We start from the raw sequence: 124,612 nt of genomic DNA, 5'->3' as shown, positions 1-124,612 counted from the left end.
CTTCTCCCCCAAATGCAAATGTTGAAACTGAATCCCTAGTGTGATAGTATTTGGAGGTGGGGCTTTTGGGGTGTGATATGCTCATGAGGGTGGAGCTCTCATGAATGGGATTGGTGCCCTTGTCAAAGAGACCCTAGAGAGCTCTCCTGCCCCTTCTACCATGTGAGGATACAGAGAGAATTCAGCTATCTGTGAACCAGGAAGCAGGCTCTCACCAGATACTGAATCTGCTGGCGCATTGACCTTGGACTTTCCATCTTCTAGCACTATGAAAAACAAATTTCTGTTGTTTATAAGCCACCAAATCTATGACATTTTGTTATAGCAGCATGAACAGACTAAGACAGAACTCAAGCATCTCTCAGCTCAGCGTGAGCTCTGGTAATTGTCCAACTTACATTTCCTCATGGTTATTTTTTGCCCGACTTTGTAGAATTTCATGTTAGATATACACGGCTTAGTCTCCCACACGAGACTCAAAGGGATCCTGTGCAGATTTATTGCACAGGCTCTTTCTCTGGGGTCCTTTCTCTCTGTTACTCTGCCTTGCAAATTCCAGCCATCATAGTCTCCTGAAACCAATCCGTCCTTCAGCTCAATGAAACTCTCTTCTTCCACGACAGCAGTCTGGGAAATATCCCCAGGCAGAAAGCCTTGTGATCCTTGTGCTCATTTCATTCCTTTCCCTTCTCAAGGATCACAGTTTTGTGTTGCGCAATGTCTAAGAGCATTTGTTTAGTTTGTTTTTCCTAGCTTCCTTACAGCAGGAAAGCATGTATGGTATCTGTTACTCTGTCATGGCTGGAAACAGAAATCTTCCTCAGTAATTACAATTTTAAACATTTCATCTACTTAACATGCCTTGCAGATGTTAACTTTTCTTCCTTTGGCTCTTTAGTCCTTATGTTTTCTAAACACTCAATTAGTGAATCATACAAAGTGGACAACTCAAGGAAACATACTTTGTTTTCTTCGAGATCACCTTTTACAAGATGGGTTAGATCTCTATTTTGCTTTTGGGTAATCATAGTCATCCTTGAATAAATACTGACCATATCCATTATTCACTGTGCCCAAGGTAGATACACCTGCTTTCAAATCAGCAGGTAAGCTGGACAGTCTCAGTTTATTAATAGAGTAAAATGATGATCTTCCATCTGGGTTCCTTAACTGAAGCTTTTAAGTGGACATTCGTAGTAGAATTAAGTAAATTATGTATTACTTTGTAATACATTTGATTATCAAATTATGAGAACCCTTCTCTCATTCTCCATGCAGGCTTAGGGCCTCTCCTCCTTCAGGTAGCCTTCTCAGCCAGCCTCTCCAGCAGACTAGCCAGGTTTCTTACATGGTGCCTCAGGGCTTCCAAGAACACAGAAGCAGAAGCTACTGATCTCTTCAGGCTCAGGTCCAGAACTGGTCCAGCATCACTTTTGCAGTATTCTATTTGTTAAAGCAAGCCATGGGTCAAGTCAGATGCAAGATAAAAGGCGTACATACTGGGAGGCATGTTTCACTGGGAGCCATCAATATAACAGCCTACTACTACCACCTTGGACAAGTGACTCTACCTCCATGCACCTCATTTCCTCACGCTAAATGATGGTTAGATTTTAACCCACCTTACTGGATTTTAATGAAAGTGGGAAAGTAAGAAACTTAAGGCATCTCACACAGCACTGGGCTTAAACCTGCTATAAATGGTGGCTGATTGTGTTATTCAGTGTATAGGACTCCTCTATGGTCTCATATGTTTTAGATAATCACCTGACGCTCTTGCCCCCTGAATAAATACTACTGAGGGAAAGATAGTAATTTTGGATCTGGATGATGCTGGTACAATGTCACAGAAGCTCTTGATTTTTCTATTTTACATTAAGCCAATTTACATTTTACATTAAATACACTTACATCCATCATCTTATTATTATCACCACTTTATAGATAAAAGTGAAAGTTTGGGTTTCCCTGGTGGCATAGTAGTTGAGAGTCCGCCTGCTGATGCAGAGGACACAGGTTCATGCCCCGGTCCAGGAGGATCCCACATGCTGTGGAGCGGCTAAGCCCGTGAGCCATGGCCGCTGAGCCTGCGCGTCCGGAGCCTGTGCTCCACAACGGGAGAGGCCGCAGCAGTGAGAGGCCCGCGTACCGCAAAAAAAAAAAAAAAAAGTGAAACGTTTAGTAACTTGCCCAAAATCACATCCATTTTCATTCACGGAGCATTTACTGAGCATCTGCTAATTACAAGGCACTGAGAATAGCTCAGTCCCTGCCTGCTAGAGGTTTTCAATCTAGTGAGGGAGTTAGGCAGAACGTGATAAACGTAGGAGACAATGGGTGTAGCGCAGGGTTGGGGGTGTATTTGGGGTCAGGAAAGGCTCCCAGAGAGGATGATGCTTTGGCTGAGTTTTAAAGGATAATTTATCTAGTCAATGCAGGCGGGAAATTCACTCCAGGCCAAGGAAAGAGGTGTGAAACGGCATGGCTCATAAGTGCTGGCCTAGGATGTCAGGTCAGGCCTTCTGATCTCTAGCGTGTATCTGTGTGCCGCACCAAATGTCAATTTTTGGGAAAAGAGCCAAGGTCGTGTAAAAATGAGTGTCATAATCTAGAAATGATTCTGTTTTGCCACATGTGCATAAGCATCTGGAGAGTGAGAAAGTGAGAAAGAGAGAGAGAGAGAGAGAGAGAAGGAGGGAGCACAAGAGAAAGAGGGAGAGAGAATATCCAATTCAGAATAAAGCTGGTTGAACTTAAAATGGTCTCCTTAGTCTTAAATAAGCTTCAAGCAACCAAATCCTTGTTAATTCATTTACTCATTCATTCATTCAGCCAGAGTGTCCTCAGTCCTGCCTTGATGTCGGGCACTTATTTGCCTAGAGCTGAGAGTGCAAAGTTGAATCAGGCGGTGCCCACTACTCTCAAGAATCATAGAACAGGATGAAGAGCATCATTGCCTGAGGCAGGTTGACACTTCGGAGTCCCCAACAATGTGGGCATTTCTACCAATCCAAAAGTGTTATTTAAAAAAAAAAAAGAGCTCAGAAGACTGTATGTGAACAGACTTCAAAATATATTGTAGGTTGATTTGAAGGTGGTGGATTTTAAGAAATTCCTCCCAGAAAAGTAAGATGCAACATTGTACATACAGTAGGGTTACAACTCAAACATTGTATATGGGGACTTCCCTGGTGGTCCCAGTGATTAAGGCTCTGTGCTTCCTCTGCAGTGGGCACAGGTTCGATCCCTGGTTGGGGAAATAAGATCCCACGTGCTGCTTGGCATGGCCAAAAATAAATTAAATAAATAAATAAATAAATAAATAAATAAATAAATAAATAAAGTAAAGCTAACTTTGTATGGATGATGTCTCAAATGTATTAAATAATATTATTAAAAATTTTTATATAGAAAATTTTTATATAAAAAAAGACAGGAAAGAAATACATGAAAATGTCAATAGTAGGTAACTTTGGTTATTTGGTTATTATTTCATAATTATTGGTTATTACTTTTTTCTTTTTTCTGGCCTACCTGATTTTAGGCCTTAAACTATTTTGCATGCTTATGATAATTGTTATTTTGCATTTATATAATAACTAGTAGTTAAGAATTTAAGAATTTACTGATGTACCAAGAGTTTAAAAAACTTTCCAGGATCACATTACTAGCAAGTGGCAGTTAGGCAGCTTATGGTCCTCACCACTGAGTGACTATGACAGCTTCAATTTCTCAGCGACATGAGCACCTAGCTTCAAAAAGGCTCTCTTTCGGGGTTTCCCTGGTGGCGCAGTGGTTGACAATCTGCCTGCCAGTGCAGGGGACACGGGTTCGAGCCCTGGTCTGGGAGTATCCCACATGCCGCGGAGCAACTAGGCCTGTGAGCCACAACTACTGAGCCTGCGCATCTGGAGCCTGTGCTCCGCAACAAGAGAGGCCGCGATAGTGAGAGGCCTGTGCACCGTGATGAAGAGTGGCCCCCACTTGCCACAACTAGAGAAAGCCCCCATCTTCTTTAAAAAAAAAAAAAGGCTCTCTTTCAGTTAAGCTTCTGCATGGTGCCTGTTACTAATTAAAAAATATAAAAACTGCTAACTTTGAAAAGAGTGGCACAAAGATTATATTAGTCACTCTCAAGCTTTTTCATACATTTTTTTTCTGTTTGAATGAAATACTTCTTATTTTTCAAATGAAAAACAATTAGTCACACATCAAATGCTACTGCGTCGATAACGTGCTTGTCTCTGGATCATAATAATAGGGATTATTTAGCCTGCAGAAACCGCCAGGCATCTATGACTGAGAATTTAATGACCCATCACAATATCATTAAGTCCCTCTGCATTTTCTATGCCCAAATAAATTCTCTGTAAATTTCAAGATCCAGCTCCTATATTTCCACTGTCCCTTCCAGAATCATTCCAGCCACTCTGCTAATTTTCCTTTCTCTATGCTTCAAAGACACAATAGCCCTTACCCAACAATTTGCTTCTTGATCATATATAGTCCCTAATTTATTCAGCCAGTAGTCACTGTGTGCATCTTATGAGCACACAATAGAGTGCTCTCAATTGTTTTTTTTGAGAGCAAATCTTGTACTTTGGTTGCAAGTGTTCTTGGATTTATTGTGTCAGCTCCATGAGCAAACATGGAATGGGTATTTAATAACTCTTTTTGCATTCACTGCCTCCAGCTCCGGTCCTAGAACTGGTTCTTTCTCCTACTATCTTAGCTCTTTAATTCTAGCCCTTCCCCTGGGCCTCTGTGTTCAGCAAACCATATTACCTCTCCGTAAATCATCAGCAGTTTTAAGTTCCCAAAGTTATTCGGCACCTCCTCTTAATTTCTTCCTGTATCATTCTAATTCCTCTTCCAAAGCATAATCTCCTCCCAAACGATGTATATGGGTTTTGTCTACATTTAGCTCTTGGCTTTTATTCCCCTTTCTTCCTCTGCCTTCCTGTTCTGTTTCGTTGGTTCCTTAGAAGTTGCTGTTCCTTTAGGGGGACACACACACACACACACACAAACACACACACACACACTGAGCTTTCCCTCCAATGAGGAAAATCTTTTTAAAGTCCTTTATGTATTGAGTCCTTTATATATTGAGAATTCTTAACTGTATCAGTTATGATCTTTGTAACAGCCTCGCTCGAATGGCTTTAAACAATAAAGGAATGGTATTGTCTCAGGCGGTGAGACTCCTGGAGGAGGGGCAGCCTCGGGCTGCTGGGTGTCCAGTCTGGGGAGGTTAGCAGGGCCTGGGGCCCTTCTCTCTCCTTGTTTTGCCTTCCTCAGCATATCACCTTGTACTCGAGAGGGCTCTTCTCGTGGGGACTGATGATTACATCACGTCTAGGCATCCAGACATCAGAGTGCCCAGGGGGAGGAGCCCCCTCTTCTACTTCTTAACAAAGAGGACCTCTTTTCCAAAAGCTCTTGGCAGACTTCTTCTTATGCCTCATTGGCCCGAATTGGGTCACATGCTCCTTCCTTGATGTGCCAGCAAGGGGAATGGGACCCCCATAGTTGGCTTAGACCAGTGGTGTCAGTTATCAGCCAGGTGCTGTGTGTATGTGGAATACCCTGGGGAGCTTTAAAAATCACTGATCCCTGATGCCCAGCCCCTCACTGTCCACTTTAATTGGTCTGGGCTGTATCCTTGGCATAGGGATTTTAAAACATCTTCCGAGGTTGTACAAATGTGTAGCCAAGATTGAGGACCACTGTCTTAGACTCTTCAGGATTTACCCTGAGCTAAGTGGGGAGAGTTGGGGAGAAGTAGATATCAGAAAAAAAAAAAAAGGGCCAGGCAGGAGGGGAATGATTGTTGGGCTGGCAAAGAAATAGTGTCTGCCTTGCCCATTCACCTCCTTTGAAAGCAAAGTATGTCCATTCATTCTTTCATTGATTTATTTCTTCTTTCAACAAACATTTATTGGGCTCCCACAATGATTAGGAGATGAGAAATCAAAGGGCACTGTTGAGGAATGAGAAAAAGTTATATATCAAATAAAACAGGAAAAGTATACCTCCTCTGGGTAGATACAACCCCACAAGGCATGGAGCTTGATTCAGGAAGAGCAGGCTGGATTTCAGCCCTCCATTACCCGCTTGGCTGGGCATCCTTGTGCAGTGTACAAACTCATTAACTGCACAAGGAGGACTGAAGAAGACAAAGATAAACCAGACTTAGGTCCTACCTGCCAGGACCTCAGACTAGAAGAGTGAAACACACAAGTAAATATACCAACTGCTTTTAATAGTTTATCAAGTTTGTAAGGGGTGGCCAAAGAAGGTAGAAGGCATCTAAAAGTTCTGTCATTAGATTACATTTTTATGGCTTTTCAGGAGACACATGCTTTTAATTTGGTCTCTTTTCTAAGTAGGAGAATGACTATAGGTGCACACCCTAATATAAGGCCATCTTGCATGGCAGTAATTCATTATGAGGTTATTTGTCTCTAGAAACATTTTTCTTAAAAAAAGAAAAAAGCCAGCACAATTCTTCACATAACTTTCCTCTGTTCTGAGAGTACTGTGCATGCATTTTTAGCCAATGAGAGCAGGCTGTGCTGTGCACCCTGAGCCTATGAGCACGCGCCTCCTATAGCACAAGCTCTCAGCAGTGAGTATCTCTGCATTCTCTTTGGTTGGGTGAGTTCTGCAAAGGGTGATGTCATTCCGCTGTGGCCTTTCTTTTTGCATCAATTTTGTTTCTGGCAAGTAATCCTGACCCACAATGGCTGGCTTTAGAAGTAATAGGGCTGGACTCGTTTCAAAGTAGCAAAGGAAAAGTGTCATACTGGATTTCAATAAGGACTGAAGGGGCCTTCAAGGCAACAGTCCAGGAAAAGAAGATCGACAGGTGAGTATGGATTGGTGGGAGTCCCCTGACTTGATGAAAGAAACCACAAACATCGTTGCAGACCAAGGCGTTTGGCCGACAGGAGGAAACTATGGTTGAAGTAAGTCCATGATGTCAGGGAATTTGGAGAGAAAGGACCAGCAATTCACAATTGCTAATGCCCTAAACACAAGCGGGGACTTCCACCAGCAGGGACCACTCATAGCACTGATTTGCCTGGCATTCTTTTTTCCAGAAGTGCTACACGTAATATACACTGGAGCTGATACTTTCAGCGCAGCAAGAAACAGTTCACTAGTTAACAGGGGTCTTAAAAAAAAAAGGAAAAGAGGCAGGGCATAGACAAGCTAAGTTTTGATAGGGACTGAGGAGCTGGGAAGGAAATCTGAAAAAACGCGGGCCACCAGCCACATAGGCGGAAGATCAGGTAGCAGATTTTGGCTCCGTACAAGTCAATGTTTAAAAAAATGAACTGAGTGAGCTTATGAAGTAGGAATACGGGAAATATTCAAGTAGTGTTGGTTTGACCAACACTCAAGGATGTTGTGGAAAGGATTTCTACATAGGTTAGGAGGCTGGGCTAGATCCGGGGTTCTTAAACCTTTTATGGTCAGGTGCCTCCGAGAACCTGAAGAAAGGTAAAGACCTTTGTTTTCCTCTGAAAATTCACATGTCCATTGAACTGATTATGTATGGCTGCATTATAAATCACTCCCAAGAACGTAGTGGCTTATTATCTCACAGTTTCTGTGGGTCAGGGATCCAGAAGCAGCTTAGCTGGGTGATCCTGGCTCACGAGGTTAAAGTCGAGAGGTCGACCAGAGCTGCAATCATCTAACACAGTGGCTCTCAACTGGGGATGACTTTGCCCCCCGGGGACACTTGGCAATGTCTGGAGACATCTTTGATTATCTCCAAGAGTATGTTGTGTGTGCTCTTGGCATCTAGTGAGTGGAGGTCAGAGATGTTGTTAAACCTCCCATAGCACACAAGAGAGCTCTCCACACAAAAATGATCCCCAAATATCAATAGTGTTGAAGCTGAGAAGCCCTGGTCCACAGGCCTGACAGGGTTTGGAGGAGCCCCTTCTGAGGTTGCTCACTCTTGTGGCTGGTGAGGGCTGCGGTGTCCTCACAACACGGCAGCTGGCTTCCTCCAGGTGAACAGAGAGATGTCAAGGAGGGCATGAAACGCCTTTATGACTGTTTTTCTGGAAGTCTCTGAATACAGCCCACAAGGAAGGGGAGAGTAGTTAACTTTCACTGTTTGAGGGGAGAATTATCAAAGAATGTGTGGGCATATCTTAAAATCAACACACCCACATACAACAAAATTTTACATGTCAAAGTTGAGGTTTCACAGATTCTGCAGCCCTTCCACGGAATCCCTAAGTTAAAAACCCCTCAGATTCCTTCCAACTCCAGCAGATATAATCTAACAACCCGTGATCAGGAAATCTGCAAGGACAGGTGAAACTGGCAAAACAACAAAACAAAACAAAACAAAAAACCCCTCAGTATTCTACACCCAGCCATAGTTCAAGCTCCTGTTTTCACATTATGCCTTTTCTTACCTCCTTCTGGGTTTTCAGTCCAAGGTCCTTACAGTTTACTGTGTTACACTGCATTTCATTCTAAATATACTGTCACTCGATTTCATTTTAAAGCAGAGCAGAGGTGTTGGGCCACTGACATTTACAGATGGGAGAGTTGAGACTCCATTTCAAGAGAAAGCTTGGCTGGGATTTCAAGACCTTCCTCCCATGAGACATAAAACAAGTAGGACTATTAACGTTGCAAGTAAAGGTAGCTCTCATTGTCTATCAGAGAAAATGAAGGACAGCGGGTTAAGTGATACACTCAGGTCCATTCACGGATTTCCTGACACCTTAATTCCAGTCCATTAATTTATTTGCTTTCCATTAAATATGAGCAACTTCCAAGAGAGTGGTTCCAAGAGAATAAGAAAGATTCCTTCGAATCAGAAAGAACAGGGGCTTCCCTGGTGGTACAGTGGTTAAGAATCTGCCTGCCAACGCAGGGAACACGGGTTCGAGCCCTGGTCTGGGAAGATCCCACATGCCGGGGAGCAACTAAGGCCGTGCGCCACAACTACTGAGCCTGCGCTCTAGAGCCCGTGAGCCACAACTACTGAAGCGCGTGCACCTACATCCTGTGCTCTGCAACAAGATAAGCCGCCACAATGAGAAGCCCACACACTGCAACGAAGAGTAGCCTCCGTTCACTGCAACTAGAGAAAGCCTGCACGCAGCAGCGAAGACCCAATGCAGCCAAAAATAAATTAATTAATTAATTAAAAGAAAAAAAAAAAGAAAGAACAGAATATATATATTTTTTACTAGATTTTTAAAAGATTTTCTGCAAAATCATTTCTGGGTAACAATTTTCTGTTTTCAGAACAGAGAGGCTTACAGGCTTCTGGATATAAAATGGCATTTTCAACCCAGTGCTTTGATAGATCAAAGGGGGGAAACTCTAATATACTTGGTTGCCTGCCCTTGAAATACCTCAACTGAGCCCCTTGGGGCAAAATATCAGTGGAGGAAAGGGGTTTTAACAACAGGGTCCAGGTGTTTTTCCTGGCCTGGAAATGCTGCCGATTTTGCTTCTCGCTGCCCCTTTGATCACCTTTGGAACAAGCAGGGGCTGTGACCAGAACAGTCAGGCTCAGGCACTGCGGTTTCCCCAGAGATCTTAATTTTAATGGGAGGTGCTGGCAAAACCAGGTCTGTGGGAGGGGGCCTCCCTTTGTTGCAGGAAGGGGACCCCTTCCAGGGCCTGAGAGTGGGCTCTTGTCTAACGCTTGGAAATGAATTGTCCGAGGAGACACGTGCTGACAAAGCGAGAGACTTTATTGGGAAGGGGCGCCTGAGCAGAGAGCAGCAGGATGAGGGACCCCAGGAGAACTGCTCTGCCACGTGACTCGCAGCCTTGGGTTTCATGGTGATGGGATTAGCTTCCGGTTGTCTCTGGCCAATCACTCTGACTCAGGGTCCTTTCTGGTGGTGCGCACAACCGTTCAGCCAAGATGGATTCCAGCGAGGAGGATTCTGGGAGGCTGGTAAGACATGTGGACAGGTGTCTCCTCTCTCCTTTTGACCTTTTCCAATTCTTCTGGTTGGTGGTGGCTTGTTCGTTCTGTGTTCCTAACCAGGATCTCCTGTCATAAAATAAGTCATGCAAATTGTTGCTGTCTTTGCCTGGCCCGGGTGGGCGGTTTCAGTCAGTGTTTCCCCTAACACCTTCACAGGCCCTCTTGGGATGGAAGTGGACAGCGTTTGTGGCATGAAGGCACCATGGAAAATGGACAAGGAGCCCACTCCTCGGGCACCAGATACCACCTGTTGATCTCTTGTACACGGGAAGTTAAGCCTCTGTGTGTCCTCGCCACGGGGCCACCCGCTGCTCCCCAACTGAATTGCGGGCACAATTCATCACCAAGCCCTGCAGGGCCCGGCAGGTTAACCAGACACACAGCATGGTAAAGGGGGCGGTCCCCATTGTTTCGTATACTTCCTGAAATCTGTAGGATAATTGATAGATAAGTTGGCAGTGTTTCATGCATGCTGTAAAGAAATGACAACTACGAAGAGACACTGTCAACCTAGTTGAAAGTACCTAAGGTCTTGAATTTTGTATAAAAGCCAACCAGAAGGAAATATTTAGCTTTTTCTCTTAAAAATTACAAAAAAATATGGAATGAGATTTTTAAAAATTAATTCTTTTCCTCTATTTTTAAATGAAATATAGTTGTTTCAACGTGTTGATTTTTTCTTTGAAGCACTTAGAATAGAACCAGGCAAATAACACATACTATATCGTGTTTGTTAAATAAATGAGTAAACAATGAAGGCAACATAGACAACCTTAAAAGATGACGTACTAGGAAGAAGTATCTTTGACCTCTAAAAATTCAACAAGTTACTATCTGGGTTTTAAACCAGACTTCCTGAGCTTCACTTAGGACGTGGGATTTATACTGTGAAGGGGAGTTTTGCTGGGGACCCCACTCTGGACTTGCCGCTGCTCAGGCCCAGAGTCCTCTGGGTCAGGACCACCGGCCCCCCACCCGGAAGTCTTCCGCCCTCTGCAGGAGGCCTTGACCCGGCTGCCCCCTTCTACCCCTTAGAGGGCTGAGGAGGGCCATCCAGACCTGCCTGCTTCCCTCTTTTTTGCTGCTATCAAAGGCAAGCATGCAGACCCGTTTCCATTTCGAGAGTTTTCCTGCTAATCATTATGGGAGCAGGCAACTGCTAACAGTTAGGGCCGCTGTGGGGAAGTTCCCGAGGTTCCAGAACCTTACCAAGGGCTTACCTCCGCTCCACAGTGCCTCTCTCCCTTATCCATTATTTATTTATTTATTTATTTATTTATTTTATTTTATTTATTTATTTTTGGCTGCGTTGGATCTTGGTTGCTGCGCGCAGGCTTTCTCTAGTTGAGGTGAGTGGGGGCTACTCTTCATTGCGGTGCGCAGGCTTCTCATTGTGGTGGGTTCTCTTGTTGCGGAGCATGGGCTCTAGATGCGCGGGCTTCAGTAGTTGTGGCACACAGGCTCAGTAGCTGTGGCTCACGGGCTTAGTTGCTCCATGGCATGTGGGATCTTCCCGGACCAGGGCTCGAACCCGTGTCCCCTGCATTGGCAGGCGGATTCTTAACCACTGCACCACAAGGGAAGTCCTCTCCCTTATCCTTAATCAGCCGGCAGAGCTCACCGATCCCCTCCCCTTGGAGTCCACCTTTGACCACGTGGAACTTTTCCTCTGTATAAAGCAATTTCCCAGTCAGAAAAGTGCAGGAAAAGGAGTGCCCTTTTGTGTCTCCCCAGTGGGCCGTTATAACCCACCTGGGGGGTGAGGCCTGGAAAACGTTTTCTTAGAGAACAAGGCCTGCGGCAGTCCTGCAGGCCTGTGCTCTGGGAGTGAAGGCCCGAGCATCTCGGAGGTGAGCAGCCCTGGCTAGGGTGCCTGAGGAGCTGGCCTTGGAGGGGAGGCACCGGAAGGCCACCCACAGGTGCCCACACACCTCAGCCTCGGGTTGAGGGCACCCAGGGTCTGTCAAGGGGAAAACGTAGAAAAGACTCAGGGGACCCAGGACCAGTGCTTATCTGTGGTAAAGAGCAGGGATAATGAGAGTGTGACAGGAAGGTTGACTTCCCAACTATATTAAAAAGATGTACTGTTTTCATTACCTGATTATAAAGGCTTATTGTGGTAAAATGTGAAAAACCCCAAAGATAAAAACTACCTGTAAGTCTACCACGTAGAGACTGCTACTTTTTACATTTTGGGGTTTTCTTCTCAATCCTTTTTTTTCTAGGCACATATATTTTCATTTTTTTCTTATAGAATTGCATCATGTTGTAGAATATAGCTTTTAAAAATTTAATTTGTAAATTAAATTTTGAATCTAATTTCAATTTTAATGAGATGAATATATGCAGATAGTGTGATAAGCAAGTGAAATGTTTAAAGGCAAGTTTGTTTTAAAGTGACATGTCTTTAAGCAAGTTGAAACGTTTAAAATTGACAGAGGTGGCTGAGAGGAGGGAGGGTTGGGGGCTGGGGGGATGGGAAGTGGTCAATGTTGACTCTCAGGGGACTTTCCAAAGCCACGTGGTCCCTGCTGCTGTGGCTACACAAGTCACAACTATATCAGGCACTGATGTAAGTACGCCACACCTCTAACTCATGGAAACTAAAGAGAGAAAAATTACCCCAAGCCCTGAGAACAACTCCATGAGTAGGTACTGTGATCCCCACCTACAGATGAGGAATATGAGGCAGAGAGGTTTAGTAACCTGTCCGAGGTCACTTCAAGCCCAGGCAGTGTGGCTAGAGAGCATGCTCTCCTCCCCTGGGCTTGTGCTGTGGGCTCACCAGGCCAGTCCCCCTGCCCTTCAAGCTACAAGGGTTCAGAACAGTCACAGTAACCTCCTACATTTGGGCAAATCCAGTGCTTGCTTCATCTCAGGCATCAATGGCTCCATCCCTCTTGTCCCCTCATGCAAAGAGCAGGCTCAGATGCTCCCTTTGACTAACCTGCTCCGTTAGTCTCTATGGCTTCTCTCTGTCTCATTTCTCCAAGCAGGAGCCACACCAGCAGGGAGCAGACTGTGTCTGGCCTCACACAGTCATCATACATTTCACTGTTCATTGGCCCTTTTCCCAGAGAGGCCCTGGTGGCACTCTGTAGGGATGTGAGGGTGAGCTTGTTAGATATCAGGGTACATGGATGAGTACGCAAACCCCAGAAGGAGAGGGCCAGCCCAGCAGAAACGTGACAGTCGGGAACACAGGCGGGGAATTCGGGCCCAAGAGCCTGCACTTGGGTCCCCTTGTTGCACATGCTGCGGTGGGGAACAGTCATCCACCTGTCTGCTCAAGAAAAGAGGAAGGCTTACGATAAAGTTACAGAGGCCTTGGGAGTCCAAAGGAAGGAAACAGAGGGGATCTGGATCTGTGGGAAACAGGAAGTGGGAAGTAGAAAGTCAGGGGCTGAGGTCTTCTCTTCCCTTTTAGGTGTGGGCCCTGTGACTTCTCTGGAAATCTGCTGGGCACCTCCCTTCCCTTTCATGACTTCCACTAGCTCTTCATGCAGAGTCCAAGTTGGTTCCCAGATCCATGTCTGCATAATGACATCTCAGCTCTAGTTTTCACCACCGAGGGGCAAGAGGTTATTATTATTATTTAATTGACTGCTATTTCAAAATCAACTTCACTGAGGTGTAACTTAATAACAATAAGATACACCTGTTTAAGGGCTTCCCTGGTGGCGCAGTGGTTGAGAATCTGCCTGCCAATGCAGGGGACACGGGTTCGAGCCCTGGGCCGGGAAGATCCCACATGCCGCGGAGCAACTAGGCCCGTGAGCCACAACTACTGAGCCTGTGCGTCTGGAGCCTGTGCTCCACAACAAGAGAGGCCGCAACAGTGAAAGGCCCGCGCACCGCGATGAAGAGTGGCCCCCGCTTACCACAACTAGAGAAAGCCCTCACACAGAAACGAAGTCCCAACACAGCCATAAATAAATAAGTAACATAAATAAATTTATTTAAAAAAAGTTACATCTGTTTAAAGTGTGCAACTCAGTGACTTTGACACCAAAGTCAAGATACATAACATCTCTATCACCTGAAAAGGATTCCGTGGAGGAGCAATCAGTTTTTCCTTTGTACAAATTACTGAGCACGTTGGTCACCAGTTGCTGGCCTTGGGTTAGGTGAAGGGGGTTGTCACTTGGTCCACCCATTCAGCAGGATTTGTGTAGGGGTCAGGCAATGAAAGGCATGTGTAGAATAGTCATCTACTAGCTGTATGACCTTGGACAAGTCACTTAGCCTCACTCTGCCTGTTTCCCATCTGTAGACCATGGATCATATCTACCTCACAGGGTTGGTATGAGGATACAGTTAAACAGTGTGCAAGAGGATGTTAGGATTGGAGTTCAGGTGGAGATTCCAAAATACAATGTGCAGGGCTTCCCTGGTGGCACAGTGGTTGAGAGTCCACCTGCCGATGCAGGGGACACGGGTTCATGCCCCGGTCCAGGAAGATCCCACATGCCGCGGAGCAGCTGGGCTCGTGAGCCATGGCCGCTGAGCCTGCGCATCTAGAGCCTGTGCTCTGCAACGAGAGAGGCCACAACAGTGAGAGGCCAGCGTACTGAAAAAACAAAACAAACAAACAAAAAAAAACAAAATACAATGTGCAAAGGAAACAGTCTGAGAAGAGTTTTATGACTCTTAGAACCTTCAGCCAGGTCGGGGATATAAAGGAAATCAGCGTGTGGCAGGGGAACATCTTGTAAGAAGGCCATCTTAGAAGAAAGCTGTGCCGAGAGCCCATCCTCCTCCCCCAGGAAGGGGAAGTGGGGGGCTTGCCTCCTCGGAAGGTTTATCTGGAATCCCTCTGCTGGCGGCTTGGTGGACTGGGGTCTGTTTCCCACCAGGTAAAGATAGGACAGATAGAATGCTTTGCAGGAGAGGTTGGGGAGTGCCACTGCAGTGGGATTGGCCAAGCTCCTAGAGACGGTCAGGGCAGGGGATGGTGGGGGACCAGGGGGAGTGCAGTGGTGGGGGTCCTCTCGGGGCCTGTCCAGTGGGGCTGCCTGTGTGCGGGGAGGAGCCTGGCAGCAGGAAGCTGGAGGTGAGCGTCTGATTGCTAAGCCTGCCCAGGCGACCACAATAGACACGCACCCGGGGAACCCCTGCAAAGACAAAGAACGCACCCTAAGAAAGAGCCAGTGTCACATACCTGCCAGAGCCAGTTTAAGCAGGTGCCAGCGTAGGGGAGACCTTTCCCAGCCCTCAGCCTTTGCTCCCCTTCACCTCCCCGGGGCCCTGAAACTGGCCAGAAACTCAGACAGGAAGAGGAGAGGCCGACAAATAGAGAACAACTGTGTCCCTTTCCCGCCACAGGCCTCCGGCCTGACGTAGGTCCAACGGAGTCAAGGAAGGGAGAAATGGTAACGCTAAACCAAATCCGGAGATTTGATTGTAATCTTGGACTCGGCATTCCAATTGCTGAGTTGAAACGGTTTGAATCTTGGAGTCACCATGGGGTGTAAAAGACCATCTGTCTTTATAGAGGGAAGCGTCAGAGGGCCTGCCTGCAGAATTTTCTTCTGGTGGCAGCAGAAAGCTTCCTTCACTGAACGATTTTAAAAGGGCAGTGGGAGAAAAAGGAATGGTTCTGATCACAAGCTGTGCTTGTTCAGCGTAATGTAGATAAGGTGTGTTTTGTTTGGCAGGGGCGTTAGGTGTGTTTTTGCAGTAGTTGCCACAAGCCAGGGCCTGCCAGGAGAAGGTCCCTGCGCTGGGGATAATTTGGGGGTTCACCAAGGAGACCAGGCTGCAGGTCACCAGGTTCAATGCAGCTCTTGGTGCCTGTGGCTCACAGGCCCTTATCCCTAGGGAGTCACTAACCCTGCCCTGGGAGATCTCCTGATATTGTCACAGCCAGTTGGAGCTGTTTCCAGTGGCTGCCCCACCCCAAGAAGGAATGGAATCACCACTAGTACAATTGAAATCCAATACCCGCTCAGATGAAGGATTTCAGCTCCAGATAAGCAGGGCAGGACCATCCTCTGGGCAAGGACACTGGGGTTCACAGCAAAAAATAAATAAATAAATAAATAGAGCTAAGGAGGAAAAGAAAAACTTGGTGGTCCCAGGGGTTTCTAACCATGACCTCCGCAGTGTCATCGAAGCCTGACTTTGTCTGTGAGATGAACACTAAGTACTGCCATTTAAACTATTCTGGGCAACTGTTTCTATCGTGAGGGTCTGCATCTTTCTTCACGAAAATCACAGAATGTTAGAGCAGCTGAGTGAGGCTTAGTGATTCTCCACAGCTGCAGTTCTGGAAAAGCCTTGCATTCACAGACTGCTGAGAATCTGGTAGGTTCTATGGACCCACTGCCCAGAAAAAAGTGTGCCTGGGCCTCAACTCCCTTCCCATACACTTCCCAGGGACTGACATGCACTCGGCCACCATCCTTGACCCCCTTGATCCTTGCTGGTAGAGCCCACTTCCCTCTAAACAGGCTGAAAATACCAGATATTCCATGTCTAACCTCCCTTATAGCTGTGTCCCAACCCTTGCCAATGAGACTGGTCTACTAGGAGCAATGGAGAAAAGTCTGTCTTTCTGGTAAAAAGAGAAGGATGAGGGGGCAACCCTCTCCTTTGGATGTTGATGTCAGGAGTCCAGCTGCCATCCTGCAACCGTGAAGGGAAAGCCAAGAGAAATACAGAGCTGAATTACCCAGTCCTGAATTACCAAGACCATTTCTTGACAGAGATTACATATGTCCTTATGGTTGGAGCAGTTGTTAGTTGGGCTTTCCTTTTCTTGTCGCTGAAAGCAGCCGTTGACACAGTGGATTCCCTGATGACCATCCAGCAACTTCTAAGAATTCACAGACCCAGCTTAGGAAGCCATGAACTAGAGTCTGGTCTCATCATTCTAGCGATGTCTTCTCAGGTCCTCAACTTCCTTCAGTGACTAAGCATCAGCCCACACACAGAGAGGCAAAGACAGGCCGGATCACAGATCTCCAAGCCACACTGGGCTGTCTCTTAATTTTCTGAGGTAATTTGTATGCAAGGCAGTCTTCGTATATGGGGGATGATGCATAAGAAACATCCTGCTGGAAAATACAGGTTCTCAACCTGCTCGATTCCAACCTTTGTTGGGAACTTGGGACAGTCTCACCTCTCTGACACTGTTTCCACATCTGCTACTTCATGCTACCTTGTCTTAAGGGACTGTATGTGAAATTGCCAAAGTAGGTTCTTGTTTGCATCTGTGGTTAATTTCTTCCTGATCACAGTCCTTCCACGGCATCAAAATGCAGCCCATCAACCAAAAGTGGTTCCAGAGATGAACCGGGAAGCTAAGGCTTTCTTCTTTCATTTTGACCAAGAGACCAACCAGGGGTAAGTGTGCCCAGGGCAGGAGCTGGTGTCATCACCTGCTTCTCACCATCCTCCTGGCTTGTCCCCAGCACCTCGCAGTCTTGACTGCCTGCTGGCTCTACAGTTTGGGGTCTTGTTGGTTCAGAGAAACAAAATCCTTTAGAAATTATATTTCTGGAATGCCTGTAAAGCGCTAGGCAGACACACAGATCACAACAACTCAAAGCTTTGTTATTGGCTCCAAACCAAAGTTGCACACTAGCTTATTCAAATCTAAAAAGCCTAGCCTGGTCTCTGGGTGAGCACCACATGGCTAAAATTAGCCTGGCCATCTGCTGAGACAGCAGCTGGGCTATTCTGAGCCCCAGCAGGCCTGGCTGGAAGTGGGGCTGGGCCTGGGGGGAACACTGTTGGAGAGTCTGTCCCTTTACAGTTAAGGTGGGTGACGGGGAGGGACGGGAAGATGAAGCCACACTGAGGGGAGGCCAGTGTCACTGCGAGGTTTCACAGGAGATTGAAAACGTGGGCATAAGGTCCCCTTCATAGTCTTGGGCTCTTCTTCCTGACTGTCCAACGGCTCCCAATGAGCACAGGATTTGTTTTCTTTGTCCTGGTCCCTGGTTTCTCATTTTTTACCTGGAGCTTCCTGTTTTGACTCCTACCCCAGCAACGGCATTCTCTAGGATTTCAGCAATAGTGGCCAAGATTTGCTGAGGGCATATCAAGGTCAGGTACTTTACAGGAATTAGCACACATTCTCAGAGCCACTCAGAGGTAGGTACCAAAAGATTTCAGGGATTCAGAATGGCTTGATTCATCTTTCTGCGGTGAAGAGAAAGAGCCCTGGTTGAAAGGGCTCAGATGACCCTGGGAATACAGGGGCTCTCTCCTTTGGGCTCTTCCCCCAAGCTGAGCCCATCATCCGTTCTCTAGAGGGGGCAACAGTAACCCTCAGAGTTCAGGATCCACTGAATTACGTATGGGGTGGGGGAGCTTGGGGGTACAAATGTAACCTATATTGCCATTTACAGATACTTCATAAACAAGAGTCCAGTTTTATATTTATAGCCATTCTAACCCAACATCTCAAATCCTAGACTCAGGCCAGTTAGGCCAGTTGTCTCCAGCCCCCTATCTGGTTGCTTCAACCATTTCTATACTTGGCCATAAAGCCACAGTTGTTACCTGAAGCTTCCTTCTTCAACTGTCCATTGCCTATTTCTTCTGCCCTCAGCCAGAACTGTAGCTGATCAGTTTTTGACCTGGTGAAGTGCCCAAACCTTCGTTCCTGTGGGTCTGAGTCCTCAAAAGCCCCACCACTGTCACGAGCTGCTGACTTCCACCGACCACCCCCCGTGGATGCGGTGATGCTGAGAAGCGACTGGGCTGCAGACACCGTCCTCCCGCCTCTGCGGTCCAGCATCCCAATTTCCCACTTGGTAATCACTCCAGCCAGTAGAGGAACCCCTTTCTCTGCTTGTGGGGACGGCGGCCTTTCAGGAGCCCCAAACAGCCAGGTGGCAGCCTTATCTTCCAATTCATTGGAACCACTGTTGTGGCCCCTAGGGAAGCATGTCTCCCTCAGGACCTTGGACTTCCAAACCAGCAGAGCTCCAGGGGAAGTCATATGTGCCAAGAGCCAGGAGCTACTCCCACTCCACCCCTTGCTTCCCATAGACTGGTCTCTGATCTTAAGCACATACTGGGATTGGGATTGAAACACACACACTCCTATATAGAAAATAGGTAACTAAGGACCTACTGTAGAGCGCAGGGAACTCTACATTCTGTAATGGCCTATATGGGAAAATAATCTAAGAAGAGTGGATATATGTATAACAGATTCACTGCGCTGTACACGTGAAACTAATAGAGCGCTGTAGATCAACTCTACCCCAATAAAAATTATAAAGAAGAAAAAAGCATATTCTGGGGTCTAGAAGCTCGAGCCCCATCCCCTCAGGGTGCTGCCTCACAGCCGAACCGTCAGAAGCCATTCCACCTTCAGTCAGGCCACTTCCGAGGGACGGCGACTGTGGCACAACTTGTGGACTCACGGGCACGAGCGCACTGCCGCACGCACCACCTGTGCTGAGATGAGCCCCTCGTCCAGAAGCAAGGCCGCGCAGGCAGCACGGTGGTGGAGCGGGGCTAACGTCCAGGTGTCCCCATCGCCAGCACTGTCCACCAGTCAGCAACCTCTTACCTGAGGAAGACGTTTGCAGGCCCTATTTTCTTTTTACTTTTCAAAACGAGTCTCCCCAAATCTACCTGCTTATAACCTAGATCCTGGCTTGCCTCTGTTCTCTTAAGCCAGAGAAACGGGCAAACAGGCTGCTGTCCCATCTTCCAGGCAGAGGTTCAAGACTGGCTATTAACCCCCAGTAAGTCACAATATAAAAGGCCTTGTTTGAAGTGGTAGAAACACTATTCCTTAAAAAAACAACTCCCGATCTTTGGGGAGTTGAAACACAGAATTGAAGGGGAAGGAAGTGAGGTCCCTTCGGAAATGTGAAATCCTTAAAGTAGCCGGGTGACAAGGAGCCGAACAGGCTGGAGATAACCGCTCCTGATATTCAGATCTCCGTGGAGAGAAGACACGGTGTCTGGAGCACCTTACACGAGGTAGAAGAGCTTTCAGCGTGAACACTAAACACACAGAGCACACACTCTGCACACGCCACGGGCTTCACTCAGGGGACTCCCTAAAAGCACAGTGCTTTGGGGTTCACCCCAGCGCGAAGTTCCAGTCATGTCACGACAGCAGCTTCACAGGAGTCCTCTGGGCTGTCGGAGGAGCTGTTCTCAGCCTCCAAGAGACAGCGGCAAGAGAAAAGAGCCAACACCAAACCCACTGGTTAACACGTCGGATCAGTGGGGGGTGCTGCTGCTCAGAAAGTTTAAACCTCGTACGTGCACTACACTGCGTGGAACGGTGTGGACTGAAACGTGAGCCAAGTGCTGCCTTGGGCAGAAGCGGCTGTCGTGCAAGGGCATTTCCAGGCAAAGGCAGGAGGGCTGGCAGCTCCCAGGAGAGGCTGAAGGCAGTACCTCGTCTCACCGAGCACCCTGTGCTGTATGATTTAAATTTTAAACTGCGCACATTTTCGCTACCTGGAATTTTTATAAAGTGAAGAAAACCAAAATATGAATACTGAATCATAACATGGCAGGTTCCCTCTTTTACAAGAAAAATACGGAATCAGAGATGTGAATCTCTCTTTAAGAAAGAGATCAGTTTTGATTACAGAGAACCTATTAAGCAATCACTCCAACCTAAAAATACTGTCCAATCAGGTGGAGGTAATTGCCTTTCTCTGTGCTGATTTTAAAAAGGCTGAGAATATTCAGGATCTATGGAGCCTGAGAGAATTACTGAATGGCTGGCTGATCAGGAGAGGGGCCCTCAGGTCAATGGTGCTAAGGATTTTCATCAAAATTTAAGGACACTGAAAAAACACAAAGACTCTGTTATCAAGTTGATTTGCCCATATCTGAAATCCGACACCCTAACTTGGGTTTGTGTGGCCCTCAAAGTTTGCTGACGGCATAAAGTCACAAACATGGCTATGACGGGACACAGCCACAGTTCATAAACTGCACCTGCCATTGTAATCACTAAAATGTAGCTCAGCTCAGAGAAAAGGTTTTTTCTTGTCTCCTGTCTGGAATGATGTCTGTCCTTTGTTTCTCTGACCAAAGATTCCGGTGCAACTTTGGGTTTGAGACAACAGCTCATTCTGCTGCCTTCTCTTGCCTGTGACTCTACCTTCTGGCCCACACTTCCTGTTCTCCTTTGTAAAAGGTCAAAAGTGTCATACGATATCATCCTGGCTCTCAGGGAACTTAAATGTAAATATTTGATAAGCACCACACTCAAATATACAGTAGTATGAGGCAATATAGTATATGTAAAATGGTACTCTATAGAATAGAACAAAATGCTGTTATGTGTTTTATCACCACTAAGTATCTGATAAACTGAAGAAAAAGAAGAATGCCCTCCTATGCTTGGTTTTCTGTCACTTAGACACGGCACTCCTACTGGGCACTGCCGTTTGTTGCCTGGCACATTCTGTGGTTTCATAGATACGGGTACAAACAATCCCCCTACGGTCTTTGTGGACCTTGCACTGTGAAGATGAAAAGATGTGCACTCAGAATGAGACCAGACACACAATACACAAGTACAGAAGCCATTTCAATTTTAATTCAGAATTACTATTAGCCCTTTGGTATTTTGGTGATATAGTTTTAAGTTAGAAGACAAAATTGTTGAGAGGAAAGTTGAGAATTTCAAATGCAACTTAAAATTACTACACTACATATTCTGCGAGCTGCCACGTTCCAGTGTCTCTAGAAAAGGAAAGCACTTCTCGTTTCTAAGTATGAGAAATTGTTCACGTTCCTCCCTTTGGTCTCCCCACACTCCTCACCAAACACCACCAACAAAAAGCTAAAAGGATGACAACAAATGCAAAATAAAAAAGGAAATTTAAATAGTATGAAATTAGTTTTTATTTTAACCTCAAAATAAATGCTTAACATTTTTCCAAAACTAAAGATGAACACTTAGAAATAAGGGTGGAAGATTATTTTTTCCTTCCCTGGGGAAACCAGTAAGGCAGGCGTTCTAATGTGGCTTGCAAGGTTCTTTCATTGGACTAATCTAGACACACAGAAAAACCCTCCCCAACTTTTCCTCTATTGTTAGGTGTACCTACCAGGGTTATGGCTGGCAGGAGAAAAACCCAAAGCAACCCCCGGCCCCCGCCCCCGCCCCCCCCACCCCAGCAACACAAACAAGGGATTTGAAAAGTTGGGAGAATCATTTAACATGTGACCTAGTGTTCATATAAAATCCCTTCTAAGGAGGTTTAGTGAAGGTGCTATCCCTCGGCAACCCAGCTGAAGTTTCTGCCTGGTCAGTCAGTACAAAGCACGTCAGGTGAATTCACACCGCAGTCACTGGGCTACCACGCCTCACAGCTCACCACAGGGAGGTCTTAAAGTTGAACTTCAGCTTCAGCAGATACTTCAGACTGACCTGAGCAATATCATAGACAATGTACCTGAAGGAGAAGCATGTCAAGGTATAAACAGTTCCACGTGGAGTGAGCTTGTTGCCCCTAAGCCGGCCTGCTGGCCACACCCTGCAAACCCTGGGTCGGGGTGGGGGGTTCAGGTCTCTCACCCCGACCAGGGAGACCACTGGGGGGAACTCTTCACCATGAGACACACAACAGGATAGTCTCTAGCCAGCCCACCGCAGGTTAACTGGCTGCGTATCAGTGACTCCACAGCCCCAGAACGTTCCTTTGGGCTCACACAGCACACTCGTAAAAGGATACTCGTTATACAGTAGACAGGTGTCGTTAACACCAGATGAAATCCCGGTCCCAAGAGGAACTTCTACACCATCCATAGTAATACTAGCTGAAGGGTCAGGGGTAGTTTTGCCTAAACCTGCAAAACAGAAGGCAGAAGTGATAATGATTTGTGGCAAAAGATGTTGAAAATGCTCCAGAGAGATGAGATCTATGTGTTCATTTAAAAGACACACAGGGGCCTCCCTGGTGGCGCAGTGGTTGAGAGTCCGCCTGCCGATGCAGGGGATACGGGTTCGTGCCCCGGTCTGGGAGGATCCCATGTGCCGCGGAGCGGCTGGGCCCGTGAGCCATGGCTGCTGGGCCTGCGCGTCCGGAGCCTGTGCTCCGCAGCGGGAGAGGCCACAACAGTGAGAGGCCCGCATACCACAAAAAAAAAAAAAAAAAAAAAAAAAAAAAGACACACAAATCCTATCCCATACTGCATCCTTCTTCCAGACATAGAGCTGTAGGTATATTATCAAATTCCAGGGTATCAGCCTTAACTGATTTTCATAAGCATAGTAGTGCCCCTGCCCCTCTTTCTGTTGAGCAGGATTCCAAAGCCCTTGCTTCAACTAGTCAGTAGGAGGTCCTAATCATTACGGGCTATGAGCTGCATCAATTCAAGAAGCTCCAGGTACCACTATGCCACCAGAGGTCCCTCAATGCTGAAGCTAAGAGTCAGGTTAAAACCCAGAGCCAGTGCACCTGGTTACTGGAGCTCCAACCGGGACTCTTCTATGGCATTTGCGATACTAGTGGCAGGCACAGAGTCTTTTTTTTTTATTTTTTTTTATTTTAATGAACCTGTAATAGCTAGCCACAGGAACTGTGGCTTTGGGGGAAAGAAAGCCCCCTCCCTGCGCCATCCAGGGTGCCTGGGGCTGCAGCAGCAAGTTTCTGAAACACATTACCTTTGACACTGTGCTTGCCCTTGGGTAACTTGCTGATATGCGAAGCGTGCTTCAGTTCATACCTATTTAAGAAAAGACAGGTTCAGAAGAGCCTCCAAGGTCACTGGGCTCTCAAACCAACAGTGTGACTAGCAGAGCAAGGCCACGGGAGCTGCTGAGATAAACACTCAGAGAACCCAGTCCACCTCCCCTGCTAGGGACTCCCTCCTTCTCTGGTTCTGGCAACTGACAGTGCAGCCCCTTTTGAACAGTTGATGCCCATGATCACTGCCACGGGGCCGCTTTCAGGAAAGGGCCCGTCCAGAGCTGTGGTGTGGCTGGCCGTTCTGGAGGTTTCTGTCCAGCTCATGAACCTGGGACCCCTCCTGGTCTGTTACATAACCCTGCTCTCTTTGGGTGATGGTTGATAGGACCAAGGTGGGCAATCAATCCAAGCTGGGCCAGTCAGACTTCCTCTGCAGGGAATCTGGAACTGGGATTGAGATTCCAGTTCAATCTGAGTCGGTCTCAGACAGAAAATGTACACACCAGCAGGGGGACAGGGGCCATGAGGTGACCATCCTTTGTGCGAGTCAACCTCTCTGTTTCGCAGTCCACAGAAAGAATGGACACTGCCAGTTCCTGAGGCCTGGCTGTATTCCTGTCCTTGGTCTTGTGAGGCGTTCCTGTGTCTTGTTTGCTTAACATGCACTGGCGTCTGATACCCACTGCCTAACTGGTGGGTCCTCTTAATCATGGTGGGGAATCTTCAGGATCAACCCCCAGCCAAGGGAAGCTCTCCTTCCTCCAGCTCCCCCCATCCACCCCCATCAAGTGCCACCAGCCCCAAAGCCAGGGTTACTCACATGTTTCCAAGGGCAACTTCTCCCAACAGGATTAAGCCTATCGGGTCTCCCTGGGACGTGTGGCAGTAGTTGGCACTCTTAGAGACCATGTCGGCGAAATAGATCCCCTTACCAAACATGTAGCCCGTCTGGAGGGATGGAAAAGGGACAGCTGAAGACCTTCTCAGCACCACCTACGGACTGCGTGTCCCCACTTCCCACAGCGCCCCCGGCAGGCGGTAGAGGCCCGCGCTCAGGAGCGGGCTGTTCAGATCCCAGCCCTGCCGGGTACCCAGGGGCTGGGAGAAGTTACCTAATCTCTCTGGACCCCACTTCTTCTCTGAAGGGAAAGTACCCCAGGGGGCTGCTGTGAAAATTAAATGAGTTAGTAACAGCTCCTTAGACCAGGGCCTGGCACATGTGAACACCCAGTAAACATGGCTATTATGTTTATTCCTTTTTGTAAGTGAAAACGAGATTCAGAGAGGTTAGGGCGTCTGCTACCACACAGCACTCCTGAGTCCAGTCATTAAGCCTCTTTGCTCCCCTCTTTTTACAAGTACAGAACGAGGGGCTTGGAAGACGAGGGGCTTAGAAGACTATTCCTAAGTCCCTGCCTGGTGGGTCACGTCTATAACCCAGCAGGTGAGACAGCAATCGCTCAGGTCTGGGTCAGGCTCTACTCATTTATCGGCACATTTCACAGAGGCATATGCTGAAGCTCAAGGAGGTCCCCCGCTGGGAGGTGGGAGAGGCAGGTCTGAACTCGGCCTGGCCTGCGGCCAAAGTCTGCTCTCTGTCAGTCAACACACCCAATTAGCATTCAAAGCAGGGCCTGGACACTTACTTCCTTTGTTCCAGAAACTGTGCTTGATACATGTGCAGCTACGCTCTCGATAGTGAGGGTCAGGAGAGGGACATCTGGCAACATTCACCTTATCAACCATGGCTACACCTACACCTTTAAACAAGGCCCCTTATTCACCGGGGCATGTGCACTTCTCACGCCAAGTACCCACAAAGCTCTGGCGGAGGCAGCAGCAGAAACAGGCACCGCCCACCCCTCTCTCCCCTCAGCTCCCGGGCCAGGCACGTACCACAGGTGCTTCAGGTGGGGCTATCCGGAGACCCTGGGACAGGATCCCAGCGAAGTTGGTGGTCCTGGACCCATGCCACAGCAACCTTCGGTTATGCAGCTGCTTAAACGGCTTGTAACGCTGGCTCTCTCCTTCACGCTCTATCTTAAAGATCTGGTCGGAGCATTGAACAAAGGAGAGAGGCAGGAGGAACCACTTGTCACTCTGGTTAACTGGAGATCTGACTAGACACAGGAGAACCGACCAGCTGTCTGTCCCCAGAGCTGGAACACTGTAAGGCCTTTTGCAGTATGCAAGGTGTTTCAATCAGGCTGGGATGGAGTAACGCTGCTAGTCAAGGTCCCATTTAGCAGAGACTAGCTATTAAAATTAATGCTACATGTAGGTGCACACTTGAGGCACTTTGTTTGGGATCTCTGATAACAGTTCTGATGGCAAAACTAGGTCTTGGGGTAGGAAACGTCTTTTAAAAACAGAATAAAAAGGCAACCCCAAACCACAGGACTATGAACTTTTGTGTTCCACAAACAACTGAGTCACTTCCTCTGGTGATTTAAAGCAAAGTTAACTGCTCCTTTCTACCCAGGCCCAGGTCGGAGGAATGAGCAGGGAAGAGCTGGCAGGACACAAAGGGGGCGGAGGGAGGAGAGAGCCTTACATCGACGACTTCCAAGTCATATGCGTTGTGTGTGGTCGCGTGAGTGTTCTTAACATACTTCCTAATGATCTCAGCCTCTTCAGAATCTTTGTCCACCACCTAGAAGAAAGGCATCTGGAAATTAGAGCAAGGGAGACCCCAAGAGAGCCGCACAGAGGCAGGAAGAACAATCATAGGCTCAGCTGATGCACAGGTAATAAACGGCCCACGTGGAGCCCGGGCGGGACAGAGACAGCCTGTGTTCCGAGCCCTACCGCGCTCGCTCCGGGGCAGACGCCAGGCCAGTGCCCCCACTTCCCCAGGCATCGGCTTCTTCATCACCTATTTGGATGAGCCCAGTGTTCCTTCTGCCTTAAAACCCTGTGCTTTGGGATATCAGGAAAGCTAGGAACACGGGGTTGGCTCACTGTCTGGGAAGAGGGAACCTCTAGAACAAGGAGCTGGCTCTCAGGTAACAGTCCAGCTCACCAAGAGTTAAAACACCGGGGCCAGGAGACACCCTGCAGTCAAAACTTGCAATGAAAAGCAGCAGGGATCCGACAGACTACAGGGGTTTGGATGATGGGGATGAATGCTCCACCTCTTCTGAATCCTCAGGGCCATGCACATCACGGCTCAGAGCAAACACCCACCAAGTAACCATCAAATAATGGAATCTCTGCCTAAATAAATGACTGTGTTATGGGAAATACTACGTGTGTTCTCTTACATTTTCATACTCTTATCCAAAGTTAAGAGAATTCAGGAATTCTGGTCTTCCTCATTGCCTCTTAATTAAACGGCGTCAGAATCATAGATGGAGAGAGTAACAACCCCTTCACGAAGAACCAGGCCGCTTGGTGTCCTACCCCGCATACACCCACAGACCTATACTTTGTCCTAAGCACTGAGCAAAGACTCTTTTAGTGACGTAAACACACAATGCCAGGCTCGACAGATCCTGGTGCACTTGAACCTCCTAACACTGCAGGGAAGGACACAGGGGCTGAGGAAGTGAGAGGCACACGGGAGATGTGAGACTAGGCTCAAGGCCAGGGCAAGCTTGGAGCCGAGGCAAAAATTTCTCCTCCGGGTGGCCTAGGCGGGGTGATTGCTGCCCAAGCCTCCAGCACAACCAAGTTCAACAACTATGTGCACCAGTTGAAGAGCCACTTCGACTCCAGAGGACATGAACCCAGGCACCACAGTTTTATTACAGCTGCCATCAGGCACTTCTACGTCTGAAGTAGGATATCAGTAACAGAACTTGCAGAGTTCACACACCTCAACAACCTCCAAAAACAGAGACCCTCTCTAGATTAAGGGGAAAAACAAAACTTTAAGGCCCCACAAAAACAGGTCTTTACACTCAGCTGAGGCCTTGACCTGGAAGCCTGCCTCGCAAACAAGGTACTTCTATACAGGTGAAATGCTCTGAGGTTCTCAGAGTACCACAAGCAGCAACACCGGGGAACCTGTTAGGACGGTCAATCCTCGGACCCCAGCAATCTGTTCTGACAAGCTCTCCAGGAGATCCTGACGCACAGTCAAGTTTGGGGACCACTGCTCTTGGGATGGAGGGTCTGGATGCTTCAGGAAGGGCAGGCCCTGTTACCATAATGTCAGTTTTGAGCTTCTCATAGTTGACATCGATGGGGTCCTTGCTGCTGTCATCAGAACCACCCCTGAGCAGACTGTAGGCCACCTCGATGTCCAGCAGGTTGTCCAGCATTTCCACCTTGGCCTGGAGGAACACAAGAAAAACCCTGAGCTAAGGACCAAGGTGAGGGAGAAAGACTCACCCAGGTAACGTCCAACACAGACAGTGAAGAGGTGCCTCCTAGCTGCTCAGGGACAGCCCGTCATCCGTTCACAGATGAACACTCCTAAGGATTTCTGGAACGCTAAGGAGGCTGGCTCCCTGGGGGAGAAGAGGCAGAAGCCACACGGTGACGGTAAGAATGGCCTTTCCTCTTGCACGCACTGGTTGACAGGTGGGGACTCATCACTGGCTCCCTTATGAAGCAGGGAGGGACGGAAAGCAGGGAGGAAGACGCTCCCTCTCTCCTAAGGCTCCTTTTCCCCAGACTGACGTGGTCCAGCAAGGGCAGGAAAAACCAACCGTTCTACCCTTGGGCAGGCTCCTAATACGGGTCGAAACCCCACTTCAAAATGAGGGCCCAGTGGTGGGCCTCCAGCACTGGCCGCTGCCCTCAGGGATTGTGACACGGAGGGGCAGTGGCACAGGAGTGACACCCAGCCCTGCAAAGCCCGGGACCCGGGGCTCCCTGCTGGACCTCGGTGCTACCTGCACGCTGTCTGAGTTGCTCAGGAGCGGAGGCTTCTTCATCCCGAAGTCGTGGGGGATCAGGGTGTAGAAGCGATTTGAGAGGTCCAGGATCTGGGAGTCGCTGCTGCCCTGGGACACTGCCTTTAGGAGAGGGGACACAGGGAACAGACTGAAGCAGCACTGAGTCCCCAGCGCCTGGCTGGGCTTTCTCCCCTGGAAGCTGGGCGCTGCAGCCGAGTCCCGAGGCAGCGTGCGGTGCGCACAGGCCAGGACACTTCCTTCCTGGAGTATCACTCAACTGGGCGGTGGCAGGATCTCATCCTCAAACTGTGCGGCTTGGCACACACGGGGCTTCTCGTACACAACATCACTTGTACAGAGAGCTGTGTAGTTACAGACACATGAACCTCCACCACTCTGCAAAACGCCACCTGCCGCATCTAGGTGGTGGGCTCATGGCTTTCAACTTCTTGTATGTTTGTAAACATTTCATAATAAAATGTTGAAAGGGAGAAAAAACCCCACTGCTACCAAATTCAGTCAGGCCCCTTTGGCCACTGACCTTCATCTTTAAGGTGGGGAATTCGTCTTCGGTGCCCCCGGAGGGCCAGGGCCAGGCACAGAAAGGAGAGCCCCTCCCTATGCTGCAATGCCAAGTAGCGCTCTATGCAGAAGGGGCTCAGTAAATGCACAAAGAGATGGAGGAGCTGGACTAGTCACTGCATACTTGGCAGACACCCTGGGGGCCTACAGGATGGCAGAGGGGCAATGACTCGGCACCCTGCAGGCACGAAACTCCAAGTTCGCTTCTCACTGTGACACGGGCTTGTCCACACCCTAAACCTCTGCCTGTGCTGCAGTTTGCTCTGTGCTATGGGCAAAGGACACCACGCCAGCCCCTCCGCCTGAACATTCTGGAACAGGAAAGAGCCTGGGTTGAGGAAAGCCTTCCAGGTCTCAGGCAGTGGGGAACAAGGAAAGGGGTCACTGCTCAGGACCGGCTGTAACCAGATTTAATTGCTACATTTCAGGGCCTCCTCTCCAGCACCAGCCAGAGCCCACTTCCCTGGTCCCACTTCAGCTTCCTGTTTGCTTTTCTTCTTTCACACGCCACTCCCATATATAAGTGGAACCCTCCAGCCCCTTCAGGGCAGAGGCTTAAATCAGGCTCCGGGGACTGGGGGACAGCCAATTGATGTTGAATGAACATAAATGAAAGAAAGACAATATTTAACTTCCTATTTGATGATTTCCTAGTAACTGCAAAATAAACTCAGCTTCTCTTAAAGACACACACAATAAAAATGAGAACATTTTTATGAGGCAGGAGAACGAAATTCCTCATTAGGTGTAGAGGGAGTTGACTGCATAGCTGATAACTGAAAACACCGCTAAATCATCAGTACTCTGACCATCTTTTTGCAAGTGGCAGGCACTTGTCATACTTGTTGAATTGAAAACATCTAAATCATCATGAATCAGTACGCCTGTTTCACGTAACCCCGAGTAAACGTGCTGCTGTTGCTCTCCACCACCCCCGCCATGGCAGGCCAGCCAGGAGAACCCCTGGGCAGCTGGAGGAGAGGCCGGTCCCTCGCTTACCTGCTGGACCTCACTAAGGATGGAGTACGCAGCCTGGATCTGCCTTTTGCTCAGCTTCCCCAAGGGCATCTTCTGAAGGTCAATCTGAGGAGACAGGGGTATTTTTCCCTTTGAAAGCACTGTGCAGCGAGATGATGGGAGAGCCAGACCAAGCAGCACCCCAGGCCTCCTGGGCCCTTACAGAAGCAGTCACAAGTCTTTCTGGTCCTCCCGGGGACACCTGGTGACCCAGCTCCACAGGCTTTGCAGCCTCGCCCCCACTGCAGGGGACAGGAGTCTGTGAGGGAAGATTCTGGCTCACTGCATTTACGGCAGGGAAAAGCCAAGCAGGGCTCGCCCACCCCTGCACTCAGTCTGAAACAGCCCCACGCTTCTGGAACAAGGTGACACAGCAGGACTCCCATCTAATTCCAAGTGAGGATGAAGGTGCACCCTTCCTGGGGTCTCACAGCCAAGGCCATTCCCACCCGGAAAATAAGAACCATAAAGCGGTGAAAATTATTTTTAAGAGGACACACTCCTGAACATACATGCTTATACCAAATCAATAGTGTGCCCTTCCAATCAGTCACCCCAAAGGTTAAACATCCGTCCCTACGACAGTGCTGCTCACAATACCTTGGGAACCAGCATCCAGGGAGGTGGCAAGCTGGCTGCAGCGGCAGAAGCATGAACTCTGGGGGCCGAGGCCTGGTCGCCAGGTAGCGTGTGAGGCACCCGCTCCCCGTGGCAGTAACCTGCCCGAACGCTGCCTCGGCCCCTCTCCCGCCTCAGTGACGCATGGGGCCCCCACCCTGAAACCTGAGCCACTTTCTCCAGGGTCGTTCCCAGTGGACCCTCTGAGCTCCCGGCCCCAGCACTGCACCTTGCCCATCTTGACATCTCCAGCACCTGCAGGGCCTGGAACAAAGACTGAGCTGGACAAGCACTTGAGAGATGAGACCACTATGCCGATTAAATGAAACAGGATGTGAAAGTGCTCACAGCCCATCAGGAACCAATCAGGGGCCAGTGGTGACAGCGTCTAATGATGACAAGCTATGGCACGTCAGCGTCTCTGTACCCTCAGTACTGTCCATCCCCAGTGGAGAGCCTGTTTCTGGGAAGAGTTAAATAGTTGGCGCTCAGTCCGGGGAAGGAGGTGGATAATGTATTTTGAGCCAAGACCACAGTAAAATAAAAGAACAGAGTGACCTTAGCATGGACTGACAGTTGGCTCTAAAGCAATTCTAAAGAAGGAACTCCGGAAGATGCTCTGACCAAGGGCAGTGTGACCAGAGTGAAAGCACATGCTCTGAGGGGAGCGACTTCCCTGAGCTGTCTCATTTCGGTGTTTATTTAAAAAAAGACCTGGTCTCTCTAACCGACACCCTCAACACACACACAAAGGCCACAAGAACAGGAACAGGGCTCAACCAACATAAGCTGCCTCCCCCCTCCCGACTGTGGGCTGGGGGCAGGGGCTCCACAGCAGCTGTGTTTAGGGAGAAAGTGAAAAGTGGGAGAGATGCCTTGGGGTCAGGGCACTGAGAGCCACAGGTGCAGCCAGAGGGAGGCTTCGAAAGCTGTAGCCCGGACTCTGGATACAGCACACACCCTCCCGACCTCAGCTGGGACTCTGCTCTGGGCTCAGGACTCACCTGCCTCACAGGGAGCGCTCAGTTCCCCTGGGCACCATGTTTACTCACCTATGGCCACCCAATCCCACCTAGAGCCCATCAGGCTGGGAGCGGGCGCCCCACTCTCCACATTCTCAACACAGGCTGCCTTCCAGCAGCAGGCCCCTGGCCCTCTGCTTCCTGCTAATCAACTAGTTCCCTGTCTTAAGTGTAAAACAAGCTTGCTTAAAAAAAAATGTCATTTTCACAGAAAGAGACTGGGTCTGATCACAGTTGAGAAATTCTATGAATCACAGATAAGCCAGAGCACAGGAAGCCGGAAATGTTACGTGGGACATTTCTTTTGAAACGTTAATGAAACGAAGATGCCTCCTGCCCTCCTCCCCGCCTCCACGCATCTCTCTGCCAGCATTCCTGGTGAGCCCACCCACAAGCTGTTCAAACCAGTCAGACCTCCCAGACAGAAGTCGGGTTGTTTATCTGTTTGAACAAGACATCCGCACAAGCCCTGGCTATCTTCAAACCCATTAGGGGTTTCCTAGGAGGTGACCCAACACTCAGTTTTCTAACAACAGTGGGGCCTGAGCAGTCCTGCCAGGCTGAGCTCCAGGCAGGGAGATACGGGGCTGAGGAAGAGAGGCTGCCAGTGGATCATACCACTCAGATTCGTCCCGCCCCCCTCCAAGGCTGCCTGGAGCCTCTAGGAAGGCCCCGGGAAGAAGCAGGGAGGGAGCAAGCCGGCGAAGGGGCGTAACGACCGAGGCCGATCTGCAATTCTTGCTCTCTCTGCTGGTCCCTGCTTGTCTTTCAGAGCAGTCTGAAGCTTCTGGGCTCGGCGGCTGGAGAAGAGGGGAGAGTCTGTTTGCCAGCCAGATACCAGCAGCGCCTGGACGACCTCTGTGGGAATGCCCCTTGGGTCAGCACTCAAGAGCTCTGATGCCAGAGGCAGCAGAACAAGGGGCCTTTCTGCACTCATTTCCCAGGGAAACAAACCGAAAACGCCTGGCCTTGGCCAGGGTCCCCGCCACTTTTCCTGGACAAAAACGTCTACCATCACCCCCATCCCGCCCAGCCCAACCTCTTCTTAAAAACAGCTGGTATGAATTTTATCTGATGAAGCAAGTGTCAGAAGCTCTCTGCACTTCTGTCAATGCTGGTTACGGTAGTTCTTTTACCGTAAGCGGGCTATGTCTTGGACTTCCCATGACAGCTCCAGGTGGCCCGTTTGGTTGGGCCACAATAGACCATGCCCACACTCTGTCATGGCAACAAGGGGAAAAGTGCAAGTGGGTCTAGGGACCCAGGGGACAACACACCATCTATTTCACAGCAGGCCAACGATCCTCTGCAAAAGAGCAAGCACCCCAGGCCTCAGAGCTCTTGCATGTCTCAGGCTGAAGACCAGCCACCAAACTCGCTGCCAACTCGGCGCTCAAATCATCAACCCCAGCAGACGCTCACAAATGAAACGAAAGTGCAGTAACCTCGTACTCCACCATGGCTTTCTTCATACTTTCCACATCAAAGATCATCTTAATGAGGTCCTGCACTGGCTTGGGGAGCTTGGACTTGGTGCCAGGGTTTACCGTCAACTTCTTTAATGCCTCTTCATCCTTCAGGGAAAAAGAAAACCAGGAAGGGACACAATTCAACAACCTAAGCCAAGTGGTGGTGGTGTTTGGCAGAGAAGGGACACAGGATGGAGCGCCACCAGCCAAAAAAAAAAAAAAAAAGCTGAGTGTTAATCAAAAAGGTTTCACATTAGTTGCCAGGAGAAGCATGTATGAACGTGTACAGGATCAGATACTTCCTGTGCACCCCTCCAAGTCCTCTTGGCTGCTCCAGATTCTTATTCCAGACGCCACTGAAGCATCCAGCTCTGTACAGGCAGACCCGCAGGCACCCCCACTCCCCTCATGCCCTCACCTCCTCCCTCACTGCCTCCCATGCCGGGGTTGCAGGTGCCCTGTGCCTGGGAACCTGCCTGGGCCCACTCATGCCCAACCTGGAAGCGCTGGGCAGCTATGAGGGTGATCCTTGGACCCAGGGGACACTGGACTGATGGACAAATCTTGTCTCCTTTCTTCTCTTGCCCTGCCTCCCCCAAGACTGAATCCACACAGCCTTCTCTATAGTGCCAGAGGACCAAGCTAACAGTCCGACTTCCTGTCAGGCACTTAAAGCACATCCCAGCATCAACCCTCTCAAGTCTGCAGCCCTCACCCCTGTTCCCTGGGATTGCTCTTCCTAATATTCTACTAGCACAGGACTTTACCCCTGCCATCTGGGGAATCCGGGCTGAGCCAAGACCCGGCTATACTGAAAATGCCTGAACCCTTCTCACTTTTGAACCCACAAGGGCAGGGACTATGACCATCACGGTGTCCCTAACAACTAACGGTGTTTGGTATTTGTCTTCAATGAAGGTAACTGGCTTTGGGCCTTGAGCCTGGAATCTGCTTGGCTTAACAAAGCTGCAGAGAAGAACCTGTGTGCTAGTGTTCAGGGCTGCTGCTGTCAGGGGCATAGTACACCTACTCTTAATGCTGAAACACAAGTCTTCAACACAAGTCTTAAATGCATTCTTATCCTCTAGCTCAGTGGTCCCCAATCTTTTTGGCACCAGGGACCGGTTTTGTGGAAGACAATTTTTCCACGGACTGGGGGTGGGGGGATGGTTTCGGGATCATTCAAGTGCATTACATTTATAATGCACTTTATTTCTATTATTAGTACACTGTAATATATAATGAAATAATTATACAGCTCACCATAATGCAGAATCAGTGGGAGCCCTGAGCTTCATTTCACTTGCCACTCATTGATAGGGTTTTGATATGAGTCTGCAAGCAATTGATTTATTATTATGGTCTCTGTGCAGTCAAACCTCTCTGCTAGTGATGATCTGTATTGGCAGCCGCTCCCCAGCGCTGGCATCACCGCCTCAGCTCCACCTCGGATCATCGGGCATTAGATTCTCATAAGAAGCGCGCAACCTAGATCCCTCGCATGCGCCGTTCACAGTAGGGTTCGCGCTCCTATGAGAATCTAACGCCCTCGCTGATCTGACAGGGGTGGAGCTCAGGTGGTAATGGGAGCGATGGGGAGCGGCTGTAAATACAGACGAAACTTCGCTGGCTCGCCTGCCTGCCGCTCACCTCCTGCGGTGCAGTCCGGTTCCTAGTAGGTACTGGTCCATGGCCCAGGGACTGGGGACCCCTGCTCTGTAACTTCACTGAAGGCAAACTATTAGCATGTTAAAAAGCCTTCTTTAAATACGTATACTCTGTGACCAGGTAACTGATCTCTAATGATAACAAGCACAGAGATAAGTGTATCAGCACCATTATAGCAAATACCTGGAAATAATCTAAATATCTAATTGGGGCATTGGGAGGGTGTTGTTTGGTAAATTACAAATAATGGCCACCCACAGGATGGAATTCTATACAGACTTAAGAAATGATGCTCTAGTTCAGTGCAGTTTAATACAGTAGTCACTGGTTTTGACATGTGGCCACTCGGAATTGAGCTGTGTTGTAAGAGCTAAAAATACACCAGCTATCAAATATTCAGTTAAAAAAAAAAGGTAAAAATATCTCAATGATATTAATATATCAAAATAATATTTTGGACATTCTGGGTTAAATACATAACTAGTATTAATTTCACTGTTTCATTTTGCTTTTTAAAATGTAGCTACTAGAATATTTAGAATTGCCTAAGTGGCTGCCTATCTCTCTCTCTTGGACAGCACTGCTCTAGAAGACATGGGGAAATGCTCCTAGAACAGTAAGGCCAAAAGCTGGTGGTGGCAACACAGTATGTAAGGAAAGACTCCAGTGTTACAGTGGAGAAAAGTAGCTGTGAAGTGAAAGAAGTATATAAAAACATACACCATGATTTTAATTCTTTGTGCCTCTGTCTTTCTCAAAATTTTCTAAAACAAATACAGTTGACCCTTGAGCAACTCAGGGACTAAGGGCATTAATCTTCTGTGCAGTCGAAAATCCGAGAATAACAGAGTTGGTCCTCCATATTCCTGGTTTCTCCCTATCCTAAGTGCTGCATCCGTGGATTCAACCAACCACAGATTGTGTAGAACTGTAGTATTTACTAATGAAAAAAATTCCACATGTAAGTGGACCCATGCAGTTCAAACCTGTGTTGTTCAACTGTATGTATTTTTGAAATGGGAAAAATAAACACAGTAGGGGGCACTGCTGAGTTAGACCAAGTCTGTGCAACTCTAAACTCCAAATTCTCCACCTCAACGTTATACAAGAGCTAATTTCTATTTTTAATGGTAGAGCTCATGACACTCTCTATAAACTAGAGAATTCCCCCTTTAAGACATGTTAGGCCTCAAAAATTTGGAATTAAATCTGTACCATCTACAAATCTCTTTCTTTCTGCAACATAAGCGTGCACCACTCCTCATTATAAAAGCAGTAAGTTTTCATATATAAACAAGGTGGGACTTTCCTGGTGGCACAGTGGTTAAGAATCTGCCTGCCAATGCAGGGGACACGGGTTTGATCCCTGGTCCGGGAAGATCCAACGGGCTGCGGACCAACTAAGCCCATGGGCCACAACCACTGAGCCTGCGCGCTAGAGCCCACGAGCCACAACTACCAAAGCCCACGCACCGCAACAAGAGAAGCCACCGCAATGAGAAGCCCGCCCACCGCAACGAAGAGTAGCCCCCGCTCGCTGCAGCTAGAGAAAGCCCACATGCAGCAACGAAGACCCAACACAGCCAAAACTAAAAATAAATAAAATAAAATAAAAACAAGGTAAGCATTTTGTCAAAACCAGTGGCCACAAAAGTATCAGCCAAGAGACAACGGAAGGCTGTCTGGTAATATATAGGCAGATGGTCAAGCAACAAATATAAATAATGGGAAATTATTAGGAAATAATTTGGGACTAAAAACTGGGACCTACTGGAGCACGTCAAGTCACTATAATTCTATCTTGATGATAAAGCAAGTCACATGATCTATGATTCAACACAGCTTCAGATAAGAAACCTCACCTGGAATCTGTGAATTACTCCCTGTTGTGTTTAGGGAGCAACTTCAAAGACTGTTGCTCCTTGACAGTCTTAAAAACGCTCACACTGTTTGTTCTCATCTAAGCGCCATCTCATATTTCACGGTGTAGATTCTATTCATGAAAGGGTGCTGGATTTTATGAAATGCTTTTTCTATGTTTATTTGGATGACTGTGTGGCTTCTGTCCTTTATCCTATTCATGTTATATTACATTGACTTAACTTGCATGTTGAACCAACCTTGCATTCCTGGGATAAATCCCACTCAGTCATGGTGCATAAATCCTCATGTGCTGCTAGATTCAGTTTGTTAGTATTTTGTTGAGGATTTTGCATCTATATTTATAAGGATATTGGACTGGAGTTTTCTCGTGATGTCTTTGTTCGTCTTTGGTATCAGGATAATACCGGTCTCACATAATGAGTTGAAGAGTGTTCCCTCCTCTTCTCTTTTGGAAAAGTTTATGAAGGACCAGTATTAATTCTTTAAACATTTGATAGGATTCACCAATGATGCCATCTGATCCATGGCATGTTTTTAAAAGAACAGTGTCCCTTCCTTTTATCAGAACTAGAAGGTGTAAGAGCATTAAGTGATTACCTGGCCATAGTCAATCTCCAGAGGGTAGAACTTTTTGGGATATTTTGTGAAGTTTTTGGAGTGCCAGGCATTCCCGGTTTTCTCTTCATATAATTTCGTAAAATGCTCAATGGCATCCTCCTTGGATGGCATCTGCTCCAGTTTGTTACTACCAATTACCGTGCCCACACGGCCCCAGGACCTGAATATCCAATACCTGTGGGAGGAGAGGAGGAACATCAGATACAAATTCATGGGTCAGCCTGTTGTATTTCAGGATGAGTCCCCCTTCCCTGCCATTCCCCTTGAGGGAGAAACACCCCAAACTGATGGTGACTGACAAAGAGGAACAAAAGGAGCTGGTATTACAATGAAGGACCTTTATTTTACTTTTATTAAACTGAGCGTTGTAAGTTTAGAGTAATTTAAAAATGCCCTTCCAAATCATATTGGCAAATGGGCTATAAAAAGTACCAAAGAACAGGTTAACCTTGGATCTGGCAGCCAAACTTGAGGAGTAAATCCTGAGGCCTACAGAACTTTACATAAGAATATCCAATTCTTCTCCCCAAAGAAACACGGCAAGTAACACTTGGAAGTCATGCGTTCAAGGTGATGCAACCATCAACGACGTGTATTAAAAATAATGAAGAACTTTTGGCTCAGATCAGAGGCTGAGATGTGATGAAATGGGACGGGGCGGGCCACTGGCCTGCAGGGTCAGCCACCTACAGACCCAGGCTAGCATCTTCAGTTTCTATCTCAATCTAGGGCCAAGTCTTGGGTACTCTGCGGGCTGTGCTGCCTAGCTTTGGGCGAGTTCATTTTTTTTTAGTGGAAATCATGCATAAGTTAAATTTTACATCACAATAAACACAGATATATTGGAAACCCAGGAAGATTTGGATGCATTTAAAAAATAAAACCAGAGATTTCAAAGAAGATTTGGGGCTTCCTGCTGGTTTTCTGGGCTACTGCCCAGAGAAATACAAATTCATTCTCTGCTGGGTTATTTCCCTCTGGAAATGTTTGGAAGACAGCACGCTGACCTATCCTGAAAAAAACCTTCTGACTCTAACAGCCCACACTGTCCTTTCCCTCTAAAAACCAATAAATCTAGGCCACCAGAATAACACCCATGTCCAAAATCACCATTAGAATTTGCTTGCTGGAGGTGGACAATTCTGTTCTCATTTGCCTGTTGTTTAACACACTCTGGCACTCAGTACATTTCCACAAAAACCCTATCCCTTCTCCTGCACTCCAATACACACCTAGCTTTTGGAAGGTATGTTTTACAAGCAAGATACCCTACTTTGACCTTCAAATCTCCAACAAGAGTAGGTAGTAAAGTAAATGACGCAGGATTTTACTTCTTCAGAAATTTTAAGTAGCCACACAGATATCGTGTGCTCTTTTAAGGGTCACTTCTGACATTCACATTTTCAATGAAAGGTTTGGTGAGATGTGAAGAGCCTGAGCCTGCCAGTGCCTACAACCTGCAGCTGGCCAAGATGCACCGGACGCTGACTGTATCCCCCGGGGGCTGCCACTCTCACAGGGGTTTGCCTTTCAACGAGGAAAGCTTTTTGGATCTCCTGGAGTTCCAATGTGTAAACTGTTTTCATTTGCTAAAAAGGAAAGGTCACTTTAATATACGAAAGTGCTCCCCCCTGCTTTAGAACTTCACACACCTTCCCCACTTAACATGCAGCTCCTGCTCTGTGCTGGCTGCAATGAGGGCCCATCGACTTGGCAGAGAACTGCCCCTACTAGAAAAGTGTGCGTGGCCAAGCCAGCCCAGCCCCTCAGCACCCCAGAACTGGCTCTTACCTGCCTCCACTATGTTCAAAATAAAACATACAAACAGATGCAAACCCAAACGCCTTTAGTTAACTGGGGGGCCCGAGCTAACACTGATGAGTGAGGACTGAAAGGCTGTCTGGGGCCGAGGGCCGCTTCCCTCCCTCACTGCAGGCCTCACTGCAGGCCTCACGACACACCCATGCTCTTCACGAGGCGGCTGGCTTCCCAGGAGCACTGGGAGCCTCTCAGGAGCACAGCTCTGCTGGACACTCCCGCCCCAGTGCACCTGCTCTCTTTGTCATCCTCCAGGAGCTGCAGCTTGTAATAGGAGTTGGTTCCCTTGACGATGTCCACCAGGCCGAGGGTGGCGCTGAAGACCTTCCCGCCTTTCTCCAGGACGTGTGCGCTGTGCTCCAGACCTGTCACGGACAGAGCTCCTGTGATGAGTCCCACAGGGAGAAGGGGGTCTGCAGGTTCCCCACAAGACGTGTGCGTCCTCAGGACCGGGGAGCCTTGAGGCCGGAGGGCGAGGTGCAGCCCTGTCCCACATGGTTTCCCTCATCAACGGGGTGCCCACAGCTCACTCTGCTCACTCCCGTTTCCTTACCAGAATCAGGGTCGACAGCTGCTCCTCCTTTAAGAGTTAATTTCATTCTCTTTTCAGATTTGTTGGTACCTTGGAAGGGGATAGAGACATGCAAACATTAAATTAAAAATAAATAGAAAGTAAGGGGAAGGTGGCAGGCAGGGCGAGTGGGTCACCTTCACCTGTGTCAGATGTCAACATGGCATCTGTGTGCTGCCTTGCACCATCCTGCACCCAGGGAAAACGAATGAGAAAACTGGTGTGGGCAGCGTTCAAAAGACCATTCGGGCGCAAAGGGAGAGGCTGTGCACAGGCGGACCTGGTCAGCCTGGCAGAGGCCACGGCCCCCGGCAGGATGGGGCCACGGCAGGGCGGGGCAGCTCGGGGCCTCACCTTCCTCCTTGACGGGGCCCTTGCTCTTCTTGGAGGGCACAGCCCCCGACTTCCCTTTTGGGGCCACGGCTTCAACAGGCTCCGCCTTCACCTCGGCCCCCCAGGGGGACAAGAGGTGGGTTGAGAGCAACTCCTGAAGGCTCTTGGTCGAGGCGGAGATGTCCTGGAGGAATACCTCAGACACGACGCGGATGTTAGCTTCTTTTACTTCCTCCATCTTTTTATTCATCTTGTCGACCTCCTCTGTTCAAATCGGAGGGAAAGAACTTTGAAATCTCACATCACTACAGTTATTACTTGCTGGGTACTTCCCAACCCTCGTCACCCACAGCTCTCCTCTCCTTCAAAATCTAGTGCCTGGGGCCTTGGTTCATTTCGACAGTCGTCTCTCACCAGCAACAATCCCCCTTTTTCTAAGGTGTGATGAGTGAGAGCTGCCTTTCTCCAAACCCTTCTACAGAATGAGATGTTAACAGGTATTACATAGAGAAGCAAGTCAGATTCCCATGGGAAGAGTGGTGTACTGTTTTCTGGTCTTGGAGACTTACAATTGTCATCGGCATCTTAAGCCTGCAAAGACACCTGTTCACTTTCATTTAACTCTGCATTTTCCAAACCTGCTTAGGCTGTGAACTTTTTGCCTGGAGGCAAACCTACCAACATCTTGTGAACAAGGTGAGAAGAGTGGGCTGTTACAGTCTGTACTTGGGAGTTTTAGATACGTGAATATAGACAACACGGAGCAGCAGTGCCAAGTACAAGTGCCCACACCCCTTTCCAGAGAACCTGAACAATGCCAGCGATGATAAGAGACACATTTTTGGGGTCCCTCTGTGTGTCAGACACTGTGCTTGGCACCTCACCTCATTTAATGTTCAACACAACCATGAGAGACAGGGATCCCTCTGGTTCACAGGCAGACTGAACTCACTTTTGGTACTGATGCACAGGGAGGCCTTGTTGGCGGTCCCTGTCAACTTGCCCCCGAGTTTCTCGATGGTGGCCTTCACTTCATCCTTGTTCTGGGACAGTTTCCCAAGGGTCAGGATCTTCATGTTGGATAATGGCTTGTCTGGGATGGGAGAAAAGGATCACTAGGCAGGGCTGCTGCCTGGGATGGAGGGTGGGAGCAGGAGACCAGGCAGCAGCTCCCAGGGGAAAGCCAGACCAGCTGCAAGGCCCCTGAAAGGCCTCAGCACCCTCTTTGATCAGGGAGAAAGGGATCTCCTTGAGGAGAAGTCTACGTAAACAGAAGAAAAGAGTAAGAGTAGCAGGAAAGCAGAGGACAGGACAGCAACCTGTATGCAGTCCTCAGCACAGAAAGGACCGGCCGGGGAGAAGCCATGAACCGACATTGCTCCACAGCAGGCCTCGAGTAGAGGTGGCCGGGGGCACCCTGGGTCTGCTCCATGGACAGGCGAGGAAGGACCAGGAGGCTGGCCAGAGGGTGGGACGCCAGGGTCACGTGAACGCCCGATTCCTTCTGTTATTCTCTCCTCACCCCATGCCTAAAAGCAAACTACACTGCTCACAGGACGCTTATTAATCAACCCCACTAAAAAAACTAGCCTTGGGGAATTCCCTGGCAGTCCAGTAGTTAGGGATCCGCGCTTCCACTGCAGGGGGCGTGGGTTCGATCCCTGGTTGGAGAGCTAAGATCCTGCATGCTGTGCGGCGTGGCCAAAAAAAAATAAAAAATAAAAAATAAAAATTTAAAAAGTAGCCTTGCCCATCAGACTTGTCTGATTCAGGCACCAAGAACCCTGGGATTTTAGGTATTTAGCACTGACCCCGGCCAGAAAGACCTGGGTCAGGGGTGTGCCTTCTGTTTGTTACAAACGGGAACATACAGAGCTGGTTACACATGTCCACAAGAGATGCTGTGGGGAGGAGTCCTTTAAGCTGTCCCTGTGAGGCAGAACAACTAGGGATACCCGTAGGGTTTAACTGAACGTTGGCCGAGGTCTCCGCAGGGAACGGAATCACTTAGCTGTGAACCGCAAGTGAGGGGAAAGCAGAAGGGACCCTCAGGGCAGGGCCCAGACGTCGACCCCGCCGGGCCCACCACACTTGCTCTTGGACCCAGGCTGCAAGCAGCAGGGTGAACTCGGGATGACCACCCACACGTCCCCTCCCCAGAGGATGGAGGGAGGTCACTGCTGGGCTCACGTTCACGGAAGAATCCTCATCCTCCACCCAGCACATGGTGGCCATAACCATTAGACTACGCCACATGTCCCTGAGTAAACAAAGACAGGAGTATCTTCTGCCACAAAAACACAAACTCATCTCACTGTCTTTGTTGGTGTGGAGTACTTCTCGCGGACATTGATCACAACAAGTACGGCAAGTCTCTGCAGGCGACAGAGACCCAGCGTCACATCAGGCTCAGGATGACTGGTGGGGGGCAGGGCTGCCCAGAAGCACAAAGCTGAGCCCTGGAATGCTGCTCTGTAGCATAGCACAGTCAGGCAGGAGAGTCTGAATGCCCCTTGCAGGTAACTGTCTCCCTGGCCTTTCTCAGAAGCCCCCCTCCCCAACCTACCTCCTCCTGCTGGGGGTGGGATGGGGAGAAGAAGGGCAGAGCCTCCCCCCAGGATCAGCCAGCGAAGAACCCAGACGGACACCCTCTCCACCCTAAGCTCAGGGCCCCAGTCCCCCCACCCTCCCCGAGGCTGGCCCGGAGCTGCACCTGGGGGAGCGGAGTTCACAGTGGCGGGTGCCGGGGCTGCAGAGGGCAGGGGTGCTGCCGCCAGCGGGGCGCTGGTCTCTGGGGGGAATATACGGTCCTGCTTTCGGATCTTCAATTTCTTGAGGTAAGAGATTTCTCGGAATTCCTAAAGAGTGTAAGTTTTAGTTAAGAAACCAGTTCTCCCTTGAAATAACCACCTGATAGAGAAAAGAACTTAAGAATCTTTGTCTTCTTACGATAAAGAATAACACAAAATAGGAAAACGTGAGGCGTTTAGTATGAAATACAGTATTACTGCTGATATGGTGCTTATTTGCAATACTTCTACATTTATAATACAGCTGGTACTGCGACGCTTGAAGAGAAAAAATATTTTCCTTAAAAAAACAAAAACAAAACAAACAAAAAAACCCAGTTGATAATCTGGTCAGGGAACCACTGCTGGAACCTGATTACAACCCCCAGGCCTCATTCTGGAGTTGTTCCCCTCAAGAATGAAGAGGCCTCTTCCTGGGGTCGTATGTCCATTCCATGACCAAAAGCCCTCCCAGACTCCCCAGAGCACGGGAGAGAGATGATTACCCGAAAGGAAATCAGGGCAATTCCCTTCCCTTCCTAGAAGAAGGGACCGTGAATGCAGGGGGCCCATCAACAGTCAGTGTTCAGGGCTTCCCTGGTGGTGCAGTGGTTGGGAGTCCGCCTGCCGATGCAGGGGACACGGGTTCGTGCCCCGGTCCGGGGAGGATCCCACATGCCGCGGAGCGGCTGGGCCCGTGAGCCATGGCCGCTGGGCCTGCGCGTCCGGAGCCTGTGCTCCGCAGCGGGAGAGGCCACAACAGTGAGAGGCCCGGGTACCGCAAAAAAAAAAAACAAAAACAAAAAACAGTCAGTGTTCAGTATTAACTCTGCCACCAGCATGGTCCCCCGGCATTCCGTGCGATTCACTCAATAAACATCACATACACCAGGCTCAGGGACCAGGTCCCTACCCTCCTAAGTCTTCTTCCCATCAAGAAACAGCCCTTCCCTGCTAGATCCATGGTCAACGACTGGCTGGTAGATAAAATGTATGCTGGGCATCTAACACAGTGCCACATATCACAGTGAGTTTAGAAAGAGTTTCTGCCTTTGAGAAAGAAGCTCAGCCTTGACCGACAGTCAGATATACGAAGGCAACTTCTACATAGGAGCTAGCTTCTAAACCAGAGGCGTGCTGAAGCGATGCAATACTGGGAATGCTGGGAGGGCTCCTTGGAGGCAGTGACCTGCCAAGTCAGGGGCAGGGAGAGGGAGGGAGGGAGGGAGGGAGGGGGAGAGGGAGAGAGAGAGAGAGAGAGAGAGAGAGTGTGTGTGTGTGTGTGTAGGCGTGGTGAGTGGTATGCGAGGAGAAAAAAGGTGGCAGAAAGAGGGGCTGCAGAAGGTAGCTGCAGCCAGATCATGGAGGGCTTTCGGGGAGGGGAGTTCAAGCTAAGGAGATGACCATGATTTTGTGATCCAAGCCCCTGGGGGCAGCACAGTCCCTACCCATGGTCTGTAAATCCATGAATTTGCATGGGCAGCAAGCACTGTCCACCTGACAAAATGTCTTGCACCTGTAGGTACCGTTTTAAAATAACCCTTTAAAAATATACATAGATGCAGTGCAACTGACATACAAAATACTAAACAGTTCACATCACAATCTTACTTTTTCCCTAACCTAAGATATTAAAAGGGATACAAATACCACAAACGGGCCTGTAACAATGGCATTCTCAGAAAAACTGGGAAAATATTTCTAGAAGAAATGGGAAATCACTGTAAGGTTTTAAGGGTGGGGAAAGGACAAGGTCAGACTTGTTGGAGAGCAACCGAGCAAGCAAAAGTACAGAGATACGTATACAGTAATTATGGTAGTGAACAGAGAGGGCAAGAAAAGAATGAGTGGAAGGGGCAAGCGGGAAAGTGGAATTCAGCTCTGGGTGCTGAGGTGATAGTGCCACCAGGGCCCACAAGCAGCAATTATGGAGCGCTTACTATGTGCCACTGGTCCAAATGCTCAGCCACCCGGGAAGAAGGCACGGGCGGTTAGGGAACTTGACGGATATCAAATCCCAAGCCCAGGGAGCCCACGACAGCCCCAGGTGGTGGGGCGCCAGCTCGCACCGAGTCTGAGGGCACAGGGGAGTCCATCCAGCAGCCAGCCCCCCAAGACACTGCTGGCTCCCCCAACAGTGCGGCTCCAAACAAGGTCCCCCAACTGAGGTTTTTTACATTCTGAGAATTCGAGAGAGAGAGAGAGATCAACAGGAGACGTGAACTCTGGACCCAACACCCCGTCTAGCACCAAGGCAAGGAAATGTCTTGCTCTGAGAAACACTCTCCCATCATAAAGGCAGGAATTACCATTTGTTCACCACCTTGTGCCCAGAACAGTGCCTGGCAGAGGGTAGGCACTTGATAAACAGAAATAAAAGTAACTCACGGTCTTTGCAAGCAAGAAGATTTTACACCAGTTGGACAAACCTGTGCTCCAGCTGGAAGTGCTTTGGTACTACATCTGTGTAGTTTGCAAATGTACAGAACCAAGGACATAATTCTATAATCTGATTATGAGGATGGCCCCGATGTAAAGAGGTCTGAGAAACTGCTCTGCAGTCGTGGTGACCTGGAGTGTGGACAAGCCCAGAAGATGGGACCAGGTTTTTCTGCAAATATATCCCAGGATCCACACCCCCACTTACCTTTGGGGTCACCCACTCCTTCCGGTTGGGCGTCTGTGTCTTGACCATACACTTGGTCCAGGCAGTGACATCCCCGGTACAGTAATAGGCATCGCTCTTGAAGACCAGCTGGCCTGAGCATTCCTCGCAGGGAAGGAGGGCACCGAACACCATGCCGTCGGCCACTCGGTCCAAGATCTGAAGCCAGTGAACAAGAGAAGCAAGTCAAGGAGGAGAGGGGCAGCTACAGGAGAGGACATTGACCAACGTGGGATGAAGAACCTGCACGGACTCCACTCGCTAAAAAAGAAGGGAGGGACTGCCCTGAGGTTCCTAACATTCCCCGGAGAAGGCGGTTTACAGTTGGAGCTTGCATTTTTGTGCTTTATGAGACCTTACTTCCACGCATGAGGGGTTCCTGCAGCTCCTCTTTCCCTCGGTGACTTAGAAATAAAGGGAGAACCCAGAACATCCACTGTTTCTGCACCAGAGGGACGGCAGGGCAGGGCTTGCAGGGGAGACAGCCCTCGCAGCCCTCGGGGCGTCTGTGAGAAGAGGGCAGCAGAGAGGGCTCCTCGGGCCGAAGTTTGTGGCGTGAACACACGAGGCAGGTGTGCAGCCCACCTCGGTCCTTGAGCGCCTGCCCCTTCCTGCCCCCCGCAAGCGGCGACCCTGATGGCGATGACCATGCAACGCGACTATGGAATTTCACTCCCGATTAATACCCGCAGGTGTTCACCCGGAGGGCCTCCGGCACTCCACCGGGACAGTGACCGCGCACGGCCTGGCCGCTCGGCTCGCGGCGCCCGTAACACAGAGGCAGCTCACCGCAGACTCCCCGGAGGGCACTTGCTGCTTGTTGAAGATGAGCAGCTCTTTCAGGTCATTCGTCGAACATGCTTTCTTTAGCTCGTCCTTGATGTTCCAGATCAGGGTGTTCTGGGCCTGTGCACGAGAGCCAGCAGCTGAGAGACCAGCTCCTCTCAAAGAAAGAAACACCCAACTGGAGGAAGACTCCACCCTGGCTCGCTTCTGCCTCTAGTCACAGCCCCGCGCTCAGCTGAGCTGCCCCGGGGCTGCCGCATCCCCAGGACCGTGCTCCCAGCTCGCGGCCGCGGTGTCCGCCTGGGGCGTGGGCACTCAGGGAGGGCTGAGGCAGGTGGGGAGGCCGCAGCCCAGGCGCCAGGGTCCCCGGAACCAGCCCCTCAGAGACAAGTCCCAGGACACCCAGGAACGCGCCCGAAGCACCAGGTTCATGTGCCCCAACACCCGCCCCTAAGGGAGGAAGGGGCGGCTCCTCAACAACCTGAAAGCCAGCAGCAGGGGCGATCCCCAAACACCTCCCACCTCCTCAATACTCAGTAGCGCGGAGGAACAGACTTAGGCTCCTCTGAAGATGGAACTTTAAACCTCGGTGGTAACATTCATGCAGCGCCTACTCTGCGTGGGACACTTTTCACGCCATCGCACGTACTCTCACGACCACCTTGGCCAGCAAGGCAGTAGTCTCCCGACGTCGGAGGCGGGGCAGGGAAGAGCGTCCTCCCGTTTGAGGGTGGTGGGCGAGTTACTCATGGCTCAGCCTCAGACCCCACCACCTCTGCAAAACAGGCAAATGCCGGCCCTCTCTGCCCCGAGCGAGGAGGAGTTAAATTCGCTTGACAACAACGGTCATCACACACGCGCCCTTTCCCAGCCTCTGTAAGGGCCTCTCGATAACATCCTTGCCTGCAGCGCCACGTGCTGGGCCACCGGTGACGGAGATGAGGGAGCACGAGGCAAAAGTCTAAGGGTACAAGGTTAGATCAAAGAAGCAGAACTATCTCATCTTTGCGACCAAGGACGGGAGGCCAGCACAAATGGGTGTGCCAGGGTGGGGACCATGGGCAGCGTTCCCAGCTTGCCTTTCTTTTTACCTCTGACAACACTGGAGACGGGGAAGGTGGGCACGAAGGGCGAATGCAAAAGAGCACCCCAGCTCCACTGCAGCTGGGGTTGGCACCAAGCTGACACATTGTTAATTGAAGGACAACCACACTGAATCTGTGATTCTTATCAAGCAGCTGGAACCACACCAGGACTTGCTTCTAATTTTTTACACCACCGGCAAAAACGGAATACTCATGTAAGAGCACAGCAGAGAGCTCGTGGAAATCACACTCCCAAGAAGCGACTGACTGCTCTCCCCTAGTTTCCCGAACACTCACCTTTTTCTGGTTAACAATTTTTACTTCGTTTTGATACACACGTAACCAACACAGTGACGAATTTCTCTGGTCAATGACCGCTGACCTAACGGGCAGTTTGCTCCTCTTAATACATGCCTTTTATTATTATCTTTTTTAACAAGAGATTTTCATTAAAGAACACGGAACTTCATCTCTTCCAGCCATTGTCTATGCCAAGAACCTGTGGCATCCTTGAATTCAATACGCTGTTTCCAATGTGCTACAGGTCCGGGAGGCACAGTGATGCACAGTGTGGCTGAAGCATGATGTGCCCATTCCAGCGCGAGGCTGCCGAGCGGGAAGCAACAGCTCAGCTCCTGCTGAGCCCGGCTACTGCCGCTCGGGCGTCTAGAGCCCACTGTGGGTGCTTTCACATAAGAACTGTTGCTTTGGGAGGAGGGAAGAAAACCTGGGGGAAAAGCCAGGCTATTTAACAACAGCTATGAAGTTGGGAATTTTTAAAGCTCTCATTAAGCAGGACACACGCACCTCCTTGAACTTTCTTCCCAGAATGAGGAAGAGAGTTGAGACTGAATGGCGAGAGGAGATGCCCAGCTCGGGACTCACCTTGAGGGCCTTTTCAAGCTTACTCTCCTTGTCTTTTTCTTTTCTAGATTTCTTCTTGGCCACTTCCTCCATTCCATCCACCTCATCGCCTTTTCTCTTTCTGAAAGAGACAAAGGATGTAAGGGAAAGAACCAGAGCCATTAAAGCCCTGAAAGCCAACAGCTTTGGGACACAGCATCCTAAGGCCATTCTCATGCGGCTCAGCCAGGCCCTGCCCACTGAGGAGCTCGCCCTCTGCTCAGGCAGTGTCTGTGGCTGACGTCATCCATTTCAGGAAGCACAGTTGCCAGGAGGGGCCAGCAGTCTCTCCAGGGCCTTGGAACAACCTGGTGCAGCACAGATGAGATGGCCTGGAAGGTTCTGGCAGGGACTCTGCCAGAGGTAAGACCATAACTGAGGGTGGGGACTGCAGAAAGACAAAGCCTCAGTGCCAGGCGCTGAGACTTTCAATCTAAGACACAGGGCTGCTCCTGAGGCCAAGAGGCTGTTCTCAGACCGGGGAGGCTGTGCTGCCACTTGAAGCCCAACAAGAAGCGGTGGTCTAGGCGCTGCCAACCAGTCTGCCTCAGCCGGGTCAGCCAACGCTGCCAACTAAGATCAGCAGCATCACTCCTGACCTAAGAGAGGGCACTGAGGGTCATCAGTAGGCCCTAGAAACAGGGCAGGTCAGCCACGGTGGTTAATACTCACTTTCAGCCATCACACAGGCCTGAGATCAAACCCTTGCATTTTTCCTCATCCGTAAAAACAGGGAAAAGAATACCATCTACTCTGTAGGATCGTGGTGATGGTTAAATGAAATATCCTCTGTAAAAGGCTTAGCATAGTGCCCGGCACGCCAAAAGTGCTCAACCAATGCTGGTTGTTACAGCATAAATGTGAGCCTGTTCACTCCTACACCTACACCCCATATCAAAGCACCCTGAGGTTTTTTAAATGTGTGGGGCTGACTTTCCAGTTTTCTTTCACATTCCAGAGTCACGTGTGCGGTGCAATAAACTTGTGCGTTTTGAACTGAAATACTGCGCGAAGGCCTCTTGATGATGGGGAGGTGGGGTCACCCCAACCCTACACTGTCCAAGGAGCACAGTGTACACCACAGCCCTGCCACACCCCCCTCGGTGGGCTCGTCACCAAGCAACTAGACTGGAGCCGAGGGACCGGCAGAGGGAACACAGGAAAGAAGTGCCCACAGGATCAACACAGACCTAAATGTTAGCACCGTATGAAAGCCATACCATTCTGAACTCTCAACCAGATAACTTATCGACCGCCCACCCCCCCTATTTAAAAATGGTCAAGATTCTCCCAGCGCTGTTCTCAAGAGAGACCCAGAAACACAGGGACGCATCCACACACGAGGACATCAGGGGGAAGTGAAAGTGGGTCATGCAGGGGTCAGAGGAAAGGTGGCGGTGGTGGACTCCAGCCAGGGGAACGCTCAGACGGAGCAGGGGGAAGTGGGATTTGCTCTCTGCCTGTCCACGGAGGTCAGATGCGGGACAGGGAACAGACCACCAGCAGCGGCAGGAACACGCACTGCAGCTTCCCCAGGACTTCCCTGCTCCGTCCCCCACCGCCTCAGCTGGGGAAGGGGCGGAGCTCTGCTGCCTCCCAGCGCCTGCACCCCCAGCTTTCTGACGGGCAGCCAGGGGAACGCAGGAGTGATAGGGACTCTGGGCCTTGTGTGAAGCCCCCACCCTGCCGGCCCCGGCACCCACCCTTCACTCTTGATGCCCGGGAGCTGCCTCTTCAGGGCTTCCTTGTCCTCCGCGGCGAGGAGGCCGAAGCCCTTGAGCTGGCTCGCGCTGTACTCAGGCCGGAAGCCCAGCTCCTCTCTGTTCTCAACAAAGCAGTTCGGGTGGTACCAGCGGTCGATCATGCCTAGCTGGGGCTTCTCGGGGTCCAGCATCTTCTTGGACAGGCGCACCTGGCCCTGCAGGAGAATCCACGTGTGTTACCAAAGACAGACAAGGATGGATGGTCAAACATCGGGGGGCCAGGGGCGACCAGGTCCACACCGAAGGCAATGGGAGGGCTGCTGGGAGGTTTTGGCTCTCTTATGCCACCAAGGATTGTGTTTCCCTCAAGCCTCAGCACCCCATTTAAGAAGGGGTTAAGTCCAACCAGCTACCCGACTACCTAGCTGCCTGGGCAAGTGAGGAGGTAACAGTGTTACCCTGAGGATGTTCTGCTGACCTGGTGCAGACATAAGAACAATGCCTGGGTTGCTGTATCGCAGGCTCAGAAGGAGCCAGTGCAGGCCCCAGTTCTAGCAGGGACTTTCTGCAATCCCCCCATCCAGACTCTTCAGTCTCTTGACACATATGAAGACTCCCTAAAATGCAGTAATAAACTATCTATAAGCTAGAATCTAGTCCTGCCATTCTCCCCAGGTTTACAATTCCCAGGCCTGACATTCCGAGTGAGTTTCATGCCTGTGAGCCCAGATTGGAAACCTCGGAACAGGAGCACTGACACTACTCCACTTCAGGCCAAGCAACACTCAGCAGCACACAGTCTCGGGCATTCCCTCTGGAACCTTAACTTTTGCCTCAAATTCTTGTGGTTGAAGGTAGCTGGAAAAGATCTAGCAATTTCATGTTTTTCCTTTCTAAACACCCACTGACTCACCTCAATTTCCTGTATAATACCAAGGAGGCAGAAACCTTTAATCGATGCCTTGAATTAATCAACCAGCATGTTTACCTAAGATCAGAGCATCTTGGGTAATGAGGCTAAAGGGCACAGGCCAACCCCTCCACCTGTGTCCCTGCTACTCAGACAGCCGTCATTCTGCTAGACCAGCTGTCATTCTTCAGGGACCAGAGTTGGTAGGGAAGGGTGGTTAATGAAGTTCCTGTTAAGAGGAAGAAACCTGGAGGCTCATACCAGGGAAGAAACACACTCCTTAAACTTAATCCTACCATAAAAAACAGCTTTCCCCCAGCCACTGCAGCACCCAGGAGAGAGCCCTTGTGTAAATGTTTTTCAAACTCTCCCAGGTCTCCTAAAAGCAGGTGCAGCGACGTACATGGGCTGGACCATGAATAATCAGGGCCAGACCTGCCTGGAAGAAAATTCACTGTCATCTCCTGTCTCTACTAAGATCTTCACTTTATTTTTAACCACTAGTGTTGAGCCAGCACCTAAAGCCCCTATTTTTTCTTTTCTTTTGAGATATCCAATGATATCCAACGCAAGAAATCCAAAAAGTCAGACAGGTGAAGTCCAAAGCTCTCACCTTTTCTATCTTCTCCATGCAGCCCTTGCACGTGCTTCTGTTGGACTTGGCGTACTCTGCCGCAAAGTCGCCCAGTGTCTTCTCCGTCTTGCTGCCAACTCCATCTTGGCCTTTGCCTGAAGCATGAAACACAGCCACGCTCATTTCAGCGCCTCCATGCAGCTCCAAGGAGCCCCTGTCCTCCTCCTCTACCTCTTGGGATTCCTCTACCAGGACACCTTGTGTTCTGGGTGACCACAGCTGGTCCATCTCATCTACACTTGTTTCTAACCATTGTGGATGGTTAACAGAGGTTCTTTTCTGGCAATAAAATAAAAAAAATTTCTCAGACAGCCTTCTGGAAACAGCACAATGTTAGCTGGTGGTGGTCTCACTGTCCCCCCCTCTCCATTTCCTCTGTAGCCCCCTTCTTCACTCTGGAAAGAACCTAAGTGCTTACTATGAAAACCTTGTACCATACTAAATTCCAACACTGCCTTCTAATTTCCATTACACTTTCATTTATCAAAGTTGAGTGATGAGTTAAAGGGAGTATCTTGATATAGGAACAGATAAAAGTATATGTAAGAATTAAACATGTGGCGCTACAAGGATATATTGTACAACACGGGGAATATAACCAATATTTTATAAATATAAATGTAATATATTACACGAGTCACTCTATTGTACACCTGTAATTTATATACTATTGTACATCAACTATACTTCAATAAAAAAACAAAAACAAGAGAGCTGACAAACAACAACAAAAAAACAAAAAACCTCCATAATCAAGAGAGAAAAAAAATTAAATATGTGGTAAGGTGGCATTCCTAATTAGCGGGGAAAGATTGAATCATTCAATAAAGAATTTGGGGAAAAATGGCCAACCATTTGGGACAAAAACTAGATTCTTTTCTTATATAAAAATAAACTCCAAGACCGAATGTTTCTCTCCTAAGATCAGGAATAAAGCAAGGCTGTCTTCTCTTACCACAGACAACACTGTACTGGTGGCTCTAATACGTGCAGTAGGCAAGAAAACGAAACAAAATGTGTAAGTGTAGAAAAGAACAAGTAAAGCCATCTCTATTTGTAGATGACATGATTGTAACTGGGATTAGTCTTAAGAATCTACAAAAAAGCTACTAGTACTGTTAAGTGAATTCAGCAAATTTGCAGAGCACAAGGTCAATATAAAACATTTCTATATATTAGCAATAAACATACTGGAAAAAAATTAAAGCACACTACTATTTAAACAACATTAAAATACACAGAATACTTAGAGATAAATTTAATAAGACAATAAGACATACAAGATCTCTCTCTACACTGAATCTACAAGATTTTGCTGAAATTAAAGAACTGAATATCATGTTTATGGACCGAAAGACTAAATTTACTAAGATGTCAATAATCCCCAATTTGATCTACAGATTTGATGCAATGACAATCAAAACCCTAGCAAGCTTTTCTGAGGGAGAAATTGACAAGTTTACCACAAAATTTGTAAGGAGATGACAAAGGACCTAGAAAGGTCAAAATACTATTGAAAAAGAACAAATTTAGAGGAATTACACTACAAGACTTCATGACTTACTCTAAGGTTACAATCATTAAGACAGTGGAGTAGCATAAATCAATGGAACCAAATAGAGACCAGATACAGACCTATCATCAACTGATTTTGATACAGAAGCCAAAGTCTTTTCAACAAATGGTGCTGGAACAAAATAATAGCCACATGGAAAAAAAACAAAAAACGTGTGCCTCACACCTAACACAAAAGTTAATTTAAGATAAATAAAATTAAATAATTTAAGATAAGCTAAAACTACAAAACTCCCAGAAGTTCTGGAGCATATCCTTCAATGACCTTAAAGAGTAGGCAAAGATTTCTTAGGAGACAGAAATTACTACCCCAAAAAGGAGGAAAAAAAACCACACACAAAAACAACAAATTGGACTTCATCAAAATGAAAAACTATTGTTCTTCAGAAAATGTCAGTAGGGCTTCCCTGGTGGCGCAGTGGTTAAGAATCTGCCTGCCAATGCAGAGGACACGGGTTCGAGCCCTGGTTTGCGAAGATCCCACATGCCGCAGAGCAACTAAGCCCATGCGCCACAACTACTGAGCCTGCACTCTAGAGCCTGAGAGCCTCAACTACTGAAGCCCGTGCGCCTAGAGCCCATGCTCCGCAACAAGAGAAGCCACCGCAATGAGAAGCCCACGCACCGCAATGAAGAGTAGCCCCCGCTGGCCGCAGCTAGAGAAAGCCCTCGCGCAGCAACAAAGACCCAATGCAGCCAAAAAAAAAAAAAAAAAAAAAAAAAAAGTCAGTAAATAAATGAAAAGACAAACCTCTGACTGGGAGAAGGTATTTGCATTATTTATATCTAATAGAGGACACGCACCTAGAATATTCTAAGAACTCTTACAACTCAATAATAAAGACGTGCAAATTAAAACCATGATATCACTACACACTTATTGGAATGGCTAATATCAAAAAGAGTGACCATACCAAGTGCTGACGAGGGTGTGGAGGAACTCTCAAACAGTGCTGGTGGCAATGTAAAATGGTACAACCGCTTTGGAAAACAGTTGGGTACTTTCTTTAAAAAGCTGAATGTACGGGCTTCCCTGGTGGTGCAACGGTTGAGAGTCTGCCTGCCGATGCAGGGGTCACGGGTTCGTGCCCCGGTCCGGGAAGATCCCACATGCCGCAGAGCGGCTGGGTCCGTGAGCCATGGCCACTGAGCCTGTGCTCCACAACGGGAGAGGCCACAACAGTGAGAGGCCCACGTACCACCAAAAAAACAAAACAAAACAAAAAAAGCTGAATGTACATCTAATGTATGATCTACCACTCCATTCCCAGGTATATACCCAAGAGAAATGAGAGCGCATGTATGTACAGAGCTTGTACACAAGTGTTTGTAGCAGCTGTATTTGTAATGGCCTCAATCTGTCAACAACTTAAAAGTTACCAACAGGGGAATGGATAAACCAAGTGTGATATACTCAAAAGACTACCCCTCAGTAATAAAAAAAGAACTGATGACACATGAAACAACCTGGATAAGTCTCACAGACATTATGCTGAGTGAAAGCAGCTTACCAGAGAAAAAGATACTATTCCTTTTTCCCTGAAACTCTAAATCACACAAAATTAATCCAAAGGGATAGAAATCAGAACACTGGTTACCTTGCTGAGGGGGAGGATAACTCGGAAAGGGCATAAGGGACCTTTCTGGGGGTGGCGGGTACAGAAATTTGATGGGGTGAATATTAGATGTGTGTATGCATTTGTCAAAACTCACTGAACTGTACACGTAAAGTTTGTGCATATAACTGTATGTACATTATTTTTAAAATTCCGGATGAAAGATTTCAAAATACCAAAAACAGATACTTTATTCAAAATACCAAAAACAGGTACTTCAAGTGAGAAAACAGATATGACAAGAACATTTAGTCAAAGATGAAGCTTCAATATGATGAAACAGAAAATAACCTATCTAAAAGAAAAATGTCAAACCAGGAAAAATATTTGCAAAACATGAGACCAAGAATTAGTATCTTTTGTACTTCACTAAGGAAAAGAACAATACCCTAAGAGAAAAATGAGGAAAAGACACACACAGCTATTAAAGTAACACAAATGACTGATCAACACAGGACAAAATGTTCCATGTCACTAGGAGCAAAATGAAAAGGAATGAAAATACTTAGCGATGGTGTGGAAGTGGAGAAATGGGTACATCTCATACTGTTGGTACAAGTGGACCTGATACAACCTTTCTGAAAGGCAAGTTGGCACACACACAGAAGGCCTTCAAATCCTTCATCTCTTTCAGCAGTATTTCCCCTTCTTGGAATTAAAGAAAAAACTGGACAGGTGCCCAGGATATACCAGAAATCTGCGGCAGCTCTATGTGTAATAGAGCCAAATGGTTTAAAGTCTAGTTTCAAAAGCAAGAGAGTCTGGACTTGAATCTCAGCTCAAGCATTTACCACCAGCGTAACCTTGGGCCACTTACCTAACCTCTAGGTGTCTCAGCTCCTCAACTGGAAAAACTGGTAAAGGGCTGGGGCAAGGATTCAATGAAATTAATATATGTCAAATACTTGAATGATGCACAAAAGTTAGCAAGACCTCAAGAAATGAATACTACGTACCTTTAACAATAATGATGGAAATCTGTAACTTTTAACATGAAGAGTAAATATTAAGCTGTAAAATGCAATAGGTAAGTACAGGGAAATACAAATCAAGATCACCATGAAATACCACTTCAAATCATTAGGAAGAGTGTTACTAAAAAAAAAAAAAAATCCTGAAAAACCAACCTCCCCTCCCCTCCCGCCAAAATCCAGAAAACAAAAGTGTTGATACGGATGTGGAGAAATCAGAACCCCATGTATTGCTGGTGGGGATGTATAATCCCGCAGCTGCTGTGGCAAACAGTACTGCAGTTTACACAAAAAATTGAATATAGAAAAACCATACGATCCAGCAATTCCACTTCTGGGTATATACATAAGAGGACGGAAAGCAGGGTCTGGAACAGATATTTGTATACCAATGTTCACCAACCACCAAAAGGCAGAAACAACGCACATGTCCATCAATGAATGAATGGATAAACAAAATCTGGTATAGCCATGTAACAGAGTATTATTCAGCCTTAAAAAGGAAGGAAATTCTGGGCTTCCCTGGTGGCGCAGTGGTTGAGAATCTGCCTGCCAATGCAGGGGACACGGGTTCGAGCCCTGGTCTGGGAAGATCCCACATGCTGCAGAGCAACTAGGCCCGTGAGCCACAACTACTGAGCATGCGCATCTGGAGCTTGTGCTCCGCAACAAGAGAGGCCGCAAGAGTGAGAGGCCCGTGCACCGCGATGAAGAGTGGTCCCCGCTTGCCACAACTAGGGGAAGCCCCCGCACAGAAACGAAGACCCAACACAGCAAAAATAAATAAATTAATTAATAAACTCCTACCCCCAACATCTTCTTAAAAAAAAAAAAAAAGATTTCACTAAAAAGAAAAAAAAAAAGAAAAAGGAAGGAAATTCTGACACACGCCACATGAATGAACCCTGAAGACATTATGCAGTGAAATAAGTCAGACACAAATGGACAAACATAGTATAAGCCAAACACAAAAGGACAAATACTGTATGATTCCACCCATATGAGGTACTTAGAAGTAGTCAAATTCATAGAGACAGAAATAAGAGTGGTTGTCAGAGACTGGGGGGAGGTAAATGAGGAATGAGTGTTTAATGGGTATGGAGTGTTAGTCTGGGAAGATGGCAAAGTTATGGAGATGAATGGTGGTGATGACTGCATAACAATGTGAGTGCACTTAACACCACTGAAACGTACACTTAAAAATAGTTAAGATGGTAAATATTGTGTCATGTATACTTTATCACAAGAAGAGGTGACTGAACATTAAAAAAAGTTAATACCTAAGGTAGAATCCCACTTCTGCAGGAATGAAAACACACAAACACACACGCATCAATATTTGAATAGAAAATAATTTTCGAATAAGGCACCCGCAACATTAATGATAGTTCTCTCTAAATTACAGGATCTGGGACGATTTAACTTTTTGTTCTCATCAACAGCCTGGAGTCACAACAACAGGTTAAACTGGGTCAGTTCACAGCAAGGCAGAGAAATGAGAATTCAGTCTCAGGAGATCTCCTTCAAAAGGGGACAAAAAAAAAAAAAAAAACTGTTTAAAATTTAAAGGCATCTCAGCAAGTTTGCGGATGCTGACAAACTGACCAAGGCTTATATGAGAAGCAGAGGACCCAGAATAGCCAATACAATATTGAAGAGGAACAAAGTCAGGGGACTGACACTGCCTGACTTCAAGACTTGCTAGAAAGCTATATAATCAAGACAGTGTGGTACTGGTGAAATACACAAATTGATAAATATGCCAGAATACAGCCCAGGAGTACACCCACACAGATACAATCAACTGATGTTTGAGGAGCAAAGGCAACACAATGGAGAACAGCCTTTTCAACGAGTGTTGCGGGGACATCTGGGCATCCGCATGCAAAAAAATTTAATCTAGACAACAGATTAAACCTGTCACAAATATTAACTCAAAATGGATCATAGGGGCTTCCCTGGTGGCGCAGTGGTTGAGAATCTGCCTGCCAATACAGGGGACACGGGTTCGAGCCCTGGTCTGGGAAGATCCCACATGCCGCGGAGCAACCAGGCCCGTGAGCCACAATTACTGAGCCTGTGCGTCTGGAGCTTGTGCTCCGCAACAAGAGAGACCATGACAGTGAGAGGCCTGCGCACCTGTGATGAAAAGTGGCCCCCGCTCCCCACAACCAGAGAAAGCCCTAACACAGAAATGAAGACCCAACACAGCCAAAAATAAATAAATAAATAAAGAAGCTTTCATTTAAAAACAAACAAACAAACATTGTTTTCAGAATAATACTGTGTATCACTGATTTGTCTCAATAGTACTCCCACACCCAGTCTTTGGGGGAAAAAAAAAAATGGATCACAGACTTAAATGTATTGATAAAACACAAAACTATAAAACTCCTAGAAGATAACACAGGAGAAAATCTAGATGACCTTGGGTATGGTGATGACTTTTTAGATACAATACCAGACCTAGTACATGAAAGAAATAATTGAGAAGCTAGACTTTATTAAAATCAAAAATGTCTACTCTGTGAAAGACAGTGCCAAGAGAATAAAAAAGACAAGCCACAGACCGGGAGAAAATACTTGCAAAAGACACATCTGATCAAGGACTGTTGTCCAAACTATATGAGGAACTCAATAAAACGAACCTGATTAAAATTGGGAGAATATCTGAACAGACCCTTTACCAAAGAACATATACAGATGGCAAATAGACATGTGAAAAGATGCTCAACATCATATGGTACTAAGGGACTGCAAATTAAAATGAGATACCACTACAAACATTTTAGATTGCCAAAATCCAAAACATTGGTAAAAAATGCTGGTAAGAACGTGGAGTAGCAGGAACTCTCGTTCATTGCTGGTGGTAATGTAAATGGTTTGGCCACTTTAGAAGACAGCTCGCAGTCTAAACATACTCTTACCATACAATCCAGCAACTGTGTGCCTTGGTATTTACCCAAGTGAGTTGAAAACTTAGGTCCACCCAAAACCCTGCACGTGGATGTTTATAGTAGTTTTATTCGTAAGTGCCAAAACTTGGAAGCACCCACGGTGTCCTTAAATAGGCGAATGGATAAACTGTGGTTACCTCCCGACAATGGAATATTATTCAGTGCTCAAAAGAAGTAAGTTATTGAGCTGTGAAAAGATATGCAGGAACCTTAAATGCATTATTACTAAATGAAATAAGCCAACCTGAAAAGGTTGCATACTGTTTGATTCTAACTATGTGACATTCTAGAAAAGATGAAACTATGGAGATAGGAAAAATGTCAGTGGCTGGGAGAGGGAGGGATTAACAGGTGGAACACAGAGGGATTTTATAAGGGAGTGGGAATACCCTGTACGCCGTTATAATGATTGATATATGTCATTATACATTTGCCCAAACCCATATAAGATGTACAGCACCACGAGTGATGACTAATATAAACTATGGACTTCGGGTGATGATGTATCAGTGTGGGTTCAGTGACTGTAACAAATGGACCATCTGCTGGGGCATGCTGATGGTGGCGGAGGTCACGCCTCTGTGGGTACATGGGAACTCTCCGTACTTTCGGCTTAATTTTGCTGTGGACCTAAAACTACTCTAAAAACTACTACTCTAAAAGGTCTATTAAAGACAACAACCGCAACAAATGTAAAGGCTACATTTCAAGCATCTGGAGAAATAATATCCTGCCCCAAACAGAACACTGGGTCACTGAGGCGCTGCTGAAATAACAGAGGGGTAATAAGCTGAAGGACCTTTTCTTTGCTGCCACAGAAAAGCTTCCCCTCCCCCCGACAACCCAGGAAGCTTCGGGGGTTGGGGCGACCCCCGCACCCTCCCCGGTGTGCACGCACCCGTCACTCCTCCAGCCTCAGCCGTCTTCTTGACCTTCTGCTGGTCGTCCCAGCGGAGCTCAGAGAACCCATCCACCTCGACGTCAGGGTGCCGTATGGAATGGCCGACCTTCCAGAAGCAGGAGAAGTGGTACCAGTGTGGGACTTTTCCGTCGAACATGGGCGACTAGAAGGGCGGAACCAGAGGAGGAGAAAGAGAGTGAGCCTCAGGCCCGGCCCTCAGCAGCTGGCATCCTAGCCCCCTTTTGCTTACCTGTAAACCAAGGGCAGCCTCCTCTCCACTCCCCGACATCGCAGGGGAAAAGCTGCAAACGGATGGGCAATCAGCACCCACCCCTCAGCTATGAAAGCTGCGCGCCTGCTGCCGAGCCCGCCCTGGGGACAGGGACCAGGACATCCCTCGGGACTGACCGGCATTTCGGCTAAGAGTTCAGCGTACTGTTACCAAAGTCGCTGCCGTGCTTCAGTCACAGGCTCAGCCCAGAGCTCGGTGAGGGCACGGGAGACGCAAGTCCTGCGTCCCGCACGCCCACACGCGGAGAGGCGCCACCGCCAGGCCCGGCCGCCGGGCCCAAAGGGCTCTGTGCACTTAGAACAATGCGGAACAAGTCCCAGCTCAGGCGCCGGGCCGAGCAAATGTGTCAGAGAAGTGTCACGCCGGCAGCGAGCCACACAGATGTGCGTGGGAGGAAGGATTTCTACGAGGGAGAGTGACAGGGACCGGGGGGGGGGTGTCACCTCACCCCCAGCAGCTGGGAGGTCCCTCCTGCCCCTCACCAGCCACCAGGGGACACCCTGCAGTTGCCTCCCTCTGGGGAACCAGCACCCTAATTTCACAGTTGCATGGGGGTGGGGGTCAGACAGGCAGCAGCTGACTCAGCCTCAACTTGAAACAGTGACCACAGTTCTTTCCACTACACTGCTCGGCAGGAAGAGGTACTTAAAAATATACAAACGGTCTGACCGGAGCAAGAGAGGCCCCAGACATCTGCTCTGATAGAACATAAATCCAAATGTCAAGCAGATGGCATAAAACAGCATTAAAAATAAATACCATGCAGAACTTTCAGGATGGAGTCGTGCGGACAGGGGAAGTACTCTGAAAAAGCAGTGACAAGATCTCCCAACTGGCCCTCTCCTACTAGGTGAGCGGCCTCTCTCTGGATTTAATAGACGGTGTTAAATAAAGTGTAGGGTCAATAAGGCTGGGGCACAAGGACTCTTCAGCATCAAGCAGCTTGGGTTTACAGCAGCATCAGCTGTTCCCTGGGCCCAGAATGTGCCCCAGCCCTACCTGGGGCGAACGGCACTTCCTCAGGTCCCATAACACCCCTTCCCATGGCCCCCCAGAGTCAAGATCCATTTGGGTTATTATTTGATCAATGTCTGTGTCCTGCGTCGGGTTAGAAGCTCCCAGAGAGGCACGATGCCTGTCTTGCTAGCAACCGGCAACGCCCGCTCACGGCGAGCACTCACACAGTGTCTGCGGAGCGCCCCAAGTCTGGAGGGAAGAGGGAAGAAAGGTGGGATGGAGGAACTCCTGCCGTGGAAAAGACGCTCCCTCCAAACCTGAGACAGCCCTCCCCACCCCCAACCAGACGACAAACGGTATTTCAGAGAGTAGACCTGTGCCCTGGCTCTCAAACTTTCACCAAGGCAGCTGACACCTCGTTAAGCGTCTGGACGTCTTGTTACCACATCTGTGGTGGCCTCGACCTGGGTCTTCCTGCCCTGGGACCCCTGTCTAAGTCTGCTCTAAGAGCAAAGGGGGGCATGTGGCTCAGTGGCTTTGCCCCCACTGGAACTCATGGCCGTGGCATTTCTTCCTGGCTCTGCTGGGGCCTGACACTTGCCCCTTAAACTTCGGTCTGGGTGCCATGCCCCCAACCACTGGCTCACTGCCAGGCACCAGAGAGGAGGCCTGCACAAGGGTGTACTCACAGCACAGGCTTGGGGGACTGTTAGGGCTCCCGTCCTCCCGCAAAAGAGGAAAGACCCCTTAACCAAGGCAAGGCTTCACTTTAGAACTTAGGACTGAGAATGACACAGCCGTAAGGGAACTGGACCAAGGGCACAAGACTACTGGCTCCACTCGGCAGCTACCAGGCTCGAGCAAGCAGCAGAATCCTTGGCTGTATACTCAGCAAACATGAGCGCCTACTACACACCAGGGTCCTCACCCAGCCACTCTCAGTCTGTTTCCAGAGAAACGGGCCATGAAAGGAGGCCATACCACAGCCACCCTACCCGGCAGAGAGCGGAATGACCACTACCACGGAAGAAAGTCACCATGCAGTTTGCTGCAGGCCCTCCCAAGAACACCAACAAGTCAAAAGGCTGGAAGGCCCAGTTCATCCCCTCGAGGCTGCCCTAGGGCATGCCAGCTAAAGTATCAGGTATTTGATACACAGAGAACAATCCTCCCATACAAAATGTAAGAGAAGGTATTTAAATCCAAGGGAAGTGGGGCGGGGGCGGGCAAGAATGGCTTCTTTCTTTCTGGCCTTCACCAGCTCAGCCTCCAAGACCAACGTTACATTCTGAGTTAAAACCCCACCCCCAATTACAGTTAGAGAAAACCACACTTAATTTTAATAATAATTTCCTTCACTATCAAGAAGGATCCAGAATGTTAGACTTTCTTACTGCTTGGACTCCGATAGAGAGAGCCAACCCACCTCTTCATTCCTCACCAGTGTCCCTGTCTCCACACACTGGCTGGACTGAGGTTTTCTGTCTGTCTTTCCCAATAGAACACGGTCATCTTTGGCTGTCCGCTGAAGGCTATGGATGTCCCTTTCTCAGACTAACATTTTAAAACGCATGATAAAATACACAGGCTCAAAAAGGAAATCAATTATATTGAAATAATTATCAAAACATTTAAAACGTTTACTGGGATACAGTAATCTACAAGCTTTAAAGCATTAAATAACGAGACACAGTATCCACTTTAATAACTACTGTGATCTTGTAGCGATGAGTGTAAGTGGTTATTCTAAGAAATCCCCAACAACTGTAAAGTGATGTGAAAATAACAGTAACTACTACTGATGACAAAAATCACAGGTACTGCTAATGCGCCTTTGCTTTGCAGGTTACATTCATAATTGTAGGAAGTAATGAATTGTAACTTAAGTCTAGTGAAGATAGGGATGCATATTTTTTCTCACTGAAACTCATGGACCTATTGAGTTGTCCCACAGACCCCAGGTTAAGAGCCCCTGCACTAATGGCAACTTCATACGATCGGCGGCCCAAACATTAGGGTGAAAAGATGCTCTGCAGGAGATATAGCGCCTCAAATGGTAGGCCTTGCCCACTTCTCCATCCTCAACTTCCCGCCACTTCTGTGGTGAGCTCCCATCTTGGGCACATCATGCCTAGGCAATAGCTCCATCAGGTGGCACCCACCCCTGCACAGCAATGTTTACCAGTCATCACCCCTTTAACCAAACTGGAAGCTCCCAGCGGTGGAGTCTCTCCTTGTGCCCCTAACACAGTGCCCAGAACCTAGCAGCTGCTCAGCGAGTGTTTACTGAACGAATAAGTATTGTGTGCCAGGTACTGAGCTAGGTGGCCCTGAGGCTGATTCCAAGATGACAACCTCAGTCCCTGCCACAGTATGAAATGAGACAGCCTAAGTACACTATGGTACCCACTCCCCTCCAGCCAGTAACTGCGGCAAATCCAGCAGTACCATCCGGTCCTTCATAAAACACATACTGCCTCACCGCCCGTAAGGAAAATCAAGTTACCTTGACCATGAGCACTAAGCTTGGATAAAAGCTTTCTGTTGGGAGTGGGGAAGACAGGGCAGGTGGGAACCCTGATTAGGCAGGCAGACGGGAGCTGAAGGAGGCAGGAACCTCCAGACACACTACCTCACTCCAACACCCCTCCCGCCATTGGGCAAGCCTCAGGGACCACCGGAGGGAAATCCCGAATCTGTCAAGAAGCCCAGTTGAGGAACCCCAGGAGCCACTCTTACTCAAACCAGATAGCTGCAAACGCATCAGGAGGACGTGTCTCTGAACTTGGAAAGTTTGAGGAAAATGTTAAACCATAAATTAAGCCAAAAGTGAATGCACTGTACTGAAATGACACCAACTTGCATAGTTTTGCATAATTAAAAAAAATGAGAGTGAGTGGGTGTTGAAATGATAGCCAAAAATAGATTAAAAAAAAAAAACCCCTCACTTGCCAGTCGCCACCATCAATGTAGGACAAAAATCTTCCAGAATAAGGTAGGTCAAAACCAGACTAGCTTCAAAAGACCGCGCGTACGTTTTCTTCCCAAGGCGAATGGCAATAAAACAAACCCAGAAATAAGGACAGAAGCGGCTGCTTATTTTTACAAAGTAAAAGGCACCACTAGCTCCTGACCGTATTTCCCGGGCTTTTGCTGCAAGATCAGCAAAACCTTTCAGAAGGGTCCACCCGGCGGGCCATACACGGGACGAAAGGAAGCAGCTGCGCCCGCAGGCCCCGCGCGGGCTCGGAGGGGCCGGCCCGGCCTGCAGCTCCCGACCAGCCCTCCCCCCACCCTCCCCGGACGCGCGGAAGCCCCAGCCTCGCACAAAGCGGCCTCTCCGCCCGCACCTGCACCATGATGGCCATCCGGAGCGAGTCCTTGGGGATGCTCTCGCTGCATTTCTTGCAAGAGGCGCGCCCGCTCTTGGCGTACTCGACCCGGTAGAGCTTGTCCGATGACTCCGCCATCCTCCTCCTCGAGCTGCTGCAGCTCCGGGAGCCCGACGCCGCTACCTGGAGCCCCGCTGCTGCTACCGCCGCCTCACCAGCCGCTTCACTCCCCGCTGGCGCCCGAGCGTCTAGAGACGCAACCACCGCCGCCTCCGAGCACGCCGCGTAGGCCACTCGTCGCTCCGGATAGATTGCTGATGCCTGGCTGCGGGCACGCCCCGGCGTCCGCGCTCACGGGGCGGGGCCGCCGGCGCGCGCGCCCCCTGCCGGCAGTGGGGCGGCGTTTCCCCGGCGCCTGAGGCTGCGGGAGCTAGACCACGGCTGCTGCGGACCGAGGCCGGGCTTACCCCAGGCCTGTAGCTCTTTGAAGGACGAAGCGCCACCCCTTTAACCATTTGTCCCCAGGAAGGCTTACGTGCTCTCACAACTAATTCCAGCCTTGTCCCTTTTTAATACGTGTATCCTCTCTCCCCTGAGGGCGGACAGGTCTGGAAGGCGCTGGGCTGGCTCGGGAATGTGGTTGATCTGCCAAAGAGAGGTCAACCTGGGCTGGCCCTCGGCGGGCGTTATAACTGCAGTCCGCAGACCGTCGGGACCCAATACTAACTGAAATCTAGCATCGCCTTCATTATGAATTTTAATGCATGGATACAGATTCTGGGAGTCTTAGCAATACCTGTGACTTTGTCAGCAATAGTTAGCACAGGTGCTTTCCTATCACTTTGCGATTGTTGGAGAGAACTCAGTATTAAGCTCATCGCTACTTAAATTGCAGTAGTTAAGAGACCTGCTGCTACTAGATCTTGTTTTTTAATGTAGAACTGTGTTTTTATATAACTGGTTTCTTTTAAAATTCTATGCATTTAATTTTATTCATTTAAAACATTGTAACAGAGTGTGCTGTCTTTGAGACTATTCAGTTCTATAGAGGACAAGAAAAATAAACGGGATGAATGAAACAAAACTTGTTAAACAGAGAGGAGAAGAAGAAAGCTAGTAGCTTTTGAGACATGGATGCTGAGTAAGCAAGAAGGTTGTGGGACATAGGCAAGAAGCTTAAGTAGTGACCTGTTAGATATGTTGAAGATAAATAGAGTTAAGTGGAATATATGATGGAACAAATAAAAGAATTTTACTTGGAGAGAAACCAAAGGGCATCATCATTCGACGTCTGGGTTGACAACTATGTCCTCCCTAATGACCACCCACTGGTGATAACGCTATGGTCCCATTCTGGCTCCCCTATGCTCTGCCCAAGAGTTGCAGATAAAATCCACGTCTGTTCAGCAGGCTGATTGGCAATCTATGTTTGTGGCCAGGCGTAGTTGCCCCTGTGTCTTTCTGATAGGTGACTGTGAGTTGGCTCCAGATACTCTCTGTTGAGTAGCCTTGAGCATCCTCAGCTCTGGTCTTCATAACCCCACTGTCGGTGGGGTTGGATGATGAAGCAGAGAGAGAGAAAAAGAGACAGAAGATGAACATTGCATGACCCCAGGTTTAGAGGGTGTGCTCCACCTCACCTCTAGCCTGTCCTGGGTATGTTATGCATCCCATGTTGTTCTCTGCTACAGGAAGTTTCAATCAGGTGTTTCAGATGGATTTAATAAGCACCACAATTCAAGCATCTTAAGTTGGTCTGTGGGGCTTTCTGTTTTGTGACTTAGATAACTTGCCTGATAGTGTATCTAGAAGCTACCATTGCATTTGAGGTCCACAGACTTCATTGGATTGACAAATGGGTCCTGGGTGCACACACAAAGGTTAAGAATTCCTGCCCTACGTATATCCAGACAAAACTATAATTCAAAAAGATACATACATCCCTATGTTCGTAGCGGCACTATTTACAATAGTCAAGATATGGAAACAACCTAAATGCCCATCAACAGATGAATGGATAAAAAAATGTGTTTTATATATATATGTATATATATGTATACATATATATATACACACAATGGAATATTACTCAGCCATAAAAATGAATGAAACAATGCCATTTGCAGCCACATGGATGGACCTAGAGATTATCATACTAAGTGAAGTAAGTCAGTAAGAGAAAGACAAATACTATATGATATCACTTATATGTGGAATCTAAATTATGACACAAATGACCTTGTCTACGAAACAGAAACAGACTCACAGACATAGAGAACAGACTGTGGTTGCCAAAGAGGAGGGTTGGATTGGGAGTTTGGGATGAGCAGATGCAAACTATTATATATAGAATGGATAAACAACAAGGTCCTATTATATGCCACAGGGAACTATATTCAGTTTCCTGTAATAGACCATAATGGAAAAGAATATGAAGAAGAATATATATATATATATATGTAATATGTATAACTGAATCACTTTGCTGTACAGCAGAAATAATGCAACATTGTAAATCAACTATACTTCAATTAAGAAAGAAAAGAATTTCTGCCATAGAACACTAAGGAGAGCCAGGTATATTCTACTGCCTACTTGATATTTCTGTTTGGATGTCTTATATATATATATATCCAGTGATGTCCAAAACCTTCCCTAGTACTTTCCACCACAGGAAATGGTCCATGGTTCTCCACGTTGCTTAAGCCAAATGCCTTGGAGTCAACTTGACTCCTTTTCTCTTTTGTTCCACATCCAATCCGTCACTGAATCCTGACTTCCATGACCTCAATAATTTCTCACCACCTTCCCATCAACACAGCACCACTGTCTGGACCGCCATCATCTTTTGTGGTTCCGAGACAGTCCCCTTCCCTGCTGGCCTTCCTGCAGTCTTTTCTCCCCATGGAAGCATGTGAGGTCACTTTAGATCTCAACCTGTGTTACTTCGACATTCAAAACCTTCCAAAGGCTTCTCATCACACTTGGAATAAAAGCCAGAATTCTTCCTGTGGCTGAATCTGAGCCCTGTCTGCTACCCTGACTTCACGGCCTCCGTCTCCTGGGGGCTCCAGCTGCCTCAGCCACACCGGCTTCCTGCCTGTTCCTCAAACGCCACAAATTCACTCCCACCTTGGAGATTTGGAGATTTGCGTTTACGTTTCCCGGAACAGTCTTTACCAGTGAGTGCAGGGCTCACTCCCTCTCTTCGTTCAGCTTCTGCTCACACATCACTGTGATGACCCCAGCTAAGATGCTTCGTCTGCACGCCATCTTCAACTTCTTGCCCTGCTTGTGTGCTTCTTTGCACTTATTACTCCTAAGCATATTTCATACACATGTATATGTTTATTGTCTGTCTCTTTCACCAAAATGTAAGCTCCACCAGGGCAGGGGTTTTAATCATTTTGCATGTAGTAATATTCTCAGTGCCTGGAACAGTGCCAAGCACTCAAAATATTTTTTTTTTTTTTTGCGGTACGCGGGCCTCTCACTGCTGTGGCCTCTCCTGTTGCGGAGCACAGGCTCCAGACGCGCAGGCTCAGCAGACATGGCTCACGGGCCCAGCTGCTCCGCAGCATGTGGGATCCTCCCGGACCGGGGCACGAACCCGCATCCCCTGCATCGGCAGGTGGACTCCCAACCACTGCGCCACCAGGGAAGCCCCACTAAAAATATTTTGTTGAATGATTGAATGAATCCACATTTGGCACTTCCTCTGCACAGCCCACCTGTTTAATAATAAGGTTCCTTCACACTTATATAGATTTTTGTGTTTTACAATGGGCCTTCCCAAACATTATTTTGTTTGCTTCTCATTATAATGCCGTAAAATAGTTTTCTTTTTTCAAAAAACTAATAAACTATTATATTTACTTAGAAGCATTCAGGCTGTCACAAAACGGTTACAACTCCCCCGACCCCTAATTACAGAGTGAAATTCAGTAACAGAACAATTATTTCGTATAAGCTGCATGAGAGACAACTGAAAAAACGACAGTGCCCTATATAATTAATTTGTCCTGTGCACCTACAAGAACCTGCTTTGAATTCCCATGCTGGGTCACAACCTGTATACAATACCAGGTAAGGTTAGTGGCCTTGGAAAATATCACCAGGAGGACAGGGTTGTATAAAAAATTATTTGGGAATTCTTGTTAACAATAACCCCCCACCCCAAAAAGGGGCAGCTTAAAAGAAAATCTTACCCAGCTTTACATTTCAATTTTTTTTTAATTTAAAAGGAATGGAAAAAAAAAAAAGGATTGTGTCCAGGGAGGTTAAATGCTTAATAGACAAGAAAAAAAAATGCTGCCCTAGAACCACTTCATTCATCATCATCATCTTCAACTTTGTTGTCTTTATCTTCCTCTTCCTCATCGTTCTCTCCTTCTTTCTCTTTCTCCTCTACCTTTTTTTTTCTTGTCTTTTTTTCTTGGATCAGCCTTGATAGCCTCCTTTTTTTTTTTTTTTTTTTTTTTTTTGCCACATCAGCTTTCCTTTGGCTCAGGACGCAGCAAGATCCTTTCGGTACTTTTCCTTCCTCTGAACAGACTTCTTTTCAGGCTGCCTGCCATCCGCAGCACTGTCACTCACATCTCTCCCAGTTTCTTTGCATCATTGCCAATAGACAGACCAGGATCTCCTGTGGTTTGGGGGTGGTACTCAGAAGATGAGAAAGAGGCCATAGGAGGCTTTTTGGGTGGTTGAAATCCCTGAACTTCTTTTCGTTTCCATTTTGGGAGGAATAAAAGTTTTCATTTCTGTTTTACAAGGGGCCTTGTCCACTCTTGACATTCCTCCAATTTCCTTTCTCTTTGGCAGACAAAGCTTTCCACCTTTCTGAGCATTTTAAAGAACATCTTGAGAAGTTGACCGAAGCATCTGGATGGTTTTTTCCTGAGCTCCTTCCAGCAAGTTTACCCAGAGTGCCTATGATGCCATTTGGCCTCAGGCTTTTTAGGACCTCCTCTGCCCGTGTTTAGTTATTTTTCCTCAGGGAGGCACAGAGTTGCTCGGTGCCCCTTGCTCTCACTTACCTCGGCAGTGTCTCTAGGTTTTTTTTTTTTTCCTAGGTATTTTTAATACCAGTTTTCATGTAAGAACAGGAACCCAACAGGTCTGGAGACTTGCTCATCCCTCGGTCATTTAAGCCTTGTCTGCTGCCTCTCCTGCTCTTTCCTCTCCCTCCCTCTGCCGTTGTCTTCACCACCTCGCCCCGCAGCATTATTCTTCTCACCCTCTTTCAACGTGTCCATTGCCAAAGTTATCTTTTTTAAAAACAAGTTTGGTCATGACTTCTATCCTGCTCAAACCCCTCTGTTGAATCCCTGTATTAAAACTTTCTGATTATACGTGACAGAAACCCGGCTTGAAAAAAGGCCAAAAGGGGGGTTTTGGGAGGGGGTACTGGGGTATCTACAGAACAGAAGGAAGAATTAACCAGACCATGGGAAGGACTAAATGCAGATGGACAGCAGAGATGGTGGGATCTAGGGACTGAGATGCCTCTGGGACTCTGTCTGCTTCTTGTCTCTGCTTCTCCAGAGCATCTTTCTTTTCTATTTTTTTTTTTTTTTGCGGTACACGGGCCTCTCACTGTTGCGGCCTCTCCCACTGTGGAGCACAGGCTCCGGACACGTAGGCTCAGCGGCCATGGCTCACGGGCCTAGCCGCTCAGCGGCATGTGGGATCTTCCCGGACCGGGGCTCAAACCCATGTCCCCTGCATCGGTAGGCGGACTACCAACCACTGCACCACCAGGGAAGCCCAGAGCATCTTTCTTATAGGAGACCGGCTTCTGCCACATACGGCAGAGATCAAGGCCACCGATGTCTCTTGACCTCCCCTTTTTATGGCTCCTACCACCAGGAGGAGGGTCTTTTTTCCTCTGTTTTGCATAAGACATTCCGGTTGAGAATTCTGATGAAACCATTGTGGGTCAGATGCCCATCCCTGGACCAATCAACAGGGACCCAGAGGTACAGTCATGTAAGAACATGGGGGCTTCCCTACAGCCATGTGGATGGGGTGAGGGATGTCCCCAGAGAAAGAAGGGGCTAGGCAGACAATAGTCACTCCACTTTGCTGAACCAGATCCAGACAGCTGGTGGCCTGAAGGCCACATTTGGCCTACGACATTGTCTTGAATAGGCTTAAAATTGTTTTGAACTATTTGTCAACATTTCAAAACCTGGATATTTCTCCTAAAAGCCTGGATTTCAACATATTCCTTGAAAATGTTGAAATGTGAGATCGCTGGGCCCTTACATTCTCACGTGGCAACAATTGGCTGGAGCTGAATGGAGGTTGCTCATTTAAATGGGGTATTCAATTGTTGTTGTCCTTTGACCTCTTGCTACTTCCCTGTTGTAGTTATCTATTGCTGCATAATCAACCCCTCAAAACTAAGAGGTGAAAAACAATAAAAGTCATTTATGATCATTACCTGTCATGTTTCTGGGGGTTTGCTGGGTTCAGCCAGGTGGGTCTCACCCAGGGTCTCAGGTGGTCGCAGCCAGAGGCGGATGAGGCTGAAGTCTTCTCAGAGGCTTCCTTTGGTGGCTGCAGCTGGCTCCTGGCTGAGATGTCAGCTGGGGCTCTCAGCTGAAACACCTCCATGTGGCCTGGGCTCCCTCGCAGCATGGCAGCTGCCCTCCCCTCTCCGGGCAGACTCAATCCTGTGCTCAGTGCTCTGGGTTCACTTTTTAAGTTACATGCTTTCATTTTCAGGTAAGAAAACGAGGTCACAGAGAGATGAATGGATGTGCTTAAGGTCACCTGGTATTCAAGCCAGGAAGAGAATGGAACCTCTGCCTTTTCCCTCTCAGTTTACAGGTTAAGCTGCTGTCTCCTCCATCCTTGTCTCGGTGCTGAAAGCTCTGTTGTCTTAGGCCCTTCCTCGTACTGCAGCCAGCTGTGGCCAGAGCTGGCCCCTCGCTAGGTTTCAGCTCTTCCTTAGCAGAGACTCTGTTTTGCCCAACTTTTTCTCTATGCCAGCTTGATGCCTGGCATTTAGTAGCCCTCAGAAGACGTTTATTTAATCAGATCCCTGTTTTTCAAGCACCCTCAATTTTCTCTTAGTTGTCTAGCCAGCTCCAAAGGAACCCCAGTTCCTGGTGTGTGTGGAGATGGGCAACTGAGTAGGAGCAAGGAAATGTGTCCCCACCTGCTCACCACCTCTCAGGACCTCCAGAGATGCCTGAGGAGCCCCTGAGGCCACATACTGTTGTCCTGTGGGGGAAGGGTGTGTGTGTGAGAGACTGATCTTAAGGGATTTATTGTGGTTTTCCTTTGATAAAACTAAACAACAAAAACAAATTAACTAATACAGGCATAAACAGAATAAAGAGTGAAAGCCTTTAATCAATCCCTCCCTGTTCCTGTTCCCACACTTCGGAGGTCATCACTCATCACTGTTTACAGTTCCTCCTATATCCTGCCATATTCCTTCTCTATACATACACACACACACACACACACACACACACACATACACGCACGCACGAGATCGTATTATGTACACATTGTACTCTACATTTTTTTAATATCCCAGAGATATCATTTCTTTCAATGGCTGCAGGCAAATTTATAATATAGATGAACCATAATTTTGTTGGTTTGTTTGGAGAGATGACAATGTTATTTATATTTATTTTATCTATACTGAGTTTTCATATTTCACACATGATACACAAACACATTTTTTTTGTAAAATATTTAGACCTGTGTTCAATACAGCAGCCACTAGCGACATGTGACTACCGAGCACCTGAAATGCAGTGTGTTGGAATTGAGATGTGTTGTACGTGTAAATGCACATTGGATTTTGGAGACTTAGTATGAAAAAAATAAAGTAAAATATCTCATTAGTAATTGTTTATATTGATTACATGTTGAAATGATACTATTTTGGAATATTGGGTTAAATAAAATATGTTATTAAAATTAATTTTGTGTTTCTTTTTCTAAAGTGTGGCTAGTAGTCACAGGGAACCACAGTCAATGTTCTGTGATAAACCATAATGGAAAAGAAATTTAAAAAGAATGTATACAGTATATGTAAAGGTGAATCACTTTGCTGTACAGCAGAAATTAACACAACATTTTAAATCAACTATATTTTAATAAAACAATAAAATGTAGCTAGTAGAAAATTAAAAATTACATATGTGTCTTGCATTCTATTTCTTTTGGGCAGAGTTGATTTAGAGAATACAAACATGTACAGAACAAAAGATGAAAGTTCTACTTCTACTTCTCCTTCCCTCCCCGAGTTGTCACTTATTTTTATCTTTTTTCCAATGTGTATTTAAGGCTATATACTTTATCCTGAGTTATGTTTTTGCTATATTTTTCAGATTTTGTATGTATATTGTGCTTTTGTTTGTTTTTGAAAAAGTTTGTTCTCTTATTTTCCATAAATACTTTAATTGCAAATAGAGTTGCTTTAAATTAAACAAGTAATACATGACTTTTAAGATAAAGACAGTGAACTCTTCCTGTTTTTCCACAACCCTGATCCTTCTCCAGAATGCATTGTTTAGGATATTGGCATTGCCACCTACCAAATTAAAGACAGAAATAGAAATGCTAATATCTGAATAATAGGAATCCCAGAAAGAGAGAATGGAAATGGAGAGAAGGAAATATTTCAAGAAATAATGCAACAAGGTCCTACTGTATAGCACAGGTAACTATATTCAATATCCTGTGATAAACCATAATGGAAAAGAATATTTTAAAAAAAGAATGTCTATATGTGTAGAATTGAGTCTTTGTACTTTGCTGTACAACAGAGATTGGCACAGCATTGTAAATCAACTATACTTCAATAAAAAAATAAAATTATAAAAAGGAAAAAAGAGGGCTTCCCTGGTGGCGCAGTGGTTGAGAGTCCGCCTGCCGATGCAGGGGACACGGGTTCGTGCCCCAGTCCGGGAAGATCCCACATGCCGCGGAGTTGCTAGGCCCGTGAGCCATGGCCGCTGAGCCTGCGCGTCCAGAGCCTGTGCTCCGCAACGGGAGAGGCCACAGCAGTGAGAGGCCTGCGTACCGCAAAAAAAAAAAAAAAATTGTCCCAGGTGCAGAGTGCAGCTGCAAATGCTTCCTGATTGCTGTCCACCCGGTCCTGATCCCACCCTGTGAGTAAGTGTCCCTATAATATGGAGCTGCCTGCCTCATTTTTTTAGTCTCAAGATGCCTTCTCAGCTTGGTGGGCATTTGTCATTCCCTCCATCCTCCAACACCCAGTCCTGCCCCTGCGGCAACTTCTCCTGTGGTGTCATCTGCGGGTCTCCCCACACATCCTACCCTACCTGCTCTCTACCATTCGGGATTTCCTGAGGTATTGGTCCACTGTGTATTGTAAGGCCTGGGATGCCACATGCTGCTTTGCCATCTTTGGGCCTCACAGGGCCCAACCCTGAGTTCCCCGGCTCTCACCAGTGTATCCCCCCCTAGACAGGAAAGGCTCCCCACTAGCTAGTTCCTCTATCAGTTGGACCAGCAGTACCCCACCAACCTGAACCTCGTTGATTGGAAAAAATGCACAATCTACAAGTTGAGAATTACGTTTTATTTGCTGCATTACTGAGGACTTAAGCCCAGGAGGCAGCCAGCCTCCCTCAGATAGCTCTGAGGGCCTGTTCGAAAGAGACTAGGGAGGAGCCAGGATATATAGGGGTTTTTGAAAACAAAACAAAACAAAACAAAAACCAAAAAAACAGGTAGTTGAACATCAAAAGATTACTGCTTGGACTTCCCTGGTGGCGCAGTGATTAGAATCTGCCTGCCAATGCAGGGGACACGGGTTCAATCCCTGGTCCGGGAAGATCCCACATGCCGCCGAGCAACTAAACCTGTGTGCCACAACTACTGAGCCCGCGAGCCACAACTACTGAGCCTGCGCATCTAGAGCCCGTTCTCTGCAACAAGAGAAGCCACCGCAATGAGAAGCCCACGCACCACAGCAAAGAGTAGCCCCCGCTCACCGCAACTAGAGAAAGCCCACGTGCAGCAACGAAGACCCATGCAGCCAAAAACAAACAAACAAACAAATAAATAAAAAGATTACTGTTAATTAAAGAAAAACCAGGCATCTCAACTTAATGAATTTAGTACTTTTCTATGTTTGGGAAGACGCAAGAGTCTGGGCTTAATGAAATTATGCCTTTGATAGGCGCCTTAACTCTCTAGGGCCAGTATCCTGTTTTTCTCCATCTTGAATCCCCTCAGGGTGCACCATCAGGGGTGGCTGCAGTGGCTGAGGACTTGAAGACTACAACTTCCTCGTTTACCGAAAAGGCAGGCGATATTCTTTGTCCACAGCCTCACCCTAAGGGGTTTCACCTTCCTGCCAGTCTGAAAATGTGCTCAAATAAGGCAATCACATTCTCCCGTGGGAAACAAAGGTCACCCCACCTTCTTGTCGCTACAAAGCCTGCCTCTGAGAGTCACTGCTTGTTCACTCTGCTCCCAAGTGCAGCCCTGGCGTGGCCCTTCCTGGTGTGGGGTGTCCTCCACCCCGGGCTATGATGTAGGTGATTAATAAACTGCTGTCGTCCTCATCTGCCCAGTGTCAGCTGTCACTTGTTTAGCCATCTCATACTGTTTAGGGCAGGGGATCCCTCCTTCACCAATCGGGTGATGAGGAGGTGATCAGAACACACCGATGGCACGCTTTCTTGTTTTCCTGTGCTATTATGGGCTTATTCATTACTTTAAAATATTTCTTCTCCAACTTCATGGATTTGGGGTGGGACGGATATTAGATGACATGCACTCGATCTGTCTCCCCTTAATTCACTTGGCTTTTATAAAAACCTAGGTTGTTGCCTACTGTTTTTTTGTTGTTTTTTGGTTTAAAAATAATGCTGCCATTTTCACCTTTACACGTGTGTCTTTGTACACCCCTGCTATGATTTCTGAGATGAATTCCTAGAAGTGGGATGATGAAATAAACATTTTTAGAGACTCTGGCAAATTGCTGTACGAGGAGGCTGTACTGCTTTATACTTCCTCTAGCAGTGCTTGAGACTAACAACATCCACTGGAAACTGGGAACGTGTGGGGAAATGCACAATCCTTTAAATTCTGAGAATCTAATGACTTCCTGATTTTGCTTGTAATGATATTACTGAAGAACAACATACAGTGACGTGCACACATCTTGAGCGAACAGTTTGATGAATTTTACTGAGTGAATCTACCTGCATGATCATCACCCAATTCAGAATACAGAACATTCGCAGTTCCTTACAAGCATCACGCCCTTTCCCCGCTATCACCTCCCACCAACCACTGCTCAGCTCCTATCTTTATAGTTTTGCTTGCTTTTAAGCTTCATGCAAAGGGGCACATACACTCTGTGTTCTTCTGTGCTTGCTTTCTTTTTTTTTAATTAAAAAATTTTTTTTAAATTTTTTTTTGCGGTACGCGGGCCTCTCACTGTTGTGGCCTCTCCCGTTGCGGAGCACAGGCTCCAGACGCGCAGGCTCAGTGGCCATGGCTCACGGGCCCAGCTGCTCCGCAGCATGTGGGATCTTCCCGGACCGGGGCACGAACCCATGTCCCCTGCATCGGCAGGTGGACTCTCAACCACTGTGCCACCAGGGAAGCCCAAGCTGCAGCTTTTTATTAAATAAGTATGAGGCAAATCTATCTCTTATTCCTTCCTTCTTTTCACTTGAAAACATTGCTTATAGGATACCATGAAAACGTCCCCAAAGCCCAGTGTAGTAGACTCTGTGGGTGCTCCCAGCATGTTCCCTCATCTCCTCTATTCAGCATGCTCCCACCTCCATTCCAGCAGCTGGGATCTGCACTGGTTGACGACTAGAAATACCGCAGTTCCCTCGCCCTGGGGGTGGGATCATTCTGAATCTCCCAGGGTTTCCCATCTGGATTAAGCTTCAATTGCCCTCAGAGGGAACCTAAAGCAGCCAATTTTGGTGATGTTCCCTCTTCTGTTTCACTTCTTACCCACCTCCCTCCCACTCCGAAATAAACCACCAGCCAAATCCTTGTGTCAGGTTTGCTTCTGAGGGAACCCAAACCAAGGCACTCTGGAAAGATGGACTTCTCCCTCTTCACTCTATCCTTGGGACAAGCATGGGAAGCATTGAGGTTATGAGTGTATGTCCTCATCCTATGACTGATGGTTCCAAAGAGTTGCCTCTTTATAGGTGGACAGCCATTCGTCCTGGTTTGCATAGGACAGTCCAACTTATACCTGCAGTGCTGGTGTCCATCTGGTTTAACATTTCTTTTGGAAGACACTGTCCTGGCTTGGATGATAAATGGTATGGTCACTCCATTTCCAGGAGACCTGTGCTTGGCAGGAGGAGTGTGATCTAATCGGACCATAGGCTGTTAGAGCTGGAAGGGATTTTTTTTTTTTTTTTTTTTTTTTTTTGCGGTATGTGGGCCTCTCACTGTTGTGGCCTCTCCCGTTGCGGAGCATAGGCTCCGGACGCGCAGGCTCAGCGGCCATGGCTCACAGGCCCAGCCGCTCCGTGGCATGTGGGATCTTCCCGGACCGGGGCACGAACCCGTGTCCCCTGCATCGGCAGGCGGACTCTCAACCACTGCGCCACCAGGGAAGCCCCTGGAAGGCATTTTGGATTCATCTGGTGTAAGCTGCTTGCTTACAGATGAGGCAATGGAGGCCCTGGGCACTAGGAAAACTGCTCATGGTCAGGCATTTAGCGGCAGAGCCAGCCCTGAGGCTAGGTCACCCTCTGTGTGGAACAACCCTAATCTTCCCTTCTCTGGACCTACTGCCAGGGTCTTCCAAGAAGGCTGTAAGTCACCTTTGCTACATTGACCTTATTGTGGAGTCAAAGCAATCTTTGCTCTGAAAATCTGGCTATGAACTAAATCTTTGATATTAGAAGTCTGACTAGGGCTTGGGGAGTTCATTCCATAGCCTGGAAATAAGTTGTCCTACTGTCCACTAGATGGTGTCCAATACACACCCCCTACACATGCATCACTGGCACAACTAAGCCTGATGTTGATGAAAGAAAGATCTAATCCATCCCAGCTTGGTCGTCCTGTTTTGTTTCCTGGCAGCACGCTCTAGAAGAGATCGGGGGACTGGCACGAGAGGAGGAAGACATGCCCTTAGGCAATCTCTCTGGTTGAACGGTTGCAGGATGTGAGGCAGAGAAAAACAGGGGCTGTCGGGGCCGTGCTGGTGAGAGGGGATGCTGGCCTGGACCATGGCTGCGCGTGATGCGGATGGAGGGCAGTGGATGGGTCTGGAGGCAGGAAAGAGAGGCCTCGATGAAAGGTTGCATCTCGCACTCCTTGAATTCCCTAGTTTCAATCTCTCCTTCTCTAAGACAGCAGAGGGGTTGGCTTATCAGTGTTGGCATTTCCAGTGCAGTGTAGATACTCAAAATATGGAGGCTTTTTGGAAACTAATGAATAAAACAGCTAAGATTTATTGAGTGCTTATGGGAGCCCTTCTAAGCACTTTAATGTATTAATTTCCTTTATTCCCCCTCAAATACACATCTTGGGCCCCTGCCCAGATCAAAACCTCTGGGACTGATGGGGCTGAGCCAGTGTATTTTGAAAAATCTCCCCATGTGATCCTTATACACTTCTGGCTCTGGTGGGGGAAGGAGGTGAGGCCCAGGCAGGCTTGTCCTGTGAGGGGATCTGGGGCTCCCACCTGGCAGGGCTGCCGGTCAAGTTCTCCCAGGGGCCTCAGGCCTCGCGTCTCTCTTCCACTTTGACCTTCTCCTCACTTTAACCTGCCACACACCGCATGTGCTTTCTTTCCTCCTTTCTCCCGTTCTTCTTCACAGAACACCTCCAGGCCCTGCTCAGTCTCTCTCTCTGTCCCTTACCCCTTCTGCGAATCATGCACAGCCCTGGAGCACATCTGTGGTGTTGGCCCTGGTCCCCCCAGGTGAGAAGCCCTGTCCACTCGGTGCCCTCCAGAGGGGCCGTCCTTGCAGCCTCCATCCTGCCCTCCTTGCAGGGGCAGCGTCTGGCCTCCACCTCAGGCCCACAGCCCTCCCCACCCCTTCTTCCTGCCGGCCATCCTCAGGGTCCGCAGCGGCCCCAGCACCAGTAACCTCCACTGAACACACCCTCCCTGCCTGCCTGTGTTGTGCTCGGAGCACAGAGAGGTGGAGGGCCTGGTGTCACACAGGCCTGAGGATGTGGCCACGGGAAAGGCCTTGCTGTGCTGCTCCCTCCCCAACAAAAGTGAGCTGGGGGTTTCCCTGGGGGCGCAGTGGTTAGGAATCCGCCTGCCAATGTAGGGGACACGGGTTCGAGCCCTGCTCCGGGAAGATCCCACATGCCGCGTAGCAACTAAGCCCGTGCTCCACAACTGCTGAGCCCACGTGCCACAACTACTGAGCCTGCGTGCCACAACTACTGAAGCCTGCGTGCCTAGAGCCCGTGCTCCGTAACAAGAGAAGCCACCGCAATGAGAAGCTCGCGCACCACAAGGAAGAGTAGCCTCCGCTTGCTGCAACTAGAGAAAGCCCACACACAGCAACAAAGACCCAACGCAGCCAAAAATAAATAAGTAAAATAATTATAAAAAAGAAAGTGAGCGGGGCTATATTTAGTTCAACACCCATTCATCAGGTACCTACTGCACACCAGGCACCCAGATAGGCCTCGGGGTTACCAAGGTGAGTAAGACACCCTCCTCCCACCCAAGCACCTCACTTCTGTTCACAGATGCAGACACAAAACATCTGTTACGGGACACCTGGTGGAGAGAAGGTGCCCATGCATTGGTCACAGGGAAAAGGGGGAGGTTGATCAAGGCTGTGGGAGTCTGAGGAAGCCTCCAGGGAAGCCTGTTGCCCCTTAAAACTTCGCTCAACTGTCACATCCCCCCAAAACACCTCAAGCCCCGTTGGGAAGATCCCTAGGTTGATTTAAGGGCCCTGCCTCTGGGGTCCCAGCACCCCCATGGCAGTTACTGCACCATATGAAGAGCTGTGATTCTCAGGGTCCCTCTGCCGTGAGCAGCTTCAGGCTGGAACCATGTCTCCACTTCCCACCCCAGAAACCAGGGCCTGGCACACAGTAGGTGCTATGTATTTGCCTGTTGAATGAATAGGAGGTGCCATCTGAGCTGGGCCTTTGCGGATGGAGAGGATTTAGAGGATGAGAGCGGGGGTGAGGGCTCAGGGGGCAGGACGTGAGGTCCGGAAGCACGGCAAGAGGCCCAGCTACTTCGGTGTCCCCTCCTCCGGTTACTCTCTGGGGCATCTGAGGATCAGGGACTCCCCCCGCCACTCCGCCTCCAGCCAAGTTTTGCAAGGCCAACCTTCTCCCTTGGAGCCCAGGGCACTCGCCCAGGGTCTACACCCCTGTCCCCTTGTTCTCTGGCCTTAAAGGGGGAGGTGGGTGGCAGGATTGACACCCCTTCAACTGGGGGTGGCCCATCCTCTCTCTCCCTCCCCAGCAGCTGTAGCTGAGCCTGTTGATCTCATCTCTGGGTGAACTTTAGAATCACCAAAGAAGCTTTTTAAAAACACTCATGCTTTATTTGATTGGGCTGCGGTGGGACTGGGGGAGCATTGTTTTTAAAGTCCTTCAGGCGATTCTAACGCACAAATGCACTAAGCCAGACCCCAGCTGGGGCAGGACCCCCCCACACCTCCCGCAGGGCCTCTCCCCCCTCTGCTGCTCCAGCCTCCTTCCCAGCAGTTTTATCTCAAGCAGCACATCCCAGAGCCCTCTCGGCACTGAATTATACCCATCCCAGCAGACTGCTGCCCTGTGAATTACTGAGGCCGGAGCTGTAAAGGCATCTCCTGGTAAAGAAATTAAAGGGCTCAATCATTCGGCCGAGAACCAAGGCCAGAGAGATTCTCAGCCCCTAGGGAGAAAGACGGGGGTGGGGGGTGCGTGAGCACAGGGAAGGGAAGAGCCTCCTTTGAGGCGGAGGAGATAGAAGGCAGTGTGCTGGGGGCACATGCCACAGCCAGCAAGGAGGGTCCCCCCCTCCCTGACTTTCCTTTTTGGAAGGCTGGCACCCAAGACCCCTGTCTGGGGTGTGGAGGCCACAGGCAGGCAGGGGCTACCGCTCAAGGGTTGGGTGAGCTGGGCGTGGAGACCTCTCAGGGTGGGCAGTGTGAGGTTAGCCAGATAAAAATGGGATGTTTCAAATGCCACCTCCCATAGCAGCCCTTCAGGGACTGAGCCAGACATTTCCTTCCTAAGAAACAAGGATACGGCCTCCCAGCCCCCAGGACCCAGACAATTGAGACTTCCACAGGCTAGAAGCCCTCAGTCACTCTTTATTTACACCCCGCTGAGTGACACCCCAACTGCAGCTATGGCTTTGGGCAGAGGACAGGGATGTAATGAGAAGGGCTCAGCTCCTCAGCCTGGGGCCCAAGCTGTGGCCCCGACTGGGGGCTCAGTGCTGCTGTCTTGACATTTTCGGAGTCACAAGCTCATGACAGAGGTGTGGGAGTCCCTGTGAAGCAAAGGGGGAGCAAGGAGGGTGGTGCTGGCGTTTCTGCTCTTACTGGGACACATCTTTAAAGACGGCTCTCCTTCTCCTTCAGCAAGTATCTGGGCCTTTGTCCAGGAAATTTCAGTGGGGACATCAGCTACGGACCACAGATTCCTCCCACATGGCCATCCTGTCTGTGGGATCTCACAGGCATGTGATGAGAGAACTGGTCAGGCATGGTGGTGGGGAGCCAGGTCCGTGCTTGGTCTGTTCCTCGATCACAGTTGGTTCCCCGGGCAGCAGTTCATCATCTGAGCCCTGGGTGGGGGATCTTTCCCACTTACCAGACAGTCAGATGCCCAAACACAGGGCCTCAAGCCAGGAGCATCATCCTAATGCCCCAAGGGTAGCCCCTTTTGGGGTCCCCAGCTCTGATTCTGGATAACCCAGAGAAGGCAGTGGTAATCCCAACACAAACCAGAGTTGTATCTTGGTGGAGAGATTTCCATAGCACCTGTAACAGAACAACTGCTTGGTTAGAGAGCCCTTGCTTGGCACTCTTAAAATTTCACAGCACACATGCTATGGTTTGGATTGACTAATTGTTAAATTGAGTCCCTACTCTGACTGGACATATTTAAGAGGTTTTTTTCACGTAAGTGAAAGTGAAAAATATATATCCACCTATAAATGAGGAAGTGGGTTGTCCACATCCTCTGGTTAAGAATTTGACTCTGCCCTGCACATCCTGGAATTGCACAGAGGGCAGTGGGGGCCTGGAGGGTATGGTTGGGTTTTTCCCTGTTCAGGCACCTGACACCTGAGGAAGGATTACTGCTGTGTCCATCCGAAGGGAGGCTGGGATGATGAACATGGTGTCGACCATGGGAGGGCTGCCGGCAGAGCCTATTTATCCCTCACTCAGAGTCTGTCATCAATTTCCAATTAGCTGGAGGCTTGGCAGGCAGCTGCAGGCTCCAGGCTCCACCATATTAGTGAAAGCACCGGCCCTGCTGGAGACAGCGCTGAACAGGGATGGAAGTCTAATTAGGTTATCCCAGTAGAGGGGCAGCCAAGCTTTGGTTTGGGGCTGTCAGCTTACCTCTGGCAGGGCTGGGAACTTCCTCGGGCTCTGAGGGTGAGCTCTGCCCAACGTCTTCCTCTGGGCTGGGGTGCCGGGGGTGGGAGATTTTTACCCCTGGAGCTGAGCCTCAGGGCTCTGCGTCATCCTTCCAGAGGGGCAAGCAGGAGCCTAGGACAGAGCTGTGGGGTTTTCTGTCATCTTGGGCTTGTAGCAGAGAGGAACACTGGGGTCGCAGGGCCCTCCCTGGGTGGGGGGCTGCATTGACTGTCCATGCATAGACGAGGCAGGGGGACCCAGGAATGGCTGGCCCCTCAGAGTGATGGAGACGGCTCAGCATCCATGATGGTAAGTCTGACCAGCCTCAGGCCCCGGCTCTTAAGACAGAACCCAGCCTATTTGCAGTAACAGGAAAGGAGGGAACGCTGACTGGTGGTAACAAGCTTCAGAGCAGTTGCTGGGGAGTCTGTGGGAAGCAACCCACTCCCTTCTGCAGAGGCAGAGCCCCCGGGGAGTATCAGCTTCCCTTGTTGATTTGCTCTAGTCTATCAGATGCAAACAGGTTTTCATAAAACTCAAGGAGACATCTGCTGAGAAAATTAATTCAATGGGCGATGAAGTGTTTCTCTGGGGAGGCTCCATGCTTGTTCTTTCCTCCTCCCTCCCCCTGGGCTGCTCAGAGGGGTCTGAGGTGTTGATGGAGCCCAGTCTGGGAGCCCTTGTAGCCCAAGGCTCAGATAGCCCAGGCTCAGGACCAGCCCCTTGTCTTTTTGCCTGGATCCTCGGGAAGGTGGAAACAACTAGATGCCTTGACAGGGAACCTAGCAGAGGTGGTGGGCATGCGGCTTGTCCTGACTCACACTTGATACCCAGTTCACTACCTTCATGACCATGATAAACCCTCCCATCGCTGAGTGTCCAGCTCTAGGTGAGGAGGAAAGGAGATGTGGGGGAAGGAGGAGAATGGGTGGCAGAGTTGAATGAACACTTCTTCAGTGAAGTCTCGAGGCTGAACAGCCAAGGACTTGGGTTACATTCACAAGATGTGAATCCTGTGAATCAGGTTCCTTGGCTCCAGCATGTAAGGTTCTGAGAGGAGCTGGAGAGAGCGGCCTTCCCAGGAGCCCTGGTTGGTGAGCTGGTGAGACACCATATCCATCTCTAGATGCAAGTCAAAGGAGAAAGGTCCCAGGCAGGTGAAGTCCATGGCAGAATAGGGACATAGAGGGAGGGGTCCATCATCAGACCCCATGATTTCTCTCGTTGCCTGATTTCAACGGTTCTCAATCTTTACATCCTAGAAGAACCTTGAAGAGGAGGTCTAGAAATGAAGATTTCCAGGCCCCACTCCCAGAATTCTGATTAAGGAGGTCTGGGGTGCGATCCAGGAATCTGCATTTTAACCTAGGGGGCCAATGGGACCACACTTGGAGAAGCACTACCTCAGTCCAGCAAAATGAATAAACTTCAACAAAGGTTTCCAGTTGCTTTAAATCCTCAGAGAGGCTCAAATTAATTAACAAGCATTTTCTGAAAGCCTATAACTACAGCCTCAAATCAGGGCTGTCCTCATGGGTGACAGCACATGGATGACAGCACATGGGTGGTACAGGGGTCCGCAGGCAGAAGGGCTCCCACGCCTTCGGTTTAATGCTCGGTAGTGGCTGCCCTTGAAATGCTTAGTAATTTTGTGAGTTTGTGCTTTTGTAAGTGAAGTCTAATGGGACAGTGGATCATGACAGGGCCTTGGAGCCCGGGTTCACAGCCGCTGCCTCTGGAGGATGGGTTCTCACCATCGTAGGCCCCGCCCTACTCCACGACAACTGCCACCAGCTTTCCCAGCATGGGTCTGGGTGGAGTCGGGGACCGTCAGGGTCTGGATCCCTGGCCCCAAGGTGTCGGGGTGCAGCATGGTCCTCCGCCTCCACCCTGACGGCTTGCAGCGCCCCCTGGTGTCTGGAGGCCGCAGGACAGCGGGGTCCAGCCTCTCGCCCACCCCAACCCCGGGCGCTGGTGCCGGGTAGGGGGAGTGAGGGTCTACACATTCTGGGAGTCGCCCCTCTGCTGTGGGTTGGGCCCATGGGAACAGGAGACGCCTCCCTCAACTTTCCCAGCCCTGGTTTCCTGACCTCCAAGAGATTACAGCTCCCTGACTTCAATGAAAAAGAAGGTTATTGAACACCTTTCACCCCAAGTGTCATTTAATTTTCCTGGTTATATCCTGGTGCCTAGGACGCTGGCACGTGGGCAGTACTCAAAAAAGATCCAGGGAGTGTATGAATGGATGGATAAACTCTTTGAGGTAGATATTATGTTCTCTCCATTTTACAGGTAAGACCCTGAGGTTTAAGGAGGGCAAACAATTCGCCGGAGGTGGAGAACAAGCACGTGACAGAAATGAGATTTGCGTGCAGGTCAAAATTCCAAAGCCTTTGCTCTTTCACCATCTCACAGGTGTGAAATCATGGTCCCATACCCACCCAGTGCCATTTGCCTATGAGCTGGAGTTGCTCCTGGCATGGTCTTCTGGTTGTCCAAGGGGGAGGGGGATTGTGAGCCCAGTGTGAGATCTGTCATTGGATTTTCACCAGTTCTGCTCCCCATGGACCAAGGAGGGAGCGAGGGTGAAGAGCTATACTCACTAAAATTCTCTGATTCAATGGAATCAATTAGGATTCTTCCAATTGCTTAAAACAGAAACCTCAACTCAAAATGACCTAGGCAATATTATTATTTCATGTAACAGAAAAGTTTACAGCTAATCAGACTCTCAGGCTGGTTGATTCCAGGGCTCTTTCTGTCTCTTAGCGTGCCAGCCTCAATGTTGGCAGCTCCAGATGGGACGTGTGGATGCAATCACTGGGACTGGATTAGACCATTCATTTGGGTGGAATGGGTGTCGGGGCATCAACTATGACATTCCCACGTCATCAGTGCACAGGCAGTCCAGCTTCAGGACCTCTCTGGAAAACATTCCAGAAAGAGACTGTTGTTCCTACATTGCCACAGACCACTGCCCAACCTGGGCAGCCTGAGGAGTCCAGCATATCAGCCACACCAGCAGTGGCAGCATGGGAAGTAGCAGCAGAGTTAATGGGGGCAGAAGTAGCAGCAGCGCACCTTCACGATGCTTGGTAGTCAGCCAAGGCGCCATTGCTGGAAGGGCCTGCACCAGGAGAGCAGGAGAGGAAGGGAAAGTGGCAGTTGGCACATGACAGCCAGGACTTGTTCCGTAGTACACCTGAGGTGCCCCTGGAGAACAGCGGAAATAACGGGTTTCTGAAGGTGGCTGGCATCTGAGCATGACAGATGGGATAGAGCAAGCTAGCAGAGCTCAGCTTTTCTTGCTGAAGTGACCCCATGGCCTCCAGACACTGGTTATGTGTACAACGCCTGCTAGGGCTCCCACCATGCAGGCTCTCTCCCAGCTATGCCTGGGGAGGGGTTATCACAGCCGGGACACACAGCCAGGAGAGACCTTGACCAAACCGTTCTCTTTGTGTGTGCCAATTGTCCCCTAATGTTACTGCCGGCGGTGGTGCCATGAGACTGGGAGATTTTTCTCTCCTCATCTTTCCCCTCTCCTTTCCCCTCCTTCCCTTTTTCTTTGTCTTTCTTTCTTTTTTTTTTCTTTGCATATTTCTGTACTGCTAAATTTCGAAACTGTTTCATAGAATTTTCTGAATACGTATTATATCTCATGGCCCCAAACTAAAAAATACACTTACAAGGTAATCAGTAATTAGTCTTCATTATAGATCCATCTGCCCTGTTTCCCTTCAGAGCCCCCTCTTTTCCATGATAATATCTTTTGGTTTATCCTATATTATAACAACTTATGTATACTTCTAGAGTTTCTTTATGCATATACAAGGAAATGAAAAAAATGTTTTTATTTTCTCCCTTTTTTATACATACATGCTGCTCTGTAGCTTACCTTTTCGCCTAACAACATATCTCAGAGGTCTTTATCAGTACAAAGAACATCTTCAGTGTTTGTATAGTTGCCCTTTGTGATAGAACAGGATAGTGTCATGATTTTTAAAAACAGTGTCCTATTGATAGGCCTTTACGTTGTTTCCAGACTTTTGCTATTCCAAATGATGTTTCAGTAAAAAGCCTCGCACATACATTATGTTGTATATGCACAAGTATTCCTGTAGGATACAGCCCTAGAAGTGTAATTGCTAGGTCAAAGAGTATATGAAGTTGTAATTTTTATTAATTTGGCCAATTACCCTCTGTAAGCATTGTACTAATGTATACTGTCAAGAGTGACTTTTCCCCACAGTTTTGCCAACAGAAATTGTTATCAGAGTTTTGGAATTTTGTCAGTCTGATAGGTGATGTGTATCTCAGTATGGTTTTTAAATCTTCTTTATTGAACTAAATTTTCATACAATAAAATGGACTCATTTTAATTGTATACTTCAAAGGGTTTTGACAAATGTATATACCTGAGGAACCAACACCCCCAATTAAGATATAGAACATTTTCATTGCTCCAAAAGCTTCATTCCTGCCTCTTTTAAAAAAAATTTATTTTATTGAAGCATAGTTGATTTAAAGTGTTGTGTTAATTTCTACTGTACAGCAAAGTGATTCAGTTATACATATATATACATTATTTTTCATATTCTTTTCCATTATGGTTTATCATAGGGTACTGAATATAGTTCCTTGTGTTATACAGTAGGACCTTGTTGTTTATCCATCCTATATATAATAGTTTGCATCTGCTCATCTTAAACTCCCAGTCCGACCCTCTGCCACACCCCCTCCCCCCTGGCAACCATGAGTCTGTTCTCTGTGTCTGTGAGTCTGTTTCATACATAAGTTCACTTGTGTCATATTTTAGATTCCACACATAAGTGATATCATGTGGTATTTGTCTCTCTGACTTACTTCACTTAGTATGATAATCTCTAGGTCCATCTGTGTTGCTGCAGATGGCATTATTTCATTCTTTTTTATGGCTGAGTAGTATTCCATTGTACGTATGTATCACATCTTCTTTATTCATCTGTTGATGGACATTGAGGTTGTTTTCATGTCTTGGCTACTCTAAATAGTGCTGCAATGAACACTGGGGTGCATTCATGCCTCTTTTTAATCAACACCTTCTCCATGCCTTCCTAGGAAACCACTGCTCTGAAAGCTATCACTATAAATTAGTGATAATAAATAAATGCATTAATTAGTTTTTAATTAATTAATTAATCAATTAGTTTTTCCTGATCTAGAATTTCATAGAAATGGAATCATATAATGTGCATTGTCTTATAACTGGCTTCTTTTGCTCAACACGGTTCTGAGATTCATCCACAATGTTTCATGTATCAGCAGTTCAGTCTATTTTCTTGCAGAGTATTAGTCCATTGAATAAATATGCCACATTTTTTTGGTTGTGTTTTTTTTCAAATAAATTTATTTATTTTTGGCTGTGTTGGATCTTTGTTGCTGTGTGCAGGCTTTCTTTAGTTGTGGTGAGCTCTTTATTGTGGAGCATGGGCTCTAGGTGCCTGGGCTCAGTAGTTATGGCGCTCGGGCTTAGTTGCTCCGCAGCATGTGGGATTTTCCCAGACCAGGGATCCAAACCAATGTCGCCTGCATTGACAGGCAGATTCTTAACCACTGCGTCACCAGGGAAGTCCCAGTTGTGTTGTTTTTCATTGAGATGTTGGTGAATATTTGAGTTGTTTACAGTTTGGGACAATTACGGGTAAAGCAGCTATGAACATTCATGTGCAAATAAATCTCTTTGTGTTTATATGTTTTCATTTCTTTTCAGTAAAGAAAAGGAAGTGGAATTTCTGAGTAATATAAAACACGTATGTGTAACTTGTTATGAAACTAGCCAACTGCTTTCCAAAGAAGTTGTACCACTTTATATTCCCATCAGTAAAGTATAAGAGTTCTAATAACTTCACATTTTCATCAACACTTTGTAGTCTTTTAACTTTTAGCCATTGTAGTGGGCATATGGTGGTATCTAATCATAGATTTAATTTTCATTTCCCTGATAATTAATGATGAGCCTCTTTTCATGTGCTTATTGGCCATTTGTATCTTTCGTGAAGTATCTTTCCAACTCTCTTTCTCATTTTTTATTGAGTTGTCTTCTTGAATTATGAGTTCTTTATATATTTCTCAGTGAGGATTTAATTTGTCTTCTTTTATTTTGTATGAAATTGAGCATCCTTTCGCATGCTTAGGACCCATTAGTATTTCTTTTTCTGTGAACTGTGTATTAATATCCTTTGTCCAATTTTCTATTGAGGTGTGAGTCTTTGTTTTACTGACTTCTAGGAGGCCTGTATACATTAGGTGGATTAACCCTTTGTCTGAGATAGGAATTGCAATTACTTCCCCTAGTTTGTGGTTTGCCTTTGATTTAGCTTATGGTGTTCTCTGCCATGCAGAAGATTTTTATGTATTTAAATTTGCCAATCTTTTTTTCTATGGCTCTTGGATTTTGAGTCATAGTTAGAAGGGACTTTCTCATTCCAAGTTTACAATGGAAGTCTACCACGCTTTCTTCTCTCATGTCTTAGCCCAGGTGATCTAGAGAATAGAGTATGAGACAAAGATATACAAATGCTTTATTAGGAGATGCAATTCCAGAGCAGCAAGAGAGAGGGTAAAAGGGGTTTGAGGGGGGTAGGCAGGAAGGCATGAACAAGGTAGTATGTCATCAAGCTGGCCATGCCTTCACAAGAAATGTAGTAGTTTGCTTCCAAACACGTCTTCTGCTGTCATGCTTCAGAAAAGCCCCTTGGAGGTGGAAGGGAGAGAAATTATCCACTGGCTCCTTCCTGACTCTTGTCTCTCATTGGTGTGTCCCTCAACAGATGAATGGATAAACAAGATGTGACACATATACACAGTGGAATATTACTCTGCCATAAAAAGAAATGAAGTTGAGTGATTTGTAGTGAGGTGGATGGACCTAGAGTCTGTTATACAGAGTGAAGTAAGTCAGAAAGAGAAAAACAAATACCATATGCTAACACATATATATGGAATCTAAAAAAAAAAAGGCATGGTTCTGAAGAATCTAGGGGCAGGACAGAAATAAAGATGCAGATGTAGAGAATGGACTTGGGGACATGCGGAGGGGGAAAGGTAAGCTGGGATGAAGTGAGAGAGTGGCATGGACTTATATACACTACCAAATGTAAAATAGATGGCTAGTGGGAAGCAGCCACATAGTACAGGGAGATCAGCTCCTTACTTTGTGACCACCTAGAGGGGTGGGATAGGGAGGGAGGGAGGGAGGCTCAAGGGGGAGGGGATATGGGGATATATGTATACATATAGCTGATTCACTTTGTTATACAGCAGAAACTAACACAACAATGTAAAGAATTATACTCCAATAAAGATGTTTAAAAAAAAAAGTGGTGGTATTGATTGCTCTGGACTTCCGGGTTGTGGCCTTTCTGGGCAGTCAAGTCTCACACCTCACAGCCCCAAGCTCCATCTAAATCTGGAAGTGGTGGGAGGAGTCAGAGGCTTTGTGGGTTTGACTGAGTTGGCCATGTTCTCAGTGCTGTGTTTCCTGCTGTGGTGTCACTGTGGAGGCTATCCCAGAGCCAGACCCCTACTGAAAGCAGATAGGGTAGTGGGTCCCCAGAGAAAGAGAACCAGGCATGGCTTTCTTGACATAAGAGAAGCCATTTTTTGGCCTAAGTCATTTTGTGATCTAAGCCTGGCCACCATGCTTGCCCTTGAACAGGTCTCAGTAATTAATGGTCTAAGGGAAGTGAGGGAATACGTAAACAAAGGAAAAGCAGTCAAGAAACAATAGTTCAGGGGAAAAAAACAGAGTTCTATATCCTCCTCAAGTGATTTACATAACAATCTGATACATATCTTTGAGTTCTGCAGGAACTAAGACCCTTCACCCAGGTGGAGAATGGAATGACCTTTTCTGATCCTCGTGACCTCAATCAACTAAAGCTTAGACTCTGGCAAACTGTGCCCCAATTCTATGCTGCATTCTCCTCTGCTGAAGTCCCTTTGTGAATTTGCATGTTCCCTTATCTTAAAGCCTCCCCAGTTTTGCTGTTGGGGAGACACTGCTTTGGGAAGGGTCCCTGGTGCTCCCCTTACTTGCTGCGAGTAGTAAGTCCTTCCATCTTCCCATCTTTGGCTTGGTTGTGTCTTTTGGCTTAACAGCCACCAAGAGGTGAACTCAATCTTTTGGGTAACATCCTGGAGACTGCGATAGTGATGGTGCCAGGGAACAAGGCTATGGTATCAGTGACCAGTGTTCTCCACAGACCCAGTAGCCCAAACCTGGGAGGTGAATGAACTGGGCTCAGTGTAATTTTATGGTTCCTTCTCTTCTTTTATTTAAACATTTAATCTATTTGGAAGTTGTCCTGGTCTTATGCTGTTGTGTGGCATGACTCCTATTTAATTATTTTTTCCACATGACTACCTAGTTTTCCCTACTCCATTTATTGAATAGTTCATCTTCTCTCCCATCGACTGAGGGCCTTTGTGTTATATACAAAATTCCTATATTTGGGGGCCCGTTAAAAATATTCACTTCTGTTCCATCGGTCTGTCTGAGTTGTTTTAATTATTGAAGTTTTGCAATATGTTTTAATATCTGGGAGGCCTCATCACCCGTCACTGCTTTTTTTCCTCAGCATTTTCCTAGATATTCCTGTTCCTTTTTTCATATAAACTTTATAATTAGCTTGTCTGGTTAAAAAAAAATAGTATTTTTTGGTATTTTTAATGAATGGCCTCAAATTTGTAAATTAAATTTTGGAGAATTGATATTTTTTATTATGAGTCTTCTTATCCAAAAAATGGTGTAATATTCCATTGGTAATGAAACAAGACGGAAAGGGGCAAGGCACAACCTTGAAAAGAATGACATAGCTGTTGAAGATACAACATAAACTGATTAGAACCAACTAGGTCCAAGATGGTGGAAGAAGAGACTTCCACTAGACCTTGAGCCTCATTATATGCTACTGTAATATCAGTATATCAGCATGCTAAGTGACACACCCACAGGCACCATGACAGTTCTGAGGCAGACCATTAAATGCAAAAAAGTGGGTGGTGCCCAATTCCTGGAAATCTCCACCCCTTCACCAAAATAGTTGGAATAATCCTCTCACTCGTTAGCCTATGAAATTACCCAGCCCGTAAAAACCTAACCACCCCACATTTCAGGGCCTCTTGCCTTCTGAGATGGCCCAAACTCTGTCTGTGGATTGTGTTTCTCCCAGGGCCATTCTCGCCTTTTGAGATGGACCGCATTCTGTCTACGGAATGTGTATCTCTCTAAATAAATCCACTTCTTACCTATCACTTTGTCTCTCACTGAATTCTTTCTGTGATGAGCTTCATTAAGTCCTGAGACCGGGTGTGCGATCTCAATTAAAAGACAGTGGGTTCTGGGGAAGGGTAAGCTGTGACAAAGTGAGAGAGTGGCATGGACATATATACACTACCAAATGTAAAATAGATAGCTAGTGGGAAGCAGACGCATAGCACAGGGAGATCATCTCGGTGCTTTGTGTCCACCTAGAGGGGTGGGATAGGGAGGGTGGGAGGGAGGGAGATGCAAGAGGGAGGAGATATGGGGATATACGTATATGTATAGCTGATTCACTTTGTTATAAAGCAGAAACGAACACACCATTGTAAAGCAATTATACTCCAATAAAGATGTAAAAAAAAAAAAAAGACAGTGGGTTCAAGTCCCAATCTGAGTTGTGCAGTTGCAGTTCCAGCCTTCCTTTGTGTCCTTCCATTTGTTTTAAGGTCTTGCCCAACTCCATTCATTTCTAGTTGCCAGGTAGTAGGATTTTTTCCTACATTTTTTTTGCCTGAATTTGAAAAAAAAAGTTGAACGTGCAAATTTTTAATTAAAAGAAGGAATCATTAATCTGTAAAAAGAAAAGGAAAGGAGGGGAAAAAAGAATACATTTTTAAAACCTAAAACCAAAGCTGGAGTCTCAGGCAGGCTAAGTTCTAGTGACTAAAAATGCTGATGAGGTCCCCCCTCGCTTCCCTCACAGAGGGCTTGGCCCCAGGGCTACGGGGCCCTGGAGAGTGCTCAGCCTGGAAGGGAAGGGTGGGGAGAGGGTTGCAGCTTCCTTCCGCTCAGCCACTTTGGAGTCTATACTTGCCTGAGGCTATTCCCAGGGCAGAGAATCCACTTCAGCCAAACTCCTAATCTAAACAGCCTCTCCTCCCGGTTGAGTAAACACACTTGCTTTCTCTCTCACTGTTGAGAACCTCCTCAGCCAGACTCCTCTCCCTTGATGGTGGGAAGGCTCAGGCAGGGGCTCACATAAGACTTTGCCCTGGAATCCATTTTTACTATCTGTGCATCAGAGTGTGAACCAATAACTTTGCCTGCTCTGTACCAATCACAAAGAAGCTGTTTTTGCCAGCCAGCGTGTTAAGGTTGGTGATCTGCGGGTAGATGGCAGGAAGCAGGGAGAAGAAAGCGTGGGAGGTAGCCTGTCCTGGGGTTAGTCCTGCCCTCTGGAACCACACAGCAGGTCAGCGCTCACCCTACAAGACCACTGTTCCCGTGTCCTCTCTCAGTGTCTTCTCTTCTCCAGGCCAAACGGCATGGTAGAATCAGGGGAAGCTCTCTGACTGCATGTCATGTAAAGTCTCTCACTTAATGTTTTTATGAAATGGAAGTTTCTTCCCATAATTGGCTTATATACATTGTTGAGTCATTTTTGTTTCACCTTGTACGTTTTTTTTTTTTTTTTTGGCTGTGCCGCGAGGCTTGTGGGATCTTAGTTCCCCGACCAGCCATCGAATCCATGCCCCCTTGCAGTGGAAGCATAGAATCTTAACCACTGGACCTCCAGGGAAGTCCTACCTTGTCTGTCCTTCATTACAATATTTTGATTTATGTTTATTTATAAAAATATTTATATATAAAATTTTATTTAAAGGTAGTTTGGTGAATATTCATATCCAATGATTTTGTTGCAGGAAGGAAGACCCCTTCCAGGGCCCAAGAGTGGACTCTTGTCTAACACTCAGAAATAAATTGTCCGAGGAGACACATGGCTGACAAAGCACAAGACTCTACTGGGAAGGGGCGCCCGGGCGGAGATCAGCAGGGTAAGGGACCGCAGGGGAACTGCTCCACCACGTGGCTCTCAGTTTTATGGTGATGAGGTTAGTTTCCGGGTTGTCTCTGGCCAATCATCTTGCTTGGTCCATATTTGGTCTGACTCAGGGTCCTTCCTGGTGGCACACACATCTCTCAGCCAAAATGGATTCCAGCAAGAAGGATTCTGAGGGACTTCTCTGTTGGCACAGCAGTTAAGAATCAGCCCGCCAATGCAGGGGACACAGGTTCGACCCCTGGTCTGGGAAGATCCCACGTGCTGCAGAGCAACTAAGCCCGTGCGCCACAACTACTGAGCCTGCGCTCTAGAGCCCGCGAGCCACAACTACTGAGCCCACGTGCCACAACTATTGAAGCCCGCATGCCTAGAGCCCATGCTTGGCAACAAGAGAAGCCACCAGCCCCTGCTCACCGCAACTAGAGAAAGCCTGTGTGCAACGAAGACCCAATGCAGCCAAAAATAAAAAGATAAATAAATAAATACATTTAAAAAAAAAAGAAGGATTCTGATTCTGAGAGGTTGGTAGGACATATTATGGGCTGGCATCTTCTGCCTACTTTTGGACCCTCCCGAATTCTCCCGATTCCTTCACCATGTTCCTTAGAAGGACCTCCCGTTGTGAGGCAAGTCAGGCAAGCGGTTATCATCATTCCTGGCCAAGATGGTGGTTTTGGTCAAAGGTTCCCTAACAACTTTGTGCTTTAAAGAAAGGTTGAAGCAGTCTTATCTGGGAAGTGTGAGGCAGGAATCCAGAGATGGAGAGGTGAGGCTCTGGGGGCCTTGGGGCTGTCTTTGGACAGCTTTTTAGAATAATGTTACTCTTGTTTCCTCCCTCCCCTGTGCTTATCCCATCTCCCAGTGAGCAGCAGAATCCCAACCCAGGCCTGGAGAAGACCTACCCCCGCCACAGGCTCCCTGAACCTTTCATTTGATAAACTGTTCTATGTAAAACTCTCAGACCCTCCTCTGCCCCAGTCATATTACCTCACCTTTCCCTCCTTTCTCTTTCTCTTGGGTTTGGACAGGCTTTAAGAGTAGGAGTAAATAAAGCATGTGAGTTAGCTAATTAGGAATCTGGCGGGGTCATTGATCCACTTACACCGGTTCAGAGTCTAATCAAATAACTGTTAAAGGAAAAGAGTTTACTATGCTCTGCCCCAGGACACCAAACAAACATGCCTGTCTTTCCAAATAATCCTCAAATGAAGGAATGTTTCAGCTAGGTTGCCTATGGCCACAGGTAATAAAAGACATAGCTCAACTCACTTAAACAATAAGGACAGCTATTGTCTTGCATACTCAAGTCCTAGTGCGGGGTCAATGTCAGGGTGTACACCTTCCAGAGCCTCTGGCTCTGTTTCTCTGTGAGCCTCTCACTCAGCTCCCCTCTGGGTGCTGGATTATTCTTCAGGCTGGTGCAAGATGGCAGCCCAGATGCAGCCTCGTGGTCAAATAGGAGAATTTTCACAGGAGGAACGTGAGGCTAACTTCCCAGAAGCCGTCACCTCATTGGCGTAAATTAGGTCACATGCCCACATGCTGGACCCACTCACTTCAAGGGAGATGCGAGTACCCGGAGACTCATCAGACCAGCTCCTAAAGCTGGTGATAGTTTAACTTCCCCTGAAGCTCATGGGCTGCATGGGATGAGCATGATACTGGAACTCAGAACTCAGAACTTGGAGTTCTTTTAGGAGGGAGGGGTGGGCAACCAGAGATGGTTCTAGATCCTTCCCATTCTTGGTTACCTTCTTCTGAGTCTTTTGTTGAAATTGACCTGGAATGATGAGAACAACTTGAATACACAGAGAGGAAGGGGGGAGAAGGGAACTGTTATGTGAACATGGAAGGATTTCTTAGGAAGTCGGTGACCCTGTCCGTTGGAGGTGGGGGAGGGGCTGATCTGTGGAAATGACCCTCTGACAACTGGACAAGCATGAGTCATCTGGTTATTCCACCGTGAGAAACATAAACAATGTGACTATCCAAGACCCTCAGTCTCATTTCATATTTACCCAATGGCCTCCTTAATTCAATTTCTCAAGTAGATTTTCTTACCAAGAAGACAATGTTCAGAGCAGACAGTGTAGGTTCTCCAATCTTGTCAATTAAATGTTAAATGTCATGTTTCTCATTCTAAATTAATAAATAGTCATTCTGGTTCCTCAAGTCATTTCTTTGGAACTTCAGTTAAATCAGTTTGCTAAGGCCTGATCACCCCTGGTGAACTGAGGACATTTGAGCCTCCTGAACTGAATAACCAGACCATATGTTAAAATACCTAGAAAAGTGTAGGTGTGGAATATTATCATGATTGTGATTGTGACTGCTGGTATTAGGTTCTGGGTGATCATAAAAGAGGGACAGCTAGATGAGCGGACCCATCCTAATAATAATTTCCTGTTTTTCTTTTTCTTTTTTTTTTGCGGTACGCGGGCCTCTCACTGTTGTGGCCTCTCCCGTCGCGGAGCACAGGCTCTGGACGCGCAGGCTCAGCGGCCACGGCCCACGGGCCCGGCCGCTCCGCGGCATGTGGGACCTCCCCGGACCGGGGCACGAACCTGTGCATTGGCAGGCAGACCCTCAACCACTGCGCCACCAGGGAAGCCCTAATTTCCTGTTTTTAATCTGACTACACAGACCTGGTTGGCCAAGATGGCAAATGATAAGTTTATAGGTAATAAGACTGTCCGGGAGACACTTGGACATTTTCTGTACACGTTTCAAAAGAGCAGGATGGGAGCTTCGGTAACCTACAGTCCATGGAACTCTGTCCTGTGTCCTGGCCCCATAGGGATTAGCTCAGCTGCCTTGGAGGGCAACCATGGTTGTAGAAAAACTTTAGCTATTGTATACACCCTTAATTAGTAAGTCAGTGAACACTTATAAATGTTATGTGGACACCGTGAGGAGGTATGAAAATAATAGCATGAATATACAACCATTACATTATCAGAAATACTGGGTTTGACAGAAAAAACAAACTTTCTTGAAAATAGAAATTCTATTTGCTGATATAACAGGGTTGCTGTCACTTTAGGCACAAGTAGATCCAGTTGCTCAAACAAAGTTCTCGGGGATCCTCTCTCTTTCCATCTGGTCTAGCTTACCCCTGCTTGTGCTACTTCATCGCAGGCACCATGACTGCTGGTTGCCCTGGATTCATGTCCTCCTGGCTTGGCGACTCCAGATGAAGGAGAGTCTCTCCCAGTGTTCATAAATTCATCTCAGGGAAGCCTATGTTTGGCTCTAATTAGGTCAGATGTCCCTTTCCAAACCAATTGCTATGGCAGGAGGATAAGGTACAATGATTGGCCCATTCTGGGTCAGCTCTACCAGTCCATATGGGCTTCTGGTAGGGGACATGTTTTGCCATTACCATCCAAAATCCTTTTGCATCCCTGTGCAGTTGTTTGCAGGGTATATCATGCTAGGGATGTAGGAAGCCTGACAGTGTAGGACACTGCATTCCAGATGTTTACAAGCTCTGTCTCTGGCTGGGGGGAGGGGAGAACTGATTAGCATCTGGTTTCATTTCCCACTCATTGAAGAACTTGCTGGGAAGGGGCAATTTGAGAAGAACTAATGGGACTGCCCTTAGAATTTTGGTTCTGTGCTAAGGGAGACTAAAGCCCATTTGTGTACAGTGTATGAATTATGACTCTGTACCAGCTCATGAGGGCTGCCAGCATCCTAATATGCAGGCCATCTTATCCTATCTACATTAATATATTTGGTTGCCTAATTTGCAGGCACATAAAACCTACAACCAGCTTGGGGTAGGGGATGACCCACCATCCCAGACACCCACCTAGAAGTTAAGGTACATGTGGCCTTTTACCCCAACTCCAAAGAAAGGTGTGTGTTTTACATAAAAAGAGTTAGTTTAGATAATTTTATACTGGGTAATCTTTGTCGAGTTGAATAATCCTGTAACAAATATAAGTAATTTGAAAAGCTGCCTCTGGTTGGTTTCCACTAATTACATCAAAGCTGGTGACTGTAACGGGGTTCCTGTAGGTTGGCCTACACCAGGCTCAGCCTGTTTTGCCTCAGGTTGGGGCCCACATTACAACCACGTGGCCCCTTGAGGGGGTGAAGAGGAGGAGAAAGGTCCACTCAGCAGGGCTGGAGTTCATCCCCAGCACTGCTGGTGCCCACGCTCCCCTCCCAGGAGGCCCAGCCACACAAAGGCCAGGATTGTCTCTCTGGTTTGCCTGGAGGCTGAGGGCAAAGCTCTTCCCACACTTGCTTCCATACAACTGGCTGAGGACAGTCTGTAATTCCAACAGTTTTTTATTACTCTGCAGATGTTGCTCAGAAGAGTGGGAGGCATTTAGAACACCTGCCCCGTTTGGCTTCAAGGCAGTCCTCAGAGGAGGGTGGAAGAGCTGTCATTTCAGATCTGAGACACTGAGGGTGAGACCCTGAGGTGGGGGACAGTGCCACGGTCCCACAGTCAGGCCTGGGCTGTGGCTGCACTGGATCTCTGAGGCATCCCAGGCTCATGACCGCCCAACCACCAGGGCGGGAGAAGTCCCACCTGCAGCAGACAGCCTTTTGCAGAAGGATCTTAGCTGAGAGAAGTTTTTGAAAAGTAGAAAGTAGCCTCCGGGCCTTGGCTTTGGCTGCGCCCACCGCTCAGCATAGGGGCCCAGGTGGGGGGTACTAGGATCACTTCTGGCACTGGACCCCATTAGCTCGTCCTAAAGAGGGCGAATAGCAGATGGTGAATTGCAGAGGGCCAGAGACATGTACATTTCAGCTCCGAGAATCCCTTTTTCTGTTTTCAGTAGTGTTATGACTTCCAGAAGAGGGCAGCACACTTTAGGGCTTATTGCATCGGCTATTTTTGCTTCTCCCTTGCTAGCTTTTAGGCCTGCAGAGCATTTACCTTAATACTAGTCATAATAATCCTAATACCAGCAGTTTGCCTGTGCGAGGGGCCTTTGCTTTTCGAGCAGGCTCACATCCATCATCTTGTTTGAACAATCCTGGTAATCCTCTCTGAAGTGTCTCCAGGGGGTCTGGAGCCAGCACTTCAGAGGCCCTTTGAGGCCCAGGAACCTGGGGGTGAGGTGGGGAGCGGGTGTGTAATTTGACGAGGGTAGAATCTTCCCTGGAACTCTCAACCCCAGCCCCCAGTGCAGGGCCTTCTGGCTGACGGATGGCAGCTTAACAGGCCAAGATGTATCTTCCTTCTTAGGCCCTGCAATCCTTCAGAGCAAGGGTTGTGCGGTTTCTGCTTCACATTTTGTTAGAGGATGTATCTGCTCTGGGAGCTGGGTGCTATCAGCATGCAAGGCTGGCTGTGCAGTGCCTACTGGGACAGTGTCGGCAAGGACTCCGGGTTGGTGGGGAAGAGAAGGCGAGGGGTCAGGGCTGCCCACCCACCTGCTTACCGTCACTCTGCACTGCAGACTGGGCAACACTGGAGATGGGTGGGCAGAGAAGCACCAGATTGGAATACTCTTTTTTGGGGGCTGTGCCACGTGGCTTGTAGGATCTCAGTTCCCCAACCAGAGATTGAACCCAAGGCCAGGGCAGTGAAAGCCCAGAATCCTAACCACTAGGCCACCAGGGAGCTCCCAAATTGGAATACTGTTGAGCCAGGCCTGGGCCAGGCCCTCACTCTGGGGCCGCCAGGCTCTTAAAGATAAGTCAAATAAACAAGTTCAGTTGGAAGGAGTAAAGGAAATTGGTGGAGACATTCTTTAAGCGCATTTTTAAAAAGCAGGTGAGTGTAGGTGGTTAGGCAGGCGAATGAGCAGGAAACAGTGACAGGTTCAAATAAGGTGGCACTCCCCCCGGTGACAGCTGGAATTCATGCTTAGGAAGCACAAAAAGAGGCTGTCAGGCACGTGGGGACAAAGGCATCCTTTTCCTGGGAGGAGAAGGGCAAGATTCGACGGTGGGTGGGGAAGAAATACAAGGGATTCTCAAAGCCTGTGCAGAGATACCCCCATTGTATGCATCCGGTGCAAATGAACTTGAGACCTTGTTTCCCACCTGTCCTGGATCCTGGGGAAAGTTCTAGAGGTGATCAGGAGCTTCTTTGGAGCAGAGCCTGGCTGGGAGGGGGAGTAACTTTTAAAGAGTGTGCGTGTGGGGGTAACCCTGTGTCTGTCTAGGGGCCAGTAGCAGCTCATGCAACCTGTCAGTGTAAACTGAGCAGTCAGCTGGGCTGAGAAGTTTTCCCACAGAATTTCTCTGCTGGGTCAGCCAGGGCCCCATCCAGGTTCTGTTCTGGTTTCCCACTTGACAGAACAGCCCCTGCAGGTGGAGAGGCAGATGACCATAGGCTTGGTTTCCTAACAGTTACACCCCTGTATCTACAGCTCTGGTGCCCCCCCTCATCAGCTCATCAGGCGCAGCTGAATGGCGCCAGGAGCGCTCACTTAGGAGTCCAAGTAGGTGGGCTGAAGCCTCAACCCCGCCCCTCCCGAGGCTGGTCCCTCCTCTCTGGGCCTTGGCGGTTCAGGTAGAGCTAGAGAACAGTGAGTCATCCCTCCCTCTCTCTGCAGCACCTTTAAGGGAGACGGACTAAAAATGTCTCCCTGCCCAACTCCCTTTCCCAGCATTAGAGCTTTGGGAAAGGCGTAAAATACCTGAAGTTTCTTGGAGGAGCTGTTATTACATTTCCTTCATCAAGTTCAGGCCTGTAAAGCATGTGAAATTAAAGACAGCAGTAACAATGTGTGCTGAGAGAGGTTGTTTGCTTTCAGGGCACTGTTACCCCTATTAAGTCATTTGAAACAGTCACATGATTCCACAGGTATTTATGGGGGAGGGATTAGGCAGCTCTGGAGCTTTACTTGGTCCCAGGCAACTGTGCTGGTGCTTCACCGGTGTTCTCATCTTTTGCAGCCTCACACCTGGTCACCTGGACACTGGCATCAGGAGCCCAATTTGTTAGATGAAGAAAATGAGATTCAGGGAGATTAAATGTACTTGCTTGCTTCACCTCTGGTCCTTTTTTCTTCTGCTTTTGTTGCAAAGAGGCAGATAGAAATGAATCAATGCTAAATTAAGGCCATCCACCCATGGCAACCCTGTAGACTCCTTGACCCCTGCGGTTCTGACCTGAAGCTGTGGCCTGTGTGAAGAATCACAACATCAGGCCATAAATAATTTAAGAGGATTGCACCCTGTACTCAAATCTCTTGAGGGGCATTGAGGAGGGGCCAATTTGTAATTCCCTGCTGTACCTCTAGTGACTCCTTTCTTGGTTCCCTAATTCCATCCCAGGTTCTCCTGGGCTCCGCGTTCAACACCCGCTCCCGGCCCTCTACTCTCACCCAGCCCAGCTGGCTTTTTCTCCCCTCTTCTCTTCTCTGTTTTGTACTCTTCTTATCACTTAGACTTTTAAATTTTATACTCGCTGAAAGAGGTCTTTCAGATTTAGTTTTATGGCCTGTGTAACTGTGCATACATTAAAAAGGAAAATATAAATGAAAAAAATGTATTAAGGTATGTTCCAGGCATTGGGACTCCCCTGGCGGTCCAGTGGTTAAGACTCTGTGCTTCCACTGCAAGGGGCACGGGTTTGATCCCTGGTCAGAGAACTGAGATCCCCATGCTGCACGGCACAGGTGAAAAATTAAAATTTGAAAAAGAAAAAAGATATGTTCCAGGCAACGACAACTATGTCATCATTGCCATCTGCTGACAGCAATTGTAAGACATTCTCATGTCAGAGTTACACCCCTGTGACCCACCACCTTGCTGAAGAAACAGAATCATTCCCAACACTACTGGAGGCCTCTGGGTCCACCTCCATGACCACGCCTCTGTCCTTCCCACCCCAGAGGCAGCCATTCTCCTGGATTTTGTGTTTATCATCCCCTTGTTTTCCCTCCCTAGAGTTTTACCAAATATGTAACCTACACAATACATTGTTTGGTCTTGTTTTTGATGTGCTTCATAAATGGAATCATATCATATATATTCTTCTGTGACTTGCTTTTTCATTTTATTTTATTTATTTTTAAAATATTTGTTTTGGCTGCGCTGGGTCTTAGTTGCGGCACGCAGGATCTTCCTTGTGGCATGCAGGATCTTTAGTTGTGGCATGCGGAGGTCTTTTAGTTGCGGCATGTTGACTTCTTAGTTGTGGCATGCAGACTCTTAGTTGCAGCATGCATGTGGGATCTAGTTCCCTGACCAGGGATTGAACCCAGGCCCCCTGCATCGGGAGCACGGAGTCTTACCCACTGGACCACCAGGGAAGTCCCTTCATTTTATTTTAAGACAGCCATATTGAGACATAATTCACATACCATATACACAATTCACCCATTTAAAGTATACATTTTAATGGTTTTAGTATATTCACAGATATATGCATCCATCACCAGAGTCAATTTTAGAGCATTTTCATCACCTCAAAAATAAACTCTAGTTATCACTCTCCTTTCTCCCCAGCCCCAGCCCCAGCCTCAGTTCTAAGCAACCACTAATCTACTTCCTGTCTCTAGGACAGAAAAAATAGGACTTGCCTATTCTGGCCTTTCATAATATGTGGTCTTTTGTGACTGGCTTCTTTCGCTTAGCGTGATGTTTTCAAGATTCAGCCATATCACAGCATGTATCAGTACTTCATTCCTTTTATCATGAAATAATATTTCATGGTATGGATATGTCACATTTTGTTTATCTATTTGTCCGTTGATGGAGACTTGCTTTTTTTTTTTTAAATAAATTTATTTATTTTTACTTTTGGCTGTGTTGGGTCTTCGTTACTGCACACAGGCTTTCTCTAGTTGCGGTGAGCGGAGGCTTCTCTTCGTTGCAGTGCGCGGGTTTCTCGTTGTGGTGGCTTCTCTTGTTGCAGAGCGCGGGCTCTAGGTGCGTGGGCTCAGTAGTTGTGGCGCACGGGCTTAGTTGCTCCGTGGCATGTGGGATCATCCTGGACCAAGGCTCGAACCCGTGTCCCCTGCATTGGCAGGTGGATTCTTAACCACTGTGCCACCAGGGAAGGCTGACTTGCTCTTTTATTTTATTATTTATTTATTTATTTATTTAATAAGTTTATTTATTTTTGGCTGTGTTGGGTCTTTGTTCCTGCGTGCGGGCTTTCTCTAGTTGCGGCGAGCGGGGGCTACTCTTCGTTGCGGTGCGCGGGCTTCTCATCGCGGCGGCTTCTCTTTTTTGCGGAGCACAGGCTCTAGGCACGCAGGCTTCAGGAGTTGTGGCTCACGGGCTCTAGAGCACAGGCTCAGTAGTTGTGGCACACGGGTTTAGTCGTTCCATGGTATGTGGAATCTTCCCAGACCAGGGATCGAACCCATGTCCCCAGCATTGGCAGGTGGACTCTTAACCACTGTGCCACCAGGGAAGTCCCTGACTTGCTTTTTTAAATTGAACATTATGTGAGATTTATCCACACAAATGTGTAAAGATGTTATTAATTTCCATTGTAGTCCATATAGTCTGTGCATAAGATGAACATTGAAGCTGTTTCTAGTGTGTTGCTATTATAGATTATTTTGTTATAAAGATTCTTGCGGTTTCTCCTGGGACACATATGTGAAGGTTTCTCTAGGGTATAAACGTAGGAGTGGAACTGCTGGCTGATAGAACCTTCTATGATGATGGAAATGTTCCAGTCTGTGTTCCACACTGTCCAGCTCAATGACTAGTAGCCACATGTGGCTCTTGAACACTTGAAATGTGGCTCATGTCGATGAGGGGTTGAATATTAAACTTTTTAAACTCATTTAAATTTAAATAGCCATTTATGGCTCGTGACTGCTGTATTGGAGGAGCAGCTGTCTAGATAGACTTTCTTATTCTATTGCCAGCAAAGGCTGCTGGTCTTTCCTTCCTACCCTGAATATACTGAGGGAATGAACATGAGTTTTGTTCTTGCTAATCTGTGGACTGGACTGAATATCTAGGTTCAGGGACATTCAAGGGGAAGGAAAGGAAGAGGAGGAAGAGGAGGGGTAGTGGTGGTAGTCCCTAACCTTCAGACTGTGACTTCAGCCCTAGCCCTGGGGAGCCAAAGCCAGAAAGGAGTTGAGGCTAGGGACACTCACGTGGTTCTGCCGAGCCGGGGTGTGAGGTGAGCTCCGCTTCACTGGACACTGGGGTCTCAGACACGGCTGACGTCACAGAATCCACTCCAAGGTCATACTAGGCTGCGGAGCATGGGATTTCAAACAGAACACAGCATCCCATTCTGAGATTGCAGGCTTCTCTTGTTATTTAGTTAAGCTGGGATGAAAGAGCTGGAAAGTGTTCTTTAGGGACAAATGCTTGAGTCCTGATCCCCTTTGCAGCTTCCTGTTCTGGCATCAGAGGTCACTGTGTCCTTGGTCTCAGATGTCACAGTACCGAGATCTCCAGCCCTCGTCACCGTGTCTCCCTGATTGTATCTGGGTTGCTCTTTCCACCACCTTAGACATGATGTCACCTCTGTATCATGTGCTGGGGACACTGTTTGGCTTTGACGTTCCTAAGAAAGAGCCAACCCTGATGGATTTCTCTTTTTAAAAAAATTTTATTGGAATATAGTTGATTTACAATGTTGTGTTAGTTTCTTCTGTACAGCAAAGTGAATCAGTTATACATATACATATAGCCACTCTTCTTTAGATTCTTTTCCCATACAGGTCATTACAGAGTATTGAGTAGACTTCCCTGTTGGTGGGAGTGTAAATTGGTGCAGCCACTATGGAGAACAGGAAGGAAATTCCTTAAAAAACTAAAAATAGAGCTACCATATGGTCCAGCAATCCCACTCCTGGGCATATATCCTGAGAAAACCATAATTCGAAAGAGTATATGCACCCCAATGTTCATTGCAGCACTGTTTACAATAGCCAGGACATGCAAGCAACCTGATGGATCTCTTCTTGCAGAACTTGAGCGAACTGTAGACAGTCTCCTTGTGACTGTGTAACGTCCCAGATGCCTCTGTGGAAGGACCACGGTGGCTGGTTTTTTGAGGAGGTGGCTGTGTCCTGTGTCTCCTGGGCTGCTCCAGCCTTTTTCTTTTTGTTACCTTGAGTGGGTCCACCCCACTGGCTAAGGGCTGGAGGGAAGATGATTTGGGGGTTGACTTGTCCCTCTCCTACTTCCTCTTTTATCTATCTATCTATTTATTTATATTGAAGTATAGTTGATTTACAATGTTGTGTTAGTTTCAGGTGTAGAGAAAAGTGATTCCGTTACACATATATATATATTTTTTCCTTTTTCATATTCTTTTCTATTATGGTTTATTACAGGAGACTGAATATAGTTCCCTGTGCTGAACTCTCCTACTCGCTTTCACATCACCTGCCCTGTCCTGGGGGTGGCAGATGCGCCTCCTCCTGGGGGTTCTGTCCTTCCCGCTTCTTTCCCTTCTTTCCTTCCAAGCCTGTGGTTGTCAGGAGTGGCCTGTGGTCGCCATCCAGACACGGTTATCCACATGTCACATCAACTTAGAGTGGCCCTCAAACACAGGTGTTCTTGATAACCTCCCTCTGACATTGTGGTCGCTGCCTCTTCCTGGACATACTGGTCACGCCCACTGCACGACCACGTTCATCCTCTGTGGCCCTCGGAGACCTGCCATGATACACATCCCTTATCTCTCAGCCCCCAACAGCTGCTGACCAGGGCAGGGCACGGATCTCCCCACGAGGCCTCCACTGCAGGGAACAGGTGAACCCTTGGAGGGCAAATGGATATTTTTCCTTCTCTTTCTGCAGGTTGACTTGATCTCTCTCTTCCCATCTACCCCATCTCCCAGGGCCTCTCTGGGCTGTCTTTCTGCCCCCTTCTCAGATTTCTTCTGCAACACAGAAAGCCTAGGAGTCAGTCTTGAGTCAGACCCTTCATAGAGGATGATGATTTCAATAAGCGACCCCAAGGCTCTCTCTGGGGCTTGGGGAGGGGGCTCTGTGAAGACTCCCATCAATTTCAGTGGAAACTTATTCACACCCAGGTGACTTTGACCTAAAACTTAAGGTCTCCTCATTGCCCTCACTGTCCCTGTACTTACGGAGCCCTGTGGTATGCTCAGGGCCAGGCTGAGAGGGAAGAAAGGGAGAGGGAGCTTGAGGGAAAAAAAAGATGGTTTCTGACCTTGAGAACTTTCCATCTAGCTGGGGACCCTAGACTAACACACAATAAAAGAATATGAATAAGAATAACCTCCTCTGTTTGCTAGCGCTTAGTCGTTTGCTGAGTGTATTCACATGATTCAGCTTGTCTCAGCCATTCCCCAGGATGTGCCCCTAACACCCCAAGCGCAGGATGGCAGAGGGTGGTGATTTGTTCTCAGGGGTCTGTGGTGTAGCCCCGTGTGGCTTGTGTGCAGCTTTAAAATCTGAAGTCTGGTGTCCTCTTAAATCATCATGAGGATTTCTCATTCTACTCCATACTAAGTTTGTGTTGACACAAATATAAAAACAACATGCTAAATGATTGTCCTCTGAGTAAAACAGAGGCACCTGTTGATCCTGCAGTCAGAGAGACAGGGACGCCTCCAACTAACCTCAGCCCAGCCCGGGGGGGATGCTTACTACTGTTGAGATGCCAGGGAGATAGTGCAAGTGATCCCTAGGGGCTTCCTGAGTGAAGTACTATCCCTATCCTGGGAACAGTGAGGAGAGACCAGCCTAGTTCCCTGGCTCCGGAGTGGTAGGGCTGCCACTTCATTCCAGCTCTTTGGACTCTCCTGATCCAAGGCTTGTGCAACCGGCCTGACCAGCAGGGAGCCAGGGGTACAAAACAGGAGCACTCTTCCTCTTTCTGCCCAGTCGCGGGAGTAGAGCAGGGAGGTTTTTTTTGCCGTGAGATGGACAGTAAGTGGCTTTTTCTTTTATGGTTAGAGCAAGTCTCAAAGACAAAGAACAAGCACTCAGTAATTTAGTTTTGATCATCTTGGGAGTTGCCAGTGGACTTTTGGAGGCCTGAGTGACAGCTGCAGAAGGGCACCCTGCCCCACTTCCCTCCCACCAGCTCTGGTCTCCTGATTTTATCCAGTTTAGTTAACCCCCAGCCTCCGAAACACCTTGGGAGAGCCTTCCGTGGGGCCTGCCGGCCCTGATGCTCCAGCTACACTGGCTTGGACCCATGACTTCTTCGGGTATGCTCTCAAGCCAAGGATCTGTAGAGGCCCTCTTACCATCCTCTGCTTAGCCCACTCACCTAACTCACCTTCACTCCCCATGCCCTCCATAAAACATTTTCGACCAGGGATCGAACCTGCACCCCCCGCAGTGGTCTTAACCATTGGCCCACCAGGGAAGTCTCGTGTCCTCTGTAAAGTGTAACCACCCAGAACCCACCAGAACCCTGCACACGTTTGCCTCCATACTTGACATGTTTTTTGTGTTTTTAAAGAATATTTATTTATTTATTTGGCTGCATCAGGTCTTAGTTGCACACGCAGGATCTTCGTTGTGGCATGCAGGATCTTTCGTTGTGGTGCGTGGGCTTCTCTCCAGTTGTGGCATGTGGGCTCTAGAGCGCGCGGGCTTAGTTGCCCCACGGCATGTGGGATCTTAGTTCCCCGACCAGGGATCAAACCCTTGTCCCCTGCATTGGAAGGAGGATTCTTAACCACTGGACCACCAGGGAAGTCCCGACCTGTATTTTTTACCCAGAATCAGTTGTTCCCAAACCTGATTGTGATTTGTTATTGCACTTAACGTAATTTAATTAATATCATGTAAACTAGTAAAATCTGAGTGCAAAAGGGTTTTTTGGAAAATTAACCTAAATGCTTTGGAAGGATTTAATAAAGGCAGATCATACAAAAAAAAATTTAGATGTAGATGAGAGAAAAAGATAGGGGGAAAGATACTGAAGAGCCAGGATTCTGAACTCAGATTGCCTCCCAAGCGTCTTTACCACTTCCCCTCACTTTAAAGAAATGGAGACTGGAAATCCTCAGGGATAAATTACGGACATGCTTCCTGTGAGAAAGAGGACTCATAACTCCCAAGGGCAGATCTACAAGCACAGCCTTGACTCCACAGTAAAAGAATGGAGGGATATTTATGTGATTTACATAAAAATAAAATGTTTAAGGGACACTTCATTTTAAGTGATTTCACTCTGTTTTGATTTGACACCGGCTCCCAGGTTTGAAAGTGTTGGAGAAGAGGGCTGTGACCTACTGCGTTATGGGAGGATGGCGGGGTGCTGCCTTGCCAGACTGCTGGAATTCAGAGAATGAGGCCCATGGGAGCCTGTGGAATCAGTGGTACCTGGACTAAGTCTTAAAGGAAGGTCAGCTCTAGGGGCCACCATTTTCACGGAGCCACATTCCTTTTCTTCCTGGTCCTCATTGTGCGGGGTCTACTCCTCCCACTCAGGCATGAGCAGCACCAAAGCAGGGACTAGATGTGGTTTTGCCCCCCATTGTGTCTCCGTAGTGCCTGGCACACAGGCTCTCAACTAACATTGGCCCATGAATAAATAAATGAAAGGGTCTCATGAACACCAGAGAGGTTCCTAGGTCCCCTGTGTGTGTTTTAAGAGGGACTTAATTTTTTTTTAGAGCAGCTTTAGGTTCACAGCAAAATTGAGAGGAAGATACGGAGAGTTCCCATTATCTACATCCCCAGCAGAGTGATACATGTGTCACAACTGACGAACCTATGTCGACACATCATCATCACCCAAAGTCCATAGTTTACATCAGGGTTCATTCCTGGTGTTGTATATTCTATGGGTTTGGACAAATGTATAATGACATGTATCCATCTGTATAGTATCATACAGAGTGTTTTCACTGCCTTAAAAATTCTCTGTGCTCTGCCAATTTATCCCTCCTTCCCCCAACTCCAGACCACTAATGATCTTTTTACTGTCTCCATAGTTTTGCCTTTCCCAGAATGTCATAGAGTTTGAATCATACAGTATGCAGCCTCTTCAGATTGTCTCTTCAACTTAGTAATATACAGTTAAGATTCCTCCATGTCCTTTCATAGCTTGATAGCTCCTTTTTTTTTTTTTTTTTTTTGCGGTATGTGGGCCTCTCACTGTTGTGGCCTCTCCCATTGCGGAGCACAGGCTCTGGACGCGCAGGCTCAACGGCCATGGCTCACAGGCCCAGCTGCTCCGCAGCATGTGGGATCTTCCCGGACTGGGGCACGAACCCGTGTCCCCTGCATCGGCAGGCAGACTCTCAACCACTGCGCCACCAGGGAAGCCCAGCTCCTTTTTTTTTAAGCATTGAATAATATTCCATTGTCTAGATGTACTACAGGTTAGTTATCCATTCACCTACTGAAGGGCATTTTTGTTGCTTCCAAGTTTTGACAATTATAAATAAACAGCTTTACAGTGCTATAAACAGTGTACAGGTTTTTGTGTGGACGTAAGTTTTCAACTCATTTGTGTAAATACCAAGGAGCGCGATTGCTGGATCATATGGTAAGAGTATGTTTAGTTTTGTAAGAAACTGCCAAGCTGTCTTCCAAAGTGGCTGTACCACTTTGCATTCCCACCAGCAGTGAATGAGAGAGTTCCTGTTATTTTTACATTCTCGCCAGCATTTGATGTTGTCAGTGTTCCAGGTATTGGCCATTCTAATAGGTATGTAGTATTGTCTCATTATTGTTTTAATTTACACTTCCCTGATGGCATGTGATGTAGAGCATCTTTTCACATGCCCGTTTGCCATCTGTATATCTTCTTCGGTGAGGTGTGGTTATCTGTGTTTTAATGAGTCCAAATCTTAATCTTCTGAAGGTAGAACAAGAAGGAATGTTCTGAGAACTCTCCCTTGGAGCTATCTGGAAACTGCCTGATGAAATGGAATAGTCACTGATGTTTACTTTACCTGTCCTGTTTCACTTATCACATCGGGCACCCGCACTGCCCCTGACTTAGCATGTAGAGCATAGGAGCTAATATAGACCAAAGTCCCTTGGTCAATATGAAGTGTTAAACAAAAAGGTAGAACAGATATTAGGTATTAGTATATTATAGTACCAGTGGAGTCCCTGACTTTAAAAAAAGCTCATTAAAAAGTCAGCGTTAAGTTACAGCTAGACTAGGGAGCAGTTATTTGCATTATAAGAACGTCTTCACTTTGCAAATAAAGACTACAGAGGTGGATTAAAAAGTAGTCTTCTCTAGCAACTTTAAAAAAGCAGTGTAATTTACAGTTAAAAAATATTTTCTGAATTTAGAAGTAATTATTGTAAGGCCAAATCTGTCGGATCAATCTATGTTTGTGTGTGCTTGTATGTGTGTGGTGAGTGTGGGGTTGTTCCTGAACGGGCTTTTGGTTCCTCTGATCGGGGTCATAGATTTGACCATACACATCCAAAGCTCAGATCATGCCCCTCAGAGCCGGGTATATCTGTAAAATAGGCATAATAAAACTATGAGCAGTGTTGGGAAGATATATGTGAAGTGGGCTGAATAATGGCCTCCAAAGATATTAGACCATAATCCCTGGAACCTGTAAATTTTAAACTGTTTGGAAAAAGGATCTTTGCAGTTATGATTAAGTAAAAGATCTTGAGCTGGGGAGACTATTTTGAATTACCTGAGCAAGCTCTAACTATAATCACATGTGTCCTTATTAGAGGGAGACAGAGGGAGATTTGACCACACACAAAGGAGAAGGTGATGTGAAGATGGAGGAAAGAGAGATTCGAAGATGCTGGCCTTGAAGATTGGAATGATGTGGCCACAAGCCAAGGAATGCTGACTTGTGGATTCTCTCCTAGAGCCTCTGGAAGGAGTGTGACCCTGCTGACAACTTGATTTTGGCCCAGGGACACTGATTTCAGATGTCTGGTCTCCAGAACCCTGAGAGAATACATTTCTGTTGTTTTAAGCCACCAAGTTTGTGTAGTTTTTGATAGTAGCCATAGGAAACTTTATACAATACATAAATCAAATAGCACAGTGCCTGGATGCAGAAAGTGTTTAGGAATCCAGCAGATCTTGGTTTGAATTATCTCCTCATCCACTTGTTATGTGACTTTGGAGAAATTATTTAATCTCAGTCTAAACCTTAGTTTTTTCACCTGTAAAATGGGAATAACAGCAACGGTTTCACAGGATTATTATGATGATTAAAGCAAAAAATGTACAGTGTTTAGGATAGAGCAGAATTTCCCAGCCTTGGCACTATTTTGGGCTGGATAATTCTGTGTTGTGCTGGGCATTGTAGGATGTTTAGCAGCATCCCTGTCCTTTACACACTCAATGTCACGGTACACCTCATCACAGTGGTGATACTCAAAAATGTTCCCAGAGATCGCCACATATTCCCTGGGGGGCAAAATTGCCCTAGTTGAGAACCACTGGTATGGAACCGGACTCATAGAAAGTGCTCAGCAGACAGTAACTATTATTATTTGCTGAATGAGTGGGTCTTTTAGGAGGGAAGTGGAGCATGGTGCTTAAGAGCATGGGCTCTGGTCTCAGACTGTCTGGGTTCTGATCCCAGCTGTACCACTTACCAGCTCTGTGACCTCAGGCACATTATTTAACATCTCTATGCCTCTGTTTCTCATCTGTAAAAAGGGAAAATAATATCTACCTCATAGGGCTACTGTAAGGATTAGATGAGATGATCCAGATACAGCATTTAGAATGGAGTCTGTCATATTGTAAACCTCAGTAATAATAATAATAATATTAACAATTGCTACTGTTATTTACTATCTCTGAACAAGCAGTTGGGAATCAGACTGTGAACACAGCTTGGGTTGGTCCTGCCCAAGAATGAGGCAGCCCTTCCTAACTTTACCCTCAATCCCGGCTCTGCAGTAAGTCTGTGCAGCTTGCCTCCTGTCCCAGCAGCTTCTTGGGGGCCTGGTCATAGCAATTAATTGATCACTGCATTTAGAAGGAATCCGTGTCATGGGCAGAGTTTGCCCATACTACTGTTCTTTTTTTTTTTTTTTTTGCGGTACGCAGGCCTCTCACTGTTGTGGCCTCTCCCATGGCGGAGCACAGGCTCTGGACACGTAGGCTCAGCGGCCATGGCTCACGGGCCCAGCCGCTCCGCAGCACGTGGGATCTTCCCAGACCGGGGCACGAACCCGTGTCCCCTGCATCGGCAGGCGGACTCTCAACCACTGCGCCACCAGGGAAGCCCCCATACTACTGTTTTCAGACTGGCCTGGTCAGCCCTCTGCAGAGGTAGTGCATGGGTAGAGGGCAGTCCTGTCCTCCAGGCTTCTCATATAGAGGTGGCTCTGAGGATGCTTGAGGCCAGACATATGGCCAAGGGGGCCAGAATTACATGTTTCATAGTAAAGATAGGGGCACTAACGTTCCCTGTGGGGTACTGACCCAGGCACTATATGTGTGCTGGGAACTTAAATCCCTGCTGTCTGGTACCTCAGAGCCAAATAGGAATACAGACAAAAAACATGGACAAGTGCTCACAGGACCGTGATCTAAATATGCTGATGGTGGAGGCACAGGTGGTTGGCATGCATCTAGGGCAGTAGGTAACCCCATTCTGGGGTGCTGGATTAATCAGGGTCTGGTTCAGCTGCATAAAACAATAATATACAAAATGACAGAGGCTAAGAAAATTTACTTCTCTCTTACTGCAAAAGCAGTCTTGAGTTAGGCAGCCCAGGGTGATAGGATACACCATCAGCTGTTAAGCCCTAGTCCACAGCTTAATGTTCCTTAACCCCAGGCATTGTTTAAAAACTAAACATGTTTTTTTATTGGTAACTGTATTCTTTTTTTGTTGTTCTTTTCTTTTTTTTTAAATTTTATTTATTTATTTATTTTATACAGCAGGTTCTTATTAGTTATCAATTTTATACATATCGGTGTATATATGTCCATCCCAATCTCCCAATTCATCCTAAAAACTAAACTTAATTTTAACTGACTTGATCCCCATCCTAAACCGAACCCTAACTCTAACCCTAACTTCAACCCAACCCTAATCCTAACCCTACTCTAACCTGATTCCTAACCTTACCCTTCATGCTAACCCTACCCCTACCTCAAACTCAACCTGAATGCCAACTCTAGCCCCAATCTCCCTCTAATCTTAACCCTAACTGTAACCCTGCTCTAATGTGAACCTTAACTTTAACCCTAAATCCAGTCACAACTCCAACCTTGTATTAGTCAGATTCTCCAGAGAAACAGAACCAATTAGATGTATATATATAAAGAAAGATGTATTTTCAGGAATTGGCTTACATGATTATGGAGGATGGCAAGTCCAACATCTGCAGGAAGAGCTGGTGTTGCAGCTCAAGTCCAAAGACTGTCTGCTGGCAGAATTCCCTCTTGCTCAGGAAAGGTCAGTCTTATTCTATTCAGACTGTCAACTGATTAGATGAGGCCCACCCACAGTATGGAGGGCAATCTGTTTCACTCAAAGTCACTGCTTTAAATATTAATCTCATGCAAAAACACCCTCACTGGGAATTCCCTGGTGGCACAGTGGTTAAGAATCTGCCTGCCAATGCAGGGGGCACGGGTTGCATTCCTGGTCCAGGAAGATCCCACATGCTGCGGAGCAACTAAGCCTGTGTGCCACAACTACTGAGTCTGTGCTCTGGAGCCCACGAGTCACAACAACTGAGCCCACATGCTGCAACTACTGAAGCCCACATGCTCTAAGGCCTGCGTGCTGCAACTACTGAAGCCTGCACTCCTAGAGCCTGTGCTCCACAACAAGAGAAGCCACCACAATGAGCAGCCCATGCACCACAACGAAGAGTAGCCCCTGCTCGATGCAACTAGAGAAAGCCTGCACACAGCAACGAAGACCCAATGCAGCCAAAACTAAATAAATAAAACAAATAAAAAATTACATAAAAAAACAAAAACAAAAACACCCTTACAGACACAGACACATTCAGAGTAATGTTTAATCACATATCTGGCCCTCCATGGCCCAGCCAAGTTGACACATAAAATTAACCTTCACAAACCTCAACCCAAATCCCAGCCCTAAACCTAATCTTCTCCACAAAGAGTTCATTCTCCCTACCAAGCTGATACCTCTGCAGATAGGCTGGTTGACATGATGCAAGAGGCCCACTTGGTGGGTGGAGTGGGTATGGACACAATGGGTCTCATGAAGCCAGCTTGCCTTGGCACAGGGGGTTAACAGCTGGCGGGGAGGGGAGTGCAGAACCACAGCAGGAACGTTATGTTCTCAGACCCGGGCCCATCAGGCAGCATGAACACTGGTGGTATTGCTGTATAAAGTGGTGTAACTTCAGAATGCTATTTTACCTTTTGGCCTTCATGTTGAGTTTAAGTACAATTGTAGCAAACTGTGCTGATTTTGATTTCACAGGCTTAGATTTAATGGCTTTTGAATTCATCTTCTCAACCTATGTAAATTATCTACTGTGGCCTCAAATCCAGCAATTTTTATAAGAGGACTGTGGTGTGTTTTTTTTTTTTTTCTTTTGAGGACTGTAATTTTTGTAGGAGGATTTTATACCAGCTTCTGTTAGCACTGGCTCACTGGGCATGGACCCAATAGAAGATTCAAATGAAGAATGAAAGAGCATTAGTGAAATTCATAGGAACAAGGAACACTTTTTAGAGAGCAGAAGAAAAGCAATAGATGGCCCTGTTTTGGTACAATTCAACAAATGTTTTTTTGGATACATGCAAAGAACTGGGATTGGCACTGCTAGAAATCAAATACAAGAGAAATGGTTACCAGGCATGGGGATGGGGAAACTGGAGAGGAGGTGGCAGGATCAACACACAAATCACTTCCCACACCCTCATTCTGTGCTTCAGTGTTACAGTATCAGAAAGGCCTTCCTATGCACTCTACGAAAAAAGACAACCCTCCTGTATGAGTCCGGGTCCCACAGGAGACAGAAGGTACATTCCACAAGGATTTTGAAGAACATTAATGAAGAGCTGGGAGTAGGGAAAGGAAACTAGGGATAGTGAGGCACCCAGGGACCAGCTTCACTGAGAAGCTGTTCCCAATCCCAGGCCTGAAGAGGGAGGAGGAGGGAATGGGAGTATCAGCATCTCGTTAGAGCTGGAGTGGCCTAAGAGGCACTGTTGTCTAGAGCTGCAGTCCTGAAGGGATGCAGCCCCTGCCAGGACCGAGGACAAGAGGAAGCTGAGAAGACATTCCCAGACTTCCCTCTCCTCCCACCAATGGTGTGTTGAAACTGGCTTATACTGGTTCATCAGGGCCCACGGTAAGCATCTCTTTCCAACTCCGACATCAAGATGGCTGTTTGAAATCTCTCAAGGTGGAGTATTTATACCACAGAAATGGGCAAATGCTACATATCAGGTTGCTTTTCCTTGGAGAGCTGGCTGATAAACCTTTACTACCACACCACTGCCCCCCACTCTCTCACCTCTTTCTGCCTAAGCCAATAGGAAGGCAGAGGGCGAGGGAGCTTGGGTGAAAGAAGTCTTGTAGGCCAGTCCCTGGGGCATGGAACAGGGCTGAGAGGGAGCACGATGGGTGAATTGTATGGGAGGGACGGACAGTAAGCAGAGAATAACCAGCACAACCCACTGTCACTTTTGATCCCTTTACCCTGCTCTAATTGTTTTAAGGAACTCTTCACAACCGGCCATATTGCAGGTTCATGGTTGACCACCTGGCTCTCTCCCCAGAAGGGAAGCTCTTGGAGAAAAGGGACTTTGTTTTCTTTTCTAACATGTCTTTTTTTTTAAAAGAAGATGTTGGGGGTAGGAGTTTTTATTAATTAATTTATTTATTTTTGCTGTGTTGGGTCTTCATTTCTGTGTGAGGGCTTTCTCTAGTTGTGGCGAGTGGGGGCCACTCTTCATCACGGTGTGCGGGCCTCTCACTGTCGCGGCCTCTTTTGTTGCGGAGCACAGGCTCCAGATGCGCAGGCTCAGTAGTTGTGGCTCACGGGCCTAGTTGCTCCGCGGCATGGGGGATCTTCCCAGACCAGGGCTTGAACCCGTGTCCCCTGCATTAGCAGGCAGATTCTCAACCACTGTGCCACCAGGGAAGCCCCTCTAACATGTCTTTAGTACTTCAAACAGCAGCAGATTCTCACTAACTTAGTTTTTTTAAGTTTCAGATTATTTATTAATCAGTGTAAACCCCAACACGATACACCAACATGATCACACATTGAGAGGGGAACTATCTCCTGGTCAAGTGAAAAATTGTGCAGATGGATTCTGGAAGACCTTCATTCTAAGCAGCTTTATAGTGAAACATTTCATTTAGAAGTCTGGACCTTCTTTCTTCACTTTGCTGCTGTAATCTACATTCACTGGGTAGAACTTGTATTAATCATTGGGGCCCACTTTGTTCCAGGGTTCTGGGTTATTATTTCTGTCCCAGCTGACATCTGGATGGAACAATGCCAGGCACCAGACATACGGTGCTGCTCCAGTACCTCCTGTTCCAATAAATACCAAGAGGGGGATCAAGCTAGCATGATTCTTGGCCTGACCAATGATCTGGCGGAGCATGGTTGCGACACAGGCCTCGAGTAAATAATTTCATTGAATGAAAGAGTATAAGGCAGAATCTAAGTGGCTTAAGAGAAGTGCTGGGTTATGCAGAGGAGAGATTCCATCTAGCATGGAGTGTGAGGCACCCGTGCAACACCCAGAGAGGAAGGTCTAGCAGGCAGGTGGAGAAACAGAGGTTAGAGTTGAAGATACAACCTGATTGAGGGTTGTGTCATATTGAGGGCCTGATCATGGAGGATACCAGTCTGCTGGATATCACTGGAAGAACGTCAAAGGAGGGGACAAATGCCAAAGACAAGCCAAAGGAGAGGGGAAGGGAGAACCAAGGAAGCAGACAGAGAAGGTCCAGACAGGGAAACAGGCAAATGAGCATGAGGTGTGGCATTTAAGGAAGGAGCAAGTCAGAGAGAAGGAAGTCAGTGATGCCAGTAAAAATTGGCATTTAGTTAACACTCAGCCCATATTTGTGCTGAATGAGGTTGAAATGAAGCCTGAGATATGTCCACTAGACTGTATAATGAGGAAATTACTTGTGACCTACACGAGTCATTTTAATAAAGAGGTGGGTTCAGAAGCCAGATTCCAGTGAGTTGAGGAGTGAATGGATCACTTTAAAAATTAAGTATAATGTTACAACACAGATGAAACTTGAAAACACGCTAAGTAAAAAAAGCCAGTCACAAAAGACCATGTATTGTGTGATTGCACAACTCTGTGAATATACTAAAAACCATTGAATTGTATACTTTAAATGGGTGTATGTATTGTATGTGAATTATATGTCAATAGAACTGTTATTTAAAAATTTGTTATGCTCACACAACTCAATATCAAAAACCAAACAGCCCAATCAAAAAATGGGCAGAAGACCTAAATAGACATTTCTCCAAAGAAGACATACAGATGGTCAGTAGGCATATGAAAAGATGCTCAACATCACTATTAGAGAAATGCAAATCAAAACTACAATGAGAGGGCTTCCCTGGTGGTGCAGTGGTTGAGAGTCCGCCTGCTAATGCAGGGGACACGGGTTCGTGCCGCGGTCCGGGAAGATCCCACGTGCCGCGGAGCCGCTGGGCCTGTGAGCCATGGCCACTGAGCCTGCACGTCCGGAGCCTGTGCTCCGCAATGGGAGAGGCCACAACAGTGAGAGGCCCATGTACCGCAAAAAAACAAAAAAAACAAAAAAAACTACAATGAGGTATCACTTCACACTGGTTAGAATGGCCATCATCAAAATGCCTACAAATAATAAATGCTGGAGACAGTGTGGAGAAAAGGGAACCCTACTACACTCTTGGTGGGAATATAAATTGGTGCAGCCAGTATGGAAAACAGTATTGAGGTTCCTTAAAAAACTTAAAATAGAGTTACCATATGATCCAGCATTTTCACTTCTGGGCATATACCTGGAGAAAACTCTAATTCGAAAAGATCCATGCATCCCAATATTCATAGCAGCTCTATTTACAATAGCCAAGACGTGGAAGCAACCCAAGTGTCCATCAATAGATGAATGGATAAAGAAGATGTGATATATCTATACACATCTATCTATCTATCTATCTATCTATCTATCTATCTATCTATCTAAATCAGCCATAAAAAAGAATGAAATGGACTTCCCTGGTGGTCCAGTGGTTAAGAATCTGCCTGCCAATGCAGGGGACGCGGGTTCAATCCCTGGTCTGGGAAGATCCCACGCGCCGTGGGGCAACTAAGCCAATGTGCCGCAACTACTGAGCCTGTGTGCCACAACTACTTAGCCCGTGCTCTAGAGCCCATGAGCTACAACTACTGAGCTTGCGTGCTGCAACTACTGAAGCCCGCGTGCCTAGAGCCTGTGCTCTGCAACAAGAGAAGCCACCGCAATGAGAAGCCCACGCACTGCAATGAAGAGTAGCCTCTGCTCGCCACAACTGGAGAAAGCCCGCGCACAGCAACGAAGACCCAGTGCAGCCAAAAAAAAAAAAAAAAAAGAAACAATGCCAAATGCAGCCACATAGATGGACCTAGAGATTATGATACTAAGTGAAGTCAGACAGAAAAACACAAATATCATCTGATATCACTTACATGTAGAATTTAAAATATGATATAAATGATGAATCTATTTACAAAACAGAAACATACTCACAGAGATTGACTTATGGTTACCAAAGGGGACAGGGGGTGGGGAGTGATAAATTAGGAGTTTGGGATCAGCAGATACAAATTATTATATATAAAATAAACAACAAGGTCCTACTGTATAGCATACAGAACTATATTCAGTATCTTGTAATACACTATAATGGAAAAGGATATGAAAAAGAATCACTGAATCACTTTGTTGTACACCTGAAACTAACACAACATTGTAAATCAACTATACTTCAGTAAAAATAAATAATAATTTATTATGAAATATTTTTACTTACAAATACATACCCTATATTTCATCTGCTCTTAGAGACCATCAATTGTCAGAAGCATCTCTTTTTTTTTTTTGGCCATGCTGCTTGGCATGCAGGATCTTAGTTCCCTGACCAGGGATCGAACCCGTGCCCCCTGCAGTGGAAGCACAGAGTCTTAACAACTGGACACTTCCCTTAACTACAGGGAAGTCCCAGAAGCAGCATTGTTTTATGTACCACAGAGAAAGATAATAGCCTACACCTAAACTATGGCACAAGGCTATTCTTACCACATTGGTTGTGAGATGCATCCCAATTTCAGAGAGATTACATTTTTTAAAATGTGAGCTTTAGAATCCATGAAATAAGGTACATAGCATACATGTGTGGTTTCAGAGGGGGCAGGTGTGGCTGGATATAGGCAATGTACTAAACAAGTATAAGAGTCTGAGTACCCGAGGACTCACCCTCAGTACAGTTATAGCCCTTTCTTTTTCCCCCTCCCTCCCGCTGCAGTGACCACCATCTTGGTTTTTTTGTTTTTGTTTTTTTTAATGTGGTACAATACATATAACATAAGACTTGCCATTCTAATAATTTTTAAGTGTACAGTTCAGTGGCATTAAGAACATTCACATTGTTGTGCAACTATTACCAGTATCCACCTCCAGAACTTTTTCATCATCCCAAACTAAAGTTAAATAAACTGAGTTAAACAATACCTCCTCATTCCTCCTTTCCCCAGACCTGGTAACCACTGTTTTTACTTTCTTTCTCTATGAATTTGGCTACTCTAGGTACTTCATATAAGTAGATTAGGACAATGTTTGTCCTTTGGTGACTGGCTTATTTTACTCACCATAATGTTTTCCAGGTTCATTCATGTTGTAGCCTGTGTCCGAATTTTCTTCCTTTTTTTTTTTTTCGGTATGCGGGCCTCTCACTGTTGTGGCCTCTCCCGTTGCAGAGCACAGGCTCCGGACACGCAGGCCCAGCGACTGGGCCATGGCTCACGGGCCCAGTCGCTCCGCGGCATGTGGGATCTTCCCTGACCGGGGCACGAACCCGTGTCCCCTGCATCGGCAGGCGGACTCTCAACCACTGCGCCACCAGGGAAGCCCCGAATTTTCTTCCTTTTAAAGGCTGAATAATATTCTACTGTATGTATGTATATACCACACCTTACTTATCCATTCATCTGTTGATGGACATTTGGGTCGTTTCCACCTTTTGGCTATTGTGAATAGTGCTACTACGAACACTGGTGCACAAATAGCTGAGTCCCAGCTTTCTTTTGTGTATATACCCAGAAGTGGGAATTGCTGGATCAAATGTAATTCTATGTTTACTATTTTGAGGAATTGCCAGATTGTTTTCCACAGTGGCTGCACCATTTTACATTTTCACCAGCAATGTACAAGGGTCTCAGTTTCTCCACAGCCAGCATTTGTTTTTCTGGTGTGTGTGTGTGTGTGTGTGTGTGTGTGTGTGTGTGTGTGTTTAAATAGCCATCCTAATGGGTATGACTTCCATCCTGATCTTGAGTGTGTAATTCTTTTGCTTTTCTTTATAGTTTTACTAAATACATGTACCTCTAAATAATACATTGTTCACTCTTGCAAGTATTAAAACCTTATTTCAAGAAATCATGTATTCACTGAGCATTTGTTGGGTGCAGGCACTGTGCTGGGTGCTGTAGAAACCACAGTGACGGATTGGGGAGGCCCTGCCTCATGGTGCTGGCAGCCTAATGGGCATGATGCTTTTCCAACAGGGAATCACAGGTAGGATGCGTGCCCCCAAAGGCACTCATTGGAGAGGGTTGTTAGGGAGGTCAACCTAGTTCCTTCTGAAGGCTGAATAATATTCTACTGTATGTATATACATACAGATCCAGGGGGTGGGGAGGGCTTCTGAGGGGGTAACTTAGGAAGTCGGGTAATGTGAAGGCGAAGCAGAATCAAGAGAAGGATTTTGATTTGGGTAAAGGAAGTCTGCCCCAAAGAAGGAGCAAGGCGAGAGGGGCAGATTGAAGATGCCAGGCCCGGGCCATGCGACGTTCCAGAAGAGCCAGGTGGGGTGGGATGTAAATCACTGAACACAGGCCCCAGGGCAGTGATTCCCGCCCTTCTGCAGGGCACTTGGAGACTTGGTCTCCGGAAACACGAGGGAGGAGCTTGCTCTCGGGATTCGCAGGTGCGGCCCTGAGGCCCTGGTGCTCATCCGCCCGGCGGCCTCTCTCCCAGAGGCCTTTGCAGGATCTCCGGGAACCCGGAAAAGGCGGATTGTGACGGAAGAAGCTCAGCTGCAGTGGGCTGAAGGGAAGGAGGAGAAGGGAAGTGCCGGTGCCCGCAGTCGGGAATCTCTCACCACCGCCGAACACGACAGAGGAGCCGCTCCACCCACCCGTGCCATCTGCCGCGTGGTCACCCTTCTGCCTCGTTCTATTGATAGGCTCGGGGAGCGTGTTCCACCTCAGCTCAAAACAAGTTGACTCCAGTAAAAATCTTCTTCTGCAAACAGGCGGCGGGGGGGTGCTGTGGGCAGAAGGGGTTCAAGCCTCCAGGTGCTCGGGCCCCTTTCTTTTGACCTCCTCCCCTCCACGGGCAATGTGCCCAGAGTGTCACGGTCGCGGGAGGAGGTGGGACCAAGACGGCCAGGCCGGTCCACTGTGCTCCCGGGCCCGTGGGGTGGAGCTAGAAGGGAAGGTCAAAGGCATCCTGCTGCTGAGCAGCCCGGGACACCTGGGATGGCCAGGTGCTCAGAGGGAAAACTGCACATGCAGTATAGCTCAGTGCAGGGAGACAAGTTCATATCCTGAATGTTACACTTCCCTGCTGTGTGACCTGTGGGAAGTTTTCTTAACTTTTCTGAGCCTTGCTTGCCTCAACTGTAAAGTGGAGATTACTGTTCTTATTTGTGGATCAGTTTGAGGACTGAAAAAGATAATGTATGTGAACTCAGTAGTAGAGTTCCTGGCATATAGGAAGTACTTAATACAAAGTAATTATATACATATATATATATATATATATATATATATATATATATATATAAAGTAATTATGTTCATATAATGGAATGCCACTCAGTAACAAAAAGGAATGAACTACTGATACAAGCAGCAACGCAGCAACGTGGATGGATCTCAGAACAGTTATGCTGAGTGAAAGAAACCAGACAGAAAAAGAATACATACTGTAAGATTCCATTTATATAAAACTCCAGAAAACGCGACTAATCTCTGGTGACAGAAAGATCAGTGGTTGCCTGTGGATGAAGAGAGGGGCGGGGAGGGATGACAAAGGACACCAAGGAGACTTTGGGGTATATTCACTATCTTGTTTGTGTTGAACGTTTCATGGGTGTGTACATGTGTCAAAACTTACCAAATTGAATACTTTAACTATGTATTGTATGTCAGTAATACCTCAATAAAGCTGTTAAAAGCAACAAAAATGTAATTATGATGATGATGGTATTGAGTTGTTTCCCATCCCCACCCTTCCCACTCCTAGATGATCACTTTTCTCAAAAACAGGAGAAATTCTGCAAAGAGGGGCTGACGGGATATCCCCTTACATGAAGCATTAATAGAACTCCTCCAGGGTCTTGCAGACAAGAGCTTTGGAGGGAAAGGACCCCAGAGAAGGTTCTAGAGACTGCTGCAATGCACCCCCTCTCGCTGAGAACTATGGACAAAGGGAGCTGAGGGAAAGGACAGCCACAGCTCCTGGGAGACGGTCCCCCCCAGCCCGCCCACAGTTCAGGGACAGGGTGCCCGGCACCACGGGGCGTCACTCCACCCTTTTGGTTTGGCGGTTACGGGCAGACCACAGCTTTGGGAGTTCTCTGGTCTTCTTTACAGCTGTGCTTTGCTTTCTTTGTTTATGCTCTGACATATCTGCTGTGACAGCGGCCACCGCACATTCATAGTGGCAGCCACTGCAGTCAAAACTCTAAGGCAGGAGGGCATCAGAGAAGGTGGGCAGCAGAAGGGACCTCATCCAACTCAAGCCCATTTTTGCTCAGGGGAGATGTTCTCAGGGCCCAGGAAGCGGGGAGCCTCTCATGGTCCATGGCTGGTTCTTTATGCTCCCTCAGCCAAGCAGAGGCTGAGCTGCCCAGTGCTGTGGGCCGTGCGGGGACCCTGGGCTTCTTCCTTGAAGAGGCCTGCGTGAGCCCTTCTCTTCCCGGCTGGCCACCGTTCTCCCTTCGCCGCTCTCCTTGCCAGGCTGGAAGTGCAGCTGGCCCCTTGTCAGGCTCAAGGACTCAGCTGGGGATACAATGTCCCTGGAGTGCTTCTGGTGTGGGGGTGTGTGTGTGTGTGTGTGTGTGTGTGTGTGTAGGGGTGTGGGGCACAAGGAGGCTTGGAAGACTGTCACAGCCACATTCCTAATCCCTGGAGATTGTGGGATCCTGGGCACAGAGCTTCTGCCGCAGGCTCCAGGACTGAGCATGCAGGCCTGAGGGTGGCCCACAGGCTGATTTCATCTGGTCCACACGGGCACTGGTTTTTGTTCTAATTGCATTAGTTGCCAAATGGAAAAATGGAGAGATTTTAAACAAAAATCCAGATTCCCAGCTTCTTTGACATATTGGGAAATCTGGCATCACTACATCCACCTTGCTGAAGGACAATAGTTGTCTGGGGTTGAGTCGCAGCTGCTTCTTTAATAATAGTGATAATAATAATGATGTTGATGATGATGATGATAATAACAACTGATAATAACAATGAACACTTAGGGAGTTCTGACATGTGCCAGGCATACTTTACACGCAATTCATTGATCACCTCCCCCAGGACCAACTTCCCCTATTTAGGGTCTTGGCCTGATGCCTGCAGGCTTCAGTTTGCAAGCCCTGCTCCAGAAAAGAAGGAAGAGCTTGTAGGGAGGACCTTGGGCCCCAGTGCATCTTTCAGGCTGCTGCCCCAGACTGATGGAAGGTCACATCTCCTCACCGCTGCACCAGCCACTTTTCGCGTCCATTCTAATCTCACTTCTGCCACTTGGCAGCTGCTGTCACACTTCACCCTCTACTTCCTCCACTGCCCGCTGTCACTTCCAAACACCACCAGTCTTTTTTTTTTAATTAATTAGTTTATTTGTTTATTTTTGGCTGCGTTGGGTCTTCGTTGCTGTGCACGGGCCCTCCCTAGTTGCGGCAAGCGGGGGCCGCTCCTCCCTGTGGTGCGCGGGCTTCTCATCGCGGTGGCCTCCCCCGTTGCGGAGCACAGGCTCTAGGCGTGTGGACTCAGTAGTTGTGGCTCGTGGGCTCTAGAGCGCAGGCTCGGTAGCTGTGGTGCACGGGCCCAGCTGCTCCGCGGCACGCGGGATCCTCCCGGACCAGGGCCCGAACCCGTGTCCCCTGCATCTGCAGGCAGACTCCCAACCACTGCGCCACCAGGGAAGCCCCCACCACCAATCTTTTTGATCTTGCTTTCGGGAGGTCAGAGGAGCGCCTTGATCAGGGCCAGGCCAGATATAACAGCACAGAAAGACTTGGGGAGGGTTGGGGGAGCTTGATGGGTGTTGGTTTATTACTTCAGGGAGCCTTGGGAGGTAAAGTCTTGATGAAATTTCATGTTGGAATGTAGACTTGATTTCAGCAAAACATTTGATGAAATGCCTCAAGTCCTTGCAGCCAAGCTGAAGAAATGTGGGCCCATTGATGGTGGATTAAGTGGATTTAAAAAAAAATTTTATTGGAGTATAGTTGATCTACACGTTGTATTAGTTTCAGGTGTACAGCAAAGTGAATCAGTTATGCATATACATATATCCACTCTTTTTAGATCCTTTTCCCATACAGGTCATTACAGAGTATTGAGTTCCCTGTGCTATATGGTAGGTCCTTATTAGTTATCTATTTTCTATATAGTGGTGTGTCAATGGTGTCCCAATCTCCCAATTTATCCCTTTCCCCCTGGTAACCATAAGTTTGATTTCTGGATTAAGTGGATTTTTTTTTTTTTTGGTTTGTTTTTTTTTTTTGTGGTACGCGGGCCTCTCCCGTTGCGGAGCACAGGCTCTGGACGCGCAGGCCCAGCGGCCATGGCTCACGGGCCCAGCCACTCCGCGGCATGCGGGATCCTCCCGGACCGGGGCACGAACCCGCGTCCCCTGCATCGGCAGGCGGACTCTCAACCACTGCGCCACCAGGGAAGCCCCGATTAAGTGGATTTTTAACTGATGGAAAACTGCACCCACACAGTCATGATTATTGGGTTGATGTCAGTGTGGGTCATTGATGAGGCCAATGCTCACTAGAAAGGAAACAGAAAATATGTTTGCCACATGTGTAGAGGATGACGCCCACAACACTGAGATTAAGAGCCTTGGTTCTGGAAACAAGCAGATGCAGGTTTAGATACCGGCTCTGCCACTTTTAGCTGTGTGACCACAGGCAGATTAGTTACATCTCCCAGAGATGTAACTAATTTGGTTCCCTCATTTATAAAGCAAGGATCATAGCAATACCGTCTTGTGCAGTTGCTGTGAGGATGAAATGGTCTGATGCCCAGGAGACTGCTCAGTAACTGTCACTCTGATGGAGTTCAAGTTCATCACAGTGTATTGCTATGGGAAATGAGGCATGAAGGCCTAATTTTCTCCCCATTTAAAACAGGTGTGTACCCACCTCACTGGGCAAATGCTAGACTCTGTTGTCCACTGGGTCAGAGGGAGATGGCAGGGGTAGGGTCACAGGGTCTCGGCCCCCATTGGACACTGAGGGACACAGCTGAAGCCAAGGATAATCAGTAGGGGAGGAGAAGAAAAGGAGAAGCAGTTGTAAGGAAGGAAAACAAATTGGAGTTACAGGAGGAAGAGGGCAGAGAAAGGTGAGGGGGAGGGAAGGAGGGAGACACAGTGGGTCTCTCTAGTCTTGCCCTTTTATGGGGAAGAGACATACAATGTGACAAATGGGGACCTCGAGGGGGCTGGCAGTGTTCCAGAAGCTACTGCTGGGGCTGCAGAGGAAGGAGTGGATGACTGCAATAAGGGAAGCTGC

The 124,612-nt window shown here is 47.6% G+C and overlaps 1 protein-coding gene and 1 pseudogene across 2 annotated transcripts; both read right to left on the bottom strand.

The window, feature by feature from the left end:
* Nucleotides 1-22,123: 22,123 nt before the first annotated feature.
* PARP1 (poly(ADP-ribose) polymerase 1) lies at nucleotides 22,124-64,354 on the bottom strand. Its single transcript, XM_079697242.1, has 23 exons — nucleotides 64,158-64,354; nucleotides 59,556-59,721; nucleotides 51,518-51,633; nucleotides 49,995-50,209; nucleotides 48,274-48,373; nucleotides 46,307-46,423; nucleotides 45,500-45,676; nucleotides 42,777-42,921; nucleotides 41,016-41,156; nucleotides 40,085-40,327; nucleotides 39,713-39,781; nucleotides 39,392-39,524; nucleotides 37,321-37,516; nucleotides 33,148-33,276; nucleotides 30,045-30,128; nucleotides 28,461-28,583; nucleotides 27,768-27,896; nucleotides 26,174-26,272; nucleotides 25,516-25,668; nucleotides 24,440-24,567; nucleotides 23,595-23,656; nucleotides 22,663-22,777; nucleotides 22,124-22,383 (listed from the first exon to the last, which is right to left on the bottom strand). Exons 1-23 carry the CDS (start codon nucleotides 64,275-64,277, stop codon nucleotides 22,302-22,304), a joined length of 3,042 nt encoding a protein of 1,013 aa, XP_079553368.1. The 5' UTR covers nucleotides 64,278-64,354; the 3' UTR covers nucleotides 22,124-22,301.
* Nucleotides 64,355-114,945: 50,591 nt separating this feature from the next.
* Nucleotides 114,946-115,197, bottom strand: LOC307049268 (cytochrome c oxidase subunit NDUFA4-like; annotated as a pseudogene). The gene has a single exon. The product of its transcript is annotated as a cytochrome c oxidase subunit NDUFA4-like (transcript).
* Nucleotides 115,198-124,612: the final 9,415 nt, after the last annotated feature.

Source organism: Hyperoodon ampullatus (assembly GCF_949752795.1).
Source record: "Hyperoodon ampullatus genome assembly, chromosome: 2".
NCBI classification, from domain to species: Eukaryota; Metazoa; Chordata; class Mammalia; order Artiodactyla; family Ziphiidae; genus Hyperoodon; species Hyperoodon ampullatus.
This window is presented reverse-complemented; position numbering and strand designations above follow the sequence as displayed.

Bases quoted from the DNA above. Each gene is read 5' to 3' on its own strand.
- PARP1 (XM_079697242.1), bottom strand. From the start codon at position 64,277: ATGGCGGAGTCATCGGACAAGCTCTACCGGGTCGAGTACGCCAAGAGC. The intron at 42,922-45,499 runs GTAAGTGGGGGT...TACACTCTTTAG, and splicing joins AGGAGTGGGTGACCCCAAAG to GAATTCCGAGAAATCTCTTA. The intron at 22,778-23,594 runs GTAATGTGTTTC...TCTGTTTTGCAG, and splicing joins GGGCAAGCACAGTGTCAAAG to GTTTAGGCAAAACTACCCCT.